Source organism: Ambystoma mexicanum, chromosome 10 (assembly GCF_040938575.1).
Source record: "Ambystoma mexicanum isolate Mex_15411 chromosome 10, UKY_AmexF1_1, whole genome shotgun sequence".
In the NCBI taxonomy this organism is placed as follows: Eukaryota; Metazoa; Chordata; class Amphibia; order Caudata; family Ambystomatidae; genus Ambystoma; species Ambystoma mexicanum.
Genome location: NC_090932.1, coordinates 1,257,477,929 through 1,257,622,107, shown reverse-complemented (window position 1 = coordinate 1,257,622,107; position 144,179 = coordinate 1,257,477,929). Strand labels below are relative to the sequence as shown.

The window sequence follows — 144,179 nt, the reverse complement described above, 5'->3', positions numbered from 1 at the left end:
TTTTAATCGCTGAATTCGATATGATCACCGCATAGGCAGAAGCCCTCTGAGATGTCAACATGTTTTTAGGTTCTTCCAAAATGGCAAATACAGCATATTCAACAAATAACGTCATTGAACATCCCATTACTATAATTACAGTCGTCTTAATGGCGAACGCGGCTGTTGCCAGGAACTGTTTGCTATGACCATGACCCCTTACTACTGGGTCCAAAACCAAAATCGTACTGTAATACGCAAGGGGCTTCTACCCCACAGTGAAAGGATTGTAGTCTAAGGGCACTCCTCATATGACAATCCCTCCTATAAATGCCATAATACATTCACTCTCGTTTAAACAATGCATTCCTGGTGACGATCACACTATGCCTTCAATAAACAAAATCGGCATGCTCAATTTGGTCGTTAAATCTTGACCCAATATATGGACAAATGTCTGCCTTTAGTATAAAAATAATGACCCACACATTCTCCTATAAAGACTTGCAATATGTCAGTGTAAGGAACTCTGCTTGTAGCTCCTGTGAGCCCTTGAGCACTTATGGCATTTTTCCCACCTCGTAGTTTTCCCCTCTCGTATACATGAACGCGTTACACCCATGTCTACCAAAGAAAACAAAAAGAATTTTCCTTCTGTATTACCGTCAACCCTCGGTTCCCTCATGAGGATTTTAGGCATCACCAATAGCATTGAACATATTTAAATCTCCCATTTGAGCCGTTCTATTGTGGACACATTCTCATCCCTGCATCTGTACACAGGATTCCCTCCATCAACAGTGACTCCCCTTGTTTTTACGAGTCATTAATTTCCATGTGTTTGTGTTTTTCCATATCTACATGGGTGACTACTGCATTTGAAAGTCTTGCTGCACTCTCGGCGCTTGTCTGCTGCACTGTTTGATTCTGAGCGAACCCATCTCCATTCTGCTGTAAATATGCAGGCGGGTTTACAGTCCCCCTTCTTGAAAACTGTCCATTCTATACGATTCCCTGACTTATTCATGTGCAAAAAAGTGCTCTATCATACCACATGCCCAGAATGTACCCTGAGGTTGTACATATCTCCACTAGTCAACATTGTCCCTATTTTTTTCCACTAATCTGGCCTCTTCTTTTATTTTTTAACATCGTGTTTCTTCAATTATTTTCCTGCAAAAGCCTGCAATAATGTGCAATGGTCAGTTGTATTTCTCACCACAACTTTGTTTTCATGCCCACCAATTTCTTGAGCTGCTTCTGTACTGCGTCTGGCCTTTGGCATGATTATAACTCTTATGTCTGATATGTCCAGATACAGCATTTCTTAATGTCCCCTATATTTAACATTTTGCATTCATCATCCATCGTTTGCCTGTCCATAGCAGGAACAATGGTTCCTTGCTGGCTTCTACCTGGCACTGACCTTACCCTGCTCACATATAGTGGCTACTCCCCCCTCTGACCATGGGATTGCTTTTGAGGTTGATTTAGCCGCGTCAATAATTTTGATGCCCGAGATATAGGAAGGTCTAAATCCGACCATCCTATTTTCTTATCCATTAAAAAATACCCTCTAGGGCCATATGCATTATCTTCCTCCCCATGAACGGGTTCTCTATTCTAGTCTGACATATCCTGTCCCGAGCTTGTGTGGCTTCTCTCTTCATCATCTCTATTCAGAGTCTGTCTATTTAAAGACAGCTCCTTGGGTTCAAAACTACACGAGGCTCCCTCTGTGTCGTACAGCTGCATACTCTCAAGTCGATAATTTTTACCCTTCCCATGCAATACTTTCTTCATCTTTATATCATGATAGATTTTTTTGATTGCGTCCCCAATGCTTCTAGAGTCCAAATCATCCTTTAGATTTGCTCTGGTCGGACCTGCTATTGGCTCTCGTTTTTGGAGAGAACTTTTCTAAATCTTTCCATGCCACTACTGGATTAGGATTCATTACTTATTTTTCATACGATCAGTGCTGCATGCTCTTTGCCTTCTGTTATCCTTTAATTTTTGTTCTTTTTGATTTACCCTTTGCCTCACGTCCTCAATGCTTTTACCATCAAGTCTGAGCAAAATCTGACCACCCATTCATTCGTTCTGTATAACCACTAACTAATCAGTCTTACCTCTTTCTTCTTTCCATCCCTTTATGTCCCATCCTATATCTAGAGATGTGCTTGGTTGTTCGCTTCTCTCCTTATCACGTACCTCCTTGTCTCTCGGGACCTTAGTGATTACATCTTTCTCAATAATTCTCTCTGAGTCCCCATCGCTGCTTTGAGCAGGTGACTCATATGCCGGGTTACTATACCCCGTTGTTGCCTTGAGCTCCCTTAATGGGTACAGCCAGTCATCCTTCTTACTATCGCCAAAGCTTCAGGCACGGCGGGTGGAGCGGAAGGCTCCTCGCCCCCCTCTGTGCATATATGAAATATTCAATCTACAGAATGCGGGTCTTCTGTCCCCTGCTGGTACATCTTCTAGAGCTCTAGCTCGCTAGTTGCTTGTCTAACTTTTCCCCGTATATGCAGCATGCAAATATGTCATCATATGCTGCAGAACTGCCTTCGACAGTGATCCCCCTTGTGGCCATGGCCCAAATTGCTTTGTCTGTTGTTCCCTTAACCCATTCTGTACTGTACTGCCTCATCTTGGGTGCGTGCTTGCAGAGATATATAAGCGGAGAAATATCCTCCATTTTTGATACATCACTCTTTGACTGTCAATGCTCACCTTTACACTTTGCAAAAAGAGAAGTTCCAGAAAAACAAAATAATATGAGCATGCACCACTTGTCGCAGACTCCAAACCCTCTATATCACAATTTTTACTTCGATCTATATTTTCACTAAACACCATCAGTTCAGAACCAATAATAAAAATGTGTTCACAATTCTTGTGTTCTCTTTTTCACATCTATCGATTCCTCTGTTGTTTGTTCACCATATATAATTCACATAAAACAAACAAACAGAAACACTTGACCGGTCACATATATTTCTTACAGTATACTCTCTAAGACTGTCCTACCCTCTAAAAATATACTCCGATCGGAGTGTCAACCGACTTGGATTTGTCTTTAAACAAAATTTGTTTCCTAAGTCACCCGTACAGGGCTCTTGGTGCGATTCCTTCTGACCATTCTTTAAAACGCAAGTATTTAGGGCGTAATCTTTTATCATGACCACTCCTCACAGTACCTCTTAATTGCTTGGCCTCTCCTCAAGTCAATTCTACTCAATATTCAACGGTCATCGTTTCTTAAGTTACGTTATTCCAACCTCCCTCTGTTACTTATTCCCCCTTTTCATTCTCTTCACCCACTGCCCATTTACTCCTTTGCCACCTCACTCAGTTTTTACTCACCATTCGTGTTTTTCAACTTACGACTCTCAGGATCGTACGCTTCACTAGTGGCCTCTACAACCTTCCATTTGTTCAGCTTCCTGTAGACGCCGGGAGGGGATTCCGTTGAAACCGCAGGACATGTCTCACCCTAGCTTGTACAAGGCTTACTTTACTCTAAACTGGTATCTACAGGGACCTTCACATCCTTTCAGCCGAATGGCAGGGGATGTGTGTAATTTCCAGGATCCCAAAGCTTACTTATCTCGATAGGTATCTAATCATCCTCTCAGCTACCACGTGAACTGGGGGTTCCCCAGCCCTTTAAGATGCGGTAGCTATACCCTTGAGATAGATGGGGATGCAGAAATTATTCAAGCATCAATAATCAAAATGACTCAGGTAGTTGGCAAAGGATAACTGTTTTAATATGAATTATCTAAAACAGGGAGTTCAACGGACGTCAACAGACGTTTCTCATTGCATAATCTCTAAATGCATCTAAAAAACATTCTTTTATAGCAAGAAATCGTCATAGGTGACGCTAACCCACATATTACTAACATCATCCTACGTGGCAAACTACAAAAACCTAATGTCAAGTGTGATTGAGTCTAACAGGATCATCTAAGTATACAATCCATACTCATCTAGAGCAGTGGAATAACGTAATTCGCTTCTTGATATCAGGTGGGACAACTAAGCCCTTCCCCATTAACATGTCACTGTGAACGTCACTAAATATACAACATCCTATTGGCTATACAACTATATAGGACCCTTAATCATGCGGTCCTCTATCATTGGTTGGCTTCTAACCTCCATCAGTACCTTCCCACCTACGTTTAGCAGCATGCAGGCTGAGTGCCTAGGTGCTGGTGAGCTTGTCTTAACCATAGCTTCCCACCAATTAGCAGAACCATACATCATCACCTCAGTGGCCTGCTGTCAATTTGGACTTTGAACTTGTCCTTGGGAGTGTTCTTTGCTCTGGAGAATTCAGGGGAGTGAAGGCACGCTCTGCCCACGTGAATAGGTGTGACTACCATGCTCGTCCAACTTCTTCCCCCCACCGTGACTGAAGACCATGAAATCGAGTTTCTAGTGTATTAAAATAATATTTTTCTAAAAGACCTCTGACGTCTTCTTGTTTTTTTTCATGCCTCCTGAACAGGAGCTTCATTATTTCACATGATTTTGTATCCAATGTCTGCTCACCCCAGCCTGATATGGCCTTGGCTTCTTGGCTCAGCCAGCTTTGCCTTTCTGTGATTCGCCTTTAATTCACTTGTTTTTTAACTGCAACACACTGGTAAAGAAGCCTTCCTTTGTTTGCTCAGCTCCGCTATTGTACGTAGTGGAAAAATCCATTCTTTACTGACTCCAATATATATGTACATGTTGGGGCATGCTGCAATCTATTCACTATAAAGCTAGGCTCAAAAATACTTTGTCTGCTTGCATTTCTTTGCAGGTATACACGTGTGAAACAACTTGATATCTTCATCCATTTTGTATCATAAGCTTCTTCATCTTAATCCCAAAATGTCTCTTATCTTCAATATTTTCTTGATGCCCTATAGAATATCTGCATTCTCTAGTTTCTGCATCTCTTCTACGCACGTCAGTCTTGCTTCGTGTGACATCACCATTCGTCTTCATCATTCAACCTTCCTGTTTCTTTCAGAATTTCATTCAAATGACCATCGTAATTTGTCTTGTATGCAGGTATGGTTTTCTCAATGGAAACCTTGCTTCCCAGATTCTCCTAGGTATCAGTATTTTCACTGGTACTGCACGTATCTCGCACTCCGGTTCCCAACAATTTTGGCAGGTGCATTCTTTATTTTCATGTTGTACACCATGTGCAATTTCTTTTATTACTTCTTGAAAAATGCTACGCTGCTCATTGCTCAGTTTTGATTGCAGTACAGTTAAGTCTTCTGTATCTTCTTCATAGTGACACATGGTGTTTTCTACTTCTGTCATAGCTAATTCTGCCTCATATTTGCTATTAGTGGCTGTCAGTGGTTCTTGACTTCCTGTTATAGAAGGTTGACTACTGTCAGGAGTGTCCTTATCTAGTTAGGCCTGGAGTTCTTCTTCGTGTTGCTGTTCATTGTGCAACAAGGTTTGGTACTTTGTAAAGTTTAAATCGGTTATAGTACTTTCATTTGCTTTGAAAGTGTCTTCATATGAGTCACAGATATCTAGTAACTCTTCTTCTTTTCTCCATGGTTTAAAAAGTTGTAGCAGGGACATGTAATATAGTTCTTTATGTTGAGGAGTTTTTAATGACAATTTGATATGATTCATTAAGCTTTGTTTGGTAAGTTTCACTAAGCTGCCTTCACAATTTATCACTCTGTATCTACCTTTATTGCCACATCTGGGGTTTTACAGGAAATCCAGCATGGGAAGGGGACTGTAGGGATTAGCCAATTAGGTGTTGAGGTTGTGGATTTGTGTTGTAAGTGGCTGTGTGTAGTGAAGATGGCAGAGGTGGAGAAAGTCAGGGTGTTGGTGGTTAGAGATATGTTTGTGCATGGTTTACAGCAGTATGCTCAATGCAGGCATGTGGCAAAACATTTTGATGTTAAAGAGGAGTTGAGGTGGTGTGGAGCACTGTGCTTGATTGCAATGTACAGGGAAGATGTGGCAGGATGAACAGTCCCCATGTGGTAGTTTTGCGCTGTGGTGCTTTCCATTTGGGCCATGTCAGTGCCCTTACTTTGTTGGCAGATTTGGAACACTTGGTTAAAGCAGTAATGAACATCCTTCCAAATGCCAAAGTTATTTTTTCTGGGTGAGCACCTAGGGCAATATGGGACAATAGTTCTGTTTTTTGTCCTCAGCAAAACATTGCTAGGTGTGCAATCAACCAAGGCATGTGTGCTTTCATGCTTAGAACTGGTATGATCTTCTGTAATAATGAGAATATTGATTCCAGTAATGCTGTTTATTTTAAAGAAGATGGCATCTCTTTATCTGTTATGGGAAATGCCATGCTGTTTTGGAATGTAAGGGTTGCTTTGGAGAAGGTTATGTGAAGATTTTAGGAGTAAAGTAAGAACCCCCCCCCCCAAAATACAAAATAACAGGTGTCTGTCAAGCATCTGCAAAAATCCCTAAAAAAACGGGTCTTTTCAGAGCTAACCTCAAAGGGGAAATGGGGCACACTATTTAAATTTAAATTCACCACGCTCAGATTTGTTTGCGGACATGGCGGTAGTCCGTGGACACCGCATATTACATACAGGGATTTTGGGGTGGAGAGGCATGCAAATGAGAAAGAGTAGAGCAAGGGATTGGTCAATAAAGTTAACTGGGTATGTTGTGTAAGGAGAGAGTTTGTCAGGAAGTCTTTTTCCTGAGAGAAGAACAGATAGCTATGGCTGTTTGTTTGTAGAAAACTCATTATCTGGATTTTGGGAGACTCATGGATACATTGGTTGGAGGTGCATACAGAACGCTGTGGAGTAGCTGCAGATCTTGGATTCCCTCATGTGGAAGTGCACTGGCATGGAATGCAATTTGCAATGAAAGAAGGACTTGGGAAGGTCATGGACATGTTTCCAAATTCCCAAGTAATTTTTTCTCATATTGCGCAGAGGCAAATGTGGCTGCATTCTTCTTCATTTGGTCCACAAATGGAGAAAGCGAGGCACAATGTCAATAAGGCTGTTTGTGCCTTTTTAAGAGATGTTGGCATGTCCTCTTTTCACAATGAAAATATTATATTTTGTAGCATATACATTTTTCGTAGAGATGGAGTCCATCTTACTTATGCTGGCAATCAGATTTTTCAGAGAAATTTACAAAATGCATTGCAACCTTTTTTGGAATTACAGCCATCCATTTTGCAGTAGGTGTTGACTATTTGAAGTTTTTCAAACACAAAAAAACACCACCAAAAGGCTCTTTTCAGAGCCACCACTTCCTCCCATAGAAAAGTGCAATGGTTATGATAGGGCAGCACCCCACAATTTTAGATGTCCACGAACTGTCCGTGGACTTCTAAAAAATGCACAGGGCCCTGCGCTATTTATTTGTCACTTCTATTTTTAAACTGTGAAAGGTGGCTCTGTTGTTTTATATTTTGTTGGTTTTTTTGCACACGACACACTAGGAAAGGAGGGGAAAGGAGGGCAAGGAAGGGACACCAACCATGGGGATAAGAAAGGGCAGGTGGAGAGAGGAAGATGTAGAGTGGGCCTTATTTAGGTAGGTAGCAGACCTTCTCATGCTCCGTAACCGCAGTCTCGAAAGCACTCCGAAGGCTCTCCCCCCTGCAGAGTACTGCAGTACATACACAATAGTGTGACCCTCGAAAGGTAAGGGTCAATAGCATCATGGATGGCCTGTGAGCAGCTGGAGGGATGCGCTGTCCCACAGGAGTGTCTCTTGTGGTGACAGGAGTGGAAACAGAGGATGTTGTAGAGGAACTCAACCTACTACGTTTATCACAAGGTACAACCTTGCGAATAGCCCCACCATGGAACGGCCTTAGGTGTCGCTTCATGGATGTCGTACCAAAGCTGTATGAACCAGGTCTCCCACGACTCAGCACCATGTTGCACTGGTTGCAAATGACCTTTTTCGCATGTGCTTTTGGCACTCCACCATGAATGGTAAACAACCATCACACCCAAGACTCATGGCGAGTGCTGGTAGTAGGGACTTCCACTACCTCATCCTCTTCATCCTCTTCATACGACTCCTCTACATCCTCATGCCTGTTCCCCTCTGCAGGCCCTTGGGGAGGTGGTGGTGGTGGAGGGGTTGTGGGTGGTGCTGAGGCAGAAGTAGCACGAGCTGGAGCAGCAGCAACCATAGATGCCATCAGGTTTGATGCAGCAGCAACCATAGATGCCATCAGGTTTGCTGCTCCAGCTGCAAAAGCAGCTGGAGCAGCAATAGCTGAAAAAGACAATGCTCTGTCAGGTAGCCAGAAGCACAATGAGGATGAGCTGTGGGGTGTGGCCTTTTGTAGGGGTGCTGGTGCGCACTCCGCGAAAGGCCGCGCTGTCCGCGAACAGATCGAACACCCCAAAAAGGCTCAAAAAGTTCCAAAAAGTATGTAGAACGCCAGGGACATTGTCTGGGACATGTGCAATGGTGACGTTTCACTGTAAAATAGTTTAGATTGTCCAAAAAGGTACTTTTAAAATGTTCGGGGACCCGGACAGTGTCCGCAAATCAGGACACACGCTCAGTGTGGGTGCGGTCACATGATGGCGTCGCAAACATGTCCGCGAATGGGACGGGTGTCTGCAAGACACCAAATGCTCAGGAACGGTCATGCGCATGCGTGCGGGTGTTCTACGGACAGTGTTTGGGTCCTCAAAATAATTAAAAGTGTGACACACGTGAGACAGACAGTTACGGACAGGTGCGATGTTCGTAGTACTTATGGGTGTGGTGCGCATGTGCGTAGATGTTCTATGGACAGTACGGACAGGTATAGTGTCCTTAGGACACCTCCATTTTGGTTAATTGTGGACATTCCGGACACCGAATGTGTTCTAAGAACAGTTCTATCTTGCTTGCAGACAGTACGGACAGGTATAGTGTCCTTAGGACACCCCCATTTTGGTTAATTGCGGACATTCCAGACACCAAGTATGTTCTAAGGCCAGTTCCATCTTGCTTGCGGCAGCAGGGACAGGTATAGTGTCCTTAGGATACCCCCATTTTGGTTAATTGTGGATATTCCGGACACCGAGTGTGTTCTAAGAACAGTTCTATCTTGCTTGTGGACAGTACCGAGAGGTGTAGTGTACTTAGGACACCCCCATTTTGGTTAATTGCAGACATTCCGGACACCGAATGTGTTCTAAGGACAGTTCCATCTTGCGTGCGGACAGTACAGACAGGTATAGTGTCCTTAGTATACCTCCATTTTGGTTAATTGCGGACATTCCGGACACCGAGTATGTTCTAAGGACAGTTCCATCTTGCTTGCGGACAGCACAAACAGGTATAGTGTCCTTAGGACACCCCCATTTTGGTTAATTACGGACATTCAGACACTGAGTGTGTTCTAAGAACAGTTCCATCTTGCTTGCGGACAGTACGGACAGATATATCTTGCTTGCGGACAGTATGGACAGGTATAATGTCCTTAGGAACCCCCATTTTGGTTAATTGCGGACATTCCGGACACCCACGCTGTCCACAGACACTCCAACTGCCTTTTAAAAAAAAATAAGACACAAAGGACTGAATTAAAACTCACTTAATTTATTTTTAATTATATACAGATATAACATTTATGAAAGAGTGGGGGAAGCAGAAACTGACACAAATACAGGGGAATTAGGGGTTTGGAGAGGATGGATGGGAGGGGATGAAGGGATGGAAGTCTCATCATAACGTTTTTCTTGGTGGTGAGGGTTTGGGGATAGTTGACTGGGACATGGAGAGGGGGAACAGGTACATGTGGGACAAGGATATTTAATTTTTTCTTTTATGTGGTCCTCCAAAAAATGTTTTAAAAGATTGAAATTTTCCATAAGTATATCCATTTTTTGTTCCATGCGCTGCAGAGTATTTTGTAATGTCTCTTTTGCTATATTATTTTCAATGTTTGTATGGTCTGTTAAAAATATATATATATGTTAAGTACACATAAAGTAATTATTATTAATTTGCTTATATAGAGAAGTGTCTCACATCAGTATCACTGTCTTCAGTTATTCCTCACATGGTACATTTTCTTCAAGCCATTCCAAAGTACTGGACATTTCTGTGTGAAAAAAATATTACTTTTAGTGTACCTAATACAGAAGGTTTAGAAATATATAAGAAAAATGAAGTTTACTTATTAGTTTCTGGTAAGTTTTGTTGTTACTATTGTGTAGGTCTGCTGTTGCTTCTTGCTGTGCAGTTTCTGTGAGGTAATTATGTTGGAGGCATATCTTTTTTGTTTTGGTATATTCCATTTTAGTACATATGCTATTTAAATGGACGGTTGATGTGTTACATATATAAGTTCCACTTCTTATTTATTATTACATATAATGTGTTTATGTGCTGCTTTTTTAACTTGTTCAGTGTTTATATGGCATGATAGAACAATTTAAGATACTCCTTCAGTTATTGGGTAGTGTTGATGATATCACTAGCTGGGGGTTCAGTATGTTCTATGTTACATGTATATAAAGTAAGGGAATCCTATTAAACATGTATCAAATTCACACTATGAATATGTATATTCAGTAAAAAAAAACTTTGATAAAGGGAGGTTATGATTAATTTGCGCTATTAAAAACCTATGAAATTCAGTAAAAAAACGTTGTTAAACGGACATTATGGTTAAGTTGAGCTACTAAAAAACTATGAAATTCAGTACAAAAACGTTGTTAAAGGGACGTTATGGTTCAAAGTAAAACCTAAACCCCCCTGAAATTCACTAGTTATGGTAAGCTAAGCAATCATAACTCGCGCCACCAACGTGCATTGCTAAGACTAACACCCAGGACATCAAAGATGACATCACAAATGTAATTTTGTATTTTGTATTTATTTATTTGTAGTGCGCACCTAACCTGGGGGTAGTAGGGCGCAAGGGCATCAAGAGGTTTGCAAAGCTTGTTACATACAGAGGATGAAGTCCAGCTGAGGTTACATTGCTGGATCATTAAAAACACAGAGCACCAATGAGGCATGAATTTACAAGAAGATAAGTATACAAGATAAGGTTATAGCAAGAGTTATAACTACCAAGGTCAATTGACCACCTGGGTGATCAGATTTACAGCCATAGTAGTGTAGTGCAGCGGGCATTATATATCATGTTCCTTGAGCCACTGAATGGTCTTGGATCTGAATTGGCAATAAGGGAGGTCTTCCCTACAGGGAGGTGGTAGGGAATTCCAAAATTGCGCTGCTTTAACGGGAAAGCTGTTCCCTCCAGCCATAGTACGTTTGAATCTAGGCACGAGGAGGAGATTGGAGTTAACCGTTCTGCTCGGTCGGGAGAAAGGTGGTCTAGTGAGATTAGCTATAAGGTATTGAGGGACAGCTTGGTCTAGGCATTTGTGGGTCAGAGAGACAGATTTGAGGAAGATTTTGTCTTTGGTGGACATCACTGATGACATCACATGTGCATGTGCTTTTCATGAAAAGTCTGTACAAGGGATTCTTATTATAATGTTGACAAAAAAGTGTCAAGGATCATTGGAATAAATATCATGAGCTACGTAGTGCATTAAGCAATGCATTGATATAAATAGCATTCTATTATGAAGTTCTTTACAGTATAGTACTCTACTCATGTATAAACGTAAGCATTGTGTGCAGCATGCATGATGGAGATGCAATATTCATAATCTTCCCATGTTGAATAGTGAAATGATAAATGCTTTCTTATTAGAGTTTTGTGTACTGTGCAACATGTAATAAGTAGATAATGAAACCCACTTCCTATATAATTTCATTATTACATACAAAACACAAAGACACAAAAACACATACAAATATGAGTATATACAGGGAAAGTGAAGTACGCAAAGAAAATCAGCAGTAGAACCACAAATTGTTCATAACCTACCTGATTAACTTTATGCACAGAAATGATTGCTCTGCTTCAAAGCTACTACTTCCCTATGTATACCTATCACATGATGTGACTGCACCCTAAAGAGTAATGCGAATACAAATATGAGCATATCCAGAGAAAGTACAGTAATAAAAAAAAACAGCAGAACAATAAGAAAGTGTTGATAACCTTACTGATTGTCTTCATACAATGGAAGCATTGGTATCTTTCAAGTGCGTATTCTCCCTATGTATATGGTTCATATGCTGTGAGTGAACCCCAAATGAATTACTGTAAGAACATATTTGAAGTATAAGTCTACAAATACAGTACTTGTTGATTTATTTGTTCCTAAGTATTACTGGCTAAGATATGTCACTAAAGGAAAAAAGAGGGAGCCAGACATGTGATGTCATCAGTGATGTCATCAATGACATTTGTGATGTCATCTTTGATGTCCTGGGTGTTAGTATTAGCAATGCACATTGGTGGCGTGAGTTATGGTTTCTTAGCTTACCATAACTAGCGAATTTCAGGGGCTTTTTGGTTTTACTTTGAACCATAACGTCCCTTTAACAACGTTTTTTTACAGAATTTCACAGGTTTTTAGTAGCGCAACTTAACCATAACATCCCTTTAACAAAGTTATTTTTATATATATAGTAGTGGCCGTGTAGTTATGGTTACGTTGCTGTTTCCATAGGAAGAGCACTTTTTGGGCGGCTTATAACTCCGCTCCCCCTGGATGAATCCTCACCAAACTTTGCAAAAAAAGCATATGGTCCACTCTGAATTTTTTCGGAAAGTTTGGTGAGGTTTGGTCTAGGGGGGGAAACTTGTAAGGGGGGTCCCAAAACGTCTTTTTTCCCATAGAGTGAATGGGGGAAAAACTTTGCGCACGGCTACAGGCCAAACCGCGGGACGGATTTTCACCTAATTTGCGGCAGGGGCTTGGTCACGAAAGCGTGCTTTTGTAAATTTGGTGACAATCCGTCCAGTAGTTTCCTTTAAAACGACCAAAGAATATGTCTCAAAATATTAGTGATATTTATGTCCGCTCTGCGGTCATACTTCCCTGTTCGCTCCGCGGACAAGATACCAATTGGCCACGGGGGGTAGCGTTATGACCGTGGACACGTGACATCTTCGCCGGTTGGCTTCAGTGGGCCATGATGTGCATATGAATGTGTGGATGCGCCCGACATCTTGGATCCGAAGACAGCGCGGTCGCCACCAGAGGCGAAATGCTGTTTTATAAAGTGTTTTGCTCTGCTACAGTGAGTGGGGAGGATTACAGAGTAAGAGATGGGTTAAATACTGTACTTGTTTGGACGGTAGGTGTTAATGATGTATTGGCCATGCGAAATGGTGTTTGGGAAAATATTGTGATCTTCTATAGTGATTGGGGAGGTTTAGAGAGCAAGAGATGGACGAAATACTGTGCTTGTTTGGGCGGCAACTGGTAGTGATGTATTCTCCATTGCCGCCTTCTTCAGGATATTTGTACGTCCAGAAAATGAGGGGTGTAATAGCGTAGTATTTCAGTAGGTACTGTGTGCAGGCACCTTGAAAATGATCGAAGGGCACGCGTGGTGTTAGTGACCATTGTCGTTGCGTTCCTGTCCTTATTACATTACATTTTCCTATGGGTCTCTTATTGACTAGTACAGCACCATGGTTGTGACACACGGCCACAGTAGTGGCCGTGCAGTTATGGTTAAATTGCTGTTTCCATAGGAAGAACACTTTTTGGGTGGCTTATAACTCTGCTCCCCCTGGACGAATCCTCACCAAACTTTGGAAAAAAACGTATTCTGTCCACTCTGAATTCTTTTGCAAAGTTTGGTGAGGTTTGGTCCAGGGGGGGAAAACTTATAGGGGGGTCCCAAAACGTCTTTTTTCCCATAGAGTGAATGGGGGAAAACCTTTGCGCACGGTTACAGGTGTTAGTGACCATTGACATTGCGTTCATGTCGTTATTACATTACATTTTCCTATGGGTCTCTTATTGATTAGTATGGTACCATGGTTGTGACATGCTGTGGTGGTTGTGGGCAGAGCCTAGAGTCTTGGATGCATGGGCGTAGGCCGAAGGCCATACTTCCAAAACTGTAGGCCCTGGTTACAACCACCGCAGCATGTCACAACCATAGATACACCTGTAGTATTGATTATGGATTATATGGTTGTGGGGAGTGTGTGCTGTGTTGGGTGCTTGGCTGAAGGCCATGCTCCCAAAAACACAGTTATAAGGGCTGGAGGCATAAGCCAGTGCACACCAAAAAATTGCAATATCTATGGACATACAGCTAGGCATGCAGTCTGTGTCGAGATGAGGTGAAGCATACCACTCCTATCAATACACCCCTACCACTGTACATCACTGAGGTGGTTGTGGGCAGGATGTAGAGTTTTGGCTGCATGGCTGCAGGCTGTAGGCGATATACAATACTTCTAAAACCCAAGTCCCTGTCCAGAACCACCACATCATATTACAGCAATGCATACACCCGTAGTATAGGCTAGCGTGTTAGATGGGTCTGGGGAGGGTGTACAGTGTTGGATGCATGGCCAAAGGCCAAGCACCCAGAAACGACCTTATTAGCAGTGCAGTTATAAGGCAATGTACATGTATACATTCAAATGTTTGTGCGCACATATCCAAATATGTAGGTCCAGCCCACAACCACTGCAGCATATTAGACAAGCACGTTAGTGGCTGTGCTGTCATGGTGCAGTTGCTAGCCCCCCTAACATTGGATTTGTCACATTGATGTAATAGTATTTCAGAAGGACCTGTTTGAGGGGGCCACAATGGGATGTGGAAGCACAAATTGAAAAAGTGCAATTTTGTTGTCATCGAAGTGATACGTTTAAATGAAAGCTTCTGCTCACTGTACCACGACCAATTACGGCGTGTGAGTTACAATGTTTTTTAAATTAAATGCGGTCAAACTGGCGTAGTTAGTTTACAAAACTAAGGCCACCATCTGCAGTGTTTGCAGGAAACAGAGCTTGGATTGGATTGCAATATGTTACTTCAAAGAAAGAATGTATTTGGTTTCTCAGTGAAGACCAGATGAGTTGCTTTTTCGGTTGACCGCTCAATACGCACGCGCATCCAAGTGAATGTATAAGAGGCAATTGTTTTTTGACCTTGACTGAAAGGGAAAGTTACTAGCAATTCACGGAAAGAAAGGGACGAAGAAAATAGCAATTGATAAGGTTATGTTTTTAAAAGTTTGTAGGGGACTTGCAATATCAGTATACGAAGACTTTTCGCTGCGAACACATTGGCGTGTAACTTGCACAAACAGAATAGAGGCAGTAAATATTATGTATGTTTATTTTTGCACACTGTACAGCGAACCGCGCTTTATTGTACCATTACTGCACATCTAATTGTGCTAATGTAGCTCCCGTATTACCTTTATGCACTGTTACATTTTTCCTGTAACGTTGTTGAGTGCCCTGGGTACACGTTTATAGCTTATGAGTGCACTCATCCATTTTTAGCATTATTATTTTTTATTTGAAATGGTAACTTTGTCCACATAGCTTTGGGTGTAACTTTGCACTTTTTTTGGTATTCTTTGAAATCAGGAGACATAATTTTTTTTTAATTGTCCTTTATATTTAATTTCATAAACCATTTATCCTCTTCCTGTGTACTTGCTATTTTTTTTACTCTTATGGCTAGGGTGGCCAACTGTCCTGGATTTCGGGGGATTGTCCCGCAATTAGGTGCTCCGTCTTGCGCTTTGCAGAGTGGCTATGCGGGATGCAGGTTGTGCCGACTTGCGTCGGACCAACCTGCCTTCAGCACAGCCACTCTGCAAACTGAAGGGGCCATGTACACAGCACGGCACTGCCGCCTGCTGTTTTTTTTGTCCGCCGGCTCTGCAGCCTTGGCTCCTTTTGAGCCTACAGTTGGAATTGCAACGCTCTGACACCTGGCTTCATTGAAATGGTAATGATTTGTTCCTGGGGTCGTGATGGGCATGTTTGCAGTTAAAAAACGTGATCATTACCTCCCAAGGACAAACCATTTGCATTTCAATTAAGCCAGGAATTAAGAGCCATTCCAAAAAATTACATTTAAAAAGGGGCAGGACTAGTGAATGACGTGATGTCATGACCGCCTTGTGGGCAAGTGTCCCATGATAGACTATCAGAGTTGATGACTCTACTTACGGCGCATGCAAAATGTGGCCGTTTGTAGTCTGCTACTATAGGTTCTCCTGGAAATTAGTAACATTTTACTAACATATAATGTTTGAACACGTAAGTTTGTGTTGTACTTTGCACATTTTCTGTGTCTTTTTAAAAATAAAATTGGTATAGGTTGGTTATTGATACTTACTTTCTTTACCGTTTCCCCCATAGCTATATCATGCCATACTGTGTCTGCCATGGTTTTCAAATGCAGAGTGAGGGATTCTTCAGACGGAAAATGCAACTGCTGGTGAGCGGTTGCCTGTCCATAATAATTATGGGGAATGAGTCTGTAAACCTGTCTTGTCCGTACGCTGAACTCGCTATTCAGAGCAACGTCACTTCATTTATGGTGGTGTAAGCTCCAGGTCATGACGACTTCTGGGAAATAATGCTAGAAAAACAATGTGTTCCTATTCTTCACCATTTCCTATGCCGCCCTTACAAGCAGTGTTGTGAAGGTACTGAAAATGGGCTTACTCCGATGGACTCTGCTAGTTTGTTGTTAAATAAACCTACTTTGCAAATTCTATAATGTTCACGTTTTCTTTTATCTTCCACTGTATTATTTCAAAATGTAAGTTATTAGGTGTACGTCGCTGTGTGTTTATTTACAAGTGTTGCGTCACGTCACGTACTTGTGCTTTGTGCAGCCTACCATGGAAAGGGAAGAGGGCCTATCCATGCAATAACCGCCTTACTTTTCTATGGCGGATATATTGAAAGAGGATTTTGTTTTGTAACCTAAACTACCAAAGCCACCCTGGATTACAACAAATAAGCGTACTTTTTAGTAGCACACGCTACTGGTTTGCTAATTTAGACTATTACTGGCAAAGAATATTTAGCCTATGTACTTTACTGAGAGATATGCAGTACTTGGAGTGTATGCAAAATGTTTTTTTTTCCTTACAATTTGAAAGGCCGTTATTAACGCATTATTTCCTTACTTTACGGGCGCCTTTCATTTTTGGCACGGCAGGAAATAAGGGAATTTCCGAACGGCAATGAGCAAAAAGGTAATAAACGGTAATATGGGTTGGTGGATGTACGGCGACACATTTTATCCGTTTGTTAGGTGCAAGGTAGAGCCACTGTTTCTTATGCTTTCACATCACACCACTGCTGCTGTTTCTTATGGAGGAAGGACGCCTTCAACTGATGTGTTCTTCAGAGAAGTACAACTTTTGCTACCGATATATAATGTGTAGTGCATTGCTAATTGCTGCATACCAATACATGTTGGCGTTGTGTACGGCAAATGTTGGAGGTGGACATTCCTACATGAATATAAGATGTATTTCCACACTGCCCACGAGGTATAGATCGTACAGTTAAGTGTGTACTGATCTTGGGACATGTCACGCTACAGTATGCCAGCATACCTTCATGTGGCATTTTTCTCAAGGTGTATACTGTTTGCTAAACGACCTTTGGTAAAGGGACGTTATGGTTACGTTGGTCTCCTGAAAATCTGTGACATGCAGTACACAATGTTTTTCTTAACAGGACCTTATACTTACATTGTCCTACTAAAAACCTGTACAATTCACTAAAATAAAATTTTGTTAAGGGGACGTTATGGTTAAGTTGCACTACTAAAAACCTGTGAAATTCACTAAAAAAAATGTATAAACATGACATAATACAAACTTCACATTATAGTTCCAAGTAAAACCGGAAACCCCCTGAAATTCGCCAGTTATGGTAGCCTAGGCAACCATAACTGCCCGCACCACTGTGCACTGCTAACACTAACACCCAGGACATCAAAGATGACATCACAAATGTCATTGAGGACATCACTGATGACATCACATGTGTAGCCCCTTCGTTTCACTTCACTACCATATCTAGGCAAGGTGGTTTTATTTACTGACAGTCAGAAACGTAACTTTCAAAAGGTATTACATTTATAGATATTGCTATTCTCACATGTTCTTACAATACTTTCCTTACATTTCAATCCCATCTTATGATGTACAAATATAGGGGAAGAAGCAGGCCTGCAACACATCTATCATTTTTTTTGCGTGCATACAATCATGTAGATTATGCACAGTTGCTAATGATACTGCCTCTTGTTTGCTTACTTTTCTCTCCACATATAAGCCTCATATGTGCATGCATAGTACTGCATTTATGTTTTGTGGGTATTACTAGAAATATGTAGTATGTGATGAATTATTACCAACTTAGTACATTTTACAAACCAGAAAAGTCTCATCCTGAAGCCTTTCGCCGTTTTATTATAAAACTTTGGAAAATACAGACATAGCACCTTTGTGGTGTATGCTGCAGTCTATACCTACATTTCTGTATGAGTAGGTTCCTGTACTAGAAAGAACACTGTAATGGAATTTTGTTTAGAACACTACATTGCGTGATGAAGTATACAGTTTATTACACATGTCCCGATAACCGCTGATACTTTTTTGCCAAACTTTCATTCACAACCCCTTGTCTGTAAGGCAAACACATATGTGATTTCATCAGTGATGTCATCAATGACATTTGTGATGTCATCTTTGATGTCATGGGTGTTAGTGTTAGCAGTGCACAGTGGTGCGGGCAGTTATGTTTGCCTAGGCTACCATAACGGGCAAATTTCAGGGGTTTTTCGGTTTTACTTGGAACTATAATGTGATGTTTGTATTATGTCACGTTTATACATTTTTTTTTAGTAGCGCAACTTAACCATAACGTCCCCTTAACAAAGTTTTTTTTTAGTGAATTGTACAGTTTTTAGTAGGACAATGTAAGTATAAGGTCTTGTTAAGAACAACATTGTGTACTGCATGTCATAGATTTTCAGGAGACCAACGTAACCATAACGTCCCCTTAACAAAGTTTTTTAGTGATATATATATATATATATATATATATATATATATATATATATATATATATATATGGGAGTCATTTCCTAGGTTTTATTGTAAAAATAATAAAAATAATGGCATCAAAATTTCTAGTTGTTTTCGTTGTTCCATTGTTGTAAATCTTCTGGAAGAATGTTTGTAAAAAGTACCAACACTTGTTTTTGTCTCTCTTCTATTAGAGAATTAACATCCTTACATTCCAGCCTGGAGAGGAACCCCGGGGAACTGGAAGGGAAGGAAGGAAAGAGGATGCCGCACCACACTCTCCAACCCAACGACGGAAGGGGATCCTAGAGTGCCACTCCCTGATGAAGGAAAATTTCATCGAAGGAAACCCCACTCTGCCCTACTCTTCCCCAACAAGAAGTCACGGAAGAGTAGGGGGGATCTGTGGATGCATTTACAGGCCCAAAACAGAAATACCCTTCACCTAAAAAGTGCATTAAACATTGCCACCAAAAATGGCTGTGCTGTGCTTCCCTTGCAAATGTGTGGCAAGCATTTGAACCTTTCACCAAGAACGGCTCTGTCTTTGCTTTTCTTTCATCTGAATATTAAAAGTTATGCCCTGCATTCAGAACGGCTCTGCATTGGCTTTTCTTTCATCTGAATAATAAGAAGTTATGCCCTGCATTCAAAAACGGCCCTGCGTTTGCTTCTCTTTCATGTGAATAACAAGATGTTATGCACTGCATTGAAGAACGCCCCTGCATTTTCTTTATTCCATCTGAATGCCAAAAAGTTATGCACTACCTAAAATAAAACAGCCTTGTCTTACTGTTAATTCACATGAGGGGCAAGGATTTCTACATTGCAACCCAACAAGGCTTTTGTTTTCACTTTCATGTGAACCGCAGTGCTCAAAACACTGCAAATGAAAACAAAAAACACTTGGCTTTTCCTTTTTATCCTGTGTCAAATCAAAGAAGCCTGTGCAGTACCCCTCCGTGCCAATGGACCAGCAGCAAATGCAAACCCACTCAAAAGGACAAATCAAAAGAATCCCATGACCTACGAAATCGCATTTCAAACATTAGATGAAAAATATGGCTTGTACATGTGTGAAAGAACATAAGAAAAATGACTTCAAAAGCCACTGTGAAGAGATAGCTGTGCTTGCACAAAAATGTCAGTGAAATGCTGTTGGTGGGGGGTTGGCTAAGCCATGTACATTATGTTTGTCCCCCCAAGACGTGGATACCAGTGAAACAGTTTTTTTCGGCTCAGGCAGGAAACTTCTAAATGGAAAGCCTTGCCTCCCACTGGAAGTCACACCTATATGTGAACAATTCCACAATGACATGTGATGTGTCTGAGGGCGTTATAATTCTCTGCTCTGACAGACTGGAAGGCAGTACTAGCAAGGAGGGCAAAGAAAGCAAGTGTGGCTAGAGGTTGACCCAGAAGTGTGAGTTCCTTCTGCACCCACTACCAAGGACAAACTGACAAACTTCAAAGGGTGTAATAAAAGTCTTACGTTGCAAGCTGAGCCAGGGGAGGACAGTTGGCTGAGGGGGATGAAGCACCACCCTCCCATATCTGACATATCCTCCTAATTGACATTAAAGGATTGATTCATTTTAGGCATTTTTCCCAGCACTCAGAATAAGAAATAAGTTTGTGTTCTGCTATTTTTCCATGTGATTTCCAGGCGGTTGTTTAGAGACTAAGCGCCTGTTCCTGGGACTTTGTGGACTGAAATGGCCAGTAAAGACTCGTTTCTGGCTGATTTATAAATGGAACAAATATGAAAATTGGTGGAAAGATGAGAAATGAACATGCTTAGTCATTTGCAGAGTTATAACTGTTATGCATTTCATGAAAAGGACAAAAGAGTTGGTGATCAGCTTGCTTAATTCCCTATGACCCCCTGAAACCAATGTCATTTGGGCTATATAAGGGGAACTGTACTAGACACACACACACAAATCTATGAGACAGGAGAAGGAGGATGGAGAGGAGGCAGCTGATCCCATCCAAGAGAGTGCAGAGACGAGACCCCTTGCTTAGCTGTCCAGAGAGTCCTGAGATCCAGCTGGCTGTCTGTGATGCTGGAAATGCATTGGAGGGACAGGGCCTCCGAATCCTTGTCCTTTACTTCTTTTTATCATGTGTTCTGTCTTGTTTTCCATGCAGGAGTTCATGTGGGACTCCTGGCGGTCCAGCTCTTCCTGTATTTAGTTTGGTGATCAGACCCTTGGGATACCCTTATGGCACCCATGGGTGGGAGTACGACCCTGTACTTCTAGTGTATGTTTTTGGGCATCTGTGTGTGGTACACAGAGCAGGGTCGGGCTGGTGGCAGCTCCGTGCTGAATTGACAGGTGCACTGTGCATCCTCCATTTTGGGATGCCCAGGCCCTGTCATTTGGAATTAGTGGATTCCTGATAGGAAACAAGATGGCCCCTATGGCCTCTTGCTTTCTATCACCTGTTACCTTACTGTTCCCAAAGTTCCGGGAAGCCCTGACTCTGTCCCTTCCCCCTGACTGGCTGTTGGGTGGACGTTCCACATATGGTATTGTGGGGAAGTCCAGGCCAAATTGGCTGGAGCCTTCCCAATGACTGTATGTTGTGGGTACGTCCGTGGGGTGGGACCTGGGTGCATGGAGTTTGTGATGAATACGCCTTCTGTGTTATGGGTGTCTAATATCTGGTGTTTGACACAATGAACGAGACAGCCCTGCCCGAAACTGGTATGAATGCAGTGTATAGTGCTGAATGGCGGAGTACGTGTCCGAATCCACATTCTGTGTTGTGAGTGTCTGGATGGAGAAGAATGGCCTGAATGCACTGTGCGCCTGATTGGCTGACTGACTGCCTGAATGCCCTTCTGAGTGATTGGTTGCCTGAGTGTGACCCAGCAGAGTGAATGGGAGATCAACAGTATATCTGGGGGCCTCTCACTGCTAGAAATCGTTCAGAAGATAAAGTTGATACTTGATGCTTAGTCTCGAAGCCTAGCTGGAAGAAGAAGGTGAACCGGTGTTCCCTTCCATGTAATCTGAAATCTTCTGTGCCTTCAAGAACGGATCCAAGAGAGGACCTGGTAAGGAGACCTCTCCCCAAGCTATGAGGGACCATTGTGCACCAGCTGATCTTTGCCAAAGCTCCCTGGTAGACAGACCTACGAAAGGCTGCCGACCGGAGAATGGGACTGCCGAGGAGAACAAAGAGAATTCCCTGACAGCCATCCACCGTTGACGACCACTGCCGCCGACCGGAGTCGCTGTGCTCCCGTTGCCTAAGAACATTTGATCCAAAGACTCCCTTTCTCATCCTCATCGACCACTTTCGTCCTGCCGGAGAAAGTCAAGGTCATCGATGACTGAGGAGAATCCGCTGGTGGGTTTCCCACCACCCGAAGACCTCAGAGACGCTGACGAAGCTACTGAAGCCAGCCGTGGTCACGTCCCGCTTGCTGATGCCAGACGCCGATGACTCAACGCCCTTGTTGGCCAAAAGTTCTTCACTAACATTTTGTGGCAACGGACCATCATCGTCGAGGTACAATGCATGCCTCCTCTGTTGAAGGACGTTTTCGATCACTCATCTACAAGCACCGCAAGGACGGAAGCTGCTGCCTCAATGACAACGTTCACCCTTTCATCATCTCAGAAGTTTGATGACCCGTGGCTCCTGCTTGAAAGGGAGCGCACTCAAGAAGGGCCCGTCGATTCCCCGACGAAGAACTCTACAACACAAGGTACATTTTGGGTTGCAGAAGTATAGAAGAAGATAAGACTCTAATAGAAAATATATGGACTGGGCTTGTAGTGCATCTTCATTTACAGGTTGCCCAGGTTGGGGGACCCTCATACGGAACTGTGTCTGGTTGGTAGTGACCCAGTATACTGCCAATTGTCTAACCAACTTATTTTCCTCCTAAGTCTATGGTTGTTATCGTTCAGCTGTGTTGATTCGTATGCTATTTGAACTGAGTACAGATGATGCATTTTAATGGAATAAGAGCAATCGTGGTCCTACCTAGAACTGTATATATTTACCATTTTAGAATTGTCGGAGCACAAAGTGTCTTATCATGATTGTGTATATAACCTTGAACCTTATTTATATAAAGACTTTGGGCCTCATCACGACTTGGGCAGTAACGGTAACGCTATTAGCGTGGGTGGTATTAGCCCTACCGCCGAACTCCCTGGCGCTAATAGCGCCGGATCACGAGTTCGGCGGTAATGTAAGTCCCCATTCCCCACTGAGCCCATTCGGGAATGCCTCATTCCCCATTGGGCTCAATGGGGCTCAATGGGGAATCTTCGCGCTAATATCACCGGCGGATTTCCCGCCGGCGGGAATAGCGCAAATCTTCAGCGGATTTCCCTCCAGCTCAGAGCTGGGACGAAATCCGCCGAAGCCCTTATTCGGCGGACCCTTAAATCTGGCAGTAATAGCGCTACCGCCGGATTTAAGGGTTACCGCCGAAGTTGTGATGAGGCCCTTTGTCTTAACTAATACAGTGTATGGACATTCCTTTGTGGGTGCTTGGGGACTACACTGTACTTAAGAACCAGCTTGCATCACCTCCTGAGAAGCTAGGCCTTGATTGCCCGCCCACCTTTTACCAAATAGAGAATCTTGGCTGGGGTCCTCTGTGCCTCTCCTCTGCCATATAGAGAGCAGGAGTACAGACACCCCCCTCCAGTCTTTACACTGGTGGCAGCACTGGGATGCTTATGGTTTTAAGAATCAGTGTGTAACCTTGCCACTTACAAAATATCTACACTTTGTTAAATTGAGGTTTAGTTGTGTACGAGATAACTACATTACAAACAATGGAATCTCTTGCAAATGGTAAATTGACTAGGATGAGCTTAGAGGCTCTCCAGAGTGCTTGAGAAGCTAGGGAGGTAGACTTTGTGGATAAGTCTAGGGCTGAGCTGATAGCTGCGCTGGTGGACTACCAGACTGAATGTGAAGCTCTTGAAGGGGGGAATGCAACCAACGAGGAAGCTGCCCCTGGGTTTGTTATCGAATCTGATTATGAGAATGCCACCTTTCCTGCTGCCTGTGTTCCAAACCCCAGCCCTGCTCTTCAGGCGGAAGCCCTGAAGACTGAACTTTTAAAATTGGAGCTACAACGGGAACAGTTAGCCTTTCAATACAAAAACTGGAAACAGAGGCTGAGTTAAAGAAAGAGCAAGTTGGCACAGCAAGTGATATTCAAAGATAGGGACACTGAGCACCAGAAAATTCTGCTGGAGAAAGCTAGAGTGGAGACTTCAGTGAAACCAGTTGAGAATGTTAGGTCCCCAGCCACCAAGTTTATGAACGATTTGGTTAGTGTGCATACGGAGGGTTATGATATCCTCCAGTGGATTGAAGCGTTTGAGATGGCTTTTGCAATTCATGATGTTGATAAAAGAGATTGGGCTAAGTGTTTGTTTGGTAAGCAGAGTGCCTCAGACTGGATATGACTGTATTCTGAAATTGAGTGTGGAAGAAAGGAGTCAGTATGAGTGCATGAAGTCTGCTTTGATTGCCAAGTTTGGCAAGACACCAACCCAGTACCTTAAAAGGTTCAGGGAATTTAAGAAAAGAGAGAATGTGTCTTCGATTGACTGGGTGAGTGCTGCGCACATGAACATGATGGGGTGGATTGATGGATACAAGGTGAAAACTGTTGTTGAATTGTCCCACCTTTTGTTTTTTGAGCATTTTTCAGAAGCCTGTTCACCAGAGCTGTGTCAGTATGTTGCTGACCAGAACATGTTGTATCCCTTTAAGCTGGCCAGGCTGGTTGACAAGTGGGTCTCTCACCAGGTGTCCCCTAAGGACTCCAGTGGGAAGGACAAGGACAAAGAAAAGGGGACCTCTCAGAAGGCTGAGGAGTCACAAAAGCAAATGCAGTCGAGTAAACCAAAACCTTCCTCTCCTAAGACCCATAACTCTAGTGGGGATAAGTCCTATGTGGGCAGGAATAAGAACCCTGCTGCAATACAGGCTCCCAGTGGACCCAGTACCATACTCTGCACTCCTGGCACTTGTTGGGAACGTGGGGCTCTGGATCACAAGAAGGGTGACTCCAAGTGTAAAGGTAAGGCACTTGGAGTCCAGGCCGTCAGCCTGAGCTACCCTTACCCCATGCCTGAGGTGTAGGCCACTGTCCTCCCCTCCTCTACAGGGATCACATTCGGTGCTCCTTTCAAGATTTCCCTAGTGTCCCTTAGGGTCTGGGACAAGTACTGACGACAATCCCACAGAACACCCGTTGGTTTTTGAGAAGTGTCCTCTTGAATGGCCAACCTTCTACTGGTTTGAGAGACACAGGGCCAAGCATGACAGTGGTGGACAGGACCCTGCTCAAGCCAGTGAACAATGTAGGCGCTCCTCTGAGAACCACCAGGTTAGCTGGTGGGCCTCCCAAATTATCACCTGTAGTCTTAGTCAACATTATGATTGGAGACAAGACAGCGACACTTCCTGTCCTGGTTCAGGATAACGTGCCTGCTAACATTTTGTTAGGAAATTATTTGGTAGAAATGGGGATGATCTCGGATGGTCTACCCATGGCTGCTGCGGCGGTCACCCGATCATAGGTCACACCGGGTCTGGCTGCGAGTCCGGTTCCCTCGCTGATGGGCAAACCCAGGGCACGACAACAAAGGAATAGCAAGAAGGTCGCCTCTGCCGAAGGGACCCCTTCTCTTCCTACTGCTCCCGCAGCACCCATTGGGATTCATGCTCTGGACGGGCTGGGTCTAGTGGTAAACCCAAACTCAACTCCTGAGGGAGAAGAGGCAGAGGACCCTCCTGTGGGAGAGGTGCTCAACCCGGAGGACCACCCTGACCTTCAATGCCTGTTGGCTGAATGGGGAACCCTCCTGGGCAGACTTCTGTAAGGGTCAGAGAGAGTGCCACTCTCTCAAGGGTCTGAGGAAACAGGCCCTGTCCCAGGCACAGGGAGAAGTGCCTAGGACATTCAGGATTTATTGGGAGGGTGAGCTCCTTGTTAGTGAGCCCACTAAGTCTGAACCTGATGCCCTCAAGAAGGTTGGTGGTACCCCTGGTTAACAGGCCCTTCCTACTGGAGTTGGTGCATGAGGTAACCCTGGCTGGTCATGTCATCTTGGGACCAGGAAGGCAAAGCAAAGGCTCTCTGCCCATTTCTACTGGCCCCGGATAGGAGTAGAAGTGGAGTCCCACTGCAGGACCTGCCCAACTTGTCAGTTGTCTGGCAAGACTAGAGGCAGTGTCATTGCCCCACTGCAGCCATTGCCAGTGGTTGGCACACCATTTGAGAGGGTGGACATCGGCATTGTCGGTCCCCCTTGACCCTCTCACTTCAGGTGGACATCGGTTCATCCTGGTCTTGGTAGATCAAGCCACCAGGTACCCTGAGGCTATACCCCTTCAGACTATTACTGCCAAGGTGGTCGCCAGGGCTCTCCGGATTCCCGAAAGAGGTTTTGTCTGACAGAGGATCCAACTTCATGTCAAGTTAAATGAAAACCACGTGGAAAGAGTGTGGGGTAACCTACAAGTTCTCCACCTCTTACCATCCCCAGACCAATGGTCTGGTTGAGAGATTTAATAAAACTCTCAAGGGAATGCTAGGCGCTTTGGAAGAGCCCCTAAGGAGGAAATGGGATCTCCTCCTGCCATGTCTGCTGTTCGCTTACAGAGCGGTACCTCAAGAGGGTGTTCGTTTCAGCCCCTTTAAGTTACTCTTTGAACATCCCGTTAGGGGGCCCTTTGCCTTGATCAAAGAAGGTTTGGAAGTCAGCCCTCCCGGTCCTGCCATGGAGGATGAAACAGATGATGGGTCAAGCAACAGCGAATCTCAAGGCAAGCCAGGAATTGAACAAATACTGGCATGACCTCAAAGCCTTGCAAGTGGATTGGACTCTGGGACAGGAAATCCTTGTGATGGAGCCTACCAAGTCTAGAGCTTTGGCAGCCAAGTGATTGGACCCTTCAGGATAATCTCCAAGATGGGCAAAGTCAATTATTTGGTTAACATGGGAGTCCCTGGGGTAGCCCCTCGGGTATTCCACATTAACAGGCTCAAGCCTTTCCATGGGCGAGCAGAAGTTTCATGTCTCTTGCTGGCTTCAGAGAAAGAAGAGGATGAGAGTGAGCCCCTACCTGATTGGCTGCATAGCAACCCTCAGGATGACTCAGTGGAGGGAGTGCATCTCTCTCCCGATCTGACGACAGAGCAGCAGAAGGCCTGCAGGGCTTTGGTCCGGCAGTATGCCTCTCTGTTCTCACTGATGCCAGGCCTCACACTGTGGTGTAGGCACGAAATTGACACTGCTACTGTATGTCATATACAGTTAATAACCACATCCAGGCTGAGGTCACCAAGATGTTGGATCTGGGTGTTATTGAACCCTCAACCTGTCCCTGGTCCAGTCCAGTGGTCCTTGTCCACAAGGCAAGTTCCCAGGCAGATACCAAGGATTGGAGGTTCTGTGTGGACTACAGAGGAGGCAATGCTATCACCAAAACTGATGCACACCCATTGCCCAGGGCTGATGAGCTTGTGGACACCATAGGTGTTGCCAAGTTTGTGAGCACCTTCGATCTTACCTCAGGCTATTGGCAAATAGCTCTGACGGACCATGCCAAGGAAAGGACTGCATTCTCAATTCCTGAGGGGCTCTACCAGTTTAGAGTCATGCCTTTTGGGTTGAAAAATGCACCTGCGACTTTCCAACGTTTAGTTAATCATGCTGTCAGTGGGCTGGAGGCCTTTTGTGTGGCCTACTTAGATGACATTGCCGTCTACAGTTCCACTTGGGAGGAGCATTTGACTCACTTTGATAAAGTGTTACAGGCCTTGAAAAGGGCTAACGTCACTATCAAGGCCACCAAGTGCCAGATAGCTATGGGGAAAGTCACGGTTCTTTCTCATGAGGTAGGAGGGGGTCAAATACAACCTCTCCCCAGTAAGGTACAGGATGTACATGACTGGGAGACTCACACTACTCAAACCCAGGTGAGAGCCTTTTTGGGCCTCACTGGGTATTATCGCAACTTCATGGCGGACTATGGAACCATAGCTTTCCCTCTGACAGCTCTGACTTTGCCCAAACAACCAAGGAAGGTTAATTGGACAGAAGACTGTCAGAGGGCCTTTGTTGGCTTGAAAGAAAGTCTGTGTAGGGAGATTCTACTCATCGGCACACCCACTCCCTCCTTCCCTGCAGCTCACTGGCCGGCCTCTCTTGGCCCTCTTCCTGCTCCTATCTGCAAGGCAAAAAACCTTGGGGTCATCTTCGACTCCACACTCTCCTTCTCTCCTCACATATCCAACGTCTCTAAGAAGTCACACTACCAGCTACACCTCCTCAGAGGTATCCTTCCTTTCCTCTCCTTCCCCCAGAAGCTCACTGTCCCTAGAGCCCTGGTTCTCTCGAAGCTGGACTACTGTAACAGTCTCTATCTAAATCTGCCCGCCTCTACTCTCCGCCCTTTGCAACTCATCCAGAACAGGACTGCGAGACTTGTCCTTGGCCTCAAGCCCAGGGACCGTATCTCTCAGGACTAAAATCACTGCACTGGCTCCCAGTGACTGCGAGGATCAAGTTCAAAACCCTCTGCATTGTCCACAAGGCCGTCTGGGGCCTTGGGCCAAAGTACCTTCAACTCTCTCTTCCTAAATATCTTCCTTCTCAAGCTCTTTGCTCATCCGCCCCCAACTCCCTCAGGGTCAGCTGCTTCTCCAAACAACGAGTTGGGGGCAGTTCTCTCTCCGCTGCAGGGGCCTCACTCTCGAACAGCCTTCTTGCCTCCCTGAAACTTGAGGAGAACCATCTCCGGTTCCGGAAGCACCTCAAAACCTTCCTCTTTGCCTCCGCTTTCTCTCCCCCTCTCCCCTGCTAATACTAGTGAAACTGCACTGATTCTGCAACTGGGCCACTCACCGTTCTCGGTCCTTGGCCCAGCCACTCTCCCCTGCACTGCCTCCATGGCAACCCCTGCACTACGGGACTGTGTCTGTATCCCTACAGCCCCCCTTCCCAGCACTTGTCTGCACTTACTTCGCACTTGCCACCAGCTGACCCTTGTTATTTATCCTGTTTGCTGTATGCTATTAACCCTGTACTGCACTTTCCCCTCTCCCTTTCCCCCTTGCACTTTTCCCTTTCCCTCTACCCTTTGCACTTGTGCGATCTGAATGACACCTGGCCTAGTAGGATCGTTGTCTGTCTCCCCTTGTTCCCCCCCGCCTCGTCGCACCTTGAAACACTTGTGTATAGGCACGTTACAAATGCCATATCATATCATATCATATCATATCATATCATATCATCTGTGTTGTGTGCGCCTGATTACAGCCAGCCCTTTATCGTCCAGACGGATACCTGCAACACCGGAATTGGAGCTGTCTTGTCCCAGTTAGATGACAAAGGGAGGGAACATCTGATAATATTCATCAGTAGACAACTCAATGGTAGAGAACTTAGGTGGGTTACTATTGAAAAGGAATGTTTCAGCATAGTTTTAGGCCCTACCTTACGGGGTCTACCTTCAAGGTCCAAACAGATCATAAGCCCCTGAAGTGGTTAATTCAGATGAACGGTGAGAACCCGAAACTGCTCAGGTGGTCCATTACCTTGCAAGGGATAGACCTCACCATAGAGCATAGACCAGGGAAGAGTCATGATAATGCAGAAGGCCTTTCCAGAAGGTATGTTGACCGTCTGGATGAGGGTGTCTATCTCGTGGGAGATTAGACACCCCTAAATTCTGTCTGTGGGGGGGGGCGACTGTGATGCTGGAAATGCGTTAGTCGGATAGGGCCTCCGAAACCTTGTCCTTTATTGTCTTTTATCATGTGTTCTGTGATGTTTTCTGCACAGGAGTTCATGTGGGACTCCTGGCGGTGTGGCTCTTCCGGTATTTGGTTTGGTGCACAGACCCTTGGGATACCCGTATGGCACCCATGGGTGGGAGTACGACCCTGTACTCCTAGTGTATGTTTTTGGGCACCTGTGTGTGAGCCACAGAGCAGGGTACGGGCTGGTGGCAGCTCCTTGCTGATTTGACAGCTGCCCTGCACGTCCTCCATTTTGGGATGCCCAGACCCTGTCATTTGGAATCAGCGGATTCCTCATAGGAAGCAAGATGACCCCTGTGGCCTCTTGCTTTCTATCACCTGTTAACTTACTTTTCCCGATGTCCCGGGAAGCCCTGACTCTGTCCCTTCCCCCTGACTGGCTGTTGGGTGTAAGTTCCAGATATGGAATTGTGGGGAAGTCCACGCCAGACTGGCTGGAGCCTTCCCAATGACATTATGTTGTGGGTACGCCTGTGGGGTTGGACCTGGGTGCATGGAGTCTGTGATGAATACACATTCTGTGGTATGGCTGTCTAGTATCTGGTGTTTGACACAATGACTGAGAAGCCCTGCCCGAAATTGGTATGAATGCAGTGTGTAGTGCCGTATGGCAGAGTATTTGTCCGAATCCACATTCTGTGTTGTGAGTGTGTGGATGGAGAAGAATGGCCTGAATGCACCGTGCGCCTGATTGGCTGACTGACTGCCTGAATGCCCTTCTGAGTGATTGGTTGCCTGAGTGGGACTCAGCAGAGTGAATGGGAGATCAACAGTATATATGGTTGCCTCTCACTGCTAGAAATCATTCAGAAGCTGAAGTTGATACTTGATGCTTACTCTCGAAGCCGAGCTGGAAGATGAAGGTGAACCGCTGTTCCCTTCTGTGTAATCTGAAAGCTGCTGTCCCTTCAAGAACTAATCCAAGAGAGGACCTGGTAAGGAGACCTCTCCCTGAGCTACGAGGGACCATTGTGCACCAGCTGATCATTGCCAAAGCTCCCTGGTAGACAGACCTATGAAAGGCTGCCGACCGGAGAAGGGGACCGCTGAGGCATACGAAGAGGAGCCCCGGACAGCCGTCCACCATTGACGACCGCCGTCGCCGACCGGAGTCGCTTTGCTCCCTTTGCCTAAGAACATTTGATCCAAGGACTCCCTTGCTCGTCCTCGTCAACCGCTTTCGTCCTGCCGGAGAAAGTCAAGGTCGTCAACGACCGAGGAGAATCCGCTGGTGGGTTTGCCGCCACCCGAAGACCTCAGAGACGCTGACGAAGCTACTGAAGCCAGCTGTGGTCACGTCCCGCTCTCCGATGCCAGATGCCGACGACTCAACGCCCTTGCTGGGCCAAAGTTCTTCACTACCTTTTTGCAGCAACAAACCATCGTCGTTGAGGTGCACTGCACGCCTCCCCTGTTGCAGGACGTTTTCGATCACTCGGCTACAAGCACCGCAAGGACCGAAGCTGCTGCCTCAATGACAAAGTTCACCCTTTCTTCATCTCAGAAGTTTGACGACCCGTGGCTCCTGCTTGGAAGGGAGCGCACTAAAGAAGGGCCCGTCGATTCCCTGACGAAGAACTCTATAACTCAAGGAACATTTGGATTGCAGAACTATCAAAGAAGATACGACTCTAATAAGCAATATATAGACTGGGCTTGTAGTGCATCTTCATTTACAGGTTGCCCAGGTTGGGGGATCCTAATACAGAACTGTGTCTGGTTGGTAGGGACCCAATATTCTGCCAATTGTCTAACCAACGTACTTTCCTCCTAAGTCTATGGTTGATATTGTTTTGCTGTGTTCATTCGTATGCTATTTGAACTGAATACAGTTGATGCATTTTAATGGAATCAGAGTAATCGTGGTACCACCCAGAAGTGCATATATTTACCATTTTAGAATTGTCAGAGCGCAAAGTGTCTTATTGTGATTGTGTATATAACCTTGAACCTTATTTATATAACGACTGTGTTTTAACTAATACAGTGTGTGGACATTCCTTTGTGGGTGCTTGGGGGACTACACTGTACTTAAGAACCAGCCCACATCACCTCCTGAGAAGCTAGGCCTTGTTTGCTCACCCACGTTTTAACAAATAGAGAATCTTGGCTGGGGTCCTCTGTGCCTCTCCTCTGCCATATATAGCTGATGTCTGGGGGTGAATGTTTCAGGGCGGAGTGCTTAACCTTGGTGCTATCCATTGATTTAAAACAGTTTTTTTCCTGTTTTGCCATTAAAGATCTGTGTAACTGTGCTAGGATATCTGAACCAATTGTTCTGTAGAAATTGTTGCCTTTGTGTATTTTAAATATTTGTTTCATTAAATAATAAATTAATAAATATCTTATTGATACACACTGGCCTGGTTCCTAGTCCATTGTGGCATGAGGTGTTTGTGAAGGTTGGGTGCCTACTCAAAACGAACCTGTGGTTAAGTAAAGATAAAAAAGCATTTTATTGTGCGCCACATTCATTGTCTGGGAAGGAGTCCCTGGCTGGAGTGTGCCGTGTTATACACAGTGACAAGGCAGAGTCTTGAGTGATTAGAAAATGCTCTTCTGCAGTTGTACCCCTTGAGGATGAGGAGAAGCTTTTACATCTTGCAGCGAATCATGAATTGTGACAAATTGCTGGAGCTCCAACTTTTGGTGCATCGGCAGAGCTGTGTGTGAATCACAGGGCTGATGCAACAAGGTGTGCGGTGTCTAGTCAGTCAGGTTAAACGTGCAGTCACAGATTGGACTATTAAGAATAATAACACCTCTTCCTGCATTTTGAGGCTGGGAAATCCAACATGAAGCACTACATAAGCACTACATAAGCGCTGCAAACAATTCTTTTGCTATTATATGGACCTAGGTTTAAACTGTATTGGCAGAGCTCTGCTTAGGTAGGGGCTGAATCTCAAGTCTCAGTTACACTGTTGGTCCTACTTGGGACCACATTTGCCAGTATTCCCTTCAGATATGGTGAAACTTGAAAAATGTTTACCTTTTTAGCCTTTGCATATTCTTGTTCTGTAGAAGGTCCTCTAAGCTTGCACTTCTGATGTTCATTTGATTTGATTTGTGCATTTATAACGTGCACAGAATGGACTCAACCGTATGAAAGCGCAGATGGTACATCAAATATGAAACAAACTGTCCATAGTACAAAGGGGAAAGCACATTGAAGCTCATGATGCCCCTACCTTCCCTTTACTTAAAGAGGTAAATTATGAGGGCTTTCCGGAATTGATAAAGTGAATCCAGGGCTCTAATTTATCTTGACAGTTTGTTTCAAAGTCTAGCACCATAGAAAGAGAACCTTTTGCCTCCCCTAGAAACGCATGCACAGAAGGGAATTCCTCGCAGTAATTGATCCCGTCTTTGATGGTTGACACCGGCTGATTTCATCCTCCAGATAAGAAGGGGCCAGTCCTTTCAACATTAATATATCAGACAGGCCACCTTGAAGTCAATGCTATCCTCCACTGCCAGCCAATGAAGTGTTCGGCGAGTGGCCGAAAACTGGGAGGTCTTACCCAGCTGGCAGACCAATCTCACAGCAGCATTCTGTGCTTTTTGCAACCTTTTGCTGTTTGACCGGGGCTGTTGCTTTAATCCAGGTGTGAGTTCACCAGAGCTCCCACTACAGCAGCATAGTAATCAAGTGGCAGGAATGGCAAGACATGCCATAATGCATGCAGTGAATAAAAAAACATCTGCATCTTGGCACTGAACTGGCCTTCGCTACCAAGATTATCCTGCCGGTTGCAGCCCAAGTTTTTGACCTTAGTAGCAAACTTTAGCTCAGTCCCTAAGAAGCATGGAACAGGGAGAAATTTCCCTGCGGCAAGTAAATGTTTGGGTCCAAACAGCGCAACCTAGGTCTTAGTTCGGATGTGTTGGAGCTAATTGTCCTACATCCAGTTGTTCACATTATAGAGACAATGTTTGATCCTAGGAAAGTTTCATCAACATTTCCTACCTATCCTAATGAAGACCTGGGTATCATCGGAATAAAAATGGAACTTTACTCTGTGACCCCTCAGGATGCCCATTAATGGAACCAGGCAAAGTTTAAAGAGCAAAGACGATAGTGATGATCCTGGTGGCACTCCACAACTCAGAGATATTGGGTCTGAAATAAACCCCCATATTTGACCTGCTGTTGACGATCGGATAGAAAGGATGTAAACCATGTAAGTGCTTGCCTAGCTCTCTCAAGTGGCTGAGAAGGATGTGATGATCTACCATATCAAAGGCCATGGATATTTTTATTTATTTATTTGTTTTTTTATAACGTGCCTAATACCATACCTGAGTTTGGTTTCTAAGTGCAGATGCAAGATTCAAACCTCTGTTGCAATGCATTGTCTTGTATCCAAGACCAGTGCATTGCCCCTGTGCTATCCTCCGTCCAACATCACCAAAAGTGATAACTCATCTCCATCCGCGACCCTCAACATATCATCCTGCACAGCCACCAAAGCTGTCTCAGTGCCAAATTTTCAGCCGAAACCCGGATTGAAAAGAATCTAGTAATAATTCCTTTGCCACAAAATTCTAAAATTGGCATGTAACCACCTTCTCTAAAATGTTCCCAGGCCACAGGTGTTAGTGATGTTTGCTTTACTTGGACGTTTGAGGAAATTAACAGTGCCTCCCTGCACCCTGACAACTACACCTGATGGCCAAGAATCTGACTTTGAGCTTTCCAAATGAGCTGGTGGTATGGGCCAGTATACATGGCTTTGGATGTCTGTCAGCACTAACATGGCAAGTGTGAAACCCTGTTGAATGCAGTAATCAACAACCATTACTAATACTGCTGGCACTCTTCACCTTTGAACCATGGTTGTTTTTCCTCACAAAATAAAAGAACAATTATAATCATAATAGCACACAAATGCAAGGGATATATCTGCCCATGGAAGATATGAGTTCAAAATTCATGTTTGCCCAAAATCAAGTTGCTGCACTGCGCTGAATCTCTAATGTTGATTGCTTCCCTCCTCATGAAACATAAGAGCTCCAATGATGCTATATAACCCTCCACCAATACCTTACAATATACCGTTTGTCATGTTTTTTCTCTAGAATTGCTGTTCAGAATATACTTTGTGCCCAAGATCACAAGGCAGCGCTTCAGGGAAATTGTCTACCTCTCAGTGCTGATTGCATTTCTCTTGATGAACTGTAGGTAAATGGCACGGGTTGCTGCCTTCTCATGCTTCTGTAGCTTAGAGTGTGCTGAACGTTCCTGGCATACACCATTTAAGTGTTTGATGCCATAAACTAAATGCGATTCCGCATGTTTGCTGCGTTGCCCCCCAACTCCCCTTTTGCACCCCACCCCTCACATTACACATATACACATACATGACCCAAACACACACACTTGTGGTGTGTGGCCCACCCAAGTGTATTGCCCATGTAAGATGGGCAGTGATGTGTGTAAACCTCCCATGTGTATTGTCCTTTTAAGATGGGCCATGACTGTCATGGCCCAAGATAATAAAAGGAGCTCCTGCATGCACGTGCATCAAAACGGCTGCAGACTCCCAAAGAGGAAGGACTCAGTCAGTCTCTCATTCATTAGGCCTGCAGGCCCACACCGTGTTCAGGTCATGATGACATGGGACCCTCGTGCCAGCAAGGGTCCACATGGTTGGTGTATGGCCTGCCTTGCCCCCATCTAAGACCAAGTGGCCCCCGGCAACCTCCTGAAGCACTCGGCCTCCAGGGTGTTGGTGTCCCATAGCACCCATGGGGCCGATAGTCGGCCCCGTAACAACACTTACCTTCTCTCTGCGTGTGCCTTTTGCATCTTCCGTGCCTCTCAGAGGCCAGGCCTGGCAGCCTCTGTGTGCTCTCACGTGAGGAGGGCTCAGCATTGGAGCTCCTCCGGCTTCCGGTTATGATCTTCTGTGCCCGCAGTCATTAGATCACGGGCAACGGACAGTAAACACCTGCTTGTTATGGCAGACCCTTCCTAGTAGTGTGTGTGTGCGCGAGCAGATACTATGCTTTCTACGCTAGGTTGCTTCTTGTTATTGGGGCGGCAGCATAAACACAAACATTGTGGCTATGCCCAATACCACAGTCAAAATTGCTTTGCGTTGTGCATGTGTGCATCTATGCGCACGTGTCACGTTATATCCCAAGTTGGCTGATTTATGATAGTTTTCACAAAAAAGTAGTCATTCCTTGTGTCCAAATAGCGTTTTATTGTGCTGTGACTTTCCTGGGGACTTCTGTGCGTGTAACGCTGCTCTCGAAATTGGCCTATATAGCAATACAGAATGACAGAAGGTGTAATGACAGATCGCAGCTAAATTATGAAAATACGCCTAAAATTAGGCAAGATAGGGTCCCAGCCCAAGAATGGGCATGGCGGCAAACCCCTGCCCCAACACAAATCTGGTCATAATGCACAGTACGGCCTTGAGGAAGAACATCTAGGTCGAAACACGCATTGGCTTTTGCTTCAGGAACATCATACCACAATAAAACGTTCTTTTGGCACAAGGAAGGACTATTTTTGGGACTTAACGGGACACGTGCCTATAGATGCACAACCTAAAGCCTTCCTAGTAGCGGAAGCGGACTATTCAATGAATGCGCCTTAAAAACATGACTTATTATCCAAAATCTTTCGAAACTTGTTCAGGACTACAGTCTCCATTTGTCTTGGAATTGTATTGGTGGGGGGTGGGATAACCCCAAATATTCGTTGGGTCGATGAGACACACTCGCATGGTGCCTATCGGACTGCTAGTTAAACAGACGCCACTGGAACCCAGGAGGACGATACATGAAGTACTAAGTACTCAGGGACATCGGTTACCGTGCACTGGATTCCCGGTGATAGCGGTGCCATATAAAGCCCCAGAATTATTGGTGTAAAAATAACTACATTGTAAATACTCTAGTCTTGACATATGCTTGCTGGGCTCTCAATAACTGTAATGTTGTGTTTTTTTAGATGTACTTTCATAGACTAGCCAGCAGATGGCAATATGTGCTCAGCGACTGTGGCATTTTGCGGCCTCTAACATAAAACAGCTCACATGGAACAAAAACATCAGCGGTGAAACGTTTTCTTCCTATCCTGAATGAAAAGCACGCACGTTTCACGTCTGTGGAATTAGTTGGAAACCAAAGGGGACGTTTCGTGCCTGGAGTGCTCCCAAAAAGATGGCAAAACTGGCCGAGAAGCATCTGCCTTTTCTCAAGCGAAATCCAATGAGATGAACGAGCTGAACACATCTCCCAGGCAGCAGGCTGGCACTCTTTCTGCAGAAAGACATTTTCAATGGCAACATTTTTGATTTAAGGGGAAAGACTGGCCATCGCTGGGAATGACTCGCCGTGCCAGAGCTCATCATCACTAAACGCGTGGTTTCTAGGCGCTTCCATGCTGAACAGCACGCGTTTGATCGCTGACAGTATCACCAAAGCTTGCTCTTATGCAGAACATAGAGTTGTGGCTCCAAAGCACCTGGTGTTCCTGGTTAGTAGGGAGGCCACCAAACTCTGAAGCACCGCCCAAATCCAGCACACCCACCAAACACCCATCCACACTTGCCCCTTCAGGCAATCAAATTCGACACAATGTGCTTAACCACCATGTCACCCACCTGCCGGTGATCCACTTTTACTTTACTTTTCACAATATTATGAAATCTCTTGCTTCCTATGCCTCACTTCATTTGTACTGCCAGCATTGGGGCTGGAAGGAGTTCTAGGCCCTCCTACCCCCACTCCATATGTGCCATGGCCTCCCCGAGTGATTGTACCCCTGAGCGTGCATTGGTCTATGGTTGTAGCTGTACAGTACCCTTGTGGTCTGACAGTACCTTCTTAATGGATGTACCAGGTAACTCCTCCATGTCAGGCCTGCAGAAGATAAGACAAAGGAAACAGCAAGCATTATTAGCACCCTGTGGTGGGTAGACAACCAATCAGGAGGCTGGAAGCACTTGTTGAATCTGCTGATCTAGCCTGCGTCCCAAGCCGTCTGATGGCCAGTTCCCCCTCCCGCCATCTTCCCCCACCACCAGTCCCTTTTTTCCCCCACCCCGAAGCCCCACTTACCTAGGGTGACCAGATAAAAAAAAGAAAACGGCACAAGCTATATAGATTGAAGTAGGACTACAGTAAACACAAACAGGACTCGGATAATAATGTAGTCCTACTTCTATGTCGCTGGCCAGTTGCGGGGGTTGGGGTGGTGTTCCAGGCACACTCCTCTCATAGGATCAGAGCAACCAGGGAGGGGAAGGGGGAGGAAATGGGTGTGTGAAAAGCCTGCATGCGCTGGAAGAGTCACGCCGGGCCCCCGATTTCAGGATTTCATGGATGGCCACCTTCCCAATCCATGGTGGCCATTTTGGTAAAGGGTTTTCTTTCGGTAAAAAGGATGCCGCAAGGCGACCCGTTTACGAAAAGAAAATACTATAAATTAGCCCTGTCCCAACCTATGGGACGGGTGCTAATAGCGTTAACCATCTGCTCCATTGGCTGGAATGGGTAGTTAACGCCATAATATAGCCGTATATACCGGCCAATATGTTGGGGAAGGGTCATTATCCCAGGCGATAATTAACCATCTATTAGGCTATTAGCACGTAGGGGTAGTGCAGTCAAATTGTTACTTTAATAGCGAGTGAAGTAAATAGATAAACTCAGTAAATTAAATGTGGTTTTATGTTGTGTTTGTAATGGCAAGGTTGTCTACATAAGTTAAGTATTTTGATTGCAAAATTAGTTAAACTGGAGTAGGTTTAACGTGAGGATGCATTAGGTATCGTGTACAAGTAAACGGTATATCTACAAGAAAGTAAAAACATATTCCCATGTTTTAGCTTTATCTCTGGTGTGTCAAATAGAACTTTTCAGTGGAAAAAAGGGCCTAGAAAGGAAGTGTACTGTTAAGCGAAACCTTACCTGGAGTTTGCATTGTCGTTTCCCTGCCTGCTTTTCAAGTCGGAAAGCAGTCAATACCAGTAGTTATTGACTGCGCTCTGAACATTCTGATTGGTTGAGACAAGGTTAATAACGATCTCCATGTGCTAATAGACAATCCCCACAGTGAGGTGAACAGTTAAAACCAGTGCTAGGCAGTGCATGAAGAAGAGGGTTGCCTGAATGTGCACACAGCTTTTAAATTGGTGGAAGCAGAGCCCTTTTGATCAGATCCATGCCCCACCTGGAATGACCATTCCGGGTAGCACCCCATTCCAATCCACCCAGATTTAACCCGTAGCCTGTTTTTGAATTAAGGAGGAGGAGGGCTACCTCTACTCTCAGGGCCAGTGGGCATCACCGATGGAAGGCATAGCCACTGGCATAACTCAACAATGCATCTAAAGGCCACCCCACCCATCTGTGCTTGGGCCACGCCCCCAACTACTTATGGGGGATGGGAGCCTGGCAATTTCTTGGCCCCCAGGCAGTGGGAGCCAAGCAGGAGAGCTGGGGCACACTGCTATCATACATGTGGAGCCCACGGTCTCTTCTTTTTGTTCCTAAATCACAGGCTCTGAGTCCTGCTGGCAGGCTGCCAGTGGGGGTCGGAGCCTGTGATCAAGAAACAAAAGGAGAGGCTGGGCACACCATAGGTATGATAGCAGTGTACCCCAGCTCTCTTTTTGTTTCTTAGTAGGAGGAGCTAACACCTAGCAGGCAGCCTCGAGGAGTTGTATGGTAAAAGGCCTGCTTGCGGACGGTCAGAACATCTGATTAGAAAAAAGGCATCAGCAGATGTCTCTCCTTTTTTTCTAAGCCGAAGCACTGACACCTGCAGACAGTCCTTCAACCAGGCAGCTCTTTGGCTGAACAGGCTGTCTGAGGGGGTTAGAGTATCCGGGACTAATCAGGAGGGAGGAGCCCTGGCAGAGGCCCATCTCGAGAGCTCTTTTTGGATAGTGCCCATAGGGGTTAGGTGCAATACATACATGTGAAGAACAAACGTGTGGTATGCAGTGCTGGAAATGTACGTTTGTTATTGGGGGAGACCACCAGTGACGTGGGGGGAAGTGGCAGGAGGGATGAGGGTGGATGGTTCTCACCTCCCACCCTGTGACCCACATAAGCATTTACCTCTCAGAAGATTAATCACGAACACATGGAAAACAACCGAACGGCGGGGCATTTCCTATAATGTTGCAAGCAAAGTATAAAAGGTGCACGCCTTTTAAAAGTAAAAAAGCTGTGCTTAAATATTAACTGATTTTCTGCTTAGTACAATCGTAACACGCAAATTCACAGAGTTCCTGATCAGTTGCTGAAGTGGTCTTGTGGGCAAGTGTCTAACCCCAGACCCAAACGATCTTGGTTCAAACCCTACCTTTATTCGGTAGCGTGAATCCGAACCACTAAAATGAAATGAAAGGTGGAAGCGGGTTTCCTAGATGTGGGAAGACATTTTTTGCCGGATTCCAGATCCGGAACAAAATCCGGCTCAATAGCCCACACTGGGGTATGCAAATCTACTGAGCAACAGCCCAGTCCAAATCGAATGAACGGAGGCCCACCAATCAAAGTAGAGTCTGCATGTTGCACCAACCCCCGCAAGAAATAAAAGTTTAGGGCTTCACACAAATCCTACACTCATGTATTATTACTACAGGAGCAATTTTAATCTGAATCAAGCCACTTTGGTCAGGGAAACAAAACGGTCATTGGGTTTCATGGTTTCAAACGCGACACATGCTGCCATGCTCCTTTAAGGCGGGAACAGGAGAACATGTCAGTCGCCATGCCACTATACAGTGATGCCTCAGAGTCCACAGGTGCACAATGCATCATGCTAAGAACAAACGATAAACGCATCATGTCTATGCATATATGTATTCAAGCCAATAGGTAAGGACTGTTCATCACAACTGTTCCCACAAACAGGGGTGGACTGGAAATAATGTTCAAAGTGGCCCCATAGTCCACATTTTCACACAAGTGGCCACCTAGTACACAAGCCCAACCATTTTCCCATGGGAACATTTGGAAATACCACACAAAAGAGGCCCAGGGTGCAGAGGCCTACCAGGAAATCTCCAGAGTTCCCTATGGGCAAGTCCAGGCCTTACAGCACACAGACTTTGAAATACATATACAAGCAGTTCATTTAAGCAAGGATTTGTAACCACACAGTATTTGCTGTTGCGTGGATTAAGTGTGCCCAGAGGGGAATGCAGTGTTTCTCCCGCAAAATGTGTTGCATAGCAAACTTCGAAAGACATGCACAATTTTGTGAACAATTTTCACGCTAGCAAAAAGGCAAAGATACATCAATGTTTAAAACATTTTTTTTTGCAAAAACGAATCCATTTGTTTTGGAAAGAAGCTATTCTTGAAAAAAGAAAACACCAAACTCAATTTTGAACTGAAAGTGGAAATTCCACTTTACGTTGTTAAACATATAAATATACATTATTCACTGTTTCTCTTGTGCGTATAGTTGAGCATAAATAGCACACCCCTGATTGTTTCCATTATGCCGCTTTAGCACATCATTGCCAAATTATTGATGTAAAATATCGTTACCGGTTTACTCATCCTCCAAATATCAAGTTACATTATTTTTTTTAGGTAAATTTGTTTGACATGTTACTTTATAAAAGTTTTATCAAAGGCATACACAACAAAGCCTGTGAAGGTTCGTGTGTTTCCCCATTCGATTTCTGTTACAATTCTGCAGTGGGTGTTTTTCCAATAGGTTTATAGGCACATTAACTCAAGTAAACAGTTTCTGAACTGGAGACATGAAAGTTTGTGAAAATGTTTGAGTCCTTGCGTGATCTTGTTAAATTCCCTGATAGAGAAGATCATACTTGGGAACATTCCTGTGATCAATAGGACTTCGCACAATGAGTTTCCCACGCATCGCTCCACGGTAAATGACCTCAATGAGATCTACAAAATCTTGCTTTGTTTTGAAACTCCACACAAACTTTGTGTGGTCTGGCGACCCATAATCGACTTTCATATGTTGACCATTGAAGAAAAATACAGTGGATGGAATGAAACTGATGTCGAAGTATTGCGTGTAAACCTTCAATTTGTCCACATCCACAGGATAAATCGTTGCCATTTTACTGAGATCAAGAGACGTCTTTGCAAGAATGTCATCCAGCTGTAGACAAACAGAGTCATTGTCTCTGCCAAATCTGAGAACTAGAACTTTCTCTGCAGTGGTTTTTATTGCATTGTCCACCTCACACTTGCTGGTCAATTTGGGCAACAGGAAACTCATTGTGAAGAAAACCGCATCCAGATAAAACACATAGCAACTACTGATGCTGCCTGGAAACTGGACATGCGCGTTTCGCAAAGGGTAGTTTGTTAGTTCCCATTAGAGAAACCGACCATCATAAGTTACATTATTCACACTTAACAGACCATTGCCAGTTTCCATCATGCCCAGTTGGCACACCATGACATGTTTCGGTATGCATTCTGCACATCAGTGCGAATGTAGACTACACACACTTCACACAGACTCCCCTTTCTGTTATTCTCCTATTTCAAAATCCTCACCATCCTCCATTATGTTCTTTTAACCCATCATTGCCCGGCGTTGACTGCCCTCTCCCAGCAAATGTTGCCTTTTGCTGAAATATAGGAGGCCACTGCCCCCCGTGGTGGTCTGGGGCTCGGGCAGGCAACACCTGCTTCTTTCTGCAGCAACAGGAGTCATTTCCCAGCTCATTGGTACTCGTTTCTTTGACTTTCAGAAGGGTGAAGAGCTGTGTCTTCCCTGTCTGCAGTCCACTCTGTGATCCACGGGCTGCACATAGAAGTGCTATCCCTCAGAACAATCTCACCCGGCTATTGCTACCAATACGCTACCTCAAACTTCCCTTTGTGGCCCTCACATAGCCTCACATCTCTCCTGCCTGACCTGGATGTTTGCAACTTGAAGGAAGTTTTCTAGAAATTCGGGGGGCAGTGGCTCATTGGTTCACAAACCCCTCGAAATTCATCAAACTTGGAGGATCTCATGAATCCTTCTTGGGACAGTTCACCCATGACTACCAGCTATAGACACCGTTTTCAAAATCCCTAAATTGACGAGCTCAGCATCCCCGTGTTAGTATGATGATGTAAGTGTGACACACATTGCAGTTTGCACAGTCTCAATACACACCCTGTTTGATAACACCAGCATAACCCATCTTAACCACAGCAACGTGTGAGTTTGCCATCTCCCAGTATAATCACATTTAACAAAATATCACCACATTCCCGATATGACAGTTCCTTGATTTACTAACCATATGCACAGTTTGGCAACCCCTGTACACTGACAGATGACACAATTTTAGTGTGCCCAAAATCAGACAAGCCAAGTGCACTTTGAGGTTTCACAACTCCATGTTCAGAATGTTTCAATCATCTATATTCCCAGTTTATTTTATTTTTATGTTAACTTTTTAATTGTGCCATAGTCACAATTATGACTTTTAACACTTTACATTTGAGAAAACACTTGACAGAAATATGTAATTATCGTACTCATACAACATAAATATCGACATCATATAATCAGTAAGTATAAAGGAAAGGGAAAAAGAAAAGGAAACATTGAGGTATGAGATTTCTCTATGTACATAAGAATCCGACATTCTATGCCAATTACAATTCTATCTAGAATCTAAATAACGGCCCTCACAGGTTAAAATCAGAAGATAAAGGAGAGGAACGAAAAGAAGGACAGAGACAGTTAGCAGGCGTGTGAAGTCACCCATTATAGACCAAAGAGGCCCTACCAAAGGAAAATAAACATAATCAGGAATTCCCAGTTTAGCAATCCCTGAATATCCCTGCTTTGACCATCCGGATATACTCCTGCTTGGCTTTATGATAGAAAATTCAGAGTATTACAATCTGGGTTACTTTCCACTTTAATGAACTCCACTATGGTCTTTCTGGACCATCACAAAGATTTCCAATGTTTCATGGCAACCTACTATATAAATAATTCTAGCATGTGTCCAGGATCCCTAGTGCCCTTATATTTCCCATTCATACAGCTCCAGTATTTTTCTCAATTCACCATCCCAGTGTAGTCTTATCTTGTTCTAACACAGACTGGTAATCCAGGTAGATTCCCAGTTTGACAGTGCCATCAAACTACAGTGCCAGCAAACTAGAGTGCCAGCAAACTAGAGTGCCAACAAACTACAGTGCCAGCAAACTACAGTGCCAACAAACTACAGTGCCAGCCAACTAGAGTGCCAGCACATTTCCAGTTTGGACAGTGCTTGTATACGTCATGGAGACACAATCTCAGGATGCTTCCAGATGAAATATCCCAGTATATTCACAGGTTGGCATTCACGGCTTTTATAATGCCAGCAAACTAATAATATCCGATAATAGTGCAATAACATATTTGCAAATTCCAGCAAAGTCCCATTTAACGTTTACACAGTTGTTGTATACTACCACTGCAGTATTACCCAATCCCAATATGCTCCCAATTTACTGTTAAAGAATTCTAGTAAATTACCAGTTTACGGTTACACAATTTGAGTCAGGTTGCACACTCTACATGCATGTATGTCTTCAGATCCCCAAATTATGGTCAACAATCTAATCTGGTGACAGAAACTGATCCCCAGTGAAAACTAGATCCAAAAATAATAGAAATAAGGTCACTGATCGCCACCTCATAGTCGACATGTAGAATAGGTCAACAAATGGAACCCACATTTGGGAAGGCTTGTAATGTTAATATGCGTTTGTGCTGCACCAAACCACCAACATAGTCATATCTGAGTGGTTAGAATTGTCTGTGGAGTGGCATACTGTGCCCACACCCGAGGTATCCCGACCGTAGTCTGCTGTAAGGAGAGGACACGGCCGGAGAAGCGGGAAATGGGTGCTACAAACAAAAGGACTGAGAAATTCAACCGGGGAAGATTGTTTTGTAAAACATGTGTTCAAGGCAGTCCTGTTAGGAGGACACACGTTTTGCAAAAGAGAGGAGACTGTGTCCTTAAGTGTTGTGATAATTGGGTTGTATTTCCAAGGCAGATTTGGAGAATTGTGTGTTTGTACACAGTGGAAAGTCAGATGTATGAGAGGCTCGAGAGCATGGTCGGGCAACCCTGAAGGCTTGGCCGCTTATTTGCCTGGGCATCTCTATATGTTGTGACCCAGTTTAATTACAGAATGTTTATTCTCGGTCTGCCAAGTTCGAGCCAAGAAGGTCCTGGTCAAGAATAGACTCTGTTTAAGGGTGAGTGTTGTTACTAATAGAAGGTAGGAGAATGGAATGGTCACACCAATAAGGCCACAATGAAAAAATAAAACTGGTATCTTGACTTCAAAAAGTTTATTATTGTTCCATGTCATGTCATGCTTGACTTTATTTTCGTTCACACTGTGACAGTGGGAGTGCCCTACCGGGAGTAGGCTATGCAAGTACAGTAACTCATAAAGTCAGAGATATACCCAAGCTTCTGTTAAAAAATCAAACAAAAATTACAATATAGTGCTACTGAATTTAATATACAATAAATGCATCTAATCTAACAATATAGTGAAAGGCCAGATGTATGTTTGTCCTGTATGTTTGTCCGATGCAGTTATTGTCTGTTGTCACTGCTAGAGGGAGCTGTTGCCTTAAGATATATAGAGACAATGCCAGTTTGCATAACTTCACCTGTTTTCACCTGCTAGAGGGAGCTGTTGTCTTTGGATGTCTAAGACAATACAAATTTGCATTGCTTCACCTGTTTTTACAGCCAGAGGGAGCTGTTGCTTTAGGATATATAGTGGTACTACTTTGTTAATGAAAACCTGCACTTTGGCCCATGTACACAGGCTTTCACACTAGAAAATGAGAGAAAAGGTGAGCTGAGTTCAATAAAACATATGTCCCTCAGCCATATTGCGCTGCCACATTTCCCAACCCCATTCTCCCGCTTCCCAAGAGTCAAAGTGGAAAAAACATATGTCCCACTGCCTTCCACTCACTTAACCGACAATTACTACCGGTACCGTGCCCTCTGCAAGGGATGTTGTAGCCGTTTTCCATTTAATGTTTTGCATCTTTACCATTTGCTGGGATACCCACTTTTCTTTACCCCGCCAGCTTCCTTTCCGACCCCACCCTGTGTGGAGTTAAGTGCAATGTGTATTCAAATGTTCTGCCTATCACCAATGTCTACCATTTGGTAATGTCGATCTGAAAATCACTATCAGTTGCATCTGGCTATAAATCGGAGGCCGGTTAGTAAACCCAATACCATCTGCAAAGTCGGAGTATACTCCAAGATTGGCTGTAGCAGTTTTTGCAATCTTTGTACATTCACACTTTGATGATCCCTGAATATTCCTAGTTTGACGAATACAGTATGCTCCCAATTTGATAACCATAATATATTCCCAGTTTGACAACCCCAGTTTGTGTAATCTCAATATATTCTGTGTTTTACCAACCCATCAGACTCATAGTCTGGACGATAGCTTAGGGGCAATGCGCTCCCTTGGAAGCAAGACGATGCAGAGCAACACAGGTTCAATCCGGTCCGGATTAGAAACCTCTCGGTATTAAGTGTGTTATAAATAACGAATTATAAAATAAATGACCAGTTATTATGGTTTAACAACCCCATTATATTCCCAATCTGAGAATCTGAGAATCCAACTATACATCAAACAATTCCTGTTTGACCTTCCCAGTGTACTCTGAGATTGACAGCCCCAGTATAATAAAGTAGTAAAGCCACACCATTCTATTGTGTAATGGGTGACCACCACAGAAGCCATATAGTCCACGATATATAGAGCCTTTTTGAAGGTTCCAATTCTATTCGAGCAAGGGGATAACATGGAAACCTTACCTGGGGCTTCTCATGACAGAGCCTGTCCATGCGCCCCTTGGCCAGTACCCAGTGTGTACTCATCACAGCGGGGAGCTTGGAATGCAGGCTTTTACATGTAGTTAGAGCTTGCATATGTGATTAGGGTGACCTTACCTACTCAGTCAAGAAGGTTTGGTCATGTGTATTCATATGAGTGAGACTTGGGAATGTCATTTTGGTATTGGTATAATATCAATGCTTTTTTAAAATGGTATCCTGGAATGCACCCTAAAATCGGTATGATTGATTGATTGATATTTTATTTCTATCGCGCTCGTACACAAGTGTTTCAGAGCGCGACAAGGCAAGGGAGGGGAACAGGGAAGAACAAAACAGCGATCTTACCAGGCCCAGTGACATTGAGAACGCGCAAGTGCATGGGAGAGGGGGAGGGGAAAAGTGCATGGAAGGAGGGAGAAGTGGAAAGTGCGAAGCAGAGGAGAAACAGATAAATAACAATAATAAATAATAAAGGCAACAAACAATGGTAATTCAGCCAGCAATTTGCAAGTATTAGGTTTAAGGCAGCAGGCAGGGTAGGTCTGATAAGTGCAGGAAGAAAAAGGGGTGGGCGGCTGTATGGGTACAGATACAGACCCCAGTGCAAGGGGTGGCCCGGAGGCAGTGCGGGAGGGTGAGCAGGTACCTGGGCCCGAAGGACAGAGGGTGGCCACTGTCAAATGCCGACGAACCCTCCCGGTCCTCCTCCTCACCTGTATCTTCAATAGTGCCGTCGTATGTTTCTGACTCCTTCTTTAGACGAGGCCTTCGTAGTTCCTTGGACTTTCTGTCTTTTTTGTGATGTAGATAGGGGCGAGCTCCTTCGAAGGCCACCTTGACCTGAAAGGTAACCAGGACCAGGGGAACCCCGAGGAGCAAACTCCTAAAATTCAGGGAAAAAGCCGCTTTGGCATAAAAAACCCTGAGTTAGCCAAGTCCTGAGAATGTCCCACTGTGGTTTAAAGATGGAGGAAGATTCTTGAACTTGAGTCTTTGTAAATATTAGCAATGTCCGTATGGTAGATGGAGGAAGATGGAGTATGAACTTGATGGAGGATATGCAGGCAGGACAGCTGAACTTGGCTAAGAAGATCAAGAGGAAGGTAGCGTCCAGGATGCAGATGGCAGAATGGTACTAATTGCAGGAAGTACAGAAAGGGTATTATACTTGGAGAGAAATCGGAAAGAACAGGAAGACGGAAAACCCGCTGAAGACACGGGAGAGAATAGGAAGAAAAGAGGAGAAAAGTCAAGAGGCAGGTAAGTCAACAGTTAAAAAAGTCCCGGAAAAAGATAACCGGCGAAATAACAGATGTACAGCAAGTAAAGGCAAGGAAAAAAGTAGAAGGAAAACGAGGACAGCGAAAGAGCAAAGGCGGAGTCATAGAGAAAGGAAAGATAAGATTGGAATCACCGAATGAACGAACTGTGAAAAAAGAAATGTTTGCGAGTGCATAACACTTACCTGGCACCGTAGGTATGAGAGCTGCTGGAGGGAGAAAAGGAAACGCCGAGCGTAAGTAAACGGGAGGAAAGACAGAGGAGATACCGGGCGGGACCGGTAATACGCCGAGCGTAAGTAAAGAAGAGGAAAGACAGAGGAGATACCGGGCGAGACCGGTATGGCAGGAACAAACACGGAAAGAAAGCAAAACCTCTAGGAACAGGCAGGAAGAGCATAGGAGCGTCAACCAGGAAACGGATACAACGCTCAGAGCAAGGGAATCCACACAGGATATAGCACTGGTGGCCATGTTGGAAAAACACTAGACCATCAAGGCGGAACAGTGGCCACCATCTTACAAGTATTTCCATCTTCACCATACTCTCCACGAGCATAGCATGTCCCCTCTTATGCGGTTCACCTCCTGGCTTGCCTGGGTGTAAGCGATGGAATCGTCTGATCAGTCTGGGTGCATGTATATGTGAACAAGGTTCCCATGTTCTCTCGGAACAAGGATAACCTTTCCAATGCACCAAGTATTGTAGTACACCTCTCCTGTACCTGGAATCCAACAAATAAGCCACTTCATATTCCTCGTGTACAGTCGGGAAAGTGACGGAGTGCTTTTTAAAGGACCTCTTGTAGTTGTCTTCTACGTAGGTCTTGAGAAGAGAGGAATGAAACACAGGATGTACTCTTCTGAGATTGTGAGGTAATTTCAACCTGAAGGCTACCGGGTTGATCTTGGAGAGGATCTCAAAAGGACCTATGAATCTGGGAGAGAATTTCCCCACATGAGTCCATCTTGGCAGAAACTTAGTAGCAAGCCATACTCGAGTTCCTACCTTCAATCTGGATTGGATCTCCTCTGTTGATCGGTGTACTTCTTATACCCCTTACAACTTTCTTCCAGAGATTGTATGGCATCCTTGTGGACCTGTCTAAGGGTGGTCAAAGTATTGTCAATGGCAGGAGTAGGAGAGGTGGAAGATCCTGACAGGGTATATGTTGTGGGTGATAACCGTAAGTACACATAAAGGGACTCATATTGATGGCAGTATGATGGGTATTATTATTGGCGAATTCTGCAAGATGTATGAAGTCAACCCAATTGTCCTGTTCTCAATTACAAAAACAGCGAAGATACTGCTCGAGAGTGGCGTTCAAGCGTTCAGTCTGGCCGTTTGATTGTGGGTGGTACCCTGTTGACATGGCTCGTTGGACTCCTAACTGGTCACATAAAGAAGACCAAAACTTAGAAGTGAATTGGGTACCACGGTCACTGACTATGGTTCGGGGAATTCCATGTAGTCGTGCGATATCTTTCAGAAATACTGCTGCAGTCTCTGAAGCTGAGGGAGTACCTGCTAAAGTTGAAAATTGAGCCAACTTACTGTAAGTGTGAACTACAACAAGTATGGATGTCATACCCTTAGAAGGAGGCAAGTCCACGATGAAATCCATTGAGATCTCTTCCCAGGGTCTAGATGGTAATTCCTTTTGTTGAAGTAGACTGAGAGGTCTTTGTCTGGAGGTCTTATTGGCTGCACACATAGGACATGATGCTACATAAGACTTGACATCTTGCTGTCTGGAAGGCCACCAGAAACTTCTGGATAGTAAATCCATGGTACCCTTTTGGCCTCTATGGCCTGCTAGTGGGAGGTCATGGCACCATTTTATTGCTTGAGTCTGTAAGCTTCTGGCCAGGAGAAAGAGAGCCTGATCAAAAAACAATAATCCTTCCTTTTCTGTGAGATTATACCTTTGAAGATCAGCAACCTTATTATTCTTGGTGCCTTCTAGGACCTCTTGAAGAAAAATGTTGACAGTAGATATGAATCTCTTTCCTAAAAGCATCTTCTCCTGTCCTTGATATGTTCCAGTATCGTCTCCCCAACTGCGGGACAGGGCATCTGCCACATTATTCTGTGATCCTGGGATGTAGGTGATTATGAAATCGAAATGAGAAAAGTAGTACGCCCACCTGGCATGTCTGGAATTTTTGCATTCCATCTGTTGCAATACCTTCAGATTGCAATGGTCTGTACGTACTATGAACGGGTGTAGAGCCCCTTGTAGCAAGTGTCTCCATTCTTCGCCTGCCTGACAAATGGCTAATAGCTCCTTCTCTAGGACGGAATAATTCCTCTCGCTAGAGGTAAGGGTCCTAGAAAAGTATGCCACTGGGTGTTCCAGCTGATCGGATCCTTTTTGTAAAAGAACAGCCCTTAGGTCACCTCTTGAAGCATCAACCTCGAGAATGAACTGCAAAGATTGATCTGGTTGCATGAGTGTGGGGGCAGTAGTGAACATGGCTTTGAGTCTGCAAAAGGCTTCTTGAGCCTCGGCCTTCCATTGGAAAGGAATCCCCTTTTTTAGGAGAGTGGTGATGGGCAAAACAATGTCGGAGAAATTGTGTATAAAGTGACAACAAAAATTGGCTAGACCCACAAATCTTTGTATCTCCTTAATAGTTGTGGGTTCTGGCCAACATAGAATTTCCTTGAGCTTCTCTGGATCCATGCGGACCCCTTCCTTGGAAAGGATGAACCCTAAGTAGGAAACCTATGTGGCCTCAAATACGCATTTCTCAGGTTTGGCATAAAGTTGATGAGTCTTGAGACGTTGGAGTACTTCGAAGACATGTTTGCGACGTTCCTTCAAGGTGGGAGAGAATATTAGGATATCATCTAGATATACCACAACAGAGCTGTATAATAAGTCAGAGAATATCTTGTCCACGAATCTCTGAAAAACAGCAGGGGCATTAACTAGCCCAAAGGGCTTGACCTGGTATTCGAATAGACCCAAAGGAGTGCAAAAAGCGGTCTTCCACTCATCGCCCTTTCTGATTCTTAACAAGTGATATGCCCCACGAAGATCCAGTTTGGTATAAAATGTAGAGCCCTGTACAGCCTCCAAAATGTCTCTGATTAATGGCATTGGGTATCTGTCCCGTATCGTCAATTGGTTTAGACCCCTTTAATCGATACAGGGACTTAACTCAGATGGCCCCTTCTTAGAGACAAAAAAGAGAGACGCCCCTCCCGGAGACTTCGACTCTTTGATCAACCCATTCTTCATATTAGTCTCCAAGTACTCCTTTAACACCTTCTTTTCATGGAGGGATAGAGGGTACATTCTTCCAAAAGGAATCGGTGAATCACTCTTGAGGTCGATACCACAATCCTCTGGACGATGGGGAGGCAGGAGTTTGGGAACTTTATCTTCAAACACTTCAGCAAAGTCTTGGTTGTGGATGGGAACTGCAGACACGGTAGTCTGTGGTAGGTTAACCAATTTGCCCGACTGAGTTTGACCTTCAAGCATACCAGCGTTATGCTCACTGCAAAAGGCCATGTCAAACCTCAACTTGTTGGCTCTCCAATCAATCAGTGGGTTGTGTAGTCGGATCCAAGGTATGCCAAGAATCACAGGAAAATGGGCTGCTCTGATCATGTCAAATTGTTTGGTCTCCAAGTGTTCTCCCATCAGTAACTGAATGGGCTTGGTTTCCATCACAATGGGTCCTGATGACAAAGGTTTACCATCAACTCCTTCCACTGGAATGGGTCGTGATTTTTCTTGCAGTGGGATCGGATGTTCTTTGGCCCATGCCCCATCTATAAAATTGCCGGCAGCACCACAGTCTAACATGGCGAGGAGTCTTAAGGTAGGACCCGGGGGAATGGTGAAGGTTATGGGAAATACCATTAGTCGGCTGTCTTCTTCACTTCTTGATTGGGTGTTGTTGCAGGGATTAGAACTGGTCTCCCCTGCATAGGAACAGGGGCTGGCGTTTCCCTGACATCATGGCGGGACCTCAGTACAGGCTCTCAATAGATGTTTAGAAGAACTACAGTACATACATAAGTTCAGGTCATGTTGTCTCTGTCGTGCTTCCGAAGTAAGTGGTTCTCTCATAGTGCCGATTTGCATGTGTTCGTCGGTCTGTTCCTTATCTTTCAGGGTAGGGTGTATGCTTAACTGACTGGAAATACCCCAACCTCTTCTCTTCTCATGGCGTGTCTCAGACATTCGGAACTCAATCTGTGGAGCCAACGTAGCAAGTTCTTGAAAGGTATTAGGTCGTGCTACACAAGCTAATTCATCCTTTATTTCCTCGTGGAGTCCTCTACGGAATATGGTTAGTTGGGCAGAGTCTGGCCACCCTGCTTCTGAAGAAAGGTGTTGGAATTTAGAAATGTAAGTCTAAACGTCTTGTGTACCTTGGCGTACATCCTACATAGCTTCATAGGTGGAATATTGGACCTCTGGGCGTTCGAATCTTATCTTGAAATTCTGTTTGAATAGGTCAAAGTCATTTAAAGATGGATCAGCATTGGTGATCAGAGGTGTAGCCCAAACCAGGGCGCTTCCGGTTAGGTTGGACACCAAGAAGCCAACCTTGGCACGACCTGTCTCAAAAGTCTTGGGTCTGAAGGTGAAATATATGGAGCAGGCGTCTAGGAATTGCTTTAAGTGCTTAGGATTGGCATCGAACTTGCCAAAGGAGAAAGGCATGGTGGGGCAAATCACCTCGACCTTCATCCCGGACTGCTACTTGCTGGCACAGGGCCACATTCTCGGCCCGTATATTCTGTACTTCAACAGTTAATCCTTGGATGGCATTACAAAGTTCTTGGTACTGTTCTACGGTGGCCATCGGTTGTCTTTGGCGTTGTATGCTGTCAAATCCCGACAAATCCTCCCGGTCCTCCTCCTCACCTGTATATTCAATAGTGCTGTCGTATGTTTCTGACTCCTTCTTACGACGAGGCCTTTGTAGTTCCTTGGACTTTCTGTCTTTTTTGTGATATAGATAGGGGCGAGCTCCTTCGGAGGCCACCTTGACCTGAAAGGTAACCAGGACCAGGGGAACCCCGAGGAGCAAGCTCCTAAAATTCAGGGAAAAAGCCGCTTTGGTTTAAAAAACCCTGAGTTAGCCAAGTCCTGAGAATGTCCGACTGTGGTTTAAAGATGGAGGAATATTCCAGAACTTGAGTCTTTGTAAATATTAACAATGTCCGTATGGTAGATGGAGGAAGATGGAGTATGAACTTGACGGACGATATGCAGGCATGACAGCTGAACTTGGCTAAGAAGATCAAGAGGAAGGTAGCGTCCAGGATGCAGATGGCAGAAGGGTACTAATTGCAGGAAGTACAGAAAGGGAATTATACTTGGAGAGAAATCGGAAAGAACAGGAAGACGGAAAACCCGCTGAAGACAAGGAAGAGAATAGGAAGAAAAGAGGAGAAAAGACGAGAGGCAGGTAAGTCAACAGTTAAGAAAGTCCCGGAAAAAGATAACCAGCGAAATAACAGATGTACAGCAAGTAAAGGCAAGGAAAAAAGTAGAAGGAAAACGAGGACAGCGAAAGAGCAAAGGCGGAGTCATAGAGAAAGGAAAATAAGATTGGAATCACCGAATGAACGAACTGTGATAAAAGAAATGTTTGTGAGTGCATAACACTTACCCGGCACCGTAGGTATGAGAGCTGCTGGAGGGAGAAAAGGAAACGCCGAGCGTAAGTAAACAGGAGGAAAGACAGAGGAGATACCGGGCGGGACCGGTAATACGCCGAGCGTAAGTAAAGAAGAGGAAAGATAGAGGAGATACCGGGCGAGACCGGTATGGCAGGAACAAACATGGAAAGAAAGCGAAACCTCTAGGAACAGACGGAAGAGCATAGGAGCGTCAACCAGGAAACGGAATCAACGCTCAGAGCAAGGGAATCCACACAGGATATAGCACTGGTGGCCATGTTGGAAAAACACTAGACCGTCAAGGCGGAACAGTGGCCACCATCTTACAAGTATTTCCATCTTCGCCATACTCTCCACGAGTGTAGCATGACAGCCAGGTGCACAGTGCCAAGAGAGAACAAATCAGCAGGGGAGAGGGGGAGGAAGGTCTTGAGGTGCTTCCGGAACCAGAGATGGTTCTCCTCAAGTTTTAGAGTGGCAGGGAGGCTATTCCAGAGGGAGGCCCCAGCCGAAGACAGAGATTTACCCCCAGCTCGTTTCTTTGAAAAACGACTGACCCTGAGGGAGTTGGAGGTAGAGGAGCAAAGAGCTCGAGAGGGGAGGTATTTGCGGAGGGATAGCTGAAGGTATTTTGGACACAGGCCCCAGAAAGCCTTTTGGACAATGCAGAGGGTTTTGAATTTAATCCTTGCATCCACTGGGAGCCAGTGGAGAGATTTCAGAGCTGGAGAGATACGATCCCAGGGCTTGAGGCCAAGGACAAGTCTTGCAGTCCTGTTCTGGATTAGTTGCAGAGGGCGGAGAGTAGAGGCAAGTAGATTTAGAAAGAGGCTGTTACAATAGTCCAAGCTAGAGAGAACCAGAGCTTGGGATACCATGAGCTTCTGGGGGAAGGAGAGGAAAGGCAGAGTACCTCTGAGGAGGAGCAGTCGGAAATTTGACTTTTTAGAGACCTCAGAGATGTGGGCGGAGAAGGAAAGGGTGGAGTCAAAGATGACCCCAAGGTTCTTACCCTCGCAGCTGGCGGTAGGAGGAGGGCCAAGGGAGGCCAGCCAGAGAGTGAGAGGAAAGGATGGTGAAGGTGTACCGATGAGGAGGATCTCCGTCGTGCTGGCATTCAGACAAAGATCAAAGATCATTCAGACAAAGATATGCATCAGAACTTCCGATTGATTGTTTTGAATTAAGTGAATGCAGGCACACCATCTTGAAATGCATGGAACATCAACTCCTTTCTAAGATGGTGCTTTGGAAACCACCTGGAAAGATGTAGGGATAATAACTTCTGGTCCTTGATGCTTTAAATTAAGAAAATGTGGGAGCGTCATTTATCAGCACAATGAGTAAATGCGGCAGACTACACTCTTCATGTCCATAGGATTATATTTCTGTAAACAGTTATTTGCATGGCATTGCTTTGTAATTATTAAGATTGTTGTATAAAAAACGAATAAGATGTATGTTATAATTACTTGAGAGATATATTATATTAATCAATGCCAGGGTGCTTTTTCAGATTGGCTTAGAAAAACAAGGCCAATTCATTTAATAACAAAATAAAAAGGAATTGCGGAAAAAGCCACACATTTGACAATCGTTGGTGGTGTAACACTTAACAAATTATGATATTTTATTTTTCAAACAGTACAGAAAAACATTTTGCAATGCATTTTCTGGATGCATGTGCATGCAAAAAATGCAGGCACCGCCACTGTAAAAACAAACACACATTGACAGTGCCCCCAAATGCCAGTATTGCCTCTCTTAGAACACAATGGACAAAATGAATAGTTTGGTGAAATCCCCTCGGATAACTGTTGACTGCTAACGCCACTTATTCTAATGGTAAATCCACCATATTGTGAGTGGTAGAGTGGCAGTGTTATTCCCCTTTATGAAGTCCCTTTGGATTCCTTTGGGATTCGGAGGATTTACCACAGGTGGTAATTTTGTAGGTAAATCTGTTGACACCATTTCTTTACAGTCATCCTACTAATGAAGACCAAATACTTTCTGGGTTTGCCAATGTAGGCCAGTATTGCCACTTTAAAAACTCATGTATTCTGGCTATGACAAATAAGGCCAATATTACCACTAAGTGTACACTTGTTCCATGGTGTTCCAGTATATTCACATTCAAGTTCGTTATGCCCAATATGGCCAGTATTGCCACTAACAAGCTGTTTTTGTGCAGGCTGTGACACTAAATGCCACTATTGACAGTTTAAAATGACACTCATATTAGCTATGAACAAACAGGCCAGTATTGACACTGTAAGAACACACTCAAATTGGCTATGACTCCTAATCCTCCAGCCATCCTCCTAATGAAGACCAAATACCTTCTGGGTTTGCCAGTGTAGGCCAGTATTGCCACTTTAAAAACTCATTTATTCTGGCTATGACAAATAATGCCAATGTTACCACTAAGTGTACACTTGTTCCATGGTGTTCCAGTATATTCACACTCAAGTTCGTTATGCCCAATATGGCCAGTATTGCCACTAACAAGCTGTTTTTGTGCAGACTGTGACACTAAATGCCACTATTGACAGTTTAAAATGACACTCATATCAGCTATGAACAAATAGGCCAGTATTGACACTGTAAGAACACACTTAAATTGGCTATGGCCAATAAGAACAGTATTATCAGCAAGAACATATTTTCATTCTGTCCTCGAGAATATATACCGGTATTGCCAATAAAAACATGCACTCAAGTTTTCTTTACGCATTAAGGCCATTACTGACACTTCAAGAATACTTTAAGTTGGACTGCGCCTGCGTGAGCCGCGCATGAGGAACTAATCACGTCGGCTCCCAGTGGCCGCGATAAATATCCTGAAAATACTCCGCTTTGAGGATTCGCCCGACCTCCCAAAGCAACACAGCAGTGGCGGACCCATCCAGGCACTACCAGCTGCAACCTAGAGCACAATCGGACCTGGGAGCACGAGAAACGTCCCTGAGCCCGCCAGTGCGAGATTCGCCGCCATTGCTGGGCGGTTGACAACGGCTCCTCCGCCCCTCCCCCCATGGGCTGCAGTGGCCGTTGAGGCCCCGGGGAGCGGGTGAGTCTGGGACATCTGTTTACAGCATTGCTCCGACACCTCCAGACTGCCACCCGGGGCCCCTCCCCCCTGCTGAGCTCCCTGCTTGGGGCAGCCGACGATTGCCCGAACCGCGGGCACGGACGCTGCCGATGTTCGGCGCTGAGGCTGCAGTGACCCTGGTGAAGAATCGCCGGGCTCGCACGGCGACTAGACACCTGCAGTGCGCTGGGCATCTGGACACCGATAGCGGGGGACATCTACACTGTGTTGCCTGACCCGGCAGCGCTAACGGAGGCGAGCTACGCACCGCGGACCCGGAGCATTTCTGCCCGAATTCCCACCAACCCATCGGCGGGAATGCAGCACCTAGGGTTGAGCCGTGACACAAAAACTGGCAACGCGGTGTCGCGCTCCCTCAACGGCACCAACGAGGTATGTGCAAACTCCCCTCCCCCCCCAGCCTGCGAACGACGGGATACCGACCCGCATTAAGGAGGCGCCACACCCTCGTTTAAAAATAAAATCAGAGGTCTACCTGTGGGGGGCACGGAGCTGAGGGGACTGGGGACGCTCTCCTCCCCCAACAACACAAGCACCCTGAACTGGTGACAACGCCTGCAGCACCCTAAACAAACGATCCGGGGCCCAGAGAACTGGCAACAAGGTGGCAACTGTGGGCTGTGGCCCTGGGGGGGACGGAGGCCCCTGATGTAATGATCACAGCCCCACAAGCATAAGGAGCTGGGCAGATACTCCACTGAGGGGAGATTACTCCGGGTGTGACCACGCATTGAGGGAAACCGCAAACTCTACCGGACCAACCCTGACCAGGGATCCTTGGAACCGCCAACGACAAGGGAACTCTGTACTACCCCACAATTAACACAATTAACAGCCTCCAGGGGCAGTACTACTCATAAGGTAGCGCTCACAGCGGGGGGCCGGTGGCTGCTGCCCTCCACACGCCACTCATGAAAAGAACATAGCCTGGGCTGAGTGCACGGCCCTTGGGTGGGCGTACATGCGGATGCCCTCTCTGTGGGCCCACGACCCTCCAATAAACACAGCGGGCCAACCATAGCAGGGATTTGCTCCCAGCAGCCAAAGTAATCCCGCTGACACTCCTGAACAGGGACAGAATAGTGAAATATCGTCGCCCGACTAACCCACCCCAATTCAGACTTCACAATAAAACTCTGGGGGGCACCAATACGATCCATCCGGACTTGTCGCCTCACACAAATCCCCGACTCCGCCATGGGCAAGGACAAGGCTAAGAGGCAAACCCTACAAAGCAAAATGGACCTCTACACAGTGGAGGCCCCCCCTCGCCTGGAAATGCAAACCCCAGCGGAAGCAGATATCGGGGAAACAGCTCAGGACCCCCAACTCTCCCTGAGCGACTTAATGAAGGCAATTGGGGACTCGAGAACATCGCTGGAACTCAAAATTGGCGGAGTCTGCACGGAAGTATCTCTCCTATGTCAGGATCTCCGCAATCTATCGTCCAGGGTCAGAGAAGCGGAACAAAGAGTGTCGGACACAGAAGATAACGTCCGCCAGTTGGAACAACAACTCGTCATAATTGCCCAGAACGTCAACCAACTAGAATACCGAGCCGAAGACAGTGAGGGCAGGGCACGATGCAATAACCTCAGGAGTCTCGGGATCCCGGAGAAAGAGGAAGGCCCCAGTGTCGAACTTTTCCTAGAAGACTGGCTGACTCACATCTTTGCCCCCAAGAAACTGTCGAAATTCTTCTCTATTGAAAGAGCACATAGGGTACCCACTGGGCGACCTACCCCAGGAGCCCCGCCCAGAACTATAATTGCACGCCTCCTTAACTACCGGGACCGAGACGCCATCCTCCAGATGGCACGGGCCTCCGGCCCAATCACATACAACGGCTACAAAGTAGGGTTTTATCCGGACTACACTAAAGAGGTCCAGAGGGCCCGCCAGTCGTTTGACTCTGTTAAGAAAAAACTTCACTCTCTGTCAATTAAGTTCGCCCTCTTCTTCCCGGCGTTGCTCAAGGTCTACCACGAGGGAACGACACACCTATTCCACAACCCCAAAGAAGCATGGGTTTGGCTCAAAACACAGATCCTTAATGGGCCTGCGGCCCGACGCTCGCCCTCTGGACAGTCCGCTCGCAAACCTGGGCCTGGGCAGAACTCGCCATCTCCTACCCCGATGGGCCCCGAAACAGAAACACCAAGACGCACCTCCAGGAATACCACAGAGAACGGATGAGGCCTGGGCATCACAGTACTGAAGTCGCCATGAGACACCATGGAAACTACACCACTGCGGCCACCACCGCCTTGACACCGCAGTTTCAAGCACAGTCTAGGTAACTCCACTGGAGCTACCACCCTAGGTCGGGTCATCCCGACGAAGTTTAAGTTCACCAAGTTATAAGTTCAATGTTTGGGCAACAGGTGCTCCCAGTTGGGGGGGGAGTGCAGGGTGGGGGGAGTTTTGGGGATTCGAGGAAGCGAAATCACGAGAAAAGAAAGCTGGAAACCGATGAAAGCAGGCAAGGCAAACAAACACTATTTTGGGCCAGGACCAGAGACACAAGTATCTGCCAGTCTTCAGGCACTCCGGTGCGAGGCAGCCCCCGGAGGTCCCCCCCCGAGAGGAAAACGACGTACGCCCCCGGGAAAAATGCAACGGCCACTAATCCTCTCAGATACCCCAGCAAATAGACTCACGCTGACAGGATGAACTCCAATAAAGTGACAATACTGTCCTGGAACGTCAATGGCCTCGGCTCCAGCATAAAGCGAAGACTGGTGCTCCAGTACCTAAACCGACACTCGCCAGACATTGCCCTCTTAAATGAAATGCATCTGATAGGCACAAACACCATCTTTTTCAAAAGATCCAACTACTCGAAGGTCTACCATGCCGGATTCACGAAAGGAGCTAGGGGCACAATGATACTCGTTCACAAGAGAGTCCCTCTCCAGGTTAGGAAGATCAAGGCGGACCCCCGGGGCCGCTATTTGCTGATGCTGGCGGACATCTGGGGCGAAAAATGGGGCCTGGCAGCACTCTATGCCCCCCCCCCACGCTGACGAAAGAGCTGCTCGCCGAGTTACAGAACTTGCTTCTGGAGGAGGAGGCTGATGTGTGGGTGCTCGGAGGGGACTTTAACGAAGTAATGGACATCACAATCGACAGAACCTATAGGAGAGCTGGAACACGTCCCACCATCACACCGCTCGCCACGTTCGCCGAGACCTCAGGAATGGTGGACGCATGGCGCACACTTCATGGAGACGAGTCAGGGTTCTCCTTCTATTCAGGGGTCCACAAATCATTCTCCAGGATTGATTACGCCTTCATCCCCCGCAACATAACCCACAGGCTTCTCGACGCTGTATTCCTCGCAAGAGGAATTTCGGACCACTCCCCGCTTCTTTTAACTCTCAAGAACTCCTCCTGCTGCCTAGATCGTAATTGGCACCTAAATACATACCATCTCTGTCTTCCTGAAATTGCAGAGGAGCTAGAAAAGAAGACAGCAGAATATTTCGAACTTAATGAGGGCTCAGTAGACTGCCCGATTTCGATCTGGGAGGCATACAAAACAGTCCTACGAGGGGAGGTTATTTCCACGGTCTCCGCCTACCAACAACGCCAAGTCCAGAAGGTCAGGGAAGCAGAAGCACGCGTCCTGGAGTGTGAGCGACAAACCCTTATACAAAACACCCAAGAAGCAAAGGAGGCGATGCTCACGGCGCAAGACACCCTCAGTAACCTGTCCCTAGACAATGCACGAACTGCTCACCAATTAGTCCGAAGCCAAATATATGAAAGGGGCGACAAAGCTAACAAGACCCTGGCTTGGTTGGAGAGACGCGTGCAGAGCAGGGGACACGTTAGGGCAATCAGATCTCCGGATGGGACCTTATTGACGGAAGACTCAGATATCGTCGAGGCATTCGCCACCTATTACAAAAATCATTATACCCCACCCACTGGGAATCCATCAGTTGAACCCTACCGATACCTCGACCCCATCGAGATTCCGATACTCCCGCAGCACCAATCAGACCTCCTGAATGCTGACATCACTGACACCGAGGTGCAAGATGCACTGGCACAACTCCAACCCGGGAAAACTCCGGGCCCCAATGGGTTCCCAACAGAAACGTGGAAGTGCCTCAGTAGCATGCTACCCACCCACATGCACCGCATGTTTCTACGCAGCAGGTAAATAGGAGCACTTCCCCCAGACCTCAGGAAGGCATGCATAGTGGTCATACATAAGCCTGGGAAACCCCCGGAGGAATGCGCCTCCTATCGCCCGATATCCTTGATCAATGGCGAAGCGAAGGTTCTCGCCAAAACACTCGCCAACAGACTACTGCAAGTGATTGAAACGCTAGTCCACCCGGACCAATGTGGTTTTATGCCCAATAAGTCAACTCGGATGAACTTACGCAGGGTCCAATTGGCGCTGTCCAGGGCAAAGGAAATACCAGCCCCACTCGCCCTCCTGGTGGTGGACTTCGAAAAGGCGTTTGACTCTGTGGGGTGGGATGCTTTGTGGGAGATCATGGCTAGGATGAACTTGGGGCAGACATTTATATCCTGGGTAAGACTGTTATATGCATCCCCGGAGGCCACGGTGAGGGTGAACGGCAGGTCCTCCAAATCATTCCCCCTGGGTTGGGGCACGAGACAGGGATGCCCGCTGTCTCCACTCCTCTTCCTCCTTGTCATCGAGCCACTAGCGATTGAGCTTAGAGCTAACACCAATTGGACCGGTTTCGTCTGGCCGGGAGGGGGAGAAGACCGCCTTTCGCTCTATGCGGATGACCTGCTCATATACCTCAGTAACCCGAGTATCTTGTGCCCGGTGGTCTCCCTCATACTCAGGGAATACCAGTACTTTGCAGGCCTAAAGGTTAATGAGGCCAAAACCATTTTCTTCCCGATTCAGGGTGGCGAGTCTGCGATCCCGGAGACCTGCCCATATCACGTCTCTATCAGTGAACTCAAATACCTGGGTATACGGCTCGACCCGACGCTTGATGGGTTCCCCCGACTTAATATACAACCAGTAATAGAGCGGTTCAACAGAGACACCCCCCATTGGCAATCTCTCCCCCTGTCGCTAATGGGCCGGGCCGCACTATTGAAAATGATGAACCTTCCCAGACTGTTGTATGTGCTCCAGAACGCCCCATTCCCCATCCCCCGAGAAACCTTCGCACTCATTGACAAGAACCTGTGCACACTGCTATTGGGCGGGAAACAATCCAGGATTGCCCTTGACACGCTCCAGAGATCGGTGTGGGAGGGAGGCATCGGGTTACCTTGCATACGCACCTATTACTTGGACACACAGATAGGAGTAGTGAATGACTGGATGCACGCAGACCCCACACTGCCACACATCCGTATAGAGCTGGAGACCATGTCCCCGCTAACACCGCTCCAAATCTTCTACGCCACCCACGACCAACTCCCGGTGCTGCCCAAAATGACCCACCACATCCAGCGTGCTTGGCGGGCCGCACACAAACTAATCGGCTGGGAAGGACAGCCAACACTGTCGCAACCCATATGGCACAATGCGCTCCTCCCGGAACTGGTAAAAATGGGCTCCTTCGGTCACTGGCTGGCAAAAAGAATACACACATTAGCACACTTAATACAAGAGGGTCGCCTCCTGAGCTTTGAGACCATGCGCGAACAATTCGACCTGGCACCCATGGACCGGTTTCGGCATGCGCAACTGTCCCACGCCATCCGCGCCCAATTCCCCGACACGACGGTCGTACCCCCTTGCTCTCCCATCGAGACCAATATTCTCCCACAGCACATCTCTTCTAGGGTCACTTCCACTCTCTATCAGGCCCTTAGCTCATTCGGGGCTGCACAACTCGACGGGCTAAAGGCAAAGTGGGAAAGGGATCTGGGCCCCCTGGAACCTGAAGATTGGGTAGAGGCGTTAATGTCCCCCAGAGAAATTGGGATAGAATCCAAGCTCAGACTAATACAGTTGAGGATCCTCCATCGTTCATATCACTCACGCACTGCAATGGCCAGATGGGGTGGAATAGAAGACGGGACATGTGTTCGATGCAAAACTGAACCCGCCACCTTCTACCATATGGTATGGGACTGTCAGGCGATACAGGCCTTCTGGGTGGGCTGTGTCAACACAATCTCAGCCGCTCTGGCAACACCAATTCCCAGGGACCCCAAGATGGTACTATTGGGCATTGGCGGGGAAGTAGACCTGTCCAAATATGAGAAAATGTTTTTGGCAACTGCGTTGGGGGCAGGCAAAAGACTTATAGCGGCCAATTGGGGATCTGCCGATCCACTGAGCCTGAACCGCTGGAGTAAGGAGTTGGACAGGTGCGCAACCTTAGAGCGCCGGATCTATAAAGCAAGGGGCTGCCCCCGCAAATTCAGAGAAATATGGGGTAAATGGCTAGATGCTCAATGAGCTCTGCGGGTGGGGGCACACCGGTAATGCTGCTAGCCTTGTTTGCCTGCCTTGTCCTATTGTTGTCTTTCGGTCCTCGGTCCCGCGGGCCCTGTTGATATGGACGATTGCCTTCAACATGTATACTGCTGATTCATGTCTTATTCTCGTACGTCTCTTTATGTTATGTTGTTTAAATTCAATAAACAGAGTTATGAAAAAAAAAGAATACTTTAAGTTTACTATCTCACATGATAATACCACAAGAAAACGTAGTTGTTAATTTATTTGATCGTACCTTAACCACAGATGAGATTATGACTCTACAAAAAGGTCTCAGTTTTGTTCCTACTTACAGTTGATCTCTCTTTGAACATGAGGTAGAACTACACAGATTTGTCTTCATCTTTTTATTCGCATTTTAGCAGCAGAACAAATTACATCTCCATCCAGCCATTGTCATAGCATAGCCAGTACAATTGTTATTGGCAATATTTATAACAAACAAAACAAATCTACTTACAGCTACTTCCTTATGCTACCATAACTGAATGATCCGATTAAGCGTTCACCAGAGGAATCCTTCTGTGCTTTGCCCCATGCCCGCTTCCACTTGCCATCCACTCCCAGGATTGCCCATCTAACCTCTTATACTGGAGTCATTTCTCCTCCTCGCCTTCTTATCCCGCATTATGTTATCATTCCCTCAAGGGGGAATGCCATCTGAAGGAGAGACGATCATCTGCACCAGCATATTCCAGGCCATGATATTATCACTAACCTCCGTCATTGTACTGCTCCATACCACACTGTTGTCTCCGCCATGTACCATGGTTTCGGATCATTGTACCAGGATTCCACTGTGGGCCTGTCGATGACGTCCATGCTAATGCAATCCTACGCTTTGCTAATATGCAGGCCAGATCTATCATCATGGTGGTGGGCGTAGCCATACGCAGGTGAGGGAACATCCCCAGCAAGCAAGCCTCAGGGGTCCACTCATATTTGGTAATCCCATCCGTCTTTATCCGGGCTGCAATCAAGACCAAAACTGTTGCATCACTGAAACCTCAAAAACATGTGTATCATGTCCGGTCTGTCATTTGCACATCTATGGCAGCATTGAGGATTCGTCCCAGAGAACCTAGATATTCTGTCTGGTGTCATGTATGCCATATGGAACACGCACAATTGGACAAGCTTTAATCAGGCATTCCTAGACACTGTTCTGCTATAGAGCATCGCATTGGCCCATTTCATCTCTGTACGATCACTGCCCAGGTCCTCCTCCTACTTTGATTTCAACTTGATTTCCCCTTTCTGTAATCTTTGCAGCATTTCCCCATATAATCTAGACACCTTGTGTGCCTCCTTCAGACAAATCTTACACTAGAACCAGGGTGGCATCAACCTCTGAGTCATCCGAGAACCCCTGCCATCTGGCCCTGGCATCCTTTATCAGACTTAGTATGTCAGGAATTGGCTGACGTGCACCCCGTATTCTTCCACCAGTTCTGGAAACTCCATCAAAAAGCCACCCCTGAACAAATCTCCCAGCACTACGACCCCTGTCCCCCCCCTTGAGACCTGATAATATGAAGGTCTCCTTGTTTGTGCCCATAAACTGAGGCCAATGATATGGGCAGGGAGTAAGGCTCTGGGATAGCAAGTAGCTTACGGGTCCTAAACTATACTCTCATGCCCAGCTTTAGTTTGTGCGGACCATAAAGAATCCTTATTGGCCAGCCACAGTACCTCTTTCAAGCAGTGGTCGAAGTGGGCCGGAGCGGTTGGCAGCGATGCCCCTCTACTTTTTATAATTACGTTTTGCTGTTCTTGTAATTTTATTTTAAACAGAAACCGTTCCGGTAGTGTAGGAAGCAATTGAAACTTGCCCTACAGTACACCGCACTGAATTTGACCTTAAACCAAAAGCACATTTGTTTGGGGGTTTGTATTGTGCAGGGGAGCGGGTGCAGGGATGGGCTTTGTGGGGAACGGGGGCAGGCCAGCAGGGAACATAGTTCCACTACTTCTTTTGATACACTTCGACCACTGCTTCAAGAGATATGGCTACATCGTCGTCTGTAGTAGTGTCGTGTCCAACGGGGCCTGGTAGGACAGCTACCAAGCCACAAACTGCACTTGTCCTTCCAGGTAACATAGTTTCAAAAGCACCAACTTCACAACTCCATCCGCATATTCCTTGCAAAAAGGTACCTAGCGCTAAACCGTGTCTTCCGGGCCCTCATATAAATCCGCCCACCATAGTGTTCAACTTGCCAAAGAAAGCCCTGAGAATGTCGACGGGAACATAAATGAAATAGTATAGTAAGCAGGGAAGAATCGACATCTTCATCAAGGCCGCTCGACCCATCACTGACAAGGGTAACTTCTTCCAGAATCCTATGTACTTTTCTATGCCTCCAGGGTGTTCTTTTCATAATAGGATTGTGTATCGTGGCATATGGTCACTCCCAAATATCGGAATGTGTCTATGGCCCTTTTCAACCCCAGGTTTGGCAAACGCGCCTTGCCTCTCCCACTAGGCCAGCCAGCGGGAAGATGCATGATTTACTAGGGCTAATGGTTATTACCAAGAGTGCAGAGAAAATGAACCTCCATTATGTATGGTAGGTTATGTCTAGTTCCTGTGGGTTCTTTTAGCTTTCATTCTCAATGGAGGACAGCATGCAGCGAGAACATGCAGGCACATGGATATATAAAACAGGCCCAGGCCTGTTAAGAAGACAGGAGCCTTCAGTAGGTTGAACTTCCTTTATTCATCTCCTGCAGCGAACTGCTGCTTCCCGGGCTCTCTACTGCACATGCACAAGGTTCACGCATGCTTATTGGCCCATCTGTCGGAGCTCTAAGACTCTCTTAACTGTTTCCTTGCCAGGACACTACATCTCCTCCCGTCAAACAAAACAAAGTCACTTATAGTTCTGCCTTTACATTTCTTCAATTAGATGGACTGGTCTTCTGATGCATCTGACCGGCCTTGCCCGACATCCTTTTGTATCTTCTTCAGTCTCCTCTCTCACTGGCTCATTACCTGAGGTCACTGAGTGTTCTGATCATTTTCTTGACCATCTTCCTTGTACAGCTTGAACTGAGGCATTTCGAGTGACCACCTTGGAAGGGGATCAAGAAGTTACCATTGTTACATTGACATTGCTCCTTTATGAGCTAGGTCTATGACTTCTTGCTGCAAATCTGTGGGGATCACTATTCTGTGTCCTCGCATGACAAGCCCTTCTGCAAATACTGATAATTCCTCTCTTACGTTCCTGAAGGCTTGAAGTTCTGTCACAGCAAAATCACCCACCTGTCTGTTTGTGAAGTCTGTATCACTCCACCTTCCAGACCTCACCAGGTTCTGTATGCGCAACAGTGTGGTGTCCTGTTCCATGTGCTCCAGGATCATTGTTGACGTGATGGCCTTTAGGTGCCCGTGATGGGTGAGGAAGTTCACATACTCCTCTGCCATTGGGTTGTTGGTGGAAGTGTCCAAGAGGAGATGCTGCAACATGAAATCCACCAGGATGTATTCCTTCCCTGGCTTGTGAACAATCGTGAAGTCAAAATCCTGAAATCGCAGGCCCCATCTCTCTATCCATGGCGGCATCTTGCATTTAGAGCTTCCATAGATGGTCACTAGTGCTTGGTGATCTGCCACAATCGCGAAGGGAGAAATATCTGAAAATGCTCGCAAGCCCATACGACGGCCAGACCTTCCTTTTCAGGTTGCAAATATCTTGTTTCTACCTATGACAGGCTCTTGCTGGCATAGGCGATCACTGTTCTGGGGATTCTCACAGGGTTGGTGTTGTTACAGGATCGCCCTTCTGTGCACATGTTTGGGTTGAAGTTGAACATGCATTCAGCTGAGGCAATGTTTTTTTTTATTTGTGGGAATGCCTCCTCACATTGCTGAGACCATCGGAATGCCCTGCCCTGCTTGGTGAGTTCCCTGAGTGGGGCACAGGTGATATTGGCTGCAGTAGCCGGCCATGCCTAGCAAAGACTTCACTTCACTGACATCTTGGGGAGCTGAAATCTTGTAGATGGCAGCCATTTTGCCTTGATCTGGGCCTTCGTGTAAGAAGATGTGTCCATAGAATTTAAGGCGATACTTGTGAAACACACACTTATCCTTGTTCAGTGTCTGGCCAGCCTTTTCAAGCGCCATGCATACTTGGTGGAGTGCTTGATCGTGCTGAGCGATGGTGGCTCCAAATACCAGGATATCATCACTGTAGTTGAAACAGTTGCTAACATGCCAAAACACTCTCTGCACCCTGCCTTGAAATATTTCAGCTGTAGAGCAGATGCCAAAACTGAGTCTTTTGTATCTGAAGAGCGAGATTCGTGTGGCAAACGTGGTGATGTATCAGGACTGTCAGTCTATCATGATAAGATGATAACCTTTGCTCAAGTCAAGCTTCGAGAACATTTTTGCCCCATTCAGCAGGCTGATCATATCATCCAGATGCATTCTGGGATGCCCCTCATGCCTGATGGCCTTGTTCGCTTGTCGCATGTCCACACATATGCGTATCTTGTCGGAGGAACCTCCCTTGGGTACGGCCACTATGGTGGACACCCAGGGGGTTGGACCATCAGCCGGTTCGGTTATTCCTTCTTCAGCAACCACTGTATTTCTTTTTCTACGAGTTGTTGCAAGTGAACTGGTGTTCTCCTCGGTTGTTGAGCCACGGGCGCTATGAATACATTAATGTGAAGCATCACAAGGTCTTCCCTCGAACAAAGTCAAGAAAGCTTCCATGTCCATGTTGCATGGTGTAGGACACAGCTGCATTTTCTATCTCAAGAGTGCTGGAGCACCCTAGTAGGTTGCTTCCAGGGACCTACCCTTGCAGTATGTGAAATTCAGCTTGAACACATTTCTCCTTGTAACAGATCGTTGTGGAGAACTTCCCAGTGGTTCTGCACAGGACCTCTCGGGGCCCACTGAAAAACTCTGACATCAGATGACCTTAACTGGGGTGGCGACACCATCTTGCGATATTCCGTTACACACATGATGTTTAGGGTGGTGTCGGTATCGATGATGAACTTAGCCTGGTGATCGCCCACTAGTAAAGTGATGTCTCCTGCGGTTGCTGAGGTCATTCCGTTCATCATATATATGCAGTGGTCGAAGTGTACGAAAAGAAGTAGTGGAACTTTCTTCCCTGCTAGTCTGCCACTGCTCCCCAGAAACCCCATTGCCACAACCCCTCCCACGCGCAATCCAAACCCCCAAACAGCCACACCTGCTGTTTGAGAGAATTATCATTGCAGTGCACCAAAGTGCAAGCTTCAACTTCTTCCTACACTTTTAATTTAAAACGAAGCCATTCCAGAACAGTTTCTTTTTAAAATAAAAGTAGAGGAACAGTAAAACTGTTTAAAAAAAAGTAGAGGAGCACTGCTCCCAACCTCTCCCGCCCACTTCCACACTGTATATACGTAATCCTGCGGGGTGCCATCTGTAGAGGGTGAGGGCGAAGGAGATCTTCCGGTCACTTGCCTAATGTGTCTCACAAGGTCTCTCCTTCCGCCTGCATCTCTCCTTGAAGCATTGCTGCATGTGCCAGACTCCCGTCTATATGGCATGGAGTTGCACCCCTGTGAACGTCCAGGTGAAAAATTGCAAACAACTGTCAAATGGTTCTCTCTACCACACTTGAAACAGGTTTCCCCAAAGGCAGGGCATTTCACACCTTCCTGATGAGGGAATTAAGGGCCACACCAGTAGCATCTTCTGGATGAAGGGGACCCTCTGCGTGCGCTGTTGCTTGTAGGCCTGACTCAAGCTGGAGAGGCAGACGAGACCTGATATGCTTGTTCTCGTACTGGAGTCTTGGTGGTTTGAATTTGCGTGGCTTGCGTGTCTGTTTGGGACTCCATCATAGCCATTTGTAGCATAGTTGCCTCAGGAAGCGGTTCACGTAGTTTCTTTTCTGAATGATGAGGACCCACATCCCCCTATGATCCTCAGTCCGATGGCTTCTTCATTCGTGAAATTGTGGAATTTGCAGTGCGCCACTAGTTTGCAAAGGCAGGTGGTGAAGGCATCCATAGTTTGCGAAGGCAGGTGGTGAAGGCCACCATGGACTCACCCGCCATTTGGCATGCCACGTTGAACGTGTGTCGCTCATGGTCAATGTTGCAATGTGGGTCGAAGTAATTGCTCAGTGCTTCTTTTTATGTCATGACGTCTTCAGGCGGGAAGGTAGATATGAGATCTTCCACTTAGTCTCCCATCAGAATCACCAGTACCCGCATAGCAAACTTGTCGGGTGTGGTTTCATCGTGGGCCTGCAGGTAATTTTCAAATCTCTGGATACCATCGGGACCAAAGGCTTGCGAATTGCTGTGATGCTACCTGGTTCTTTGGTTTCTGTCATTTTGTCAGTCTGCAAATGATGGCTCCAATTTACAACCTCGTCTGCAGTGTGCGTTGCTGCAAGGGCCTCTGCATTTCTTACTTTCAAAGGAGGAATCCCATCCTCATTGCCAGTGTCCTTTGATTCTCAATGGAGAACAGCTTGCAATGAAAACATGCAGGCACATGTATATATACAACAGTCCCAGGCCTGTAAAGAACCTTTGGTAGGTTGAACTTCCTTTATTCCTCTCCTGTGGCAAACTGCTGCTTTCAGGGCTCTCTACTGCGCATACGTGAGGCTCGCGCATGCTTATTGGCCCATCCGTCGGAGTTCCAAGGTCCCTTTAACTGTGTCCTTGCCAGGACACTGCAGGTTACATTCTGCGTTCTGTACATATAGCAGCATGTCATCTTCATATAATGAAATGACATGCTTAAAACCATCTACCCTCACCCGCCTCCTCAAATTCCATTGGTAAAAATTCTGCCAGAGGCTTCAGAGCTAGGATAAAAAGCATGGGGGACAGAGAGCAGCCCTGCTTGGTCCCTTTTCATAGTTCCCATGCATCTGATATATGTTTGCCCATCCATATTCTGGCTTTAGGTGTCGTCTATATCAACTTCACCCACCACAGAAACAATGCCGCAACCACAGAGTGTTTCCCACCTCACCAAATCAAACACTTCATTTATGTCTACGGAGACCACCACAGAGTGGTTCTCTCTAGAATTAGTCCTGTCAATGACGTTATGAAGTCTTTTCTAACACTTTTAACGCAACACCATCCATAATACACTGTGGTGTCCCTGAAGGCTCTTGTACAGCACCTACGCTATACAACCTATTCACTAAGCCCCTTTTCGATAAACTGGATGCACTTGGGATTGCCTACACCAACTACGCAGACGACACCCAAGTGCTCCTCCCACTAACAGGCTCATACCACAAAGACTCTCTGGCTCTAAAACACATATACGCTACCATTCAAGCTTGGATGGCCACTAACGGCCTATGTCTTAACAGGGATAAGACTGAAATCCTTATCCTCGGCCAAAAATCCACACTGGCCAGGCTAGATAGTCGCTATGCCAATTTCAACATCGACAACTGCACTATCCCAGTCCTATCTTCTGTGAAAACGCTAGGGGTCTACATTGATGCAACCTTGTCTATGGACAAACAAGTTAGTGCCATTGTCTCCGCATCTGCACTAAGCACTAAATTCATCAACGCCATCAAACCATTCCTCTCCAAAGAAAACTGCCTGTCAATAGCAAGAGCTACCATAGGCGCTAAACCTAACTATTGCAATGCACTCCTAGCCAGCACCTCTGAAAAAAACCTAAACGAACTTCAGGTCACTCAAAATAACGCTCTAAGAGCAGCCTTAAGCATCTCCAAAAGGGACCACATGTCACTGGCAAGACAATCAGTTCACTGGCTCCCTGTCAAACAACGCATCACCTTCAAGGTACTGACTACTACCCACAAATGTATCCACCACACTGCACCACCATATCTCTCAGACACTATTCTCAGACCGACCTCATCCAGACCTACCAGACTGTGCTACACTAACCAACTCACTGTACCACGCATCAATAAGACCACAGCAGGAGGGCGGGGTTTCCCCTACATAGCACCAAAACTCTGGAACAATCTCCCCCACGCTCTAAGAGCAGAAGGCTCCCTCACAGCGTTTAGAAAAAAACTCAAAACCTCTCTCTTTAACTAAATTTCCTCTACCTACAGCCAAACAGGCACACATTGCTAAATATTGTTATTGTCTAAACCTGTATGCTTGTATGCCTCTATGCTGTAACTAAGTTGCGCTATTCCTGTAACCAGCGCTATCTCTGTAACCAGCGCCACGATGCCTCAGGGCTAATTCTGTGCACTTAACAAATACGAATAAATAAATAAATAAATATAATATTCTCAAATTCCATGAGGTATTCCTGCCAGGGACATATCTGGTCTGATTTGGGTGTATAAGGGTCCCAATCAAACACTTCAGCCTTTCCGTGAGGAGAGCTGTGAGGATATTACAATCTTGATTCACCATAGAGAGCAGCCTGTACAATCCACACTCCTGGGGTGGCTTATTTGGTTTAAGTATCAGCACTATTATCGACTCTCTCATACTCAGAGATAATATACCCTGCTCATAAACTGCCACAAATATCTTCAACAGCCTAGGGGTCAGCTTGGTTATGTATTCCCTATAAAATATTCTGCAGGAAGACAATCACCCCTGGTGATTAGCCTGAAGGTAGAGCTAGAATCACTTATCACAATTCCTTCTCAGTCAATTGGGGATTCCATAAGTCTGCCTGATCTTGCTGCAATTAAGGTAGCTTAATCAGGGACAACACATCTGTAATTTCCTGTCCATTCCCCATTTTTTCAATTCCATAGCGTACATCATAACATCTCTGGAAGATTCCATTAATCTCATCCTGAGACCTCCATTCTTCTCTGCATTTGTCCCTCAGCAAGCACATCATCCCTCGTGGCACTCACCTAGGATATAGCCACGCCAGCATCCTGCCAGGCTTGTCTCCCTGTTCATGCAACCTTTCCGTAAACTTAGCAAAATCGTGTTTACCCAACCTATCTCAGTACCCAATACACTTCTATCTAAGTGTCATGAGTTCTTCCTCTACTTCCCTATCTTTTTCCAGAGAATTTTCTAACCGTTCTATGAGTGCCTCAGTCTTTGATAAACTTGCCAATAAGGCTTTCCTAACTCCTCCTATCTTGGCAATAGCTTCCCATCTGCCAATAAAATGGCCCCAATCAAAGAATAGCAAGGCATCTGTCCACAACCTTAAATATTTTGACAGAACATCCACCCCCTTGATGCTACCTTTGTTTACTTTGAATAATTCAATGATTTCATCCACCCTGTGTTCCCCGAATGGTCTGTTCGTCAATGGTTCCACCCTAAATTTCCATGTTGAGATCGGGGGCCTACCATTGCCAATTTGCCAATTTATCAATAGTGGAGCATGGCCCAATCACACCTTTCCCATGCAAGTGTAGTTGACAAACTCCCCAACAATGTTCCACCCCATGAAGAAATAGTCAATGCGTGTGTGTACTTGAAAAATAAGAGTAAGCCCTACGTTTCTTGTTTCTCCGCCACCAGATATCTACAAGCTCCAGGTCCGCCAGCAAGTTCCCAAGCACTCTCGCCGGCAGTGCAGGATTCCTATATTACGTATCTGAACTGTCTAATCTTGGGTCCAGCGTGCAATTGAAGGAACCCCCCTGCCCCCTGGCCTCCCGAATGCACATGACCTCCCGGTAGGGTGCTAGTCTAGAATACAGTGATCTGAAGAAAGAAGTGGCATCATGATTAGGTGCGTAAGTATTGATAATACACACCTCCCTATTTTACACGTATCATTGAACAAAGACCATCCTACACTCATCATCCCTGCACACCTCCGGTAGTTTAAAGGGAACTGAGGGAGCAACCCATATCAAGACTCCTCTAACATACATGGATGAAGTCACCCCATATCCAGAACCACCCCACTTCCCTATAAAAGTAGCTTGCTTCTCTGTCGAGAGATGTGTTTCCTATAGCTGAGCTACCCCTACTTTTTTCCTGCGCAAGTACATGTCCACTCTCTTATGTTTGATGTAGCCATTCAGCCCCCACACATTCCAGGAGACCAAGTTCAATATGTTAGCGATGCAGCAACCTTCTGTATCTGCCTCCAACCCCTCTCAGGCATCCCAACCACCCCTTTGTATGTAACCCCAATTGACCTGGCAGTAGTATTGGTCTCCCTCCCACAAACCGCCTCACAGCATAGGTACATTCTGAGTTTGCCCTTCCCCTGCTGACCACTTCCTTTCCTTCTGGCATGCTAGTACAGGGACAGGTCATCCTGGGCTCCACAGCCCTAACACAGCAGCATTTCCACAAACAACCTAAACTCAACTTTAAAACTAACATTACCAAACTCCGGCCAAATAGTGCCATGCTATTCAGGCCAATCTATCCTTCCCTCTGCACCTTTTTTCCCTCAGGTGGCGGGTGGCAGTAAAGTATCTAAAAGAAGGTACTTAAGCTACGTCCCAACCTAGGGGTGTGTTCCAGCAATAAAGCACACCAACTTTATAAACGTTAACCAGTTCGCGTTTCTCACACATGCTTCTCCCATCAGCAAATTCTTGCCCCCTTTCAACACTCACCAGTCCAACTTCATCAGTGTGCACCTGCAGCACCTCATCATTTAGTGCCCTGTTCTTCTATTATTGCCTTGCTGATCTTTGATTGGGGCCATTTTATTGGCATCCATCTAGTGGTTAGCCTCCTCAGGGTTTTCAAAAAAGTGGGATTTCCCATTGTAAAGTACCTTAAGTTTCGCAGGGTAGATTAGCATGTATCTCAGCCTTTATTGTCGCAGTTGATCTTTCATTGGGCCAAACATGTACCTTTATTGTTGTACGAGAGCCTTGTAGCATGGGTAAATTGCTAACACAGAGGACGCTATACGTATAATACCACTGCCTCTGGAGAACACCAAAATCTGTTCCCTGTCCATGATGTTCAAACATTTTTGCAATCAGCAGTCTCTGGGGTGCTCCTGATGGGGGGTCTCCTGGCCAAGGCTCTATGTACCCTTTCTACAGTGAATCCCTGTGTTAGTGTGCCTGGCCCAACCTCCTGAAGCAACATATTTTCTACATATGTTGTCAGGTCCCAACACGCCTCTCCCTCAGGGAGTGCCAGGATCCTAATGTTTCTTCTGTGGGCCTTGCTTTGTGCATCTTCTGGTCTGTGCTCCAGAATCCTCACCTTTGCTATCAAGTCCTGTGCCACTAACCACAATTCTTTGGTGGTGCTCCTGTTTCCTTCAACATTTGTTTCAGCCACCCCAACTCTTTCAGCCAGTGAGCGGACATCTCGCCTTAGTAGGGTCACCTCAATTTTCACCTCATCTATTTTTGCTCCAGGCAGGGAAGTGCACAGAGCAGCTATGTCCTCCAGGATTTTGTGATCTTCCTCCCACGGCCTGGGTGATGCCTGCTGTGTCATTTCCCCTTGCAGATTGCTGGGGATATGTCTCTCCCATCGTGCGTATGGGCCCAGGCTTCCATTTTCGTTCATTTGGCCCTCTCTCTGACCCTCCTGCCTGGCATGGGGTGCAACAGACCACCCTCCCTTTGCAGTGTGATGTGTACGCTGCGTCCTCACTTACGATGATGGTCCCAGCCACTGGATGTCCTCCTTTCAACCATAGAACTCTTCCTTTACTCACTTACACATGTCGTGTGAGGATATAGGAGCCCTGTTGAATATTGAGCAGCCTCGCTACTCCTTGGGGTTAATTTAGCTTCATTTTTTACTGTCCCAAGCCAACAGTGCATCTGCTGTCTCACCAGGCATTGTGAGCTTGTGTGTTGCCTGCCGGTGCCAGTTGCTGCAGTTATCTCACACAGGATGCCACATTCATCAGAGTCTCCCCAGATGCGCTCCTAGCTCCGTGTTGGCCTCCATGGAAGCTCTGCACAATGAGCCTCCCTCAACGGGTACATTTAGCCCGCCACTTGTGTCCTCCAAGGGTTACTCCAAGGCCGTTCCAACTGCCGCTTTTTGCATGGTCTTCGACTGTCTGGTTTAGCAGCCTGCACCCTCTGCTGGCCATAAGACAGATCAGAGCCCTCTCAACAGCGGCCCTCACTGGAGCGTTTGTAGTTTGAGAGCCATCTTGTCTTGTGCTCTGTGGTCCCTCTGCTGTGTCTCCCTGCTCCCTCCTATCAGTGCTGATACCTCCAATGGTTGCAATCCACAGATTTACCATGTCCCCCTGCTGCCATCCAGGGTTCAGCTTTGAGTCGTCCGGGGAAGCTGATCTAGAAAGGATCTGTCAGGAGCTCAAGGAGAACACGTCCTTACTCCATGAAAGCTGGCCACGCCCCCACGAACTACATTGATTTATGAGGACATTGAAGTTTCAGGCATTTTTTTCAGAACTTGAACCTGATGGTGAAGTGATGGTCAATATGGAAGAATAATGTGTACAATTCAAACCCAAAAGTATCTTTATTTCTCCCATGAATAAGCCCACCATTGAGCATTTCCACAACTCGGTATTCGTTGATCTATGAAAAATCTCATATAAGAAACCCAAGTTTTCGAATTTGAGGCATTGTGAATATAGATTGATACAATCATTATATAGTGATGAGAATCTAGTCAAACCTGCAGATAAGGGAGGAGTCTTAGTCCTCATGAATGCTGCAGACTATGATAAATAATTGATATGTCAATTATTGACAGAACTGTATATGCTCCTCTTGATCATAATCCCTTCCCAGAAATCACCATGAGAGTGCAGACTTACAGGAAGCAGAACAGAAGGAGTGGATCACTCTGAAGATCAGAGCTTTATTAACCAACACATATCCAACAACACCTACATTTTAATTGTTACCTAACATTCACAAACATGCCACAAATCCACCAGGAAGGCCCCTTGTATCTGCCTCCAATAGTTTTTTTCACAACCTTTGGGCACCCATATAGGTTATTTTCTGCAGCCCCTTATCCAAAAACCACCTACATGCATCAATGTCACATCACATTTCTTAAAGGTCCTAGTAGAGATAAGGCTGGAACTCAATAACTTTCTTTTTACCATTGACATTAAGAATCTATATATGGTTATTCTCCATGACATGGGTGTTGACAGGCAGATGAAAATGTCATCTGCAGTGACTGACCCTCCCCTGGCTCAGTACCATAAAGGTGAGAAGCTAAGACAACTGTATCATCCATGTCCTGAGCAAGTGCAGCAAATGATGAACATGTGAGCTCAAGATGGCCAGAATAAGGAGATAGACAATAGTAACATACATACGCATCCAATAAACATGAAGCACATGTGCGCACAATGTGAAGAAAATGCACTATATCAAATATGCATTTATTTGTATTTGTATTTGTATTTGTTTATTTATAACGCGCAGACCATCAGGCCCGGGGGCATCAGGGCGCAATTTGTACAGGGTTGCAAGAAAAGAACATACAGGGAGATAAATTACAAAAAAGTATAACAATACAGCATAATAAACAAACTTAATAATTACATATCTTACACATGGTACAGTGTCCCTAGGCTCTGCAGAGGAAGTATCCCTGAGGTAGTTGGGAAAGGTAGCAGACCGGAAATCGTGCAGGGGAACAGGCGGGTTGGGTAAGTAGGACTGATGTCTGACACAGCTATTGCTGGTCAAAGAGCCAAGATTTGGTTTTATTCTTGAAGGCGTTGAAGGAGTCTTCAGCTCTGATGGCTGCGGGGAGGGTGTTCCAAAGTTTGGAGGCTAGGACAGGGAAGCTAGTGCCTCCCGCTTTTTGGAGCTTAAACCTAGGGATAGTAAGGCAGTGAGTCTGAACAATTCTTAGTGGTCGGGCAGTGGAGTGGCGCGAAAGCCGACTGCAGAGATAGATCGGAACCTTGTTGGCTAGGCATTTGTGTGTGAGGGCAAGCGTTTTTAGGGAAATTCTCTGCTTCACGGGTAATCACTTAAGGCAAGCTCTGGCTTCTGAGATGTGGTGGTTACGAGGGATGTTCAGAGCCGCTTGAATTGCATTGTTCTGGGTGGTTTGGAGTTTGGACAGGTTTTCTTGGCTGGTGCCTAGATATAGGGCACTGCAGTAATCTATTTTTGCCATGATAAGTGTTCTCGCTAGTGTGACGCTATTGTGGGTGGTGAGGAAAGGTCTGCAGGCTGAAATGAGTTTGCACGTGTAGGCGGAGATGGATCTGACTGCATTAGTTTGTCTTGACAAGGAAAAGGTGGAATCCAGGTAAAAGCCTAGTGTTTTGGTGTCTTTCGAGACTTGTATGGAGTTGCCGTCTATGATGAATGACTGATAGGATGGCTCTGGAGTCTCAGGAGGATAGCTCAGTTGCAACGCGCTCACCTTGGAAGCAAGATGATGCAGAGCAACACAGGTTCGATCCACGGGTCCGTGCATTAAAACCTATGGGTATTAAGCACATTATAAATAATCAATTACAATTACAACATTTGCAAACCATATAGACATATACAAGCTGAATTCAGAATATTCAAATGTTGCTCTATAGATGCATTTAGCTTAGTTGAATTCATCTTTTGCCTATCCTTACCTCTTTTTCTTTCCTTTTCTCTAACCCTTCTCTGTCGCCTGTTTGCTTGCCTGTTGTACCTTGCCCCCGATTCTTGCTTGTGATGTCTGTCTCCCCCTCCTGATTCCTTCCCCCCTTCACTGTATCATCCTTAGCTCTTACTCTATCAGATATGTCACCTGACCTGTTTGAGAGAGCTTGTTTGCCCTCCCCCACCCTTTTGTTCTTCCTCCCTCTCCCCCTCCAGCACTATCTGAAATGTCATCAGGCCTAGTACGATAGCTGCTTGTTTTTGTTCTTCACCTTCTCCCTGCCCCCCCCACCTTGTGTTAAAATCCAGCACTACCTCAATTGTCATTAGGCCTAGTAAGGTAGCTGCTTGTCTGTCTCATTCTCCTCCCACCCTCCTTCACTCCCCTGAATCATTGCCAATAGCTCTTACTTTATCAGAAATGTCACCCAACCTGTTTGATAGCAGCTTGTTTGTCTCCCCCCTCCCTTATTGTTCTTCCTCCCTCGCCCCCTCCAGCACTATCTGAAATGTCGTCAGGCCTAGTACGATAGTTGCTTGTTTTTGTTCTTCTTCTTCCTGCTCCCCCGTCGTCAGGTCTAGTAAGGTAGCCACTTGTCTGCCCCATGCTCCCCCCGCCCTTATTTTTGTTCGAATCTTGCTAGGCCGGGTATGATAGTTAATTTCTCATTCTTAATGTATCAAAGACCAGTAAGAATGTCACTGTATTCTCCCTTGTTCCCTCCCTGCCTTGAAGCGCTTTGAAACACAGTGTGTATAGTCGCTATATAAATAATCAATCAATGAATGTAACGCTAAAAGCATGCGTGTATAGCTCACCAACATAGAAACTGTTCAAAACCTGAAGGTGTCTCCCTTACTAGTCGAGGGGATCTGTCATCCAGGTGACCAGGACATGGCCACCACAATAGGATCCAGTTCCTGGAGGTGGACCAGTGCGGGAGGATCACCTGAATGGGAGGTCCTCGGGGAGTGGAGCGGAAACACTGACAGGTGATACGTGTTATTCCCCTTCTAATAAACCCTCTTCCCCATCCTACTGCATAGAATACTCAATCTCTCCCCCCCCTTTTCTAACATGAACACTTTTGTGCACCATGAGAGACAACAGACTAACGTTAGGGCCCTTTACCTGACATGTCCCAACACAAAGGCCAGGCAAAGTCAGGCAATTGACCAGAACCATTCACACCTGACGGGCCTTTCCCTTCCCCACTGGGATAAAAGATGGAGCACAAGAGCACACTCTGAGCAGTGCAGACAGCACAACGAGACAGCTATCCCAGGGCAGCAGTTCAAGAGGAAGAGAAAAGCAGTAAGAACTGAAGGGGTGACAAGGAGAGAAGCGATCTTTCCATTTCTGACCCAGACCCACGATTCCTCTGTGGAAGAAACCGTAAGACCACAAACAAAAGCTAACATGTGCTGCAGCAGATGTCAACGGTACACGGAGCATGCCTAGGCTGATAAGCCTGAGAACAGAAGGCACTTGTTACTGTGGTATCATCCTTGACTCCAGATACAAGGAAAGCCAAGCCATTCATCGAAGCCGGTGAGTCGAGGGGAGAACCAAAAGAAACCAAACTGTGTTGAATGAAAATGACAAGTTAAAGAAAGTTTAAAAAACTGTGAAGGTCATAAGGGAAAGCCAGAAAAAAGGGTCCGGCACCACATGGGCGTACGGCGAGAGACTCTAGCTGATTCCCCATTTTTGTTGAAACTACAAATACCAGAAGACTGTGCGAGGGCCGTGAGAAGTGTGTCAAAGTGGTCATGCAGAGGTCTAGCAAAATCCGCTGTACAGTCGAAAGTCTTTGACCTGTAAGTAATGGAAAGCTAAGGGAAATGGATCCTGCATTCTAAGAAAGTAGAGGAAATTGTGTGATTGGAAAAAGTTGGCAGGAGTGAACCCGAAGGAGGCATGCAGATGGAAAGGGGTGAAGCCTAAAGTCCTGATGACCAGTGTGTTGACAAAAGGGAACCCGAAAGAGCGTTGTCCACAGTGATCTGCTTAAAAAGACATTGAGGTTTGGGAATCCCATAAATGAAGTTGATTTGAGGAAAGCCATAGTGAACCCGACAGAGGGAGGCTAACATTTGAGAAGGGTCTGAGCCCGGAAGAGGGGGATCCAAGGGTGAAAAAAACCATCACCCCACTGAGATATGAATGCAACAGAAGAGATCTTTTGAATACAGGCCAGAGTGAACCTGACGGAGGAAGGCTGATATTCGAAAGGGGTCTGAGCCCAGAAGAGGGAGACCCAGAGGTGAAGAGTCATCATCCAAGTACAATCCGAAAATAACTTTTGGTTATGATTTTGTAGAAAGGAACTGTTTGTGGATCTGAGTCTGAAACAGTGGGAACCAGCGGTGAAAAGGCTACACCAAATGTACAAGCAGGAAGGAACTCTTTTATTATTTTGAATGCAGCAGGTCCTCGGAGGCCAGAACCTTTTGTAGAAAAGAGCCTTAACCACCAGAGGTCCAGGAACCTGAGAATGGAACTGTAGGCTTGTGCTGTGAAAACCTTGAGTATGTGCTGTGCTCCAAAGTCCCACCTTGTCCCGTTTTAAAAACACGAGGAAGGGAGACCCCCAGATACTACATCCTGACTTATCATTTACGAACACTTCTTTCTTTCTTGCAAATCCTATCACGCACTCTTTTGTATTTAGTTGTAAGGATTGGCAGGATTGGCAATATTCTTTTTATACTATAGGCCTTTTTATTTGACAAGACACCACAAGGACTGCCTCTCTTATAGTTAAATGCTTCTAGCCCTTCAGGAAGTACAAAATGCTGAATTAATAAAAACACAGATCTGTGCAGACAGAACTCAGACAGTGGCACGAAGGCTGAGCCAAGGTTACTGAGAATTTAAGGAGGGCCCCAATGTTACAGAGAAGTCACAAGATAAGGAAGCAGAGAGGGACAGGGAGGGGGAGGGAGGGACACGGAGGGACAGGTAGGCAGGCAGGGGGCAGAGGCTGAGAGACCAGGAGAGAGAAGCACGGGAAGAAGAGACAGAGGCCAGGAGACTCACTGGTGCAGAATTAGAGCAGGGTTGGGGAGAAAGGGAACCAGAGGAGAAGGATAAGGCCAGACAGGCAGAAGGGTACCTGCCAGAAGGACTTCTGTGGCCTCTGCCCCCAACCCACATGAGCCCACCACACCGCCAGCAACCAAGGAAACAAGGGGCCCAGACATCTCTCCACAGGTTTATATAAGGCTGCAGGGCCACATCATATGGTTGCGAAGGGGAAATTGGGTGCAGGGCTGGCACACAGTTTCAGGTAGCCACACAGTTTCAGGTAGCCCAACCCCATCCCTTCTCTCAATAGAGAAAACTCTGAGCCAGCCCCCCAACCCAGAAACACAATGTGTGGTTGCCAGGAGAGATGGGCTGCAGGCAACTAGTCTGCCTGTTTGTTTGCTTGTCATGGACAAGTTGCAGTTGGAGGTTAATTGTTGGGAGGTTAGCTTGGTGACTCAGGATATTTACAGGGTGGGCTTGCTAGAGCCCCCCTACCCATGATGGACACATGTGGTCTGACGTGGGGTGAAAACAAGCCAATTTTCACTGGGTAGTTGTGGAGGGTCTCAGCTCAAAGAGGCTGCTGAACAGGGTTTATGACAGGGGAGTTGGCAGGCCTTTGGGAGGAATGTGACCCCTTTATTACTGGCCATGAGACGCTTTCCTGGGAGTGGACAGGGGAAACTGGTGGAGTCCTTTCCCAGGGCTGTAAGAATTCTACAAACCCCATAAAGACACAATGTAAACAGAAAAGATGTCAGAAGGAAAACAGGGGAGGTTACTTGTTGGCCACAACAAGTGGAACTGGTTTGCAGGGTTCAGATAGGCTTCATGCCAAGACAAAGGGGAGATTAATTACAGGGTGGGGCGAGTGGGAGGAAGAGTTGAAAGGGGTTCCAGGCTGCAGCTGAGCAACAGATAGAACTGGTTCTTTGTTGACGGATCATGGCATGGGTCCACAACCCCCTACCCACACAGTGCAGGGGACACAGAGGATAATCCATTTTGGAAAAATAAAAGTCACCCAATACTTTGGAAAAGGAAGTTGTGAAATACATTGAATACAGTGGGGAAATTAAAAGTCATATAGTACATTGCAAATGAAAGGGTACATAGATATTGCCATCTCCACACTATGAAGCCAAGCACTCTGGCTCATGGCCTAGGAGATGAGTGATGGTATTTTCTTGAACTAAGGGGCAACAGTCCACGGATCCCTCTCCCCCACTCCCAATTTGGCTTGTGGTTTGATGACCTGTCAGTTGCTCAAGGTTGGTGAGAGTAAAGCCAACCAATACTCTTGATGCCGGGACACCCAACATGTATTCTGCCAGCCAATGTTTTGCTTTATTGCTGATGTATTTTTGTTGTTATCCATTTAGAGGGAGTCCCAGGGGGAGCCAATAGATAGGTTTTACCCGATTAGAGGTTTAACCCTTATATGAACCCATAGGTAGTTGATCCATTAACCAATCTCTTACCCCAGTAGGCTTTAGTACAATGTGATGTCATTTATGATGATTATTCTGTTTATAAACTGTTGTTTTCAAAGAGCGGTTGGGTTTTGCCTTTCACTTTGACTATTTCCATTATTGAGTGTGGGATTTCACTGTCTCTCATCCTCTGCTTAAATTGGGAGTTTCCAGACAATCTTAACATGGGGCAAGAGGCAGTTGAATGTTTGTTGCTGCAGGAGGTTACCTGGGGATTACCATGATATTTATCCTGGCACTAATACAAGTGATAGCCCTTAATTCTTTTTTCAGATACAAAGACCAGTTTTACCTACAGGTTTCCGGATCATGTATGGCTGCCACCATGGCACCTCCATATGGGAATTGCTTTATGTACCATTATGATACTGAACATATTTTACAACATCTGATTTGGCATAACTATTTGAAATTCTGGGGTAGATATATCAATGATATGTTTACCATATGGCATGGCACATTTGAATACGTGACCTTATTCCTTGAATATTTTAACATTGATGATGACATTCAATTTACAGACGATATTGACGAAATAACAGCTACATTTCAATATGTAATCATTTTAACAAGGAAAAACGCATTGATAACCCATTTATAGAGTAAACCAAGTTATCACAATAACCTATTATATAGATTAAGCTTTCATCCACCCAACACTCTCAGAAGCCTACTATACAGTCAGTTCTTAATAGTTAAATGCATTATCACAGACAAGACAGAAAGCGCGAGACATAGAAATGTCAGCATTGAGGATACAAAGAAGAAGAATTATCTCTAGCATGCAGCAAGGTAGATCAGAAAAGCAGTCAAGAAGCATTATATACAATAAGAGGAAGGGGACAACCCCATTTAGTGTATATGTCCAAATATTCCAAACAACATCACAGAAGAAAGCAGATTATTATAAACATTTGGAAAATATTCTCACATGATATGTTGAAAACATTATGTTCAGCGTTTCCCATATTTGCATATGTCAGAAGTAGGAGTTCGTAAACCTTGCTCATACACACAGAGAAAAATAACACTGAAGTGAGCCCACATAGGAACTGGCACCTTTCTTTGCTTCCAGTGAACCAACTGTAATAGTATAGTAAACAACAATGTTGTACATCACTCAAGTTGAGGTGAAAACAATTTCCTCAAAGACTGTGTGACATGTGATAGTTCTAACATTGTGTAGAACATAAGATGTCCGTGTGGACTGTGTTACGTTGGACAATTGAAAAGAAGAGTGGAGATATGCTGGAATGAACATTGTTCTGACATCAAGACTAAAAACCTTAAATTGTCCGTGAGATAACACTTTATTGTACAGAACCATCAAATCACACAAATCAAGTTCCACATTTTTGAGGTTATACAGGAGCAGAGAATATTAATACTGCACAAAGGCTTGCCAAGAGGGGAGCCTTTTGGATAGACAGACTGTACTCTGTGATTCCTAATGGGATGAATGAGGAATGTAATCTCAATTGTTATTTATAAGTTCTAGAATTATGAATCTTTGAATATTTTTCAGTGAAATGTAATTTATGACTCAGTATCAGCAGAGCTTTGAATATTCATTGCATACATGACCACAGCCAAAAGAGATGCTTTGATATTTGCCAAAATAATCAGTACTGGTTTTTAAAAAATTTCCTGAGTCATGTTATTTTCTAGTGACAATCAGGAGAATGACGGCTACTGATCCATTATTTGATTTTTTACTGTAATAGTTGCCCTTCCCCAAACAGAATCATGTTTTTAATTGCTTGCAATGAATTTGCAAATCTCATTCTTAATGATGAATAACTCTGTGTTGTAGGAATTGTCTTGTACCAGTCAAATATGACTCATACACTTTTTTCATGCCCTTGTACATGTTCTTTTAATTACCTAACACGAAATGTGTTACTTCTTTGATTTTGTATATTATGCTTTTTTCACCAACAATAACCACATTTTGATAATTAAACAAGTGTTTACTTGCGTGTTACCCCAGATCAGTGATATCATCATCCCGATGACCTCAAACCACAATGTCATGGAGCATGCATGTGGATGCACAGAGTTTTTTTAAGACACAATCCACATGCTGTGTTATTACCACCCAGTTATCTCTAACAGAGAATGCACAATTCTGGGAATCTGCTTTGGAGGAGTATTTATTTTACATTTTAATAAATTATTTGACAATCTTTCAACCCACAACGGGTGGATTCATGGTGGTTCTATGACTGCTTACATATACCTACGGCCCTACTGGTATTTACTGCACTACAGGGTTCCTTTTCATCCTAGAACTATGTGACAATGAAAGTCACTTCTTATACATAGACACATTGGTTTAGAACACAAAGACACAGATGAAACAAGTAAACCATGATTATAATATGGTTATTTTTAATCATTTTTATGGATAACCAAAAAACGTGTGATTTGTAACGTAAATTCTGTATGAATCATTATTTACAGCTATGTCCCTGAAGATGGATATTATTACCCGAAATGCAATGGAATGAATAATCGTTCCTGTGTCTGCAATAAAATAACTGTTTTTGCACACAAATTGAATGTTATGTTAATATTATGAATATATAGAACTATATTTAAATGGGACTATCAATGATGCCGTTTTCCACATGAGCTCAGCCAGTTTCTGACATGATCAATGCCCAAACGTAATTGTAAAGAAGGTCAATATTGCCACTTCCAAAGAACACATGCATATTGGCTATGCCCAACAAGGCCAGTAGGGCAAGAACATGCTAATTTCCTGTGCACCACACATTCTTTCCGGCATCACTATACTTTTCTTGAAATCTTGCCCCACTCAAAGCAAGTGCCATCATCCCTTAGCCTGCTGAAAACTCTGTTATCACCCACCCCTCTCAGGCCCCCAATCTCACAGCACCATGTTTGTAGAAGCATGACACACATTTAATTAATTTGCACACATACACACACACAATTACAAACATACAAAGCGGCAACCCCTCGCATTTAGGAATTCCTAAATGGGAACATACACACACACACACACACCCAGAGTTTTATTTTTTTTTACTCACCCCTGCTCTGCCAGTGGGAATTGTGATGAATCAGTGATGATTCATCCCAGACACCTGGTCTGGGACCCTCCTCATGTGGCCAGGGAAAGGCAGATGCTTCCTGATCCCGACCATAAGGGTGGTGTACCGCGGGTGGATCACTTGGGGCGGGGGCAGACCAGGAAGACTGGGAACACCCCTGTTTAACCTTTGCCATAATCCCACACAGTTAATGGCTGTTTTCCAAACTGCAGAAGTTGAACGAAACACCTTCCTTGAAGGGAACTACAAGTCCCATAATCCCAGAAGTACTTGGACGAAGAAGAGAGCTTAAGAGGCATGCTGTAGCAGTAGTCAGGCAATTAAGCCTAACAGCCCACACCTGAAGGAACATAGTAGGCATCAAAGTTCCCCTCAAGTGCAGGCAATTTGAAGGACCTGGAAATGTGACTGGGAATGCAAGCTGAAGTAGTAGTAGCAGAAGGAAGAAAGCACGATACTGGAAAACCAAGCAGAAGTGGGAGAACAATAGGGACACCAGAACATGGAGCCAGCAGATTTCACCTGCTTGTTCTGAGTTGGTCCTGTTCCCCCAAACTCTTAAGTGCAGAGGCTGCACAGCAGAAGGCATGCAGGAGAGCTGTCTTTCCCCATGTGAGCCTGATTGCCATGGTTGCCATGAAGTGAATGTGCTAGAGACTGAGGCGAGGAGCAGTTGTCAAGCCGTGGGTCTCAGGAACAAGAGGGGCTCCAGAAATGAATGGCCAGACCGGAGACACCTTCACAGAGGAAGGGTGTGGGTCTCTAAGAAGTCAGAAGAAGTAGAGTTTGTGGCAGAAGTCAGGAAAGCATTGCGACCGCAGAGCAAATGTAATAGGAGCTGGTGAGGGAAATACGGCATTCTAATACCGTGCGTAAGCATTGCCGGCAAAAGTATCCAGTTCCATATTCACTTGTGTATGGTTTAAAGCGAGCAGAAGTTGTTTGTTGAAGTTGAAATACTGGAACAATGGAAATGTAGCACTCGCATGTAATTTGAAAGTCCCTTTTCCTCGTGTAGAAAGCTAATTCTACTTAAATCCATTGTTCAATGTTGGAAAGACAGATACTGTCCAAAGGAGTGGTGTCACTAATTAAGAAGGGTTAACACAGCAAACATCATTACCAAGTACCTAACCTAGACTATACCATTGTTGACATTTTACACTTGTGAGAACTATAGCAAAGAGTGGTCATGTGTACCTAGTTGTGATTCCCAAAGGAGGACTGAACTCTATCCTTCACTTTCACACAGAAATACAATTCTATACCAATCACCTTGAAAAATACATTAAGAAGTGGTTGTGTGTGCCTAAATGTGATTGCTATAGAAACACTGAATCCTATTCTTTACTGTAACACGGCATACCTTTCATTTATAAGAAGTCAAAGTGTATAAACTATTAAAGAGAACAAGCATTGGCCAAGCCAAGAGTCTCTCCATATTAATAGTGAAACCATCCTTTCTCAGAGTTAAAGAGCAATCTAATTGTACTGTGAAGTTAAGAACAGTGAATTGGCCTACGATACAAGTGTGCATGCATTAACGGAAGCTAAGAGAGTGGCACCAAGGCTCCTGGGTAATTACCTGTGCTTATAACTGGCAGAAAGGTGCAGGTGAAGTTGTTGGTGAGAAACTGGCTGCTTGTAAAGACTATTTTGAAGTTGACACAAACTGTAGTGCCAGAGACTGTGGAAGACAGAGAAGTGAGTCTTACAGGAAAAACAGGGTTGTTATTGTGGCAGACCGAAAAGAGAGGCAAAGAGGCTGCCCCTTTTGAAGAGAGTTATTCAGAGTAAGGGTGCCTTGCCTACTTGAAGTTGTTGAAGTACTTTGAGGTATGTTTTGTTGACGTCTGTCTAGAAGTACAAATCACTGAAGCTGTGGTAGTAGTCCAAAGTATTGAAGCTCTGGTGGTACATCTAAGTGGCAGTAGATGGAACATTGTAGTAGTCTAAACAAAGTGGAGTACTATGAGACAAAGGTGACATCTCTCGTAGTGAATCAAGTAGAAGTGAAGATGTTTAAGAGGAGGCAGCAGCACTGAGAAGTCATCCTGAAAAATATATCATTTGGAATTCTAAAACTGTAACTAAGAAAATACTAACTGTTAACCAAGAACTGTGTATCACTGACAATTGGGGAAATTTAATTTCCTTTGAACTGTGGCAAGTCTTCTTGTAGAGGCGACAAAGCGTTGTGGTTGGGATGACTATTGGTGTTATTTGGGGGATGTAGAAAGTAAATATTTCACCAAGGAGGAGAGATTTGCTATCATTGGAACTTTGGTTAACCCACTTGTACATTGACTTTGAAACAACAAGAACTGATTTGAGACGTGTCTTTCTTTGGTTGAACACTTACAGAATTAACCTTGAATACTGGGGAAGGGAAATCACCCCGGACATTCAGAGGTTATTCAGAGACTGTGACTGTTGTTCATGTTATGTTGCATTGCCATATATTTTCTTTGTGTATTTGTTGCTTAGTGTGAGGGGCAGTTATCAAGTGTTAGAGTGTTTCACCTCAGCTTTGGTTAGGCAGGGAAATCCTCAGCAGAGTAGGTAAAATTAGGAGTTTGATCATATTTCTTTTTAGAATAAAATGGCATATGTTGCTAAATCCTCAAACAGTTATCCTCCTTGCATTACTGACCCCCCACAGAATGTACCCCAGGCTGTATGGGAGGAAGGATAGCTCAGGGGCAACATATTTGACTTGGAAGAAAGACAACACAGCGCAACACAGGTTTCAATCCTGATCCTGCGCTTAGAAACCACTCAGTGGTATTAAGTGTGTTACAAAATAACAATTATAATAGTTAATATAATAATGAAGACATACAACACCAATTTGCAGATAAGGACCAATGATGTCTGGAGAGAGAACACAGAGAGCAGGTGGAGATGTCAAATAAATATACTCCCAATTCCTGCTTCCAGTGCATGCAGGAGAGCACCCTGTCGCCTTATGTGGGTGAGCTGCCACTAGCTTATGGTATCATGAAGTAAGAAGCCAGAGGAAGGAAAGAGGTCTCCTTATCTATACACATGCCATGCTATTATAGTGACATCTATAATAGCACTGAACAAACTTTCCTACAATTAACTCAAATCTTCTGAATTTTGGGTGATTCGTTAAGAACGAAATGCTGATTAACTTTTCAAAACTTTGGCATGAAATTTGACTACATGGCAGCACATACCATTCAGTCTCAGGCAGCTTTCAGAGTAGCAGCAGGTAATTTCTGGAGGCAGGCTTAGGATATTTAGGGAAGGTTTAGTAAACTGGAATGCATTTAGAGTAGTTGACGGAAGAAGGGTAGCAAGAGGTAGTTAGTGCATGGGACCCAGTCAAACAATGAGATTTATGGTTGGTTTTGCCTATGCAACAGGGCGTGACTTTCCGCGTTTTTATGTGGTGAACTATGCAAGGGAATCACCAGACATTTGGTGAGGTGGATGGCACACCAATCATTGTACATCTCTTGGAGCAAGTGGGCGAGAAGTATTTCTTTGGGTGATACATGGGAGGAGGAGTGGGAAGAGCCAGAAGCCCAAGAGGGCCGCTTGTGAGAAAGAAACACTCACTTTATCTGACTTGGACAGAGATCAGAGATTCTGGGAGGTAGTGTAAACACCAATCAGTGTCTGTCTTTTGAAGCAAGTAGATGAGACAGGTGACACTGGAGGAGGAGTGGGAGGAGCTGGGGATTCTTGAGGGCAGCTTGTGGGAGAGGGACACTCACCTGGTATTTCTGGAAAAGAACAGATTGGCTTTGGGAAGTGGCAGGTGACACACCATTCAGTGTCCATCTATTAAAGCAAGACAATGAGACGCCTTCCATAGGGTGAAGCACAGGAGTAAGAGCAGCAGGATGTGGGAATGCCAAAAGGATGCTTTTGAGTGAGTCATGCTCACCTGATTTTGCTTGGAGGGGGCAGCAGAGATTTAGGGAGGTGGCATGTGATAAATTGTGGAGCATATTAGGAACAATATGTCAGCACCCAAAGAAGCTAGAGTCAGGGGAGACATACTGCTGGTGTTTTTTGTACTCTTGAATGTGCAGTTGCTATGTGCACTGGGGGACGAGAAATGTATGTAGTCAATTGAAGGTATCATCCTACTGCCCGTGTCACAAATCACTCTGGGGTACAAGCGCCAGTACAAGAAAATAAACAGATATTGCACCATGACAGTGAACATCCAACGAGACCAACAGAGGAGGTTGTACTTTCAGTTCCATCCACTATCCCAGGGGCAGAAGGGGGAGATATGCGGATCTTAGTTACCGAAGATTAGTAAAGATCAACAGATGAAGCATTTGAACAGCAGGAGGAGATTGAAAATTCCAGGCCCCTGTCTCTGCTGCCCCATCCACTGGGTCAAACAGTAATGATGAGGAGATGGAAGATGACCAAGACAAAGATTATGCTCCATCAGAGTTCAGATAGTAACAAACATTGCTGTTGGGAAGCAGTGATTCTGAGGAGGCAGATGCTAATGATCCCACATATGCAGAGAATGGAGTATGAGCACGAGCAAGCCACCACCTGTATACCTTCTCTTTGAGAAACAGCTTCCCTGACTCAGATAAGAAATCACATCACATCATTACTTGGCATCCAGAACACCAGCAGCAGCACCAGTCAAACGTGTGGCAGTACTTTACAGGGAATAGGCATCAATTACATCTGGCCACTTCCACACTCTGCCGGAAAACCGTGTGATGAGGGAAGGAAGGGACCAACGTGGGTACCACATCTATGCAATCCCATATGCAGTCGCAACATTAACAAACATGGCAAGAAGTCAAAGGATTTGCAGTCAATTGCACTACAAATCATCAGACAAGCAGATTACCTCCACCAGTCTTCACAATTACTCCTAAAAATACTCCAACTGAATCTGTGCTTCGGATTAAGACACCAAGCTCTACCCCATGTCGTAGCAGTGCCTTGCATTGGTCTCCCATTGAGTCAGGGCAGTAAAAGGAAGCACTCAGTCATGTCCAAAAATATCACAAGTCCCATGACAGACAGTGTCTGCTCAGTGCTAACATGGCTATACTTATGGCAACAGATCACTTGCCTTACCCATTTGTGTAAAACCCTGTATTTCAGGGCATTAGGGGTAAAGTTGATCACCATTGGCAAGTCCTGGGCCAATGTTTTTTCTCTCACAAAGCAGTACTTGAATTGCACAATGGAAATATTGGTACAATGGAGCAGGTACTACAACAGTCAATGGACAACAAGTTCACTTCACCATGCATATGTGGTCCACTGTGGCCGTCACAGTGCACTGGGTGGCGTTTCCTTCCTCCAGCAGCTAAGAGGGGTCGTGGAGTAATTCAAGGGGCAGAAGGTGTGTGCAATTTTGGAAATTTGAACATTCAGGGGTTTCAGGGCAGAAGCAACAAGGGAGAAGACATATGGGAGGATGTGGAGGTGTTGAAAGCAGAGTGATGAAAGCCCCATAGTTTGCATTTTGGGTTTGTTGCAGCAGGCAATGGAGAAATGTCCTTGCTGCATTACAAATTAGCAAGATATTGTATGGCCTCTGCTTTGCACCTGTCTAATACCTCCAAGTCACATACTTTATGTATCAACAGTAAGACAGACACAAGTGACCACAGTTCAAGGGTGTTCAATGAACTTCAATTGGGCTTGAAAAAACTTCTATCTAATCCTAAATCTAAAGATGGGAGCAAGCTACGACCATCAACTAATAATAATGCAGTACTAGTGCTTTCTTGTCAAAATAAAGGCCTATACCAATAAACCTATTGCCAATCCTTACCTCTCAATACAAATAGTGTGGGGAACAATGTTATGTAAAAGAAAAAAAGTGTTCAAAAAATCATATGTCAGGATATTCAAGCCGTAGGCTTCGTTTCCCCACGTTTTAGCACGGGACAAAGCGGCACACTCGACCTTAGCACAGTCTCTGGCTTCTATAGCATGAGAGTACAGTTTAAAACATCAACATCATGGCCTTCTGTATCAAAGTCTTTTTGCCATTCAAAGCCTCTTCTTTCAGAGGTCCTGATGCACCAACAAACAATAAAGAGTATTTCCTTTCAGGATTCTCCTACGCACAGTTTTCTCAGGTGATTTACTGTTCACTTCGGATCCCCCTCTGCCGGGCTCAAATCCACTTCAACACAAAGTTGTATTTCACATATACCCAATTTTCTTAGGATTTTCACGTATCCAATTTCTTGGGTGATTCACGGTTTACCCCGGATGCCCCTCTGCCAGGATCAGATCCGTTCTTACCCAAAATCTTCAATTAATCTACCTCTGCCGGGCTCGGACCAATGGATCTATTGTGACACAAACTTGCTTTAACACAAAGCACTTAATTGATCTCCCTCTGCCAGTCTCGGACCAACTTTATCCACTTTGCTATCCAATTTCTTTATTGTATCAACATCCAAGACTTTCAATTGTGCACAGGATTTTGATTGACCCGTTGCAGGACCACTTCGATTCACAATCCTTTGCCACTCTTTCACTTTTGTTCAACTCTCAGCTGGACACCTTACAGAGATTTTTGATTGAGGACGCATGCAGTGCCGGATCACTCTGTCAAAGGTATCGTATATCTTGGTTTTAAAGTTCAATCACTCAGGCACGTTTAATACAATGTTCGTTCCAGCGCTCACCATACAATGTTACTGTTTGCAAACTTGGCTTCAACACAGACCGGTCTTGTATCGGTCTCCCTAACTAACCGGCTGTGTTGATTTCACTGACGCTGCTTTGTTGTTGGAGCCAAGGACAGCACCACCTTGTTTATCGACAGGGAAGAGCCCCGGGTACCTCCGACACACAATAAAGGATTCTTCAGCTGGGTTTCCTGGTCTTATGCTTTCTATTCTCGAGGCTTCATGAAAGTAACGGTTCCTTGTCAAAAAGGTCAAGGGAACTTCCCTCTTTGTGATCCCCTTTGGTTTCACCGTCTTTCTCCTCGTGTTAAACTGCCATCTTGGAACTGCTGTTTCCTTCTGTGCTTTGCCTCACTCAGAGTGTGCTCTCGTGCTCCGCCTTTTATCTGTGTGGGGAAGTGTAATGGAAGTCAGGTGAGTGTGATGGTCAGTAATAGCCTGACCCTGCCTGACCATTTTATTGGGACATGTCAGGTATACGGCTCAGGTGTTCATCCATTTTCTCTCATAGCGGGCTGTCTGAGAGAAAGTGTTTGTGTTGTGAAAGGGGGCGGCAGAGTTCCCAAGTATCCCACCTTGTAGGATGGGGTAAAGGTATTACAGGGAAGGGGATACTGCGTCTCACCATCCGGTGTCCCACTCCCACTCCCCGAAGACCCCTCACCTAAGTGATCCTCCTGCACTAGTCCACCACCAGGAACTGGATCCCAAAGCGGTGCCGTGTCCTGGACATCTGGATGACAGATCTTTGGGGACTAGTGGGTGAGATACCTTCTGGTTTCTCACATGGGCTCTTGTGATCCTGTGAAAGAAATTATTGCTGTGGCACAGAAAATCAGCTCCCATTTCAGTGGGGCCTACAATGCCAAAAGTCAAATGTGTCGACTGCAAGTGTGCACAAGTTGCCACTGCACAACCCAGAGACCTCAATGGCCACCTATTGGTAATCAGCTTTGCACATGCTTGACAGGATATGTCACCAGAGATGAATGCACCAATCATAGCAGAGCTCTTGGTGGGGCATTCATAACACTGTGTCAGCGGAAGCTGCCGTCTGTGTGCACTTCACTACAACCTTTCGAGCCGGCCATAAATTGATTAGGTAAGTGGATCCATGAGTGAAGGTCTCCCTTTGGTGTACCTGCCTAAGGACCAACTGACCAACACAGTGAGATCCCGTCCCTTGCCAGGTGATGTGGCTGTGGCAAAGCCAGTGATGCACCTGCTTTCAACTGTGGGTGTTGATCTATGTGTAGTTGGATTTAAAGATAATATTGATTATCTACTGGCTTCCTTTGTTGACCCATGTTTCCGAGCATGAATGGCAGTGTTCCATCAACATGTCTCAGGGAGGAGGACTTGCAGCAAGAGTCACAATGAGGAAACACTGTTCAAATGTGCGAGGATGCTTTACTACAGAGTGTGTAACTTTATTTGGAGTAAGAATGTAGGCCTTAGTAAGAACAGCAACCAGCTTAAATGTTCCCAACTTCACTGGGCATGTCAAATACATGGTAAATGCGGCATCAACAGGCAGTACATCTCTACCAATGGTTGAATGCTTGTGAGCAGTTTGGGTGCAGCCTGCAGGGAGCAAAATCTGTGGGAAACCCTTCTCATTGACTTAGGCCTCTTGAATACAGGTATGTCATCAACAGGAACAGACAGTTCAACCATCAACCACACAGATGCCTGATGCCTAATTATTGGACACTTCACCTGTGGGAAGGGATGATGATAGGTTTGTCTGCCAAGAGCACTTGTGTAAGTTGCTTTAGAATCACCAAGATGCCCCCGCAGCCAGTGGGCACTCCCAAGAGTTTTTAATCTATCAAGGTTTATTGTCTCTTACCACAGAAGAAGCCTTGCAGTGCTGCATATTGAACAATTGCAATTTATTAAAATGAGCAAGCACTTTAGTTTAGAAAAATATGGAACAGCATCTACGCTTAGACCACACCACCACTTGGATGATGACTGATGATGTGTTGGCGGGTACATGTCAGACACTGAAAAGTGGAGCAGAGTTTGTTAGAAGTGTGTAGGGTTGAGAAATGGATAGCTGTAGTAGTTACTGTGTCTGAGGTGCCCTGACCAGTTAATATCTTCCAAATATGTTTTCATTGGCTATAGAACAAGTAATGATTGTCAATCATGATCACACACTTATCAAATGTGTTCATGTTCTCCCACAGGAGGGAGCCACCCACACATGTTCTTAAGGCTTTTTCACATTGTGCAAGCAGCCACTTAGATTATCTGTGTTTTCACAGGGTTCAGCCACCCATGTAGGTTCTCAGATTCTTCCAGAGGTTGAGGTCACCAGCTAAGGTTCTCAGGTTCTCCAGCAGTGTGCAGCCACCCATTTAAATTTCAGGTTTTTTAACAGAGTGTATCCACCCACTAAGGTTTTCTGCTTCTCCCTCAAGGCACACTCAACCACTACGTTTCTGAGGTTTTTTCGCAGGACACAGTAGCCCACTAAGAATCTATGGTTCTCTCACAGCAACCCACTAAGGTTCTTGGATTCTCCTACAAGCTGCAGCTCGCCACTAACGTTCTCAGGCTCTTTCTCAATGCTTAGCTGCCAGTAAATGTTCACAATATCTTCCACAGAATGTTTTGTAAAGCTCTCGAGCTCTCCCATAGACCACTGTCACTCTAATGGATGGGGGAGTCTCCCTGTGATGCCAGTCCCTCCCTCATGATTGCCTCATTTATTTTTCCTGCACAATACCCTAAAGGTGCCATAGGCCGTGGATCCCCATATGCCTCCTCAGTTTGTCTGCCACTGCTACACAGTCCACCCCCCTGTAGCTAAAAGAGTCCCCACAATAAAGGCATTATATCCCACCATGTCACGTGACACAGTGGAGGGTTTCCTGCCTATAAATGTGTGCTGTCTGTGATGCACCACCCCAACCACTTATCTAGGCAGCGTCAGAACAGCGGCCTGCCACTGGCCACAGTTGACACTGCCACTGGTGCAGATCGGGCAAGCAGGACAGGTGTGTGGTTTCAGACACTGTGTGCGAGGAGTCAGTGCAATGTTTCACCCTGGTGCTGACACATGCTAGGGCACTCTCCTGCTTCCTCACCAATATGGAGGGGGCAGTGATGGTCTCATGGTTGCTAGCTGCCAATATGGAGATTGTGGACTTGTGCACTTGCTACACCTTCCTATGCCAACAGAGCATATAGATCATCATAGCCATCATCCCTAGGGTGCATCCTTTGCCTCTTGCCCTTATCACCACCCTCTCCTCATCCCACAGCCTCCAACCGCGCAGAAGACCTCAGGCTCCTCCCCCTAATGGTCTTCCCTGGTGGCAGCGAAAAACAGTCCTACAACCAGGACACTGTGGGTTTTGTAGAGGTGGTTGAGGTTGTCACTTCTTGTGGCTCCTCCTGGGAATGGCACTCCCCATCATGCATGACAGGAGATGAAATAGACTACTCCAACAGCACCTCTTCCTCTACCTGGATTTGTATTTGTATTTATTAAATTTTTATATAGCGCTTTATGCCAAAGCGCTTTACAAGAGGACCAAAGAGAATACAATAAGCATTGAGAAACAACATATGAATCAAGTAACAGAAAGCAATACATGCAACAATTTACAACAGTTTACTTGAATGCAGTGGTGTAACATAGTGAGACAGGTGATAGGAAGGAGTTAGGATGGGAGGTAGGATCAAGAGAGAGAGGTAGCAGAAGAGGTCAGGGTGGGGATTGGAGGAGATGGGATTTTAGAGAAGTGCAGAGGGCGGGTTAGGAGGAGATAGAGTGGATATGGAAAGGGAGACGGTTCCAATGGAAAGGAGCAGGAAGTTGGAAGGAACGGAAGCGGGATGGGGCGCAGGGAGATGGAAGAGGAGTGGAAGAGGAGTGAGCGGGACAAGATTGGCAGAGTGGAGGGGGCGAGAAGGGGAGTAGAAAGTGAGGAGAGAAGAAAGGTAGGGTGGTGGAAGGCCATAGAGGGATTTTAAAACGAGGCAGAGGAAATTAAATTGGAGCTGGGAACACACAAATGAACAGGAAATGAACTGGGCCTAAGAAAGGGGCACGCTTCTTTTAGGAGATTTGTAGCCTCTGAGTAAATTCAGACAAACTTGTCAAATCAGGCCCTGGCTGGCTAGACAAACCCGACAAACAACCTGCCATCTGTCACGAGTTATACCGTTCTTGACTAGATAACAAATCATCACTTGAGACCCAGAAGCCTGCCATGAATTCATCAGAGATTTGTCGTTAACAAAAACTTGTCCAGTGTTGTGGTAGACATGAATCTTAATTGAAAGATGTATCTCCTAGGGCTGCTCAGTTTTGGGGAGTTTGCCCAGTTTTGCTCAATTTATATTAGGTTAAGGCAGGCAGAGTGTGAATCCTTCTACTCTAGATTGGAGTTGCACTGTAAGGGGAATTTTTATAACTCTCAGTTGCAGGAGAATCTCCCTGATGTCCCTGGGCTTCAGTACATTGGCAGTGTGCTGCTGAGGTGTTGGCCTGTATTGGGATAGTGGCGCAAACTATGCTGCTTTAGCTCTATTAACGCATACATGGGCTCACGGGCAATTTTCGTGAGAAGCAGTCCTTATATATAAGATGGCCCTTTTCGTGAATCTTTCTGTCAATATTTTTGTAACAGAAATAGCTATTAGAGTAAGGCTTAACAATTCAGTGATTCCTTTTTTGCACCCTGGAGATGATTGGCCAGATTCTCAAAAATGAGTGCAAATGGAAAAGCGCAGAGGATGTCCGTTTTCCATTGCACTGATTGTAGAAATGCACCGGTCAAATTCTTATAAAAAGTGACCTGCGCATTTCAGGGGGGCGAGACAGTAGTGCAAATATGTGCGGCCGGCACCCTTGCATAGATTAGGGTCGGGAGTGCACTATTAATGTATCATAGCGATAGACCCTTCCTCTGTGAAAAGGAAAGGGATCTCAACTTAGAGAAACACCTGTTCTTTAAGGGGCGCAGCTCCCTCATGATAGTTTGTCTATTCTCTCAGCTATCTGTTGAGAACTAGACTTATTGGTGAGCATTTCTGTTCCTTACTTATTAATCTTTTAAACTTCGCGCTTAATCTATTTAATTTGATTGACTCACTTTCCCGCCTCTTTCTTTGCCTCTTCTCCAGATTGGTTGTTAAACCTCTTAAGCTACCTGCACCATTGTTTGGAAGCATTCCCCGAATTTTATTGAAGGTACTTTTTCATCCCTTATATTTTGATGTTCCTATTTTAGATGGAAGATAATTAACTTATTCCTTTCATCTTCTAATTGATGTATCACTGATTTGCTTCTCAGATCCAGAGCCGATTTATTTGAGACACTTAGTCAGGTACCTTTGTATTTACTCTTTACAAATGACTTCAGTGCAAATTACGAGATTTGGTATACCAGATTACAAATTATTTAGTATAATATGTATACCTTAGAGGATTTTCCCTTATTTGAATGTTCATGAACACCATATTTTGATTTCCTATTTGATTATTTAAATGTTGCGATTACCATATTATGGCCACTAGTAGACTTGATTTATACCCTATTCTTATTATATGATCTCTTTTGTTATAAATTGAATATATTTATCCTGATGAGGGTAGACTTCTCCTGAAACACGTCAAGCTCTTATTGAATAAACCTGAACCTATTCTACACTACTCTGGAGTTCAACATTTCTTGAGAATTAATTATCAAATTATTTGGTACCCTTTTTCCAAACTTTTTGTATCTATTTTTGTTGAAATAAATGCAATTTCTGCTCAAATTGAGTTACAACTGGTTCATCCTAATTTAATGGTGTGCAGGGGACAGGTGTTTCTCTAACTTGAAATCCCTTTCCTTTTCCATTGTATTTTCAACTTTGGTGTCATAGTTAACGGAATGGAAATATACCAAAATGATTGTATTTTGTTTTTTTGTGATGTGTGGATAACTATTCGGATCTTCTTTTCATTTCTCTGTGAAACTCTGTTTGGGGGATGGAAATGCAAGTGTGACAGCCACGGCCACACTTCAATAAATGCTTGAAAAGGTCAGAAAATACCCTATCAGGATTTTCCTGTTCCGTACAGGAGCAAAGTAATGTGCAGAAATGCCCTCTGATTTGTGCAAATGTGCAAAAGGGTGTTAAAGGGCATTTGAATGAGCCCATCTAAAATGTGCCAATGTAGATATCCATTGACGATTGGGTTTCACCTTTTTTTGGAGCAAGTGATGAGAAGCATTAGCACATCTCATCACTCGCGTCAAAAAACCTTTGGGGGTGGCCTAAAGTATATTAAGAATACACAAGACTTAAGACTAAAGTGCTGTACTCAAACTATGTCTTGGATCATTTAAGTACCTGTTTGACTTAGTTTGAAGACGTCAAACTCTGAAGTGCTGTCTTGTATGGGGAATCAAACAGAACCTCAGAATACAATTCACCTTGTTTGTGGCATGTCCCAGTTTGAACCATTTCAAACCATTGGTAGGTATTGACCCAAATCAATTGTGAATAATTTCCACATATATATGCCTAACATCAGAAAATATTGCACAAAATCAACTAAAGAAAAAAGTCAAATTAAAAATATAACAAAAAGTCAATCTAGATTGAGCCAACTAATACACTTATCTCCCAATGCAGCTCATATTGGGCTTTACATTATTGAAATCATTTTGAGTTTCAGCTGCATATGGTTGGAATTATTTGAACTGATTCAACTCCCATTGTTTAGCTTGGTTTGAATCATATTCAAGCAGGTCGGCATACCACTATTCAAGGTCAAGCTCTTTGGAGCATGGAGGCACAGAGCATAAGGTAAGGCTACATGGAGAGGCTTTACCAGGGCAAGCTTGATAGAAGACTATTTTGTCTGTCTTGTGTAGCACATCCTATACGCTAGCTAATGTCAAACATAGGAACCAGTTAGAACATCTCTTTCCCTGTAAAATGTACATTTCCAGCAGCAACAGAGTTGCTTGTAAGACTGCGCTGTGGCAGACATTTTTGGCAGCAGCATGGTCAGGTGGTGAAGGGTGAAGATAGCTTCATGAAAACAGTCAATTGGAAAGTTTTTTCAGGGATTTGCATGCCTTTGATAGTGAACTGTGTGTTAGATTGCACAGGTTTTTAATATGTTATAATATACATAGACGTTAATGATTCTAAACAACTCTGTGAACGTATGTCTTCACGTGCTGCCACTAACCTCTGCACACTCTTTTCACCCCTTTGCATTTTACTTGTAGTAAACTGATGTATGAAATCCAGTCCCTGTTTCTATGGCGATCAAAGGAAGCAATCCTGCACCGTTGCATTTTACTCCGAGAGAACTTATTAAGCTTCTTGATTTTCTGGACCTGCAGTCTCCAAATAACAATCCAAAGGCAGGAACAAGAGAAGCAAATGTCTTGCTGTTTGGTAGAAGTAAGCCAAATTGCAAATGGTATTATAATAAAACAGAGATTGAGGAAGTAATTCAATTTGCGTGCTGAGGATGAATTCATGCATTTTCTCCTAGGGCTGAGTGCAGTGTGCATTAAACATGCATACATACACCATATTCCTCACCTATAACATTAGTTAATTAATAGCTCTTGATTCAAAATGTTCAACCAAGAATGCTAGTGTGGGGATGGGCCTTTAATCATCTTAATCTAAAACAGGCCCACCACTTAAGGATCGAGTACACGGTTGTACATAAAGCAAGTTTATTGTGCAAAGTTCCGGGGAGCAGTTAGATGGTGTTGCAGGACCAAACTAGCCCAAGTCTTAACAATACAACATCAGTTGGCATCTTATATACTTTATGCAACAAATGAAATCACTCCCAGATAATGTATTACCATACACCCCTCAAATAGGATTGTCCAAAATCTCTTCAAAGAAATCCCATCTTTTCCCAATTCTTCCATTTTAATTGGCCAGTCTTATGTTGATTATCATCTTCAGATCATATTCAAAAACACTCCTCTTTTGGGATTTGTCCATAGTAGGTCATGATGACAGTACATGGTTAAACATTGGTATTGAAAACACAATTCATTGCTAGCAATAACTGGCTTAGGGCCTTTAACTTTAAATGTGATTGCACATGGTCTGCTTATGTAGTTTAGCAAATAGAGGAAGGTCTGCATAAACAGGATTTTCTTTGAACTACTGATAGCAATATCAATTCCCCAGACTCCTAGTGCCTCTAAAAGATCTTCTAATTTATGCAGCCACACACAGCCTCCGATGACCTGGAAAAACACATACCCGCTGGACCCTGACCCGGGCCTCATGTTTATTACCACCAAAAAAGGATTAACCCCTCTAAAGATTTTAATACAAAGGGTGAGATGACATATGTTCCCTTGCAAGACTGTAAACCTTGTGTTGTTCGCACACTGACCTTCTCACTAGGCAACTCATTCTATCCATCAAGAATGTTCCTGCTACTTAGAACTAATGTGTAACAGTTAACTGTGGAGCAAAGCACCCCACTGTGTGGATTGTGGTCATGTTGCATTTGCAGTTTTAATATTGTATCTTTCAACATCAGTGAATATCTAATATGTAAACATTCTAAACAATTGTAACACTAAATGTAACATATAATGAACTCCATTCGATTCATATTGGTTTGCAAAACACCCCAGGTTGTTGCCATCCCTGCCATCAATATGGTGTGCGCAACATGAATCCCTTGTAATAATCGGGACCCTCCTTGCAGCACCCCGACATTCCCCCCTTTATTTAATATTTTACCTAACAAATCATAATCATCTTCTCTGGGAATATCTCTACAACCATCTCTCACCAAAATCTCAATATGGGTATACTCCTCCGCTGAATCAACCTAACTTGTCCCCCCACCATTCATACAATCTACCTGACGCTCCACAAAAGCATGCAAATTTGGTGGAGGAAACAAACAGCTTCAGTTTGAGTACCCTTATGGGATGAAGTAGTGGTGACCCTAGCCTTGGACATGGGTCATCATGTCAGCAACTGTTGGTACCTGGGCATAGCAACAACATAGGATTAGTTGGCAGGAACAAAAAAGAATGAGTAAAAAATAAGAAATAGACATCAGACTCTTCACACCAAGGCGCCACCAGGGAGTTACCCATGAAAATAAAGAGTCAATCCATGATTCGCTGATTATCCCAGCCTCAGTTTTTATGATCGCTTTCAGATTATGCAGGGCAGCAATAGTTCTGGTGAGAGTGCCATTTTTGGGGTCATTGGGAGGCACAAATGTGCAGCACGTACTCCTAATTGTCTGGTATACTCCACCCTCCCTTGCTGTCAATATGTTGAGGATGTATCGGTTTTGTAAAGCTATGAGCCTCAGTGCCTGTGATTCTTCCTTGATGGCACTAAACGCTGACTCAGAAGTGTTCACGAAGAGCAACAGTTCCTACCTTGTCACCTGGAGCCATTGGACGCCCGTTGCCAGAAGGGAGGTCAAAAAGGTCTTGGTGTGGCTAAGCAGCCGATATCGATCAGGAATGTCTGCTAAGGCCTGTAAGGAGGCTGATGAGAGGTAGTTAGACCTTTTCCTTTGTTGTAATGGTCTGGAATTCACACCATCAAACATGATGGGCCTCATTACGAGTTTGGTGGTAACCCGCCGGTGCTACCTTTGGGTTGCTGCCAAACTTGTAACACCCTTCTGCTGCCTGATATCCCAGTGCCACCGGGACATTACAAGTCCCAGCAGCCCAGGATGTCAGGCGGCAGAAAGTGTAAGTCCTGTGGAGTCCAACAGGACTCCACGGGAATGGGGAATCAGAAGCACTGGCACTGTTGCTAATGGTGCTGGTGCGTCTGTGAAAACCATGCCTGCAGGGGCTGGTGCCCCTGGCAGGTCAGATCTGCCTGCAGCAACGGCCCCTGCAGGTATACTTGTAGTCTGGTGGTCCGGAAAGGGTGCCGGTACGCTGCTACTGGCATCCAAATTTCCAGACTGCCAGTCTTGGAATGAGGCCCATAGTTCTGATTTGACTATATACAGTGGTAAAGGGGACACAAGGGGCAGAAGGGACGAAGGGGGCACAGATGTAATTTTGGGCATTGGATAGTCCAATATCAGGTGCTTTTCAGGGATCACAAAGGCGGGCACATAAATAGTAGAGCGACTGCACACACCTCGCCAGGCTGGAGGCAACTGCCTGTATATCTCTCTGTCCACAGATCCATCCAAAAGTTGTCGAGCAAGTCAGCCGTACCTCCAGCCAAATCTGCAATGTGTAGAATGTTACTGCAGTTCCGATTTGTGCCAATGGACACTGTGCCATCGCCCTTAAAACATACAGACAAATGGATAAGTGTCTGTATCTTAACATGTCTTGCTGGCTCTTTCAACCATGGCAGATACTGCAAATGATTTCTCCATACTGTCCCAAACTCTTTATTTATTTGTGCCACCTCTTCTTGTGAGAATCTCCTAATTCCTCCAGCTCTGAAACTCTTCACCCCTTGCTCCTGATATTTAGAAACAAATATCCTTCCAATATCAATTGAGTACATCTTATGTTTTTGTGCTCTGCCTGCTCAGCCATTGAACAATTATGATCACTTCATATGATTACTGCTGTAATTGACCGCCCTTTAAACTGCTTTTGAACTCTGTACAGGGCAAAGTGCACTAGACATAGCGCATCTGCTACTTCTATCTCACTCAGAATAAACACCCTACAAATGCTCGAAGCATGGGGGATGAGAAAGCAGATGTAGCAATATCCTATGGATCTCTCAATCCCCACCTTCTTCATATGACCATAATATCTGCTGTCTGCTCAAAAGCCATGTGGGATTTAAGTTATCATTATCGAAAAAATTGTTATCAACATTTCTTGTTCCTCTTAACATTTTCTCCTCAGACTTCAAAAGATGAGACAATTTTGAGTTATATCCATTCATACTGTTTGTCATCTTCAGACATGATGACGCAAGGACCAAAAATGTACAGTCTAAACATTCCTTTTCTAATACAAAATTTATTTAAACTCCAGATCTCCATTTGCACCCCCTTTTGTACGGAAATGAATGGTGAATCCTTAGGGCCTACTTAACTTCTATGCCTGTTCCTGATCCTGTGCAGGTCGAGAGCTGCTGGTATCCCTTTCAGTGTCTTTCAGCTGGATCCAACTTTTAGTGCCCTCAGTCAGAGTCGCATAGATGACTGCATGTGGCCCATGGAAACACCACTCGCTCTAGCGATGCACAAAGGTGGGAATGTACAATCTTTCCCTGGGGAGAAGCTGTATTTTGGGCTGTTAATCCGCTTTTTCCGCTTTCTCCTGTTGTCTCTTGGTGAGAAGACACAACCTGTGATGATATAATCTTAATACCTTTCATTAATGCTGTAAGATATTCCGAAACTCCTCTCCTAAGAGTGCTGCAGTCTTCTGTGCATCTGATGTCATATGTGTAGGTGAGAGAGGTGTATGTAGCCTGTGCCCAGTTACGTTTTTGTGAGGGCTCAAATAGTGGTCCTTCCCTGGCTGATTTCATATGTGAAATAAAGCTAGTGGGAGGCAAATAATCATGATTTATTTTACTCTGCACATAATTTGGCTAACCAGGCCGTAAGGGCCCCATTAAGCCTATCTGTGATCCCGTTGGCCTGCGGGTGGTTCACCAAGCACAACAAATGCTTTATTCTCAGCAGCGCAGTGATTTATGTGAACAAGGCATTAAAGAAATGGGCTCTTTTGTTGGATTTTAGAATTTCACAAATTCCCCACCTTGAAAATACCTCTCTCACCAGATATCATGCTGCTGATTTAGCATTAGGGTATATGCAGGGACCGACCTCAAGCCACCGGGAGAATGGACAAGCCACCACAATAAGATATCTGAAATTACTGCACCTTGTTATTATGTCCGCAAAATCGATGTGGAGCTCCTAGAATGAACCAGAGGGCCTTTACAAGACCCCCCCCCCTCACCCACCTCATGGTATTTCCGGGATTGAACTCCTTGCACACCATGCAATTACCTACAAATCTACTGACCTGTTCTTGTAAGTTAGGGATAAACTAATCCTCCTGGAGCTCTGCTGCGATTTGTCATCGAGAAGTATGTAACGGGTAATGTTGTTGCACAAGGGCCAAAAGAAGCAGCTCTACAGGTATTACTACCTTCCCCATCACTTCCTGTCTCAAACCAAATCTGTGGGCGAGAGTACGCATCCTCTCTTTTCCAAAGCTCCTTTACTTCTCTAGGGGCTTTCCCTTGTATTTCTATTATCTGGAGCACCGACAATGTGGGGTATGGGGCTGGTAACTGTACCTGTTGGGACACAGTTTCCTTTTTCTGGGAATCTGTGAATGGTAAATACGCTGCTTCCTATGCCGCCTTTTCTGTGGCATCCTTTCCAAGAGCTATTGAATTAGTGCGGTTAGAATGGGCAGTGCACTTCATTAGACCTATCTCTGCTGGCAAGGTTAACACTTCAATCAGTCGGGATAGCAGCACAGCATGCTGGACAGCAGACCCGTCGGACCTCCTAAATCCTCTTCTCTGCCACCTTGATAACCCAGAATGGACGGTGGAGGTGACGTACGTGGAGTCAGAATAAACAGTCACTGCCTTCCCCTTACACATTTCTAGCACCTCTATAAGTGCCACCAGTTCTGCCGCTTGTGCAGAGTAATGAGAAGGCAACCATCTCTTCAGTCTTACCTGGTAATCCGCACCCACAAGACCCATGACAGCTTTTTCCGTATGCCTCTTAGCTCTCTCATGATTGATGGTCGAAGGCCCATCAACAAAAATCACCTCCCCCCGCAGTGCATCCTCTTTCACATTTGGCCTATCTTTCTCTTCTCCCTCATACATGGTACAATCGTGAACAATATCCTTAGGCTGCACCGGCTCTGCTACAAATGTCACAGGATTGACTAGGTGACATCACTCAGGATGAATTGATGGATTTGATAAGATGACTTCATACCCTGACACTCTCTGTGTCGTCAATGTGGATTTAGATTTTTCTAGACTTGCAAAGACTGCATGCTCTATGTTCAGTGTCACCAGGCAACCCATAGCAATAGTTGAAGACTTTTGAATTGAAAAATGCGCTGCTGCCGCACTTGTTCACAAGGGAACTGTACCTGCATCACTGGGTCTAGGAGTCCACTGTAATAAACAAAAGGTTTGTGGCCTAGCAAGGTTTGCTGGGTCAGGACCGCTGTCATCACCTGCCCATTTGAATGGGAAAACAGAAATAATGGCTTCTTGTAATTTGGGATCGCCAGGACCGGAGCATTGCTGATTGCAGCCTGGAGTTCCCAAAAGCAAATCCCCATTTTCTCAGACCACTCTATCAGACTTTTTGCCTTCTGTGCTTCCTTTGGTCCCTGCAATAAGGGACTCACATAACTGGAATAATCCAAAATACATGATCTACAATAGTTACAGAGCACCAAAAACTCCTTCATTTGTTTCACTGTGACGGGAGGAGCCATATTTGTAAACTGCAGTGGCTCTCTCTGACATTACCATTACTTCCTGCAGGCAATATTACTTGGCCCAAGTAAATGACCTCTGTCAGACAGTATTGCAATTTCTCTTTGTCTACTTTGTACCTCTTCTCCACGAGCAGGGTGAAGAGAACATTATTGAGTCTCCTCGACACTGCTCCTCTGAAATGCTGCAGACTAATAAATCATCCACGTACTGAATTACGTTACTGGGCTCATGTAAATTCCACAAATCCATCTGAATCACCTTGTTAAAAATACTCTGAGATTCGCAATACCCCTGCGGCAACCTCGTGTGTTGAATCTCTGACCGCGATAAGTAAATGCTGTGAGGTACTGAGAATCGGGGTGTAAGGGAACAGAGAAAAATGCATTTTTGAAATCAATTACCATAAAGTGGGTCAGCCCACTAGGGATGTTACAGAGAATGGTGGCAGGATTTAACAACACCTTATGGTCTCATAAATCCCTTTGTCTGGTTCCTTGGACATGGGATACTGCTTAACCCATGGTAATATCACACCAGGTTTCAATTTTATCCTCACTGCCACAACACTTTTCAGCAGACCCACATCATGAGGATTGCTGGTCCACAAATGGTCCGGTACTTTTCCCAAATTCTCCTTCTAAAATGACGATGTATTCTTAATGATGAGCATGGTCTGTGATACTTCCCTTTGCTCTATCGCTATCTGGCAACACAGCCCAATTTCAAAGACCATCTCTCCTGTGTCTTCAGTGTCAGAACTGTGTGCCACTCTCTGCCTTCCTCATCTTTGCCTGAGAGAAACACCCTGTTCTTCTTAATCACTACGGCCTCTAAGAGAATCGTACCAATGGTGCCTGGCATTACTTCCTGTGGTACATTAGGCTGAAATAAAAATTTGAACGGTACATGGGTGTAGCCCTGATCTTCCCTGAGTGGATTCCTGACTCTATCATCTCAACTCAGACTTACTTTTCTTTCGAATGCCTTGTCTGCAAGCTCTCCCTCTCTCCTAGCCACTCTCTCACTGTTGCTACTCTCTTCTGGCCCCCTGTCCAAATTATCTCTTTTCTATCTGAGTGGGTAGACCTCTCCTCCTCCTTCCTGGCCTCAACCACTCAACTCGTCCTCCTTGGGCACTTCAACATCCATCTTGATTCTCCCTGTTCCTTATCTTTGCTCTTTTGTGACCTCTGAGACTCACTCTCCCTCTCTATCCTCGCCTCGGGGCCTACTCATTCTGGTGGTCACACACTTGATGTCTTGATCTCCTCCGGCCTCCCCCTCTCTACCCCCCTTACCACTCCTCTCTCCTGGAGTGATCACTTCCTCCTCTCCTCTCATCTTTCCATTTTCTCCCCCCAAGCCAAGCCTGCCCCAAGACTGCCACCCACCTTCTCGGACATCCGGCCCATGAAGCGTGTGTCAATCGAGGCTTTCGCTGACACTTTCTCCCCCCCATCTCCACCTCAGGCTGACTCACACCCTGACATGGCCCTGTCCTGGCTCTATTCCTCTATCTCTGCTACTCTTGATGTTCTTGCCCCTGTCGTGAGGATCCATTTGAAGTCCAATGCCAAGTGTAATTCCTGGTATGACTCTGACCTAGCTACACTTAAATGTAAGTGTAGGGCAGCTGAGAGGAAATGGAGGACTTCCTGCTCATCCTCTGACAAACTGGCCTGCTGCCTACTCCAAAGGCAATACCGTCTCACTGTCAGCTCTAAGAAGAAAGGCCACATTCAAGCCTCCGTCTCTGTGCCATCAAACAACTCGGCTGAACTCTTTCAAATCTGCAAGGAGCTGGCCAACCCTGCTGCAGTCTCCACCCCTCCTCTCGCCTCCCAGGACATATTGTCCTTCCACTCCTCCACCCCCTTCCTCTTCCCTCTCTCTCCCAGCCTGCTGACCCTCCCTCAGACACCCCCTCCTTCTTTCTCCCCAGATGATGTTGCTGGATAAGTCCAATCTATGAAAGTCTCATCAAAACAGGTTCATCCCTCTAAAACCATTAAGGACCACATTGATACATTCGCTCCGGCCCTTGCCAATTTCTGTAACCATTCCTTTGCCTCTGGATCTTTGCCCTCCCCTCTCAAGCACTCCCTTGTGCATCCTCTCCTCAAGAAACCTACAGCTGATCCCTCCTGTCCGGCTAACTATCGCCCAATTTCCATTACTCCCTTTTTGGGGAAGCTCCTGGAAAAGCTGTCCATCTCGCAGCTTAATCTTCATTCCGACTCTGTTGGCTCTCTCCATGACCACCAATCTGGTTTCAGAGCTGCCAGAAGCATGGAAACTGCTCTCCTGAACATCCGTGAAGACCTGCTCTCCAACCTCGACTCAAACATTCCCTCTGTCCTCATCCTCCTTGATCTCTCCTCTGCTTTCGTCACGGTCAACCATACATCCTGCTCAATCATGTCTGTGACAACCTGGGTATCTTCGATCAGGCTCTGGCCTGGCTGACCTATTTCCTTTCTGATCAACCTTCCCAGGTACAACTTGGGTCCTTCCTTTCATCTATCTCCCTCTCTACTTATGGTGTTCCCCAGGGGTCTAACCTTTCGCCCTGGCTTTTCAACCAATACCTGTGTGCTCTCGCCTACTGCATTTCCATTTTCTGCTCAAACTTCCAGTGCTATGCTGATGACACCCAACTTATTTTCAGGCTTCCCTCTGACACCTTCTCTCCTTCCCTCATCTCTGATTGTCTCACCACCATTCAAAATTGGTGTGCCGCCAACGATCTTTGTCTAAATGCCAACAAGACTGATATCCTCCTCAATATTACACCTTCATCATCCTTTCCCCTCACTCTCTGGCCGGCCTCCCTTGGCCCTCCTCCTACCCCTACCTGCGAGGCTAAGAATCTCAGGGTCATCTTTGACTCCACACTTTCCTTCTCCGCACACATCTCTGACGTCTCTAAAAAGCCAAACTTCCTACTGCACTTCCTTAGAGGTACTCTGCCTTTCCCCTCCTTCCCCCAGAAGCTCACTGTCTTCCAAGCTCTGGTTCTCTCTAGGTTGGACTACTGTAACAGCCTCTTTCTAAATCTACCTGCCTCCACTCTCCGCCCTTTACATCTAATCCAGAACAGGACTGCAAGACTTGTCCTTGGCCTCAAGCCCTGGGATTGTATCTATCCAGCTCTGAAATCCCTCATTGACTCCCAGTGGACGCAAGGATTACATTTAAAACCCTCTGTATTGTCCACAAGGCTTTCTGGGGCCTGGGTCCAAAATACCTTCAACTATCCCTCCGTAAATACCTCCCCTCCCGAGTACTTTGCTCCTCTACTTCTAACTCCATCAGGCTCAGTCGTTTTTCAAAGAAACGAGCTGGGGGTAAATCTTTGTCTTCAGCGGGGGCTACCCTTTGGAACAGTCTCCCAGCCACCTTGAAAATTGAGGAGAACCATCTCCAGTTCCGAAAGCACCTCAAGGCCTTCCTCTTCGCTTCTGCCTTTGCCCCTCTTCTCCCCTGCTGATCTGTTGTCTCTCTTAGCACCATGCTCCTGCCACCCTTTTTCAGGACCAGGTAGCTGCTCACCCGCTTGCACTCCAATGGTGCTCCAAGCCACCACTTGCACTGGGTTCTGTATCTGTACCCATGCAGTCCCCCATTTTTCCTCTGCACTCATCAGATATACCCTATCTGACAAATTATGCTCTTGCCTCTGACTGTATTTATTTTACTAATTTATTGCACTTATTATTTATTCTGTTCTCTCCTTTGTGCTGCACTTTCCACTCCTCCCCTTCCTCGCACCTTCCCTCTTTTCCCTTTCCATGCACTTGAGCATTCTTAATCTCACTGGGCCTAGTAAGATTGTTGTTTTTATTCTCCCTGTTCCCTGCCCTTTGCTTGGTCGTGCTCTGAAACACTTGTGTATGAGCATGTAATAAATAAAATATCATATCATATCATACTCGGCAGTCCTGATTTCTGATCCCCGGCCCCAACTCAACAAAACTATCACCCCATAGAGAAACAATGCTGTATGTACAGGAACGCCCCTTATCATACTGTCGCTACAATAGGTCTGAAAACACACTGGGGTATCCATACAATACAACAAAGGAGCTGATACATTTTGATTACCCACTTTGATACGAAGATCTTCAGTATCAGGAACCGACAGGACACCCCCAGAGAATCCCTGTGTGTCCATCATTTGGTCTGTGCAGCCCCAGTCGCTGTGCCTGCTGCATCTGCACAGAGCCTGGAGCATCTGGCAGGGTCGGGCCTGCATCTGGTGAGCTCCCATGTTAATGTACTGTGGCTGTTCATGACAATCCCATGAAACGTGTCCAAACCTTCAACATGACCAACACTGAATTCCATAAAATCCTCCATAATTATTTCCTGTTGACCCCTTAAACCGGGGACCCATTCCTCCAACCCCACCAAATGACCCACTTCCCTGTGGAAATCCTCTTCTGCCCCTCAGAAACCCTCTTATTGGCCTTGGACCAGGAACATACCCATCCACCCAACCCTGAATCATACCTGGTTCACTGTGTCCCTGTTGCCCCTGCTGTCCCTGCATAGAATTTGTAATTACTGCCCCTTCTAAACAAATCTTTGCCAATCTCTTTTGAGCGAGCTTAGCCTCTGCTGTTTGTGCCTGCTCTACATTTTCCCTCACTTTATCCACTCTTCTCTTGTAGAAATGCCCAATGTGTGCCTGAATTTCTGGCCAACGCTTTGCCTCCATCCCTACTACTTTATCTAAATCGTGCGAGTCTACTTTTGGAAGTCTCTTCTTCAGCATGTGGTAAGGAATCACCATATTCTTGTCCCATGCTTCTCCCGTTTCTGTACTCCACATCTCCTGAATTAGCTGGATGTGTGCAGCCGGATCATCATCCAATTTCATCATTTTAGCTAAAATCGAATTGATATCAGCCGTATCGGTATACATAATCTGAAGGGCCCCCCATACCTGTGCCATAAGATTATTAAAAGCTGCTCCATCATGGGTATTTGCATTCAACTGAACTCCCGGAAACCCAGATCTCTTCCAAAACTCATCTGACTTCCCTCCCCCCCATTAGGGCTGTGAATGCGCTCTTAATGTCCCCTATTTCCAACGTGACACCGGCAGTATACTTCTCCAATGCATAAATCCACTTCCCGCCCCTACAGTGGGTGAAGGGAGTGTCTTCATCACGTTATTCCGGTCCATGTGTGACCACGGGACATAATATGCCCTTCCCAGACCCTTCTGGAGCAACGGAAACTCAGTTATACCTGTTTTCTCCCCCTCTCCCCTACCACTTATCCTATGGCTCCATGATGTGTTTTCGATCTCTACTACTGGAGTGGGAGGTAGGGTGCCTACACCCTGCTCTCATTGCTCAACATCTCATTGCTCTCCTTCTTCATTGTCTACTCCGGCTACTACATCCCATAACCCTTTGGCAGGCACAGAAGCATATCAGCAGTACCATAGGGTGCCATCTCCCGTCCTCCCTGCTCAGCATCTGTACCCACTGCAGCATCCCTGTTCTCCATGTCCAACTGAACTGTTCTGATAACTGAGTTGTCCAATCTAACAAGAACCTGCCTATGTCTCCACCTTCCTAATTCTACATCCCTTACCTGTCTTCTCACTTCCACCCGCTCTTCATCTTTCTGCCGCTGTAACAACATTACCTCTTCCTTCGCTAGCTCTAGTGCTTCCTTCATCTTTTCCCATTCTTGTGCATCTATCACTCATGGCAGCTAATCCTCTATCTTTGCAGGAAGTGGCCTAACCTCTTCTTTCTCTCTCATTTTTAATCCTTCCTCCACCCCCTATCAGCCTCACTATTTCTTGCTGTTCTACCCTTACTCTATCTGCTAACCTAGCAGTTGGGGGAGTTATCCCCTTCCCACTCTCCATTCTCATTCTCTCTGTGGCCCTAACCATTGAAGGAGTTACCCTTCCTCATTCCTCAAAATCCCAGTTCTTAGAAATCATAACTTATGGAGGCGTTATCTGTGTCTGTCTTGCAACCACTGGAGTAGCTGCTGGGGTAAATGGTGGTACGAACTCAGGGTCTGTGTACCCCTCTGCAGGCGATAAAGGATAGCACCCATTTGGCGGTGGTGCAGAAGAAACTCCTGCACCCTCCTTTTTCAGCCCTCCCCCCACAATTTCAACATTACGGCCCTTCCCACTTTTTTCATACATCCTTCATAATTCCAAGATGTTTAACCACTTTTCTAACTTCGAGCCCTTGTGCTTTGTAGTTAAAAAGCTATGCAAGTTCTCCAATATCGATGTATCATAGGATCCATCAATAGACTAAGAATTTTTCATTTTCCCCTTACTCTCCCGCAACCATTGCCTATGATATTTTAAAATGTTTGCCTGGCAACACATGGCAAAATGATTTAACAGCGTCTCCATACTCCATCCAAAGTTATCAAAAAATAGTTTCACAAAAATCCTATACTGAGACGAACCTGCGGCACGAAAAATTGTTCACCATAGAGCTCCCTTTTTACCGTTACCCAATTACTTAGTCGCACTTCATACTCATTCACTGCACTAACCTGTACCACAATTACCTCACTTCACTATTTACTCCAATTCTACTTTTCACTCATATACAGAAGACAGCATCTTATCAAAAACACTCCTGGCCAATATTGCAGCGATATCCCCACCACAATGATTTCCACTACGGCACCGCTGCCCAACCTCTCTTCATTACTAGTATGATTTTCTCTACTACAAAACCGTCTTTCGCAATGTGGGGCGGGGCTCGGCCTCTGTGGTACAGAAGAATGAAACCAATTCTTTGCATCCTCTTTTGCTTGCGATCATATGCAAAAGACTGCACACCATCTTTGTGATATTTTAAACTGGAGTCAGAACAAAATGTGATATGTACTTCTTCCAGAATGGGGCACTCTAAATTACTGTCTGCCCTAGATAGAATCAAATTGGGGGGGAAAAGTATGACCCCAATAAAAGACAGTGATAAAATATGCATCAGTCACTTACAGTATAGCCATGACCCAGTTTGCCCTGGAACTGATTTTGCATAGCACTGTTGAATTGGAAAAAGAATACTAGCTATTGCATCTCCAACCCCATTGATGAAGGAGACTGCGGTCATTAGCAACATAGCTCACTTGGTCCCTTCTCAAACAAAATAAATCCTGCATGAACACTTCCTCTCCTTGGAGGAGAGGATTATAAATTTATCGTGGATAATGGCTCCTCCCTTCCAATGTTATCAGGAGGATTTCGCTATGATAACAATATGCATCGATCTGATTAAGACTTTATAGTTCATGAACACACAATGCTTGAAAGCCAGAAGGAAGGTGATCTTTTAGGATCATGGCAAGAGACCTTTTTGATTTCAGGTTTGCATGCAAGTGGGGCCTAGTTGATGGCCTGGACAGTGGAAACAATGATACTGGCTTGAAATGTAAACAGGCTTAGAAGACACTGTAGCACAGGGGCGACATTTGGCGTTGTCGCCAGGGGTTGCAGCTCCGACCCCTCAGGTCTCCCTTGCTACACCTAAAAAAAAAAAGAAATGTGTTTTTGGTTTTTTTTCTAAATGGAGGCTCCCAGACTGTGGTTAGTGACATGGGGCTCTTTGTTTCTGGAGTGGCCTGCTGTCTTGTTCAGGCCTCTTTAAAAAAAACAGGGGGTTCCACAAGGATAACACTGAGCAGTGACCCTAAATAAAAAAGAATAGGAAGAACAAATCATTTGTCTTTCTGGAATGCTATACAATAATTGCTAGACTCATTAAAGGTTTATTTCAGGTACACTTCAGGAGGTGAGTCGCTGATTTGTTCTGTTCTTAAACACCTAAAATTCACAATGCAGACAAAAACTTCCAAAAAGCATTTAGACTAGAATAAGCATCAATTTCGGACTGTGTATTTTGCTTTTTCCCAAGATGCATTGTAGCATGTTTTTCTGTCGTTGTCTCTGTTACGATCATTGCAAGACATTCCATTTCGGTGTCCTCGGTCACTTGACAAAATCCTTGTGTGCCTAAAAGCTTGTGTACAGTGTAGAAATGTTTGACCATAGCACAAAAAAATGGCCCTTGATTTCAATGTGCCACAATTAATGGTTTGCTGTAACGTGTCTATCTTTCCTGGCATGCTGTGCAGGATGTTTGTTTGCATGTATGAAGTAACGAGTGCCCAGAGTACAGGATGCTGTGTGAGTGCGCTGCTTTCCCTGCGCTACTCTACATTATTTAATACACAGTTATGAACCCTCCCAATGGTATGTATTTTGCCAACCTCTGAAGACTGTAGAGTAGATCCACGCAAGCTTGACATATGGCCAGCTTTGTACCAGACCTGCAGATGTACTGGCCTGCTGTTAAATCTCAGTTCTCAGTTTAAAGGTATCCACTGCAGAGTATTATTTGCTTTCTGACTTTGAGAACATTCAGACATTTAATTGCTCATTTTACTATAGCCGGTAAGGTAGCCATAGCTGGTAAGATAGCACAGTGGGTTGAGCTGCTGCGATGTGTGTGGGATTTGCAGGTTGCAGGTTCGAATCTTGGCAAAGCCAATTCAGCCTTTCATCCTTCTGAGGTTGATAAATGAGTAGCAACAAATGTTGGGTGATATTGTATGTATACTTGCTCTATATAAACTAAAGCGCTTAAGCAGAAGTGCTAAATAATAACATATCATTATCATTTGGCCTTGGACCTCTGCTTGCATTCACAGTAATTTGGTGATGTGGGCCTATGCATACTGATATTAATGATACATATGGTGATCCATTCTTGTATGCAATCTGTGTCACATTGTAGTGATATTGTAACCATATTTTTCGTAGTGTACTTAGGAACAATGCTATGTGATGCCACTTCCAGTTTTGTCAAGGGGTGAAAGATCATGTTCCTTCACTTCCCATGATTCCACTTCAGGGTGGGGTCAAATGACATCACATCCTGTGATTCATCAGAGGTCAATGGTCATGTGATGTCACTTCCACTACCCCTGGCATTTTGGTGAAATGACGTCCCTGCTGTAGCAACAGGGATTCTGAATGATTTCTCAATGCCATAAACATTGTATGATTGCAAGAAACCTGGGTTACTGAAACTAGTAATTATCCTGGGGTCAAAGAGTTTGTGATCAATACACGGCCCTCAAATGCCAATTTTTCAGCTGTCTTAATAACAATCGTTACAGAGGTCTTTGCTAAGCAAGGCATGGCAATACTTTTTAAAAGCATTGCCAGTCTAGATTATAAACACAGCATGTTGTGCCCTGAAGAGATTTTTGATAATCAAGTTCTGTCTCCTATTTAATGACAGGGATTGCCTGGTTACTTTGGTAAGGGTTTGGGAAGAACTAGCGCCTGCTTTCCTTCCTGATGCTATAATTCTAAATGGGACCAGAGTCAATGAAAGTCAGAGTAGGTGCTGAAAGCTGTTATTCATTTATGGGAGAAATTGAAATGAAACACACTGCAGGTGATCAGGTTTACCTGTAAGATCTTTCGTGATAGAGCTAAATTCATGAATTGAGCAGAATAATGAGGCAGTTTGGTTGAGCTTTGAGTAATGGTAGAACAATATCCAATTTCCCAGGAAGAAAATTCCAATTACTCCTTTCGTAAACTGACAAAGATCGATTACACCTTTATTACTTCCGAGAGTTGGGATCCCGTTTCAGACTTTTGGATTGAAATACAAACTTGGAACGAACATGCTCTCAGGACATAACAGGGGTACCAATAAACCATCCAGCCTCTTAAAACACGAGGGGGGATTAGAGGAAAGTAAAAGAGCACTCAATGTTAGTGAAATCTGCACCACTGCATGGGGACATTTAAGGCCCCCTACTTACAGCACCTCAATCACTGAAGTCTTCAACTCTATTTCTTTTCTCAGCTCTAAAAGTACCCATTCACCATACGCGGGCGGAACTCATTTAGAACTGCTAAATGGAGAAATGCTAGAACAAACCTTCAGCGAACTGTGGTCTTTAAAAGCAGCAGGTCGAGATGGACTAGTTTAGGCAGTCCTGAAAGTGGATCTTGCATGGTGGTCTCAACAGCTACTGCAGCCCTGAAAGCAGATCTTGCATGGTGGTCTCAACAGCTAATGCAGCCCTGAAAGCAGAGCTTGTGTGGTGGTCTCAACAGCTAATGCAGCCCTGAAAGCAGATCTTGTGTGGTGGTCTCAACAGCTAATGCAGCCCTGAAAGCAGAGCTTGCGTGGTGGCCTCAATAGATAATGAAGCCCTGAAAGCAGAGCTTGCATGGTGGTCTCAATAGTTAATGCAGCCCTGAAAGTGGATCTTGCATGGTGGTCTCAACAGCTACTGCAGCCCTGAAAGCAGATCTTGCATGGTGGTCTCAACAGCTAATGCAGCCCTGAAAGCAGAGCTTGTGTGGTGGTCTCAATAGTTAATTCAGCCCTGAAAGTGGATCTTGCATGGTGGTCTCAACAGCTACTGCAGCCCTGAAAGCAGATCTTGCATGGTGGTCTCAACAGCTAATGCAGCCCTGAAAGCAGAGCTTGTGTGGTGGTCTCAATAGTTAATGCAGCCATAAAAGTGGATCGTGCATGGTGGTCTCAATAGCTAATTCAGCCCTGAAAGTGGATCTTGCATGGTGGTCTCAATAGCTAATGCAGCCCTGAAAGCAGATCTTGCGTGGTGGTCTCAACAGCTAATGCAGCCCTGAAAGCAGAGCTTGCGTGGTGGCCTCAATAGATAATGAAGCCCTGAAAGCAGATCTTGTGTGGTGGTCTCAACAGCTAATGCAGCCCTGAAAGCAGAGCTTGCGTGGTGGTCTCAATAGTTAATGCAGCCCTGAAAGTGGATCGTGCATGGTGGTCTCAATAGCTAATTCAGCCCTGAAAGCAGATCTTGCATGGTGGCCTCAATAGCTAATGCAGCACTGAAAGCAGATCTTGTGTGGTGGTCTCAACAGCTAACGCAGCCCTGAAAGCAGAGCTTGCGTGGTGGTCCCAACAGCTAATGCAGCCCTGAAAGCAGAGCTTTCGTGGTGGTCGCAACAGCTAATGCAGCCCTGACAGCAGATCTTGCATGGTGGCCTCAACAGCTAATGCAGCCCTGAAAGCAGATCTTGCATGGTGTTCTCAATAGGTAATGCAGTCCTGAAACCAGATCTTGCATGGTGGTCTCAATAGGTAATGCAGTCCTGAAAGCAGATCTTGCATGGTGGTCTCAATAGCTAATGCAGCACTGAAAGCAGATCTTGCATGGTGGCATCAATAGCTAATGCAGCACTGAAAGCAGATCTTGTGTGGTGGTCTCAACAGCTAATGCAGCCCTGAAAGCAGAGCTTGCGTGATGGTCGCAACAGCTAATGCAGTCCTGAAAGCAGAGCTTGCGTGGTGGTCGCAACAGCTAATGCAGCCCTGAAACCAGATCTTGCATGGTGGCCTCAATAGCTAATGCAGCCCTGAAAGCAGATCTTGCATGGTGGTCTCAATAGGTAATGCAGCCCTGAAAGCAGTTCTTGCATGGTGGTCTCAACAGCTACTGTTGCCCTGAAAGCAGATCTTGCATGGTGTTCTCAACAGCTAATGCAGCCCTGAAAGCAGAGCTTGCGTGGTGGTCGCAACAGCTAATGCAGCCCTGAAAGCAGAGCTTGCGTGGTGGTCGCAATAGCTAATGCAGCCCTGAAAGCAGATCTTGCATGGTGGCCTCAATAGCTAATGCAGCCCTGAAAGCAGATCTTGCATGGTGGTCTCAATAGGTAATGCAGCCCTGAAAGCAGATCTTGCATGGTGGTCTCAAAAGCTACTGCTGCCCTGAAAGCAGATCTTGAATGGTTGTCTCAACAGCTAATGCAGCCCTGAAAGCAGATCTTGCATGGTGGTCCCAATAGCAAAAGCAGTCCTGAAAGCAGATCTTGCATGGTGGTCTCAATAGCTAATGCAGCCCTGAAAGCAGATCTTGCTTGGTGGTCTCAACAGCTAATGCAGCCCTGAAAGTAGATCTTGCATGGTGGTCTCAACAGCTAATGCAGCCCTGAAAGCAGATCTTGCATGGTGGTCTCAATAGCTAATGCCTTGTAATATACAAGTTGGGCGAATACCATCATCATGTAAAAGGAGCCTCATTTAATCATTCTTTTTTTTAAAGGAGTTATGTAGAGATCCTCCATCTTAATGGCCACCTCATTGCTCAGAAAATGTGGGCAAAGTATTTAAAAACTTGTTCTGCCGCACCTTGACAAAAGGGAAAAAGCAAGTAACCATAGTTCGAACAATCAGATTACCCATATGTCCTATCCCACTTAGGAAAGACATATACCCAAAAGACAAGGGCGACAAATGTATATTTTTGTACTACATTGAAATGTTCTAATTAACAGAAATATGTTATGACAAGAATTGATCCTCACAAATTGTCTCTATTGATAGAATTACACTCCAACAATTGGACGAGGGTCATCAAGAGCAATGAGACCACGAGGAAATCCAAAGAAACCAGTGGCCAGCGTCAAGTTTGACTCCTTGCTACAAGGTTATTTACTTTAATTCTAGTTTTACTCAGGACAGTGCTAATGTGGAAACACGCCCCCCCCCCCCAACCCCAGAAGAGGTTCCAATCTAGGTCCTGTTCTTGATATATGTTATGTTATCCAATATTTCTACTGCACCCATCACTACCGTAGTGGTCTTACGGCGACTGGCCTTGTCTGAAAGAGAGGAGGTGATAGAGCAAAGACAATTGGTATGAGTGGGAGGGGAAATGGTTGTCAAAGTAGGGATGTGTGTTTCCCAAATGTGATAAGTTATTGGTAAGCATGAGTGCAAGACTCAGGAGAATACATCTTGGTTTAGAGCAGAGTGTCTGCAGATGATTTTCCCATAATGGCACTGACTCCCAGAGAACTCCTTGGGTTTCTGGAACTATATTCACCAAATAACCATCCAAAGGCAGGTATAGGTAAAACAAAGGTCTTGCTGCTTTGTAGAAACAAGTCACCTTGCAAATGGCATCATAACCAAACACAGGTCGAGGGAATAATTCAGTTTGCGCCTCTTGGTGTGGTGAGGATGAATTCTGGAACCTCGAGCAAGCACTTAGCCCTCTACTGTGGCATGCATGTTCTCCTAGTGTTGAGCGCAGTGTCTGGTAAATGCATTAAAAACATGCATGTCACATTTTTAGCACTGCCAATGCAGAGCCAGGAATGTGGCATAAAAGTTCTCGCAAGTAAAGCGATTAATGGTACAGGCCAAAAAAAGTCAACAGGGCGATCCGGCCCCTCACTTGTTTGAATAAAGAAATTGCAGTTCAGGCTCCATAAAGTAGCCACTGGAGTTGCATGAGGCACAATAGTTTCGCTTGCGCTACATGGAGCTCAGAATTGGTACAGTATTGCACTCCACTGCCAAGCGAATGCCACGAGTAAAAACACAACTGAACTGCGGCCTTCCCTTTCACCGTACCAGACACAGGGGCAAGAGGAAGAGTTCCAGGTGAACGCTGGGAGATGGGTGACTGGGAGAAGTCAGGCGTGTGTTGGGAAGGAGGGTTAAGTGAGGTACAAGGGTGTCCCCTGTGTAAAAACAAACAAAGGGGGTGCTGCCAGCAGCATTAATTGGCAGCAGTTTTCACACAGAGGCATTACGACGTGGAACCACAATATGACAACCACTAGCACTGTACATTTAGTTAAATCACTGGTAGAAGGTATGAACAGGCGTCAACACCAGGAGGCCTCTCTGCAGTGGTGACTGATGCATGTTATATGTTTGTTACGAGCAAAATGAGAAAAGCTCGATGCATGAATCCTAGTGCACTCCCACCCATTATTTGATTGGAGTTAACCCGGTTGCTCCTTTACTGTCGAGGTGCAGTAATAAACTCTCTATTTCACAACAACGTTCACTTTAAAGGTGAGAAGTCCTTATCTTCCCTGCTTAGGTCCATTATCAAGTTACTGACTGAATTTGATGAACATTCAAATTTGGGAAGTAGGATAACTGTTACCTTCCTAATCCTTTATGAAGAAGGACATACCCTCAAGGGTGGGGTAAGATCTTGTTTGTGGAAGTGCGTTGACAGGAATAAATACCTATCCTTGCAAAGTTTGCCCCCGGTATTCCCCTGGTCAAAGAGTACACAGTTTTCAATTAAGCAAAAGTAGGAGCTTATATGGACGGTTGGACCCCCACCCTATCTGTTCTCTCGGGTCGGTTAAAGTTCTTCCTGCTGCCTGGTGTTGAGGTTCCAGAGGGACAGAGCTCCCCAAGTCCCAATGAGTCTGAAACCTGGGAATTGGGTGTTGGAACCTCATTTTTAATGGCACTGGAGATGGCTATTGCAACGAGGTTCCAAACCCAATTCCCTAGCTATCAATGAACCTGACTATCCTGCATGCTATCTGACCTCGCTGAGGAACCCTAAAGCAAGGTAAATGGTCGTTTATTGTAGATTTGAAAACTTCAATTCGCAGTCTAACAAATGAACATGGAAAAGGCATGATACATTTCCACAGGTTTCTAAATAATCCCTTGAAGAACCAGCCTTGTCTTGTCTGTGATGCAGAGGTGCAACTCTATTTTACCACCTTGAGGTGTATCAGATTCTGCATCCGTGGGACATTTGGTCAAGGCTCATGGAAGGGATGGGTAACTGACATTACTATGTAATTATATAATATACTTTGTTAAAGGGACGTTATGGTTAAGTTGCACTAATAAAAACCTATAAAATCCAGTGAAAAAACTTTGTTATAAGGACGTTAGGAATACAAGTAAAACCGAAAAACCCTTGAAATTCGCCAGTTATGGTAAGCTAAGCAACCATAACTTGCGCCATAACTGCGCACTGCTAAGACTAACACCCAGGACATGAAAGATGACTTCACAAATGCCAATGATTACATCACCGGGCTTCAGGCCAAGGTTAAGTCTTACAGCCATATTCTAGATTAGCTGAAGTGGGTATAGACAACACATTTGGAGGTTGAGGAAGAGGCTGTTGCAGTAGTCCAGCCTCCAATGTTCAGGGCTCTACAGACATTGAGCTTCTGGGGGAAGGTAAGGAACGGTGCAATGCCTGTAAGGAGGTCAAGCTCAAACTATGGGCTTGCTTTACAAGCTCCAAAATGTAAGCAGTAAAAGAGAGTAAACACGTAAAGATAACCCAAATGTTTTTGGCCTTACAGAATGGTAATGTAGGCAGCCCAAAGACAGCAGCCACAGGGTAGGAGAAACACAGGGTGCAGATGTCATAGGGCCTCATCACGACTTCGGCGGTAATGTGGCGGATTATCCGCTGGACGTAATTAGCGCTAACGCCAAGGCCCCCGGCGGATAATCCGCCAGATCACAAGTTATCGTGCACGCGCCCCGGTCCATGGCGTTAGCGCGAATAGTGTGAACCTTTAAATCTGGCGCACCGTGCGCTACCGACATGTCGCGCTCATAGCGCGCGCTATGAGCGCGCACTAAGAGCGTGCGCTTTTAGCGCGCTGGAAACTTGTCACTGCAGGAACAGGAAATAAAGCGGCGGCCATCTTGGAAATCACAATTCGTCGGATATCACAGCCCCTGGAAGCCATCCACGCGATCCAAGCCCAAAACATGTCTCAGGAGCGCACTAGGGGCAAGTCCGCCCTGGACAGGGTGAGAAAGCCCAAATTCAGTGACCAGGAGCTAGCAGTACTGGTCGAGGAGGCTGAGATACACCACGAGGAGCTGCAGCAGTGCAAAACAAGTGGCCAGCACAGAGCCCAAATATGGTGAACCATCAGCCAAAGGGTCAGTGCTGTGGGGCGCATGCCCCGGGATGGGGAGGATTGCCGCAAGCGCCTGAACGACCTGCGCGTGCGAGTCCGTGGCATCCTGTCACAGCACAGGAGTGTGAGCAGGCCACTGGTGGAGGCGCACCCCCACCCCCACCCGAACTCACACCTTGGGAGGAGAAAATTACAGCCCTGATAGATGTTGGCACCATCGAGGGCATTGGTGGAGCGGAGGCAGGCACTGGCATCGACCCAACGGCAGGTGAGTCACATCCCCAAATACATGCAGCTGAAAGTACCACACATGCAGACCCTGAGTGAATGAATGCAAAGACATGTGTCTGAGGTACTGCATACACCCATAAGTGAGGCCTACATCCATAGAACAGTAGTGCTGCCTAGACGACCCTGTACGTGCAGTGGATACATTTCAGGGGCAGGGGATAGACTTCCATAGCCATAGGACAGCTACGTAGAGTTGGAGTGTGCATGAATACACCCCCAAAAACCAGAGCGCAGTGTACCCCAACCACGCATGCAATCTTGTCACTCCGACATTCCCATGCAGTGTACTCCCATACACATTCACAACAAGCACCACATGGCGACTGAACAGAATGCAAGTAGAATGCATGATTGTTACTGTCTTCAATCACACTTGTTGGCATGACCTGCATCACACAAATATATGTAGCATTGAACTCAAACCACACCCTATGTACCCCACAGGCACACGTCGATCCCAACGGGACGAAGATGATGGGGAGGAGGCCACACCAACACAGCGCCCACGGCAGCGCACCTCCACCAGCACCCCACAAAGAGGCTGCACCGAAGGGAGACGACCCAGGCCAACACCCACTTCACCCCAACGCAGCCGCACAAGACAGCAGCAGCAGCCACATGGCCACAGGGAGGCGACCGCCAGCTCACCCCAAGCCACAGTCACAGCCCCGATGCTGAACGAGAGAGGTCTGCATCGGAGCCCGACGTGGGAGCAACACCTCTATGTGGCCATCATGCGTAGGACAACACTCTCCCGGAAGCAGTGAGGCTGAAGGGATGATCACACCCCAGGGAAGCCCAAGACCAGGCACACAGCATGCAGGAAGTCGACATGTGCCATGTGCCAAGGCCAGGCACACAGCATGCAGGAAGTTGACATGTGCCTGTGCGTCGTGTCCGCACACCGCAGGCGGACGTGGACACGCCATCATATGGGAGCCCAGAAGACTGGCACTCTGAGCCAGGCAGCCCAGTCCAGGCTGGCGCCATGTCGCCATGCAGCCCCCCCCCGACAGCACACAAGTCGCAGGCCACCACGTGACACACCAGGGGAGCCCTTCGTCACTGGGGCAGCAGTGATGGGCCGACTCGACATCATTGAGGCCAAACAGGCCAGGGTGGAATCGATGGCCAAGGTGCAGAGCCGGCACATCAAGGCTGTCAGTGCATCAATAAGGCATGGGTTCAAGTACATAGCGCGGGACAATGCGCGTACACACCGAGTTGTTGAACAATGTACCACTGCCCTGACAGGCTTCGATCAACGAGTCAGGGAGTTGACGGAGGCAGTCTCAGCACTTGCTGAACAGACACGGGAGGGAAACAACCTCATGCGACAGCACATGATGGCCACCACTTCAGTCCCTTCGACTTCGACCACACCCACGGAGGGTTCCCTAGAGCCATCTTCTAGGAGCCGGTCTATGCGCCACCTAAGGGCACGCACACCAGAGGGGCCTGGAAAAGGGAAGCACCCACGACCATCCTAGTGGGGCATGGCATCGTTGTTGGTGCCCTGATGAGACACATGTGCCTATCTGCACAAGGGGTAGTTTACTGGGGGCGGGGGGTTAGTGTGCTGGGTGTTTACTGGGGGGAGGGGGGTTAGTGTGCTGGGTGTTTACTGGGGGGAGGAGGGTTAGTGTGCTGGGTGTTTACTGGGGGAGGAGGGGTTAGTGTGCTGGGTGTTCACTGGGGGGAGGGAGGTTAGTGTGCTGGGTGTTTACTGGGGGGAGGGGGGTTAGTGTGCTGGGTGTTCACTAGTGGGAGGGGGGTTAGTGTGCTGGGTGTTCACTGGTGGGATGGGGGTTTGTTGGATGGTAAATAAATCACATTAGAAAATTCACAATGCAGTGATTGTTACTGATGCAATTCAATGTTGAAGTGCCATATTTCCAATTTATCCATTACCCATTTCTAAAAGAATCCATCAATCAATCCCTGTCTGGCCAACCTCCACTCCCTCAGCCCAATCCTCTGTGAATGTGCAACACCTTCTGGCACTCCATCGCCCTCACCACCATCCTCAGGTGGCAGCACATGAGCATCAGGGGGCAGTGTCACATTTCTGCGACAGCAGATGTTGTGCAGCATGGCACATGTCAGTACAATTTTGCCAACTTTTTCTGGTGCATACATCAATGCCCCTCCCGTGCGGTCGAGGCACCGGAAGGGTGCCTTTAGCAGTCCAAATGCCCTCTCCACGCAGATCCGTGTACGGGCATGGGCAAGGTTGTATGCCCGCTCCGCCGCCGTGTGTGGGTGACACACAGGGGTCATGAGCCACGTGTACTGGGGATATCCAGAATCACCTGCAGGGGACAGAAAGCCGGTATGGGGACAAGGTAAGTCCAGTGGGTGTACAGAGCTCTGTAATCAGTGTCATTTTGCCATTTTTAGCATTTGGCCTATAACATTGTGGAGTGTGTTGTCCTATGGGCACGATTGAATCAATGGGGTACTCTCCACTTGGTACGCCTAGGTTTCTGTATGCAACAGTACTCATTCACTTGTCGCAGGATAAGGGGGCCCTTCCATCTACTTCTGCATGACAGAAGTTGCTGCCTCATGTATCATTGCACATCCATTTGGCTAATGTTGCATTTGCTGGTCGTCACTATTCTGTACTGTTCTCCATGCATTTCCCTGGCCATTTGGGGGACAGTGTTCGTGGGATGTACATTGTCATTACTCGGCCTACTTATGCGTGGTGCATTTGTGGATGTGCCAGTTTATGGTTTGGAATTCCATTACTGTAGGGTGGGCAGGGTGGGGTTTCTGTACTGTGTCAGTGTTGGGAGCCATGGTGCCACTCACACAGGAGGCTTAATTGTGGTGGGGCTTCCAATTGTCACTGTGCTGCCACATGTCTTACATCCTGCATGGGTGTGTTCTGCTGTGTTGTACATGTCCAAGGTTTATCGTGCAAGGTGCTTGAATGTGAATGCAGCAGTAATGCTGCTGCCTATCGGGAATAATGGATTCTGGGACAGGCACCATCTGTTGTGGATTGACATGCTTTATGGTATACATTTGTACTCACCCAGTAGCATGTGTTTTGACCTCGATGCCTTTCCATGTACGCCGGCAGGGTACTGTTGGGCTGGATCCTGGGTAGCAGGCACAGCAGTGGCTGAAGGTGAGGTCAGGGCCACATGTCATCTGCACGTTGAGGGAATGGTACTGTTTCTGGTTTCTGTAGGCAGCCTCATGTGCCTGGGGTGGTACGAGTGCCACATGTGTGCAGTCCAGGGCTGATATTACATTCGGGACTTGGGCAATGGCATAGAATTGACCCTTCAGCATGGTGCACTTGTGCCTGTGTGACTGGCAATGCAATGTGTTTGTTCACATGATTCAACAGTGCATCAAGCACCTGTCCCAGCATGGCACTGAATGTCGACTGGGCCAGTCCATGCATCATGGCAACGGTATGTTGGTAGCTGCCAGTCCCAAGAAATTGAAGCACAGACACGAGCTTCACTGGGGGAGGTACTGCCGTGCTGGTGGCTATGCGGCTGCCAATGTCACCCTGGATTGTGTCCAGCAACTGGGTGATGGTTGCCTTGTCCAGCCGATATTCTGTCACCAACTGACCATCAGTCAGGGCCCAGGGTGTTGGCCTGACCCTGGGGATGGCTGGCCGCCTTGCTGGTGCTGCTCTCCTCCTCCTTCTCCTCATCCCCACTGCCCCCTGCACTCCCAGGGCCTGGCCTGGTTGGCTAGCCTCTGTAGCTCCAGGCGCAGCAGGTAGAAGTCAACATCAAGGCTCCCGGCTCCAAATGGCAGCATGGTGTTGGGGAGGGTGTGTTGTTCATGGGTGGCTCCTTTGTAAGCCTCTGATTTGCAGTGGTTCCACCTGGGCCCTTATTGCTGTCTCCTCCCTGCTCCTACTGGTGTAATGGTGTTGGGGAGGGTGTGTTGTGAATGGGTGGGTCCTTTGTAGGCCTCTGAATTGCATTGGTTTCACCTGGGCCCTTATTGCTGTGGCCTGTGTTCTGTTACCTCCAGCTTTTTGCTGGAGGTATTTTTGGCGGATTGTCCGCCACTTTTCTGGCGCTAATAGCGCCTATGCCGGACTCGTGATTGCTGATGTTTTAGCGCAAATGGTTCCTGGCATTGTTATGGCCGGCGCTTGTACAGCCGGCTGTACTTGCGCCGGCTGTAATGGTGCCGGGGGTATTTGGACTTGTGGTCCGACGGACCCTTAAAATCGGCACTAATAGCGTTACCACCGATTTTAAGGGTTACCGCCAAAGTCGTGATGAGGCCCATAGTATGAAAGATCTCTGTTTTACTGGCATTGAGACAGACATTGATAGCCGCACACAAAGTCCACAATGGCGGTCAGACAATCAGGGGTAATAAACAAGGAAAACAAATTAGTTCAGGTAAGTTTAAAGAAAGCTGTGTGTCATTAACATAACACTGGAAATACAAAAAGAAGAAAGTCATCAGAAGGATAAAATAGATATGTAATTGCCACAATGACAGGATAAAACCCTGGGGTACTCTGCAGGTACACAGTGAGGTGGTGGAGTACAAACAGCCCAGTTGCAGCTGGGAAGGGGGGTTAGTGAGGAAAACAGATGATCCAGTCTATTGCCCGGTCCATGATGCTAAAGGTATCAAGTAACCTTTTAATAAGGATACAATGGTTCACTGTATGAAAGGTGGACCAGACATCAAGGAGCACTATCCACAATTGTACTACAATCATAAATACCATATACACTTTAATTATATCCTTCCACCATATTACAAATACTGTATACTCCCCCTACACTACCTATAACTACTATACATATATTACTATATTATGTGTTGTCAGTGGTCAGATTTCAGAACACACCTTCAAATACAAAAACTCACCCAGAACCCCCTGCCATCCATGCATGTCTGCGCACAATAAGTGACCGTGGACTTGGTGGCACCTTCGCCTGCTTTTTTCACCTGTAAAAACAGCTCATATCATCTTTATTCCACTCCCAACCCCCACAACCCCTCTTTCGGCTGCCAAATTACCCCAAATATATTTTCCAGACCTTTTCCCCACTGTGCTACCCGCTACATGGTCTTTCCCCTTTTGCAATGGCTTGGCAGGCGAATAACGATGGTCTGGAGCCCAGACCTATGCCAGAGGTTAAGATTAATTCTAAACCTTCCACCCGTCACCTGTTTTGCTTTGCCCAAATCTGTGGATGACTCGACATAAAAGAAAGACTCAAATGATAAATAATGACAGTCAACTTTAACATAATGTCATTTGAAAGAAGGTAAATAGAAAAGAGAGAAGAGGCCAGCTTAAAACTATAAGAGAGTTCCTGGAAATGTATTCCACAAAAAAGATGGATGCACATGGAAAGAAAAGACAATTTAATAGGAATTAAATTATGGTCGTAGTGATCATTGGGTTTGTCAGTGGTCGCTCCTAAGGGGCGAGGCATAAGTCACAAAACAACAAAAAGGAAGTAGCCAGAGTACTGCTAACAAGGACATGACGGGCCTGAATCCCGGTACGAGTCCCTTTGTCTGTTAAAAGCGCTCTTGCTCAGTGAGGGCTACAGAAATGTCACTACCAGAGTTACTCCTTGAGTCTAATATACAGCAAGCGAGGAAGACGGAGAGTTCCTAAGTCTGCGATTGTGTAGGGCAAGGAGAGGCGCTCCCCTGGCCTCTGCTAGTGCCAGGCAGGGGTGGAGCTTGCCCCAGTATGGGTGGTGACATGAAGAGCGAGGTTACCCTCGCTGTATTTTAGAGTTGGGAAGGGAGGGGTCATGCTTTATTTTAGGCTGTTGTCAGACAGGGAGCCTGGCTGACTGTGCTAATATCAGGGAGGGAGGAGCGGCCTCATGGGGCATTAGTATGAGACAAGAAGAAACACTGTTAGTTTGTGATGGTGACTGGTAGGCAAAGACACTTCCCAAATCTATGCTGTGGCGTTGCCCCTTTAAGGGTACGCACGCGACGGAGTGACGTCAACTCCGTCGCGTGCCAGTTTAAATAAACGGGGCGGCTCCTGGTGACGTCAGTTCACCGGGGAGCCCACACCGACAACATCTCCGTCTCTGTGTCTCATTACCACAGGGGGTGGGGGGCTCACGGAGGCGGCCCATCGGAGACCGCTAACAGTGGCGACGAGACCGGGATCGCTTCCTGGGACACGCGGGGGAGTTCCGCCGCAGCGCAGATGATCGGATGTGAGCGCGCGACGAACTCCGACCGCGGAGAAGGAAGCGACGCACGCGGCCGGCGGCCATTTTGATGAACAGGCCTCGGAGACTCACGGCTTCATAACGAAGCGTCGGTGAGCCATCCGGGCTTAATTTTTGGAAACTTCAGCGGCGGATGGTCGCTGAACACAGCACATGTCAATTTCGTGAGGAAATTTTGACAATTTTCACGATTATTGTCGAGCAGAGGCAGGGAGACTCCATGGGGAGCCTGCTGTTGCAATAGGAGTCTGTCTCTTCCTCTACTCAATTTTTGGACACATCATTGTCTGCATGCTGGCTGGAGTGACACCTTCACGAAGATCACGGCTGGTGGTGAGTTGCGGCCCCTTTCTTGCCAATCTTGTGGGGTGCCTGTGCGCTTTCCACCATGAACCAGGATGCTGCTGCTGCTGCTGCTCCTGCTGTTGTGGGTCCGGCACCGCCTGTGCTTCCACCTGCCCCTCCGCCGAAACCACCGGGGTCCCTACAGCCAATGCCTGAGTTTGATATCTCGGGTGCTCCATCGGGCCTGGGACAGAGGTGGAAGATGTGGATGGATAGGCTGGAGATGTACTTCAGGGCCACAATGGAAACAACGGACGACGGCAAGCTGGCCACCCTCCTGTACTCTGCTGGTCCGGCGGTGCATGAGGTATTTATGTCCCTGCAGCCGGTGGACGGGTCGTTTGCTGCGGCAAAGGAGGCACTCCATAATCATTTTCTGCCAATGGCCAATGCGGACTATGAACGTTTTCTTATGGGAACGGCTCGCCAAAAAGATGATGAGACTCTGGATGTATTCTTTGGGCGGCTGCGGCGTCTGGCAGCACCGTGTGCCTGGAATGACCCCGAGGTCATGATTAGGAACCAACTCATTCAAGGGTGCAGCTCTGGGAAACTGAGACGCCAGATCCTGCGAGAGCCGGGCATCACCCTCCCTCGCATCCTAGAACTGGGGAGGTGCCACGAGGTCTCTGAACTGCGGGCAACCAGGATGGAAGCGGGTATTCGCCCAGCCAAGGTGGAAGAGATCTGTGCGGTCGGAAGAGGCCGCGGGTTGAGGCGCCCCATGAACAATCAGAGCCAGCGCGCGCAGGGGTCGAATGTCTCCTGCCCGAAGTGTGGCTATGATCTCCCGCACCCCGCGGAGTGCCCGGCAACGGGAGTCAAGTGTGGCAGATGCGGAGGCCCTGACCATTTCGCCAGAATGTGTAAGTCTGCCGCCCCCAAAATTGTGCCGAGGGGACCAGTTCGAGCCGGCTTCTTCCGGCCCCAGAGGGCCTCCAACGTTGCCCAGGTGGACCAAGGTGACGAAGGAGCCCCTCAGGAGGAGGAGGAGGAGGACGAGGATGAGGAGAACGTGTTTTTCGTGTCCAGTGTGAGCGTACTCTAGTCCCGCTCCAGAAGACAACCCAGGTGTAACGTGTTGGTTAATGGAGTCTCTGTGCCGATGCTAGTGGACACTGGCGCATCTGTAAATGTAATGGCCCGCCAGCATTACAAGACCATGCTGGCCCCGCCTGCGCTGGCTGCGCCGAGGGCACGCATATTCACCTTCGGCGGGGACCGGCCTTTGCCTCTAGACGGTGTATTCGTGGCCCGTGTGCAGTATGGGGACTCACACATACGGGCTCGATTCTACGTTACACCGGTGAGCGACAACACCCTGCTCTGCTGTGCCGCGGCGGAGGCACTGGGTATTGTCACGTTCGCATACGCAGTATACTTAGAGGACATCCAGGTCCTCCTGGCCAAACATGGATCCCTGTTTGAGGGCATTGGACAGCTGGTGGGTGAGCCGGTCCGGCTCCATATCGATGAATCCATACAACCAGTGGCGCTGAAGCACCGACGGGTCCCTTTCCATCTCAGGGATCTGGTGGATCGTGAACTTGACAACCTCGTGGGGTTGGACATAATCGAAAAGGTTGAAGGACCCACCCCCTGGGTGTCCCCCATTGTCATCGCCCGCAAGCCCAAGCAACCCGATGCTGTGAGAAATTGTGTGGACATGCGGCTGCCTAATAAGGCCATAAAGAGGGAGCAACACCTCACCCCCACCATCGATGACATTATTGCGGAGTTGCAGGGTGCAAGGTTTTTCTCTAAGCTCGACCTGAGATCGGGCTATCATCAGGTGGTCTTGCACCCCGAGTCCAGATACATTACTACCTTTACCACACATCGGGGTCTCTATCGATATAAAAGACTAAGCTTTGGGGTGTCCTCGGCAGCGGAGGTTTTTCAAAACATAATAAGAGGTGCACTGGCGGATCTGGAGGGCGTCCTTAATATCAGCGATGATATCCTAGTGTACGCCAAATCGGAAACGGAGCATCTGTCACGCCTGTCCAAGACTTTTGAACGGCTACGTCTGCTGGGCCTCACTTTACACAAGGAAAAGTGCGAATTTCTGAAGACGGAGATCGAATTCTTTGGGTTCGTATTCAAGGCGGATGGGGTGTCACCAGATCCCCGCAAAGTGAGAGACATCAAGGAGGCGCGCCCGCCCGAAAATGTCGCGGAGGTGAGGAGTTTTCTGGGGATGGTTACTTACTGCGGCCGTTTCATCAGAAATCTCGCATCCCGCTCTGAGCCCCTGAGGTCGCTCACCAAGAAGGACACCACCTGGCAGTGGGGCCCTCTGGAACAGGCGGCATTTGACGATATTCGAGGGGCGTTAGCGGCGCATGACACCATGGCATTCTTTGACCCGAGCCTGCAGACGGAGATCGTGGTGGTCGCCAGCCCATATGGGCTAGGGGCAGTGCTCACGCAAGTGGGAAAAGACCAGGAGGTCGGGCCAATAGCATACGCCAGCAAGGCCCTGTCTGACACTGAGCAACGTTACTCTCAAATCGAGAGGGAGGCCCTGGCGGTGCTGTGGGGCTGTCGGCACTTCCGCCTCTACATTCTGGGGCGTCCCGTGACCGTGGTCACTGACCACAAGCCGCTGTTGCCGATCATGGCGGGCTCGTCATCTCGCCCGCCAGTGAGGATTGAGCATTGGATGCTCGCCCTGCTGGAGTATGGGGTGTCATTGACCTATCGTCCCGGTGCCAACAATGCGGCGGACTACCTATCTCGACACCCCAGGAACGACTCGCAGGTGTCGGCGTCGGCGGAGGAAGCCGACGAACACGTCTGCCTGGTCATAGAGACTGCGACACCCAACTCCATGCAGGTGGAGGAACTTGAGGCGGCTTCGAAAAGCGACGAGTGTTTCTCCATCCTGAAGGAGGCCATGCAGAAGGGTGCCTGGAAGACAGTGCTGGAGGCGGTGGAGCGAAGAACATGTGAGGCCAGGGTCACTCTCGAGCAGTTGTGGAGAGTGAGAGAGGAACTAACATTCTCCGAGTCGGGGCTACTGCTAAGAGGTGAAAGGATCGTAGTGCCCCAGGCCAAAGTGGCACAGGTCATCGCGCTGGCGCACCAAGGTCATCAAGGGGCCCCCAAAACCAAAGCTCGCCTCCGTCAGAAGGTGTGGTTTCCTGAGTTGGAGCGGAAGGTGGAGGCGTTCGTGGCCTCTTGTGTGTGGTGTCAGGCGGCGGCCCCGGCCCAGAAGGAACCGTCCATTGAAGCAATGCCCCGCGGGACTCGACCATGGGAAGTGGTGCACGCCGACTCTGGGTCTACATCCAGAGGCACGCATTTTCTAGTGGTGGTAGACGAGTGGTCGAGGTACCCGGAAGTTGAGTTTATAGACTCAGTGGCGTTTGAGAACGTGGTGGTGGCGCTGGAGAAGATCTTTGCCACTCATGGCCTCCCCTCTGTGCTGTGCTCGGACAACGGAGCCCCATTCCAGGGGGAGAGTTTCGCAGAGCTCATGAAAGAGTATGGAATTCAACACCGGCGGGTCACCCCGCTGTGGCCCCGCGCCAACGGGGAGGCCGAGCGAATGATGCGCACCCTCAACAAGGTGTTCCGCATTGCCCATGGAAAAGGGGAGTGTTTGCAGAGGGCTCTGTACGTATTCCTACGAGGGTACCGCACCACCCCTCATTCGTCTACGGGGGTGGCTCCGGCAGAAGCACTATTCCAGCGGTGCCCGAGGGATGTCATACCGGAGGTGGGGGACAGAGACCCCGCCGTCATCGACAATGAGCAGGTGGAAGAGGACAGACAGGTCAGGACACAGATGGAGAACATCCGGAGGGGGCTCAGACCCCCACACATCGCGCTGGGGGATGAGGTGCTGGTAAGAAATCGTCACCCTCATGGAAAACTGTCTCTCACGTATGAACCCGCCCCCCCTGGACGTGGTAGCTGTCAAGGGGTCAATGGTGACTGCATCGGATGGAACTTCATCGGTAACCAGGAATGCGTCGTTCTTCAGGAAGATTGGTGACCCCAGAGTGGACAACCCGGACAACCGAGAAAGTGAAGGCGCTCTGGATGAAGGTGGGGGAGAACGCGCCGTAGTGGAATCGCCGGCTCGAGGCGGACCCAGTCCAGGAACACCAGCCAGGGACGGTGGCAGGAGGTACCCCCTGAGATCAGGGCGTGGGAAACCTGCCCGTCTCAGTGATTATGTTACGGACTGAGCTGGGAGGCTGACCGGGGACTAATGGTCAGGCCATGACAGGTACACACGGGGGATCCGGGGTGGCTGTCAATAAATGGGGGTTTTTGTTGAAACTTATAGAGTGATATGTGTCATAGATGTGTGCTAGTTAAGTACTCCTATTTCCAATTTGTTGTTATGGAAAAGGAGGAGTGTGGCGTTGCCCCTTTAAGGGTACGCACGCGACGGAGTGACGTCAACTCCGTCGCGTGCCAGTTTAAATAAACGGGGCGGCTCCTGGTGACGTCAGTTCACCGGGGAGCCCACACCGACAACATCTCCGTCTCTGTGTCTCATTACCACAGGGGGTGGGGGGCTCACGGAGGCGGCCCATCGGAGACCGCTAACATATGCTAGTGTTACTCTGTCCATCCGTGCTGGTGTCAGTCATGGAGGGGGGCTCCCTGAGTCTACACTAGTTCCAGGTGGGGAGAGGTGAGTCCTCAGTACGTGCAAGTGCCAGACTGGGGGGGTGGCTCCTTCAGCGAGGTCCATGTTGTTAGAAGGGATCTGCCGGGCTGAGTCATGCATAGAAATGGGTCCATTGACTCTGTGCACGTTATGTTATCTCATATTGTGCTATGTTATTGTATCTTATGGAGCACAGTTCTAGCATTGAGCTCTCTCTCTATAGGCAGAAAGGCAATCGGTCTGAGTTGTGGTGCCTGTGTTTAAACAACGAAGCTGTTTCGAGATGTGTAATGAAAGGGCACCCTTTCCGCGGCAACGCACCCATTTTCTGAACAGGCATTCAAGTGCTATTCCTGCTCTTTACATTCTGTTTTTTAATGTACATTTCATTAATTTACTGGCCTCTCACATGGTTAAGTCAAAGTCTGATTTCTAGCTTTATTTTATTTATTTATTTAACATTACCATGCGTTTCGGTTATGCACCTTCATCAGGATGGCGACAACAGAAAGGGGATTTAGGTTGTACAGTCATGTTAATTCTCAATATCCCTGTTTATGGATGCACAATCACACAGTCCCTCAGTTGGGGCTATTTCCATAACTCTTTGCGTGAGAAACATCCTGTTTGCCTCTCTGAACTCTTTTTTGGCTTTATTTAATCCAATGGATAACACCTATACTTTATCATTTGGAGCCAAACCTGCACTGGATGTGATTCAGTAATTTGAGTACATCGTTATTTTTCAAATACTTTTTGTTATGTCCTTTATGGGAATGGTCCCCTGTTAATGCAACATGCTGTTTGGCTTGCCCATTTTGAGTGCTTGCTTCTGGCTCTTATTCACTTGTTTACTAGTCACTAATTAATTTGCAAAGGCTCTTCCTTCCTGGTTGTGATTCTAATGATCAATATCATTGCTTGGCTTGAAAAGTGACCGTGTGAAGCACCACCCCGAGTCTGCTTCATCGCCTACTAGTGCGCCAAGATCAGCGCTGCTGTGATGCTTACGGGTTTGGGCGCTGCATATAAATAAAATAAATAAACAGACACGCGCCATCTGCTGTGAATCATTCTTCTCTTTACAAACGCCATTGTGTATTCTAAATGTTTATTTAATTCCTACTCAATATGCAGTAAACGACTTTGCACATGTTATGGTGGGTCGCCGAAATAACCTCTCCCTGGATTCCATTCTCATGGTTTTACTGGCTTTGAATGTAAACAGGTTAATTTGATCATTGCACGTTCTTTATACTTTCATAAGAACTGTGTTCAATTCCCACATTTACTGCATTTGGAAAGATTGTGTCCAAGCAATGGTTCCAAACGGGTCCTTTTGGAACGACGTTTGCCGTGGATCACCCCCTCTACCATGGGCAAGTGGAGAGGGGGAGGCCCCGTACCAGAGAGCTGAAATCCTAATTGTGGAACTCGGTGGTTCTCTGGTGGTTTCATACTGTGATTTTGGCGGTCATCCTTGTGTTCCGCTGTGCGTTATTCTGCCTCATGTTTCCCCTGCATATATATGTATCCGCGCGGTCGTTTTAGATAATACACAGTATGTGTTTGAAGTACATTGATTTGCCCGTTCTAGGATGCATTTATGTATCGCCTTTAATTACATTATTGCAAGGGAGACTTCCCAAACTTGGGGAAGCGCCTGTGTGGTGACCGTAAAAAACACGTATGTAACACTTTTGCTGGCGGTATCCGTCCTAGCGAGCGCACAGACACGCTTTGCTCCGTCTTCATATGCAAAGATTGTGGCTTTGCCAAAGTCGTGTTGGAAAACAATTTCACTAACTCCACTTCCGTGTGGAAAATAGGTCAATCGTTTTATAGTGTGACTTTCTTAATACCCCTATTGTATGAGATTTCAAATATAGGTGTATTCGATGAGTGCACACGCTGCCCTCTTCCTCGGATACCAGCCCTTCCTCGGACACCAGCGAGTTGGTAACTGCAGCAGCACTGTCTGTCAGCGTTTCCTTGCATATTCCATTGGTCCCGTGTCAACAAGGCTAGCCTAGGTCGCCTCCGGAATTTGATTTCATTTTGCACAAGTCCGGTGAGCAGTAAATAGTGTGAGTTTTATGAGCCGTCCGGGGTTGGTTCCATGGAAAGAGGCGGGCTGCAGGGTGGAGAGCTGGCACGGCTGGAGATGGGCCCTAATGAGCGCGCTCATATCCTCCGGTAAACCAGCTCCAGGTGCGGCGAGCGCTGCCAAGCCAAACCGAACAAATCCGGCAATGTACAGCGTTGGGGAGGGCCGGGGGAGAGAGGGGAGGGGCAGAGGGGTGGGGATCGCGGACAGAAAGGGAGGGAAGAAAAATGGTCTTGGCCTGGGACGAGAGTAGAAAACACTAGACAAGAAGAGAACAATTTGTTCTCCTTTTTTTTATTTTTTTTATATAACGCACTTCGTGCCGGCCTCCGGCTTCTAAGCGCGGGGCCGGGCCAGAACCCGCGCCATGTTGAGCTATCCATTCAGAAAACTTGAGTTCTTAGAGTCGCTAACATCAAAGACGCCCAAAAAGTGCACAACACTGTCCCGTGAATTGATTCACTGCGTTCAAGTGAGGACTGGGGAGAGTAAGTGAACCCTGTTCACGTTTAAGGAGGAATACACACAATTCCCACCACCAGGCACAAGGCAAGATCTCAGACATACGCGAGCACAGGCACTTGAGCATCAGAGAGCCTCGAAGTACCCACGCAGGGCGCTGCATGCATTTTAGCTATAAGTCATACCTGCTGCCACCCAGCTGCTAGGTCAGGGGTCCTCTGACTTCATTAAGTCTGGTGGAGCCTTCTCGGGTTCCTTCCTGTGAATGAACACCCACTGATCATAAAATGAGAAGAGCGACCTCTTGGGAAAGGCAAAGCCGACCAGGGCTGTTCAAAGTTTTTTTTTCCCCCGCCGGCGTACTTGTGCGAATTTTTCACTTTCCAACTACACACATTTTAAAAGTTTCATTTTCTTTTCCAGATAGCGAACTTTGATTTAGCGCATCAACTTTCCCGCCATTTATGAGTGGAGCAAAAAATATTTGCACCCATGCATGGGCGTCAAGTTCACAAGAATACAGGTGTTCAGAGAAGCACAATCTCATTTGTGAAACGTATTCCTAACTAAAGTGCATTTAGCGAAAAAAACACACACAGCCACATTGGCATCTCATTTTCGTTCCCCCTCCTAAAAATGTTTTTAAAAAAACACTAAAAACAAAGTAGCGCCAAGAAATGTAATTGTGGCTGTTAGGTGACACTTTAGTGCCATCTGTTGGGCCTAAGCCCTAAACGATTGGCATAGGAGTAAAGAGGAGACAGAAGCGATGCGAGTAGGGGGACACAGCCCGTGGGTGGGGTGGGGATTTGAAGGGACCCATTGACAGCCCTTGAACATGCAAATCCCCATTTCGATTTATACCCATTATTTGCCCATAACCGCCCAAAATAACCCCACATGGGATCTCTTTGAGCTAGCTATTTTGCGCAGTAACATCAACTATGGTCTTTTATAGTGCTGCCGCTGGTATTTCCAAGCATTCTCCTGAAAGGCAATGGCTTACTTGCAGATATAAATCAGCTACTGTTGCAATTAAAATATCTTAACCAAGTGTGCCTTCAGTCACTTGATTTTTAAGCAGTAAGTGGGTTCTCACATCTATTCTTTGCACTGAATTCCAGATAAAACAAGCACGCCAACATTTGTATACACATTTGACAGGAATTAGGCTGTAACCCCTGCTTATAAAAAATGCCAAAAATGGTGGCTTTATCAGTTCTTGTTCGACTTTAACGCAATTGGTTTGTGAGAAATAATTTCAGCAAATAGTGTTTTGTGGGAATTTTTCTCCTCATCCGATTCTTTGGTTTAATGAAGATACGTTAGCAGAACTTTTTCTTTTTGGTTAGAGCTGTATGTGAAGGAGAAACAAACTAAACACCTCCACAGCACCATTTACCATGCTAATATAGCATCCGGATACTTTGGTGCCCACCCAGCCAAATGTTCCGTTATTTAATGCTGTCTTCGTACAATTTTGCAATACAAAGATTTCCCCTAAACTTCACAAAATGTGTGAAGGCAAAGTCCACTCCCGCTTCAGTAGACTCACTCTGTGTCTGTATTATTAAAGCATAGCCTTTTCTTAGTCTTCCCCATCCGTCATATTTGTGCATCCATAGATTTTCACTGTACTATCCATTATCAATACTAGGAAGCAGTCACCCGTCCAAAAATAGATAATCGGTTTCCAAAGAGGCAGGTGTACCTGGCCTTGTGCCCTATCATTTGTGTGCTCGTAGAATGGGGAAAACGCATCATGCCCATTAATGAACAGCAAAAGTGCTGGGGGAGCTTGGACAGCAACAGAGTACAAGAGCCAATAGAAAATGTAATGTCAAAACTATAAGGCCTTGTAGCGTATTCATGGATTTTAGCCTCCAAAACCAGCTGTGGCGCAGAATGGCACAGCGACCCTGCAGCAGCGCCAGTTATGCCCCCAAGAACGCCCTCGCGCAAGGAAAAGCCATCAAAATCCCCAATCCAGCGCAAAGGGCTGCGCTAACCCTGGACCAGTTTACAGGGCTGCCAAACAGCAAACGCCAAGCGGGGAACGTGTATTACTGGGGTTCGCTTGAAGTTTCACACGCGATAGGCCCTGTTGCGAGCGGGGTACGTGTATAACTGGGGTTCGCGTGAAGTTTCACACGCAATTGGATCCAGGTACGTGTATTTCGGGGGTGCGCGGGAAGTTTCACACGCGAAAGGGCCTGTGCGAGTGGGGTACGTGTATAACTGGGGTTCGCGGGAAGTTTCACATGCGATTGGAGCAGGGTATGTGTATTACAGGGGTTCGCGGGAAGTTTCGCACGCGAACGGGCCTGTGCGAGTGGGGTACGTGTATAACTGGGGTTCGCGGGAAGTTTCACACGCAATTGGAGCAGGGTACGTGTATTACGGGGGTTCGTGGGAAGTCTCACACACGATTGGATCCGGGTACGTGTATTACGGGGGTGCGCGGGAAGTTTCACACGCGAAAGGGCCTGTGCGAGTGGGGTATTTGTATAATTGGGGTGCGCAGGAAGTTTCACACGCGAAAGACCTGTGCGAGTGGGGTACGTGTATTACTGGGGTTCGCGTGAAGTTACACACGCGAAAGGGCCTGTGCGAGTGGGGTACGTGTATTACTGGGGTTCGCGGGAAGTTTCACACGCGAAAGGGCCTGTGCGAGTGGGGTACGTGTATTACTGGGGTTCGCAGGAAGTTTCACACGCGATTGGCCCTGTGCGAGCAGGGTACATGCATAACTGGGGTGCGCGGGAAGTTTCACACGCGATTTGAGCAGGGTACGTGTATCCCTGGGGTGGGCGGGAAGTTTCACACGCGATTTTGCTGTCAGAGTGGTGTACTGAATTTCAGGGTTGCGCGGGGAGTCCTACATGTGAATTCCCAGGTGTTCCTTCTACACTCCCCATGGCCCCTGCAGGCAGCCCACACCACAGGGGACTACCCTGCACCCCTGGTCATGTCCCGCACGCAGCCCATCTACCATGGGCATGCCCCCCAGCCAAGCCACATGTCAGCTTGCACTACTGATCACCCAATCATGTCCCCCTGCACCCCCACCCCCCACCAGTCAGGGGCACCTGCCAGCAGGCCCCCACTCATGTCCCCCCCTACACAAAATAAAGATGCACAGTCATGGCCCACTTCTACACCAAAAAATACCACATCACGCCACCCCATTCTTGAGACGGAATGATTTCCCAATCCACCCCACACTGAAAAGCCTATCTCAAGACACAAACCAAAACTCAACTATGTACATTAACACATGTCCATCACACACATACACTGGTTGGCATTGCTTGTGTAAACCCACAATTTCACATGCATCAACCCAATGAGCAAATCCCACACATGGAACTAAAATATGAAAATGTATTATGTACATAAATAAATAAATGAAATGAAAGCATACCAAAATATCAAACATGAAATGAAAAGCATGTGAAAAAGATGAGTGAATGAAAATGATAAGCAATGCAAAAAAATTTGAAAGAAAAACAGTCCAAACTCTCCCTCCACCAACGCAAATCCAAAAAAAGGTAAAAAATAGATATCCATTGTTTCATGTTCATAATGATAAATAAAAATGCGAAATCAATCCATAGTCCAACTATTTACAATACATTGTCCTGAAATAAAAAATCATAACTCCATGTCCATAATGAAAATTAAATCCAAATTAATCCATGATGTAACTATATACAATCCATTGTCCAAAATAAAAATCCATTAATCCATGTGCAAAAATCCCAAAAATAAATCAATCCATTGTCCAACGATGTAAAGGGTCCATGAGCCCAACTAAACAAATGAAACCTACATAAGAAACAACCTAAAAATATAACTATATACAAAAGTGTGTGGCATTGTCCATTGACCACAAATAAAAGGAAAACGAAAAGGAAACCTAACTCTAAAAACTATTTACAATGGCAGCGGGCTAGTCCGACGGCTCACTTTTGGATGTCCCGGGCCAGGGCATCATCGAACTCCTGCTCAATGTCCTGGAGGCGGTCCTCTTCCATGGCCCCGAGGGTTCGCAGGGACGACGACATGTTCTCCTCCAACTCCCTGCAAATTGCCTCGAGGCACTCGGCCCGCCTCAGGGCCCTCCGCATGGAGTTCTCCTCCCTGACCATCATGAGCCGTGCCTCTTCTGCCTGCTGCCGCTCCGCATCTATAGCATGGCCTAACCGCTGCCACACGGAAGACACTTCCAGTCCTGGGTCCTCCTGCCCTCTGGCCGATGCCTGCCCCTCCGATGACAAAGGCCCCGAGCCATCATGGCTCCCACCTTGTTGCTGCTGCTGTGCCTCTGCCTGTGCCCTGGCTCTTGCTGCCTGCACATCCTCCTCCGGCTGGGGTGCAGTTGTTGATGTGGCCACCCCTGCTGGACGTCCGACTCCCAACTGTGGCAGGGATGTATCCTCCACCAGCCTGGCTGCAGGGTCAGAGGCAGCTCCACAGGGTACCCAGGTGATACATGGGTGGGAAGATGGCATGGAGTACGACTGGCGCATAGGGGGTTCAGTTGAGGAGAGGGTCGGAACAAGATCCAGCAAACGGAGGAATCCGGCCCTGGTGAGCTGTCCCAGTACGTCAACGCGGTCAACGAGCCATTCGAGTTGACGTGCAGTCTCCTCATGAAAAGACTGCAGGTCACTTCGCATGGCCTATTGATGCAACGCCACCCCACCCAGGACAGGCTCAACCCGGTCCCGGATAGCCACGTCCGCAGGGAGAGGAAGGCCAGTTGTTGTAAGCAGATCCCCTCCCTGAAAACGGGTCTGGACGTAGGCATCCCTGCTGGTGCGGGATGATGCAGTCATAGGATCGGGGACATGATTACACACAGGCACCTCCGCGGTGGCCTGTGCTGCCTCCTGTCCCTGCCTCTGCACTGCACCACTAGCACCAGTGGAATCCCCACCTCCAGACCACGTGTCTGCCCCTTGCATGGCCTCCTCCTCCACCAAACCCCCCACCAACCTGGATGACTCCATGCCATCTTCCTCTGTCGGACCCTGTGGGGTCTCAGCTGCCCCTTCTGCTGCCGAGGAGCCCAGCTCCGACCTCCGCCTCTTGGACCTTCCCTCGGCAGCTGCGGCCTGGGACGCGGCACCGGACTCCTCACTCCCCGACAAGATGACAACCTGGGAGGGGAGCCGGGCCTTGCGTCTCTGGCTGGCTGGATGATCCCTGCCGCTGTGCTCCACAGCACCCTTTCCGCCCTCTTCTTCAGTTGACGCTGCAGACAAGGAGAGATAAAACACAGGCATCAGGGCACTGTACAATGGACTGATACACACATGACAGTTGCACATGAGTGGCATTGTTTAACTTCAGACACGGCATCACACTCCACGACACACATATCATTTTAACTCATACACATGAACATTTCAACAGCAATATTGCACCAGGCAGCACCATCCATACACATACAACAGCATGAACAGCCAAAGGTGAGCCTGACATCAAATGAAACACAAGGAGTGCACTAGACATGCACACACGCCACCACACTTACATGCATGTCTACATCTCCTCCAACTGTTGTAGTGATGAGAAAGCCATACATGTCACATCTGCCTTTCATCCTTCTACATATCAGTGTCACGTGCATCCATGTTGCATCACAGTTGCACACTTGTCAGATACACATACATGCACATGTACACAGTGCAGATAAATGCATTATGAACCACCATCCATGCCACAACCATGCCAATGTACATACACAGAAATTCAGATATGTGTGCTCCCACACCTGCATTTTCCCAGCATGCTTACCAACACATACACCATCAATGTGTCTCACAACTGAGAGGACTCACATGTGGCAGCCTCACGCCCATGTTCATACACATCCCTACATGGCCCTACATAAACACATGTGCAACCTGCACACTACTGGCACACCACGACACGCACAGCGTACTATCAACATGCATGTACACTTACCGCTCTTCTCCAGACGGGTCTGCCTCTCAAGGATCTGGACGTAGAGCGCTGGGCATATGTGTTCCAGGACCCTCATTTGATGGTTCGACAGCTGGCCCTGGCGCCCCTTGGCATCCGCTGCCTTAGCGAGGCGCTGTGCCTTGTTGAGGGTCCTGGACCTGAAGTCCTCCCAGTGCTTCTTGACATGATGTAAGTCGCGGACTGCCACCCCCTCCGCGTTGATGGCAGTCACGATGTCCATCCAGATCCTGGTCCGTCCTTCATTGTCGGCGCGCAAACTTCCAAAGAGGGCATCATAGTGCGTCAGGACTTGCTCCACCAGGTCACCAACTTCGGTGGGAGTGAAGCTGGTGGCCCTCTGCCTCTCTGGCTGGGGGTTGCCACTGCTGCCAGATGGTGTTGTGCTGGACATGGCAACCCCAGAGGCAGGAGTGGGTGGGCAACTGGGTCCTGGGGCTGGGCTGTGGAGAGATGGAATCCCAGTCGGGAGTCTTCGGTTCCAGCAGGGGTGGTCACAGCAACTACACCCCTGGCTGAGGTGCAGGCAGCAAATGGCAGGGCACATGGGCAGCAGACAGTCAGGCAGCAGCAGATGGCAGGTGGGAGCCTGCCCGGGGCACTGAGGGGCAGTAATTCGGCCTTCTGGGCAGGAGCGTGGTCTTCCGTGTGTTTTCGCGTGGCCAGCTTGATACGGAGGGATTTGGCACGTGAAAAAATTCCACGTCAGCGTGTAATTCGAGGAAAGGGCCTTAGCGCGTAAGCGTGTCAGCACACGCACGTGATTTCATTGGACCAAAGGTCCTTAGCGCGTAAGCGCGTAAGTTACATTACGCGCACGGCCGTTTCCCTCATAGCACGTGATGACAGAGCACATGTGTAAAAACTGCACGTTCAAGTTCATCGCGTGTAATTGGAGGAAAGGGCCCGCGTACATGCGTATCTGACGTGTACGTGTGGGCTAGTTTAAAAGCTACGCGTAGGACGCCATTTCCTTGTACGTGCTTTTTGTGGAGAGCGAGTGGGTGAAATCTGTACTTCTTGTCGGTTCACACGCGATTACCTCACAGCGTTTGTAGTTCGTACTCCCTGTTAACACTGACAGCTCTTTTATGATTTTTTGTTGGGCTTGTTTCCTCAAACACAGTTCACTTCTCCTTTTGTCCTGTCTCCTCAGACAGCGTACAATTCTTCTTTTGGCAGGGGTGTTGCCAACGCGCACACGTGCATATTTTTCACATTCTTTTTCCGGGCAGACGGTGAGTTCCGCACATACTTAGCAACTGTGCTTGCCCTGTGTGTCGTGTTCCCCTTCAGAGGTCATTGTAAGCTGCGTGTATTACGCGTACACTTATTTTTGTGTTTCTGGGTGCCACAGCGTAGTGTGGGTTCATTTTTTCATGCACGTGGTCTACGAGGGGTTGCGTGCACGTTAAGTTTTGATTTTGGGCTGCCTGTGCGTTGCGTGACCCGTCATCTTCCCCCAGGGGTCACAGACAGCCTTGTTAGAGCACTAGGGTACGAATTCCATCTAGTATCCTACCCCTTTGACCCCCAATTGCCCAGGACAATAGTTTACTGCAACTCCCATACGCACAACAACATCAGTGCCATGGTTGGGAGGCGACCAAGCAGTAAGGGAGGCAAAGGTGGCCGACATTCAAAAGGTGGGCGTGGTGGGCGCGGTAGGGGACGTGGCTGGGAATTGCAGGGTGCCCCTATACCGCCATATGTGAAGGAAAAATCAGGGACACCCATGCCCCCCCCCCTGGTTGAGGGAAACGTGGCTGACCCCATCCCAGCTCAGCCCCTGTTGGACCAGCCCATTGTGGCACCTGACCTGGCACAGGATGACTCCCAGGCTGACTTCCAGGTCAGCAAGTCTAGGCCACGTGTGGCGGTGCAAGTTGTTGTCACCAAGCCACGTTGATCTGGGGCAGCTATGTCATCTGCTGCCCCAAGTATGCAGGGTGGGGAGGCTGCAGGGGCAGCTGCAGCTCCATCCGCCCAGCTCTGACTCTCCTAGCCAGGACAGTGTCAGTCCAGGTCCATCAAACTGACGTTCCCCCTGCCAACATTACCCTGCAACCAATGCCTGCATCAAGACCTATGGTCATTGTGCATTCCCACACTCCTACTACCCAGTCCACCAGTGATTCTGCCCCTACTGACCAGAGCAGCATAAGCCACTCTGGCTCCGCTCCACCTTTAAAGAAGAGGAAGAAGGGTGCTCTGGCACGAAAGGCTGAGACCCCAGACACGGCTACACACTCCGGCACGTCAAGGAAGCCTTGCTTTAATGACGCAGAACTTGATGCACTTGTGTCCTATGTGTCGGCACATAGCCGCGAAATGTTGGTGACTGCAGGGTGCAAGACCACACCTGGTCAACGTAGGGCACACTGGCAGACCATCGCCGACCGCATAAGTGCCCTTGGATTTGTGAGGCGCACAGCTGATGATTGCTACAAGCGGTGGAATGACCTGAAACTCAGAGCAAAGAACAAGCTGGCCTCAAATCATGCCGCTACTCTGGTGACTGGCGGTGGGTCTCCACAACATGAACATGAGTCTGTTGCTGGGGCCTTCGTCACAGAGGAACAGATCCAAGGTGTGGGAGAACTACCTGATTATGATGCATTGTCCGGTGAGTGCCCATGCATGTGTGTGTAATGCATGTGTATGTTGTTTGGGTGATGGGTTCTGATTGAGTGCCAGGTGAGGGTGTGTGTGCCTGAGTGGTATGGGTCACCCATGTGGTTCATCCAAAACATTCAACGGCCTTGGATTTGGGTGTGACAGTATCCCTTCTGCCCACAGTAGTAATTTAGCGCAACATTACGACAGTTGCCCTTGAAGTGGCATCTTGCAACAACATTGTTTGTATTTTTCAGTGTTCGTTCAGGCTGATTGTTTCAATTCTCCCACTTTTGCTACGCATTCCTCAGCCCTATTGTCACATTTGTGACATGCTTCTGTCATTGATGAACCCCACATTGCCCCACATGTGTTACCTTGTTAGGTGAATGAT

At 46.4% G+C, this 144,179-nt stretch overlaps 1 pseudogene; it reads right to left on the bottom strand.

The window, feature by feature from the left end:
• Positions 1-41,514: 41,514 nt before the first annotated feature.
• Positions 41,515-42,109, bottom strand: LOC138493311 (thioredoxin-like protein 4B pseudogene; annotated as a pseudogene).
• Between the last annotated feature and the right edge of the window lie 102,070 nt (positions 42,110-144,179).